The 129204-nt window shown below is 41.3% G+C and overlaps 7 protein-coding genes, 1 non-coding gene and 2 pseudogenes across 9 annotated transcripts; 5 read left to right on the top strand and 5 right to left on the bottom strand.

Moving 5' to 3' along the window:
- Positions 1–35880: 35880 nt before the first annotated feature.
- On the top strand, positions 35881–38683 carry LOC146633322 (interferon-induced very large GTPase 1-like; annotated as a pseudogene).
- A 58-nt stretch (positions 38684–38741) lies between these two features.
- LOC146633321 (interferon-induced very large GTPase 1) lies at positions 38742–39485 on the top strand. The gene is given in 3 exon segments (XM_085352924.1): positions 38742–38752; positions 38979–39432; positions 39435–39485. Coding segments are annotated over 3 exon segments (516 nt in total).
- A 21102-nt stretch (positions 39486–60587) lies between these two features.
- On the top strand, positions 60588–61569 carry LOC146633320 (histone H1 pseudogene; annotated as a pseudogene).
- A 5709-nt stretch (positions 61570–67278) lies between these two features.
- Positions 67279–86305, top strand: gucy2ca (guanylate cyclase 2Ca). Of its 2 annotated transcripts, none has more exons than XM_085352152.1 (27): positions 67279–67492; positions 68590–68702; positions 70179–70246; positions 70330–70548; positions 70645–70763; positions 70982–71081; positions 71192–71297; positions 71376–71520; positions 73376–73461; positions 73558–73675; positions 73783–73864; positions 74115–74208; positions 74678–74740; positions 74828–74899; positions 74987–75091; positions 75618–75704; positions 75957–76089; positions 78144–78281; positions 78479–78567; positions 78750–78841; positions 79055–79213; positions 83049–83241; positions 83412–83586; positions 84723–84821; positions 84950–85044; positions 85161–85237; positions 86104–86305. In XM_085352152.1, exons 1-27 carry the CDS (start codon positions 67279–67281, stop codon positions 86303–86305), a joined length of 3243 nt encoding a protein of 1080 aa, XP_085208278.1. The 2 variants fall into 2 exon arrangements, with proteins under 2 accessions (XP_085208278.1, XP_085208279.1); XM_085352153.1 differs by having other exon boundaries at positions 67300–67492; positions 74987–75090; positions 75605–75704.
- Positions 86306–87330: 1025 nt separating this feature from the next.
- On the bottom strand, positions 87331–91701 carry LOC146633318 (uncharacterized). The gene is made up of 3 exons (XM_085352151.1): positions 91599–91701; positions 91092–91274; positions 87331–87653 (listed from the first exon to the last, which is right to left on the bottom strand). The coding sequence occupies exons 1-3, from the start codon at positions 91699–91701 to the stop codon at positions 87331–87333; spliced, it is 609 nt and encodes a 202-aa protein (XP_085208277.1).
- A 2688-nt stretch (positions 91702–94389) lies between these two features.
- Positions 94390–100029, bottom strand: LOC146633317 (lysosomal leucine aminopeptidase-like). Its single transcript, XM_085352150.1, has 11 exons — positions 99915–100029; positions 99355–99577; positions 99168–99251; positions 98708–98849; positions 98118–98258; positions 96971–97115; positions 96268–96468; positions 95983–96123; positions 95704–95889; positions 94868–94974; positions 94390–94748 (listed from the first exon to the last, which is right to left on the bottom strand). Exons 1-11 carry the CDS (start codon positions 99982–99984, stop codon positions 94572–94574), a joined length of 1617 nt encoding a protein of 538 aa, XP_085208276.1. The 5' UTR covers positions 99985–100029; the 3' UTR covers positions 94390–94571.
- A 6110-nt stretch (positions 100030–106139) lies between these two features.
- On the bottom strand, positions 106140–113797 carry LOC146633316 (lysosomal leucine aminopeptidase-like). Its single transcript, XM_085352149.1, has 11 exons — positions 113728–113797; positions 111663–111885; positions 111469–111552; positions 110159–110294; positions 109542–109682; positions 108401–108545; positions 107597–107797; positions 107312–107452; positions 107033–107218; positions 106436–106542; positions 106140–106316 (listed from the first exon to the last, which is right to left on the bottom strand). Exons 1-11 carry the CDS (start codon positions 113795–113797, stop codon positions 106140–106142), a joined length of 1611 nt encoding a protein of 536 aa, XP_085208275.1.
- A 276-nt stretch (positions 113798–114073) lies between these two features.
- trnar-ccu (transfer RNA arginine (anticodon CCU)) lies at positions 114074–114146 on the bottom strand. The gene has a single exon. It is a non-coding gene; the product is annotated as a tRNA-Arg (tRNA).
- Positions 114147–114878: 732 nt separating this feature from the next.
- On the bottom strand, positions 114879–120748 carry pick1 (protein interacting with prkca 1). The gene is made up of 13 exons (XM_085352146.1): positions 120612–120748; positions 120049–120122; positions 119715–119826; positions 119371–119499; positions 118250–118316; positions 118027–118116; positions 117903–117956; positions 117718–117780; positions 117282–117415; positions 116979–117071; positions 116839–116889; positions 116056–116200; positions 114879–115931 (listed from the first exon to the last, which is right to left on the bottom strand). The coding sequence occupies exons 2-13, from the start codon at positions 120087–120089 to the stop codon at positions 115675–115677; spliced, it is 1236 nt and encodes a 411-aa protein (XP_085208272.1). The 5' UTR covers positions 120090–120122; positions 120612–120748; the 3' UTR covers positions 114879–115674.
- Positions 120749–121498: 750 nt separating this feature from the next.
- On the top strand, positions 121499–122509 carry LOC146633313 (galectin-2-like). Its single transcript, XM_085352147.1, has 4 exons — positions 121499–121522; positions 121664–121743; positions 121966–122137; positions 122362–122509. The coding sequence occupies exons 1-4, from the start codon at positions 121514–121516 to the stop codon at positions 122506–122508; spliced, it is 408 nt and encodes a 135-aa protein (XP_085208273.1). The 5' UTR covers positions 121499–121513; the 3' UTR covers position 122509.
- The last annotated feature ends 6695 nt before the right edge of the window (positions 122510–129204 follow it).

Genomic DNA, 129204 nt, shown 5'->3' with positions numbered 1-129204 from the left:
GTTGCAGTTATGTCTTTAAAAATTTGCACAATAGCCTCATTTTGCAGTTTTGCCTCTGTAAAAGACAAATTGGTCACTGTGAGTTCAGTATTTTCATCCTACTATAAAGCCAGTTCTTATATTTAAAATGATGTATTGGGGATGTGTCTAAAAATGTTAAATTAATTCATGCTCTGGACAGCTGGTTGTTTGTGGTCTTCCAAATACCCTTTTCCAAATGGGAAGTTGCAGAGTGCCCTCTGGTGGACAAACTATGCAACATCCGTCATAGCATAGTTGTAGGACCGGGACATTAGCCTCATTTTACATTGTGGTCCACTTTGATCTTACAGTTTTTTCTGAATACTTTCTTTGCTGGAGCAGCATTTCTTCATCATATAGAAAGACGGAGATGTGCAGTTCAAATTAGGCTTCTTTTTCTATTATGAAGATATCTCAGGGATTAAATGTGTACATTGACAGAAATTGGAATTTTACTAGTGGTGCTTTGTGTGTGTTTGGCACGATATAAATGATCTGAATTGAACTGATTTGGTCTGGCTTGCTTACAGTTTTTTCTGATTGCTTAAGCACATTTTTTGTAACTATTGGCTAATTTTGCAAAACTCTTCACACAAATAAGAAAACCTGTCACCCAATCATCAAAACATTGTAGTTCTCTTGCAAAAGCAAACACAGCTAGATTAACTCTTCACACCTTCGTAAAAATGGTGTTTCCGTATCAAACAGTACACACAAGCCATCATCTACTAAGCACACAATGCGCCAACTGCACACTGATGGTATGAATACAAAACACATCTGGCTTTTGCTTTCTCTGTGCACAAGGTAGGCTATGTCAGTTTGAGCTCATACTTCTGTCATAGATCCATAAGCATAGAGGGATCCAAACTTCAAGCACTGGTGTTTATTCAAACACATCAAAACAAACACAAGTGTTCATTTCCAAGTATAGGATTATTTGCAATCGCCATAATGACTATATGGGTTACTTGGTCTGCAGTGAACATGCTTCCTCTGCCCCCAGCATCTGGTCATCTAGCAATTCTGTAAAGTAACAATTTCAGTATTTTCACATCAATGGTATTGGTGTGTTTCTCATTGGCATATGGCAGTGCTACAAATCTTTGTGCGAAGTGACTGTACTAACCGATTCTCATTTCAAGATGTCCTTATGGTACTTGCTACAGTGTAGCGGCTCGAGTTAGGCTGGACCCGTTGGCCAGCTACCCTCAGGGTCATTCCACGGTTGATTACATGGTCCACTATTGTAGCTCTGATGTCATCAGTAATTCTATTTCTTACTCTTCCTACCCTTCCTCTCCCCCCTCCTCATCTTCCTCTCCCCCCTCCTCATCTTCCTCTCCCCCCTCCTCGTCTTCCTCTTGCTCCTCCTTGTCCTTGTCATCCTCTTCATCCTACTTCTTCACCTCCACGTCCTCTTCCTCGGCCTCCTCTACTTCTCACTCTTTCTGCTCCCTCCATTGTACTCCGCACACACAGCTTACCTGTATTATAGTGCTTAGGCTGATTGCAAAGTGAACGAATTATCTAAAAAAGTTTTCACATGTGAAAGTGTGCCAGACAGTTGGCAAATTAGTGTTAATGATAGCCATACATGTGTATACTGTTGCTAGGAGTGTGTTGGAAATTTGGTAATTGAGTGTTGTGCAGTGAATTGTGCCTACAGTTTTGCAAAGTGTGTGTTACAAAATTGCAAACTGAGTGCAAAGCAGTTTTTGTGCTTTTAGTTTTGCAAACTCAGTGAGTGGTTTTGCTATAAGTCTGAATAGTTTTAGAGATTGTGCTACAGGAATCACAGTTAGGGTTTAAGCATTCAGAAAAAACTGTAACCTGATCTCTGTGAAACAGCTGTTTGGGGGTTATGACCACCACCCTCACTCAAAACCTGCGACCCCGAGTGACCAGAAATGATCTCCTGCTTGACTTACTGGAAAAAGCCCCCTGACTATAACCCCTGGCCACAATTAGTTACTTTATTAATTAGTTACACACAATAATGTGTGGATGCTTTATTGAGTTCCTGTTTCTCCTTATTCTTTATCCTTTATTATTCTTCAAGTTGCTGCTTTCTTTGCTGCTTAACTACTCCCTCAGTTTTCAGCCAATTTTCACCATTCAAACTTTAAACTCTTCTGTTCTTTGTGCTAATGCCTGCTTGCTGGGCTGAGCCATGTTTTAGCTCAGTGAGATGAGCAGCTGTTCTCAGGGCAGGAGGGCGGGGTTCAATTCCCGCTCATCGCAACATTTTTTTCAGTTAACAGTTCAATCTTTCAACTGTTTTCAACACAAATGTCCGCTTCTTCACCACTTTTCAGCAACATTTTCAGTGTTTTCACCTCTTTTAAGCACAAATTCCAGATTCTTCAGCTAATTTCAGCACAAATTTAAGCTTCTTTACCTCTTTTCAGTTTCTTCAGCTCTTTTCAGCATAATTTTAACTTTTTCACTACTTTTCAGCACAAATTCAAGCTTCTTCAGCTGTTTTCAGCACAAACTTCAGCTTCTTTACCTCTTTTTTTTAGTAGAACGTCTGCTAATTCACCTGTTTTCAGCGCAAAGTTCTGCTTCTTAACCTCTTTTCAGCAAAAACATTCTGCTGATTCACCTCTTTTCAGTACAATTTTCAGCGTTTTCACCTCTTTTTAACACAATTTTCAGCCTCTTCTGTTCTTTTCAGCACAATTTACAGCTTTTTCACATCTTTCCAGCACAAATTTCAGGTTCCTTATCTCCTTTTTGCTGAACATTCAGCATTTTCACTTCTTTTCAGATTATCAGTGGAGTCCCTGATTTTCCTTGCCCGGTTGAGCTGTGTTTTAGCTCAGTGAGATGAGCAGCCATTCTCAGAGGCCAGGGTTCAAATCCTGCTTGTGACAACAACATTTTCAGTTCACAGTTGAACTTTTTTTAAACTCTTTTCAACACAGATTTTTGCAACTTTTCATCTTTTTCAGCCATTTTCAGCAGACAGCTTCACCGTTACAGCATCCACACAGCACTTTCGCAGGAAATGCAAATTTTTCTAGTATAAAATTGAATCAAGAGAAAAAGTCTCCTTTTAAAACTCGTTTAGTTACTTTTAATCTTTTACCTTTATGCACATTACATCAAGCAAAATTAAATTATATGCAAGAAGAATTATGACTGGAAGAAATTTGTTTAACAGTTAAACCTATTTTCTGCATATTCCAACATATAAAATATTTTTTTGTGTGTGTTTACACTTTCACATAGATGCAAATAAAACACAGCAAAAAACAGAAAAAAATGAAAGATTCAGCAGCACTATGTCCTGTCGCTCTTAAATCTTAAATTTTCACCTGTTTAGCAGGAGTGGGGCCGGTGGAGGTTTGCCTGGTGCAGCAGTGGTCATGTCAGTGGGGGGATCCGGGGGTTCCTTTGTGAATTTCACATTCCCATTGCAGCGTGCTAGGTACTTGCTCAGATTTCAAGTTTAATTTTTTGCTGTAGAAAGAAGTTTTCTTCCCACGCAGTGTACAGCAGACGCTCATGTTTTTGTCACAATCAAACTGAAAGTAATGTCAGTACTTCCAAGCTTTAAACGCTGCATGGTCGGACACTCTCCCGCACGCCATATTATCCATTGTTGATTTGCACACGTCTGTTGCTACCACGGACGTCGCACACTCGTACGTCATTGTCATGAGAAACTCTCACAAACAAAATCACAGTTTAGTAATGCAGTGTGCTTGTGGGAAAGTAACAGTAATCTAATTACTTTTTTGCAGTAGTAATCCCTTACTTTACTCGTTACTTGAAAAAAATAGAATCAGATTATAGTAACCTATAACCCTGTACATTCTGGCAGTAAAACCTGGGACTCTGCAGTGCCACCAGCTGAGAGTTATTAAGTTACACATTAAAAGACGGTAGAAGGAAGAAGAAAGATAGCATGTGTAGAATAAAGAAAGAGAGAAATACAGACAACAGCGCCAGAGTAAGCTGAGAAAAAGAAACTGAAAAACTGAGAAAGGGAGAGAAAAACAAGGAACAAATGGTGCTGTGTAACGAAGAAAATTGAACAGTGAAAATAGAGCATTTTTAATGGGTAAATGGTAGACTTCTCCAGATGCAATTGGTGATCTAACAAATGTGGCCCCGAAAGAGCAGTTTGTAAGAACTAACCTTCCACTTTTTGACTGCAAATAGTCCTTGAAACAACTTTGTCAGGTAAGAGAAAAGTAGCCGGGCGCGGCGCTGTGGTGTAGTGGCAACGGAGATAGCGTGGTGCAGAGGAGCTAAGTGAGAGCTAAGACTAGCTTCCCTGCCCTTTCTAACTCACCTCCGTTCCTGTCGCTCGAGGCTGAGTTGGGGAGTTGGGCAACTTCGCTTCGCGTTGCCCGTGGACTGCCGGAGCTTCGATACATTCCACGGACCCGACGTTTGGGACCACGTGAGTCGGCGGCATTTGGATTACCCTGCCATCCAGACGACGTCCGGGTTGTTCACCCTGCTCCAGCTGGCTGTATGTGAGAACATCACTCTTTTCTAACTCAGGAGTTCTTCACGCCCCGTTTCTCTGGAGGCAAAGGTACAGTTTCTGTGTTCTTTGTTTTTTTCTGAGCCCGGGACTGGATAATCTGATCCGACTGCAGAATCTCTGGGCAGCCTAACAGACTGGAACTCTGGTTCACGACAGCTACGCCTAAAACTATTTATTGGTTTCACACACCAGGGACAATTCACTGGATCGGACTTTACTTTAAAGACGGGAATTATTTTTTTGTGTGGACATTTCGAATAATGTGAGCTGTGTTAACCATCCTAAATAAGAAAGTTTCTGTGTTAACCTTTCATTGGTTTGCTGTATTGTGATGTTGGGCCCTTTTCCCGTAGCTAGAGTGGTTTTGAGAATTCACAACCTTGGGGAGTAACAGCCTGTTTTATTTGTTTTATTGGGGTTTCTTAAATTTTTTGAGTATTTTGGGGTTTTTCTTTCTGTTACTTGTGTTCTCCAGGGCCCCGTTAACGTTGGTGGACGGTCTAGGTTCACGAGGGCCAGTTGAACAAATAAAAGGGTTACACGTGATTTAAAAGTGACTGTAGTATGTTTCTGTCAAACCAGGTTGCTTTGGAATAGGGGCACCCAAGTTGTCTGGTTGGGTACGGGTATGTGGGGCTAGGCTGAGTTAATGGTTAGACAGCATAGTGCACTCCGGGCAGCCGTTGTTTGCAGGTTCAAGCCCTGGAGCCCTCCCCTACTGCACCAGCAACAGCCAGACAGCTAAAACCATTCTTACAGTAGTAAGTGTCCGGGTCAACTGTACTAGGGGAGGTCACAGACCCAGATCCCACTACCCCCTGGTCGTTCAAGGCAGCCCGTGCACTTCTATACCCCTACATAACAGGGCTAGTAGACCCTCACACTAGGTTTTAAAAAGGGGAAGAAAGTGAGCCTCTAAAGCACTTTCAATTGTTGAGATTTGTTTATTATCTGTAAAATTGGTTGAGACTGTTAAGTCTTGGTGTAAAACAGAAAAGGGGAAATTCAAGCTTTTGCTCCCTGTATTAAATTTTTTGGAAGTTTTTTAACATGCAAAGTTTGTCGTTTGAACATGCAAAGTTTTCACATTTTTTTTATTTTCTGTTGCTTTGAAATGGAGATTGTGTAAAGGGCCATCTTTACACAGCCTGCTCCTGGGGTCTTGATCATACAGTACAAACAAAATGTTCACGTTTCTCCAACGCTGTCTTCCCAAAAGTTTCACTGGATGGCCAGGAAGCGTTCACGATGTCTTCTCGGGCGCTTCTCGGGCGCTGATAATTGGCGTCTGTCTTGTATCAGTGACGGATGTAATGCGACATGACCATTCAAACAGCAGTCGCTTTCTAAAACATTAGATATGTATCGGATTCAGTACCACATACGAAAGTGACCCAGGTCGGATTTGAAAATATCGGATTTGTGCTGTTCACAATGTCATACCATGATCGGATATGGGTCGCATAGGGTCAAAGAAGTCGGATTTGATGCGCTTTCACCTGCAATGTGAACATAGCCTTAGAGCTTGTTCCTGTGCTCCCTTGATCAGTGCCTTTGTTCTGCCTTTCAGTCCAGCTTTGTCCAGCCACTGGTAGGATGTCAGTACGTCAGCCACTTTCTCTATCTGCCAATGGTACATACCGGCCGATCCTTTCTATGATGGTTCCTCTTCTTGCTCCTCTTCTTTCTCGTGTGTCTGCTATCTAAGGTATTCACTAAGCACGTGGTCGGTTGTGGCGAACTTCCTCATATACTCATTGATGTTTGTTGTCTCCTCCTGGCCTGTGGTTCTGACTCTCACCAGTCCTCAGCCTCCTTCCTTTTGCTTAGTGTGCAATCTCAAAGTGCTGGATTTGGGGTGAACGCTGACCCTGTGGGATTCCCAGGTAATTTTAGCTGTCCTCAATGTCTGCAAGATTGTCTTTTGGTAGTGCAGTCCCCTCAGTTGTGACTACCTTCCTGGACTACCAGCCGTTGTGGTCGTGCGATGAACTGCTGCCTTTGGTTGGCCACCCGCTGCTGCTGGGTGGTCAGCCACTGTGGCTGGGCATTCAGCCGCTGCTTTTGGAATTTCAGGCACTGGTTTTGGGCAGTCAGCCGCTGCTACTGGAAGGTCATCCGCGCATGCTGGAAGTTCATTCGCTGGTGTTGGATGGTCAGGCGGCATTGTTGGGACTGTATGCCACTGCTCTAATATCTTGTTTATATTTTAAAGGCCAAATTTCCAAATGCAGAATTTGCTTTAAACAGACTAAATTGTTCCCGTTTTGATCTAGATTTTGTATTATATATGATGCGATATTGTGTCCACCCAGTAGTAATCTATCCCAGTTGAATTTTTGTGCATTTTCATTGTGTTTTTATGTTCATTTATCATAATGTCTGCTTCCTTGTTGCCCAGGTCACTCGGGAAACTAACTTTTTAAATCTCAGGGAATTTGTTTATCAAAAGAAATCATTGAAATTACCCAATGGGCAGAAATTACAACTGCGATAATGATGACTATCTGGAAAGTTTTTTTCCTAATATCATCACTTTAATTATGTAAATTTCCCCCTGAGACATTATGTCCTCTGTAGTTGACACAGATAAACAGAGAGGTGCGTTTTTTCCCTCAGTTCTTAAGAGGTTAATAATGTTAAATCATATACAAACACCAAAAGATTTTGGTTTAATCGAATATATAAAACAATATATTTGTAGATTTGGAAAAAAATGTGCGTCATTGAGTGTTGTAGTTTCCTAACTCCTTTACTCTGCAGTCTCTAAACAAAGGCCGTGTGAGACTACATTTTAATAGCGCCATATGTGATTTCAGTCAGTAGAGGGCACTGTTTACTGTTAACTTATTTGTAGTGGCTCAGCATACAGACAACTAATATTATACAATCATGAGTTAATTTACAACAGCAAGATGCACTCCAACAACACAAACCTTCACCAAGGCAACTCACTGTCGGGGCAGTACTTACTATTAAGGGAATAGTGCTGTATTTTGTATATTTTCATTGTGTTTTCTTTGATATTTTGAAACCTTTTTCATGTGAATATAGTACATGCATGACATTTATTTCATTCTTTAATAAAATTCATTTAAATGTTTAATAATAAATATTAAAAGTATGCATGAGAATTCTACATGTATTCAAACTGTTATGTATCTAAACACTGATAATCTGTTACTGTTGTGTACATAACAAAGTCATAATAAAATAAATGTTACCAAAACAAACAAAAGTTGCACAATTTTAAGCCTATTTTTAAAAGATAAAAGAAATTTTATGAATGTTTCACCTTATTTAATCCTACAGAAGAGGTCAGAGGTTCAAAGTAACAATATAATTAGAATCATTCCCTAAATGTCTGTATGTTGTCAATACAAATGTCAGTGAGAAACATAGATTTAACTAGCTATAGCAGTTTTTATCACTTTGACAGTCTATTGACTTTGAAGGAGAGGTCAGAGGTCAAATGTGACATGATATCTGAAATCTGCATATGGCCAGGGACTTGCAGGGGGTGTGAGCACCTGCCCATTTCCTGATGGGTGCTCCAAGTGCCCTTTTCATGAGGCATTTTTTTAAACTTTATTTTATTCTTTTTTTTTTTTATGTCTGTGTTTGTGTGTGGAGTCCTGCCTGTGCCCCTCAACAATAACATTTAACTATTATTCACAATTTTGCTAAATAAAATGATCTGGCTTGCATTAGTCACATGAAAACCATGAACCAAAGCTCACCTTTGGCAGCAGAGCGCGCTGGTGGAACAAGCTTGCAAAGCGCACGCTCGTTTTTTGCTGCCTGGGCGATGCGGAGCTGTAGGGGAAGCACCGTAATTAATTGGGAGACGCAGACCAATAAGTAGGGTGTACAGCGTACACTATAGTCTATAACAACAGGAATATTAGGTTATTGTGTGCACGATGAAAGCTGTCTTGTGGCAACTGACGAATTGAAACAAATGAGCGTGCTGTGTGCAAAAGCGCAACAAAACATTACCTGTCCTTTTATTAAATGCTCAATTAGTGGTGGTCATTAGCTGCTAACTAACTGGGTAAGGGTTACAGGGGTCTTAGTCTGGCAACCGTTTTAGGGAACATATTTAGTTTTAAAGTAAGTTACAGGGCGTTCCCCTGCCTTTCTGGTATGCATATCCACATAATTATGGATTATTATAATTACGATATAAAAAAAACACAAACTGTAATTTAAAGAAAATACACTAAGAAACAGATTATATTACATTTATATTTCGAATATGACAAAAATGCAGATTTTTCAGCAGCAAAATTATTGTATCTCTACAGTTTAAATGTTTAATAGGCTTTCTGCCTGTACAGATAGTCAAACAGATTGAATCATCATAAATGCATTATTTTATATTTATTATTTATTTTTTAAATTCTTATCACTTAGCACTAAGAATGAATAATAAGGGAAGGATTCTGGATCAGCACCATGATACAAACTTGTGGCCATAGTATGTACAGTATTCTGGAGAAGGTATGAAATGTAACTGTATATGCATGTGTGTATGTGCGTGTGTGTTTTATGTGCATAGATTTTTTTTGTTACATTCTTACCCTACTATGACAGCCCCTTTCTTTTGCCCTACTAATACTCCGGTTTCAGTTTATTTCCCACATTTAAAAAAAAAATCTGTTGTCTTATGGTTCCAAGAGCTGTCACCAGTCTTTGCATTTAATTGTTATCTCATTACATTTCTTTAATTAGCTACCCTCTCTCCTATGGACTTTTTAATGTCTACAGTCTCAGATCAACACAGCCCTGTCCTCCAGCATTATCAGCATCAGGAGCAGCAGTAACCCCTCAACAGCAACATTGTACCCCATCAGGTAAAAGGCGTTGCAGAGGGTCGTGAAAACTGCCCAGCGCATCGCCGGAGCACCACTTCCTGCCATAAAAGACATCTACAGGAAGCGGTGTCTGAAAAGGGCTGGGAAAATCATCAAAGACCCCAGTCACCCATCACATGGACTCTTCACCCTCCTGCCCTCTGGGAGGCGCCACAGGAGCCTCTGGACTATGACCACCAGGTACCGGAACAGCTTCTTCCCCACAGCTGTCAGACTCCTGAACTCTGCCTCCTGACATCTGACCCACGTTAAACTCATGGACTGAACATACACACACACACAATGGACAACTGTACCCTCAAACACACAATAATAACATGGACTGAACCACCACTCACAACCACTAGCACTTTATATAGCCTCTGTAGAAATTATCCACATATCTCACTTATCTTAACTGCACTACTGTATAGCTCTGTGTAAATAATCATTCTGTACATTCGATAATCTTTAATCCTACAACTGTTTACAACTTGCATAGTTCCCATTTCTGTATAGCTGTATATCTCAGATTCTGTAAAGTTATTTATTTCATATTCTGTATAGTTTTTCATATTTATATCCTGTTCATAGCCTGTACATAGCTTGTACTCACTACAGCCTGTACATACTTATAGTTATAGAATATTCACAACATACTTCATACCGTGTACATTATAACATACCATAATAGACCCATTTCTGTAATATACTCACATATCTATATTATTGCTAATATATATTGTAATATATCTATATCACTAAAGCACTTCTGGATGGATGCAAACTGCATTTCGTTGCCCTGTACCTGTGCATGTGCAATGACAATAAAGTTGAATTCTATTCTATTCTAAAACATAGGCTACGTTTGCTTTGCATTGTCCCCACCCGATTACAGTGATATAGTTTGATGCGTTTTCATATTAGATGACGAATATGGTTCCATGTGCCCTTTTTAACTTTGAGCACCTGCCTCTTCGGAAATCTCTGCATGGCCCTGCTCAGCAGAGCTCTGACTTTTGGTCAGTCTGGCTGTAGTGCTGAAGAGAAACCAAGGGTTGTTCTTATTTCCTTCAATAAGTGATGAATAGTAAGATGTCTACTACTGAGGTTTTTTTTTTTTTTAAAGCAGCAAATTGGCTTAAACTGGCTCCAGGCTAAATGATGATCTTCTAAATTAGTGAGAGGATATTTCTTCTCCAGCCTACGAGTTATCTGCTTTAAAAGAAGTTGTTACTTGAGTCACCTTTGCCTTCCTATCAGGTTAAATGCATCTGGACATTGTCCTCTGGCATAAACAATGCATTTTCTTAAATTGTCACTCACTGGGTATTTTTTCTTTTTAAGACCGTTCTTTATAAACTTCTGAGATACTTCTGTGGGGAGTTCCACTTTCTGAGATTCTCAGACTAACCAATCTAGCACCAACAACTATGCCACATTAAAAGTCACTTAAATCACCTTTCTTCCCCATTCTGATGCTCGGTTTGAACTTCAGTGAGTCGTCTTGACCACGGTGCATGCTTAAATCCTAAATATACTGAACTGCTGCCATGTGATTGGCTAATTAGATATTTACATTAACAAGCAGTTGAACAAGTACACTTATTGAAATGGCTAGCGCCTGCCTGTTTGTGTGTGTGTGTCTTTGTCAGTGTTGGGACTAACGTGTTATTAAGTAACGCGTTACAGTAATTATGTTATTATTGTGATAACGAGCACGGTAAGTAGTTATTATGCCAAAACCAGGAACGCGGATTTAGAGAGGCTCGTTATTCGTTACTTCGTGTGGTGGCAATCGCGGAGCTTCCACAGATTCAGTAACATTAGCAAGTGGTGGAGGCAGCAGGCGGATGAGGGAAAAGGGAGGCAGGAGGAGGAGAGAAGTTATGACCTGCAGTCTATCTGGGTCAGATATAAACCAAGTTTAGTTGGAGTTATGCTGACTTTTTCGTACTGCGTGCTAGCTAGCATGACGGGGTTTCTATACAACTGGGTGAGTGCTATGTTACTGATGTTGAACTTTATTTTGTTCATAAGGTTAATTATTAGAGTTGCCAGCCATCCCCTAAAAAACAGAATCGTCTCATATTCAGAGAAAATATTACGTTTCTTATTGAGGTGAAAAGAAACAGTTTGTCTCGGACTTCAGCTACAATGAAAAAGACACAAAGCTGGAGTTATTCTGTGTCTTTGCTGCACAGCTGCCTCTTCTTCTCTCATTCTCCCCCCTCCCTCTCCTGTTTCTACTTCAATCATGAAACTGATCAATGATCAACTGATCGGCTTTTCTCTCTTGTTTGTTTATTGCCTACTTCGTGTGGACGTCGCGTTAAACAACAGCAGCATGTTTGATCAGCTGTTGTTAGAATTGATTTAATATTACTTTCTAGTATCAGCTGATGTTTGCTGGAGCCACAGCTGTAAAAGCTGCTGGTCATGATGTCGGTTTGGATATGTGATGAGATGGAAACATGAAGGTGAAACCAGGAGATGTCCTTACTGAATCATTAGAGCTGAACAGGTGATGGAGAAACAGGTTTACCTTTTAGGTGACATGAATGAGTTGAAGGGAAGTTATGAACTGTTTCTGAGAGACAAATAACACCAGGATCCTTTTTTTACTTAGCTGACAGCTGGTAACTGTGCAGGGGCGGGTCTAGCAAAGTTTTGCCAGGGGGGCCATGTAGGGCATTAACAGGGAAAGGGGGGCAGAAAGAAATACTTTTCTTTCTTATTCTCATTTAAAATGTCTAGCTTTTAAAAAATAATTATCTGAGTCTTACCACAAACGATTGATAGATTGATACATATAAACCATCAAGACAGTGTACATCACTGTCACAACAGCGTTTGTTTTCATTCAAAGGCTTTATGATTTTTCCTATAATGGTGGGCCGGTCTCTAGTCAAAATGCCCGGGCCGATTTTTTGTCCCAGTCCAGCCCTGTATGCAGCTTATCTGCAGTCTGGTGTTACCTACATCTTTCTATTCAGAAGGCAGAATTTCCGAGTTCCGAGTACAATCGAAAGCACCACGACTGCAGTTTTTGTGTTGGATGTAAAAAGTGCACATGACGCTGTGACGTAGGCTAGAATCATGGCGGCAGTCAACGACGGTCCAGGCGTGGGATTTCTCTCGTGGAAATGTGCACATTATCTTTTCCTTTCTACTGGTAGGTGGTACAGTGCACTTGTGGCAAGTAAGCAAGCTAGAAGACTGGCAAAGTTATGGAAGAAACACATTAACAAGAGAAGTCTGAGTAAAACCAAAGTTACTTTCCCTAGTAACTAGTTACTTTGAAAGTAATGAGTAACTTGAAGTAACTGAGTTACTTTTGATGGAAGTAGCTAGTAATGTAACTAAGTTACTAATTTAAAGTAACTTACCCAACACTGGTCTTTGTGTATGTGTATGTACACAACGTGAGTGCTGTATTTTTTGTTTTTATTTTTGAATGTTGTTATTCCTGAATAATTTGCCAGTGTGTTGTTGTTGTTGTTGTGTGTTTTTTTTTTTTTTTTTCCCCCCTTATTTTTATTTTTTCTGTGTTGCACGCCGGTTGCCTAGGCCGGGGTGTAACAATGAAGACTTTTGGCTAAACTGTGTATTGCACCTTTTTCGCCCCATAGTCCCTTAATCTGTCCCTCTGCTAATCTGGTAAATCAATTGTCTTGTGCAGGTACCTCCAATATGACAAGGAGTGTAAGCGAGGATAAGGTCAGAATCTTTTTTATTTACTTATTCATTATTGACTTATTTATTTATTTGTTTTTTAACGTTTATCCCACACAGTCTTAATAATTTGTCAGTTCCTAAGTGTGCTTTATTTCTTGCAGCAGTCAGTGACTCAAGTAAAAAAAGGACAATGTACATGAAACATTGAAGGACTTCTCAGCAGGCTTCACCTTCAAGACAAAAAAACAAAGATGTCACCAGCAGACTTACTTAAAATATGTCCTCCTGTGAAACAGATCCATGACACATCTGAGAAAGATCTAGCGCGTACATTTCTTCAGAAGTTATCAATGCTGGACTATCGAGTCAGATACATTCCTGTAAGACAAGACGATGCTGATGTGAGCTATTCACAAACTGTTACGATTTCTGACAGTGATGACTTAGATGCTCTATTTAGCACCGGTGTAGATTCCCAATCAAAAGAGTGTCATGTGCATCCATGCTGGGAGTTAACCGCCAAGAAAAGACTGAAAAGATGAAGAGAGAATGAACAGAGAAGAAGAAACGGCTGATTTGGGCCTGTGTTTGATTTGGGAGGCCACACAGGAAGCTGTGAGAAGAGGGGACGAGGACCGGTGAGAGGTGAAGGCTGGACGTGTTCAAGTGAAAGTATAGGAAAATTGGGTTGAAAATTGAGGCTGAACTTGTGGGGTTTAGAAATGTCCAGAGCATCGCAACAGAAAGGTGAATTAAAAAAAGAGAGAGAGAGCAGGATGAAGAAATAAATAAACTAATAATACATAAATGAATAGAAAAATCTTTTGTATATGGCGAGGTGCTGTGGGCACCTAAGTCTTTGATAGTGTAGAATTTTCAAGTCAATACCATGGTTGCATCTACTGAAAATCTCTGTGAAGCTTAAATCTCAATGACCTTGACTTCAAGGTCAGAGGTCAACTTTTCTGAAAATCAGAGGAGTTTCACATTCATAACACAGGTATGTCTACTAGGAGGCTGAAGGGTAGCACTATATATTTATAAACAATCAAAAACAACAATTATAACACAATTTATTTCCAATTTGTATGGAATTTATTTCTGTAAAGGTGGTGTTTTAGGTCTGATTGAAGGACTGATGTGATGGTAAGGTGTCCACTGCTGCGCTTTGAAGATTGGTAGGCTTTTTTTTTTTAAATTTTCACAAGAATTGCTACTTCCCCTAGAGTTTTGGCCACTCCAACAATCAGAAGATTTCCCTATGAGCAAGCATTTAGCGACAGTGGGAAGGAAAAACTCCCTTTTAAAAAGGAAGAAACCTTCAACAGAGCCAGGCTCAGGAAGGGACAGCCCTCTGCCACGACTGGTTGGGGTGGGGGGAGTGAAAATTTAAAAAAAAGAAGCCAAAGTGATCATTATTGAAGCAGCTTAATTAATTTTTGCATTGTAATTTGCTGTTAATGTCATTTTCCAACCCCAGTTTGTATTTTTATCACTTTTGTCCAGGGTGGAAGATGCCATGCTGGAGACTGATTCAGTATGGTCTTTCAATGTTGATACATGGGAACCTTTTAGAGAGGCCAGGGCTGAAAAAGGGATGCCGGAGAACCTGAGAGGGTGTTATCCGCTGGTGTGCATCCAAGGCCAACATCTGTTTAATTAGGCTGACAAATAAGCGTTGGCCAGCTTCTGGTCCTCGTCTAAACATCATTAGCTGTTCGAGGTCATCCAGACGTGTAAGTATTATGTATCTTGTCTCCAGGGATTCATGTCCTGTCCCTGGAACAGAGCCTTTATATTGTTCTTCCGTCTTAAATGTCCAGCGCTGTTGCTTGTATTTGTCTCCAATGAAATAGTTTTCAGTGTACACGCCAGAGTCTAGCACATGATCTGGTGGCTGACCCTGAGTCTCTATGATGAATTTCAGATAATCATAGTCATTCTCCGAAGGGTAGAGTGGCACCCCTGTAGCAAGCTCCACAGCTACCAGCCCCAGAGACCACATGTCACTTGCTTCATTGTAAGGAAGGCCAAGCATAACCTCAGGTGCACAGTAGCCAACCGTCCCCACAAAGTCACCAGGTATCACTGCAGACGCAGGACATGCGAGGCCAAAGTCTATAAGTTTGACTTTGATGGGAGACTCATGGCGGTTTACAACCATGATGTTTCCAGGTTTGAGGTCAGCGTGCACCATTCCCACAGAACTCAGGTGGGACAGAGCATTTGTGATTTGACCTAAAATTGGCCTGACTTCGCTTATGGAGAGACCCTGTTTATTCCGGTCCCCTATGTAGTCCCACAGGCATTGATCAAGGAGTTCAAATTTCAGGCAAACCCGCTGTCCGTCGTGGAAAAAGCCGTTCCATTGAACAATGTTGGCGGCATCTGGATCCAACCTTCGCAGCTGCTCCAAGATGAAAATTTCCACATGTGCCTGTTGCAGAATATCAGGGTCGCTCTTGTTGACTTTAATGGCAACAGCTTGGTTGGTTGTTGTGTCGCGACATTTGGCTACAATACCAAAGCCCCCTTCTCCGAGGAAAGCCTCTACCTTGTAGTGCTTTCCCAAAATGCTCCCTTTAACTAATTCAAGCTCATCTGAGCTGAATGATGGACTGGCTGATGTGTGGACGAATACTTGCTGAGAAAATTCAACCGAGTTTTGAAAACTGCAGTTGATTTTCTGTGATCTCTTGCTTTCCAAGTTTGAAGGGTGCTGAAAGACCACAGGGTTTTGTGATCTTTCAGCACTCATGTCAATGCACAGGGAACTCTTAGGGCTGAAAAAGGGATGCCGGAGAACCTCCGAGGGTGTTATCCGTTGGTGTGCATCCAAGGCCAACATCTGTTTAATTAAGCTGACAAATAAGCGTTGGCCAGCTTCTGGTCCTCGTCTAAACATTATTATTTGTTCAAGGTCATCCAGACGCGTCAGTTTTATGCATCTTGTCTCCAGGGACTCATATCCTGTCTCATACTGAAATTGTTGGTCAGTCTTAAATGTCCAGCGCTGTTGCTTGTCTTTGTCTTCAATGAAATAGTCTTCAGTGTAGACGCCAGAGTCTAGAACATGATCTGGTGGCTGACCCTGAGTCTCTATGATGAATTTCAAAACATCATAGTCTTCATTTCCAGGGTAGAGTGGCAGCCCTGTAGCAAGCTCCACAGCTACCAGCCCCAGAGACCACATGTCAATTGCTTCATTGTAAGGAAGGCCAAGCATAACCTCAGGTGCACAATAACCAACCGTCCCCACACGGTCACCAGGCATCACTGCAGACGCAGGACATGCGAGGCCAAAGTCTATAAGTTTGACTTTGATGGGAGACTCGTGGCGGTTTACAACCATGATGTTTCCAGGTTTGAGGTCAGCGTGCACCATTCCCACAGAACCCAGGTGGGACAGAGCATTTGTCAGTTGACCTAAAATTGGCCTGACTTCGCTTATGGGGAGACAGTGGTTTTTCCGGTCCCATATGTAGTCCCTCAGGCATTGATCAAGGAGTTCAAATTTCAGGCAAACCCGCTCTCCGTCGTGAAAAAAGCCGTTCCATTGAACAATGTTGGCGGCATCTGAATCCAACCTTCGCAGCTGCTCCAGGATGAAAATTTCCAATTTCGCCTGTTGCAGAATATCAGGGCGGCTCTTGTTCACTTTAATAGCCACAGCTCGGTTGGTCATGGTATCACGACATTTGGCTACAATACCAAAGCCCCCTTCTCCGAGGAAAGCCTCTACCTTGTAGTGCTTTCCCAAAATGCTCCCTTTAACTAATCCAAGCTCATTTGAGCTGAAGGATGGGTGAGCTGACATGGTGAAATGTGTCGGCTTGGTCGGTGAATTGCTAAGTAAAATTCTCTCAAAACTCTCCAAAAAGGGTTTGCTTGCTGTCAGGTCAAGGTCCGTTGAGCATTAAAGTTTAACAGAGCAAAGCTCCTACTTAAGGGTTTTTTCTCTCAGCAAGATGATGACATAACAAAGGATCTATGTCATCATCTTGTGATGTCACAAGATGTCACCTTTTTTCACAAGATGCATTCCATTTGGATCAAAGGCATTCTATTTTTTCAGTTGAAACACTAAAAAAAAACAATGTTTCAACAGGCCAGGCTGCATTTTCTGCTGCGACATCTCAACAGGAGATAATAAGATAAAGACAAGGAAGACTGGTGATCTATCCATATCAGCAACATCGGCAGGTTTCTAGTGCAGGAAGTAATAAATTCAGCCCTCGTGTTTGCACTACAGGTTGCTTTCATGAGTATTTCTGTTTTTGTGGTGGGGGAATTTTTCCTCGTTCCAACGATGTAAACAAAAACATTAATTGTGCTTTCCGCAATGACTAGTAATCATTTTGTCCTACTGTTCATTTACAGAACAGGAAAGGTTTTGTTTGGTTATGATTGTTTTGCAAGAAATGCTTCAATCACAGTGGGGTAGTCTTGATTAAAATGTTATATGAGAACTGTGGCACCATGTGTGACCAGATATTGGCATGTAGTCGTCGCCAGACTGTCATCAAAAGTGTGAAGTTTGGGACAGACTGGACAAAATACATTTTTAGAGATGAAAATCTTATGTCCAGTGATAAATGATCAAAATTCCACCACAAACATGGCTTTGACGAAGATGTCCCTTTCTGAAGTAACCCCAAAAAGTTCCTGAAGTAACCAAATGGAATTTAACCAGTGACCTCTCACTTTGCAGGCGAATGTGTAAACCAGCGATGCCTGGAAAACACTAAAACTGTGCCAAAATGTCATTTTACATTCAAAATGGCGGACTTCCAGACTTCCTCTTTGGATTGGGTTCACTGAATCTGTGTGTAATAAATGTCATACATGTATTTCAAGCTGTAAATAAGTTGTTAGAAGTTCATTAAAATTTCTTAAGTGGTGCTGTAGATCCATTTCCGCAGTGCCAGTCACTTTTTAAAAAAAAGTACATTTTGACCTGATGTGAAGAATGCAAAAAATGTCATTAGTTTGGAAGCATGTTTGGTATATGATATACTTGCCTGACTAATAATAATTTATTATTACTATTACTACTGTTGTTGTTGTTGTACAATGGAGCCTTTCCCCTGTGAATGACCAGCTCCCAGCTAAAATGTGTATTTTGTGCCATTTATAAGGTCAGTGCTTTATCATACCTTAAACTGTGCAGGGTAAAAGCCTCAGTTGCTGGGAAAAGCACAGGTGTATTAGAGTTTTTCTGAATTGCTAAAACACTAAACCCCATTGTAAAAACTAAACTGTCAACTATGAAAACTCTTTCATCAAATCAGTCCCACTGTTGCCAAAATCTTAAACACTATTCAAAGCTCAGTCTCCCATTTAGCAAAACTCTAAACACAAAACACACTTAGCAGTGTGGTGCACCTGTTGTCGTGTGAAGGCTGTGTGCAGTAGTGATGTCTCCTGTGTGTCGAAGCTTTGAAGCGTGTGTCGGGTAATCTCGTGGTAGTTTTGTAAAGCGCGTATCGAGGCTTGCTTTGATTACGTATGCAGTGATGTTCGAGGCCTCGCGGGCAGTCCGTACCACGTGACTGATTCAGGAACTGGCTCGCCGGTTTGCACCAGATTCTAAATAAATTGGGCAGCAAAACACAGCTGATTCCCCGTCACATTGTGTTGTGGAATTGGATTACGTCCCAGTTACATACTTACTTGAACATTTCTCCTTCGATGGAACCAGCAAGGAAGAGAATATTTGTCTGACAACATTTAATCTCATCTCTCCTAATAAACTATGCACACAGTAATAAATATCACAAATGATAAGTACCATAATATAAATCAACAACACCACAGATCTTATAATCTGATTTTAGTTTATTAAAAAGTGAAGCACCACACACTAGTTTGTGTCATTGTCCAGATGTACATAAGCATGATTACACAGTTACACAATCATACCAAAACTCTGTCCTGATAGTTTCCACTTTCTCTTTTGTATCAGACATACTGAGACAATATTCGGGATAAATAACCATGAAAACAATTTATTTATTAAGTTTAGAGGTTTACACATCACATCATTATAATCATTGAGCCTGTCTGACTTTAATCGTCCACTTGATGGCGCAGTAGAGCCAATGAATCGTCACAATGCTTCGAACCATGAGTCGACCAGTTGGATGGAAAGCTTCAGTTCATCACAAGGCTTCATCTCACCATCACTAATGAAAGCTCTTATAATTTGGCTGCTATTAGAGACCATTGATTTAGGCTCTCTTTGGTTACTACGTGGATCTTTTTTCAGACAAATTAATGAAAAAAATATAATAAATGGAAAAACAGAGTACAAATGTGGACAGTTAACTGGATATTACAGCGCGATTTCAGTGCATAAATACATACATACAGGTCTGAGACGTAAGTGGTGCAATATTGATAGAGCTCACATGACTCCGTCCTGTTCGTATCCCAGAAATCCACCAGGATTTTAGTGCCTCATATACTGCACAGGTCATCGGCACACCTGAGATTCAGGACGACATGCTAAGCAGTGCTGTGTCACCATCAATAATACACCATATTAATGCAAGGTACAATTACAGCTGGGCTCCGCCACATTTTATTTTAACAGAGGAAATAAAATATGCAGAGCTAGCTGAGTTGGTTGAAATTCAGTTGCTACTTTAAGAGAATTTCATACAAGAATAATTGCAGATAAAATAGGTTATTAAAGCTGTCATCATTGCTTCAGTGCCATATTCTCTCTGCTGTAACTCCGATTTGAAGAGGGCTTGTTTAGGCAACAACTCAGAGCACTAACTATACGATCACTGCCGGTCACTTAGGTGATTTGTTATAAATGTGAAAACAGCTATGCAGGTTTAATGCAAGGAAGTCTTTACTCAGTGTTTGGCATGGGTCCTAAATGAAGGAGGGGTAGTCTGTCAGTCACTGCATTCCTCACCTGCATGGGAAACTTCCCAAACTGGAAGTTATCAGAAACATTGGAGACAATACTGAATCCACCAGAGACAGCTGGGACAGGTCCTAGTCATTACCATACAGAAAAGAACGGATTTATTTCAGTTCAGTTCAAATTAATAAGGTGAAGAAAAAACAGAGACTGCATCTTATGTGTTTTCTATTCTATTCTAGTAGTTTTAGAATCCAATAACTACACAAACAATCATGGCAGTGAGGTGTGGAGGGCCAGGAGTGACAAAATGAATGAATTAAATATGCCATTAATTATTGAATTAAATGTTTCATTATTTAATTAAATGCCCATTCACTTCACTAGTGTTTGTAGTTGTTGTTGAGAAATGCCCACTGAAAGAATGGCCACCAGGGCAAGTGCCTGTAATCGGATTACAGTAACACGTTACTTGTAACGCATTACTGCCCATCTCTGTTGAGAACAAATAATGTAAATGAATAATAGTGTTCAAATTGTTCGTTAAAACTCTGCATATCTCAGAAAAACTAAAAAAAAATCAGCTTTCTTCACTCACTTCTTTACAATGCAGCCATTACAGTCTTCTTTGATTGGTCGCTGCAGGATTGCCATTCTTCTCATGTTTAGTTTTTTTTCCTATCAGTGTTTTAATTCTATGAAATAAATTTTTCAAAGTCACTTTTTGCTTTCACTAGCTTGTTTTTAGTGTCCCACTTTTGGATCTTCTGAACTCACTCTGATTAAAGTTGTCATTGTACTAATGTTATTCATGTGCAGCTGACTTCACAGCTGTGTGTGTTGTTTTTTTTTATTGCTTTTTTGCAACTTTTTGTGATATCTAAATGTTTAACCTGTTCAATAACATTATTACTATTCAGTGATTATTATATATGATTATCACTTGGCTACGTGAACGTACATAAATCTGTTCAATCTCAGCGACACAAGCATGTCTTCATGCGCACACACAGTTTCTACTCCCATTCATTCAGGTTTATATTTACAACTTTTACAGGACGAATGGACAGCCATCACTTTAAGGAAAAACAAAGAGAGAGAGAGAGAGATTATAAGTTCAGGGCAGGTCAGTTTTTATAGAAATGCATAGATGTGTGTTGTACTTCCATCTGGCTTATTACTTTCTAATGCAGGGGAAAGACATTGGCAAAGAAACACCTACTACATAAATAGTTTGATTTGAAGTTGCTCTTTTGAGTCCTCTCTATTGACTCTGACATCCTGCTGTTAACAGTTTCATGGTATTGCTTTGTTTGCTTTAAACAAACCTCACAGGGTGGTAGAATATGTCTGCGGTGCAGAGGTCCTTGGATCGCCTCTCTGTTGTCTTTGTTGACAGCAATGAAGGTGGTGAAAGAACTGCTCACTCCTGATTGGACACTGAGCTGCACCACCTTCTCCTTCACTCCTCCATCTTGCTGTCCTCTGAGCTCTCTCTCTCCTTCATCTCCAGGGAACGAATCAGAGTGCGAGCACCCAACCTGTGGACTGTTAATCTGCAGACAAGGAAGAAAACATTTACAGTTCTAATGTTTCCTATTTTTGCTACATTAGTACATCACTGACTTTTCTGTTTTTCTGTACTGAGGGTGCATTCTTTTTATATTAGAATTAGTAGAGTTACAGAGGGTATATAGAGTGTGAACATAAAATAAGAGCTTGATTAGGCTGTAGAAACGGATGAAAATCCAGTAAAGTGAAGAGTGTGTGTGTGTGTGTGTCTGGCAGGAAGTGAAGCAGGAAGTCTGAATATAGCTTGTGAGCTTGTGAGAGACGTTTCAAAAGGAAAACAGAGGAATTAGAGAGTGAAAGTGCTAAGAAATAGTAATGAAAATGATATTAAATAAATGTCTTAGTGTGTTAATACAGGTGCCCATGGACTTGGCTCAACCTCAGATGAGTACAGCGGCAAAATGATAGATTAACATAATTGGAACGACAAACAGGCCAGGCTTTGGCTGAAATTTTACAGCTTCACCTCTCATCCTGTCCTTATCCTGAGAAGAAGCTTAAAGGACAGTCAATCTCCTGATGAAGACAGAAGACAGACAGAACAACACCGTAGATTTGAAGAATTAACAGAAGGCAGAAGACAGTACAACTGACCTAAAACACTGAAGGGTCCAGCAGCATGTATGTTAATGGAACATGTGCTCTGAATTACAAGCTGGAAAGTGTACCAGTGACATGACTGTGTGAAAGCACTGCATTGGACTGTCTGAGTTCATATTTGCCATGCTGGGAGTTAACCGCCAAGAAAAGACTGAAAAGATGAAGAGAGAATGAACAGAGAAGAAGAAACGGCTGATTTGGGCCTGTGTTTGATTTGGGAGGCCACACAGGAAGCTGTGAGAAGAGGGGACGAGGACCGGTGAGAGGTGAAGGCTGGACGTGTTCAAGTGAAAGTATAGGAAAATTGGGTTGAAAATTGAGGCTGAACTTGTGGGGTTTAGAAATGTCCAGAGCATCGCAACAGAAAGGTGAATTAAAAAAAGAGAGAGAGAGCGGGATGAAGAAATAAATAAACTAATAATACATAAATGAATAGAAAAATCTTTTGTATATGGCGAGGTGCTGTGGGCACCTAAGTCTTTGATAGTGTAGAATTTTCAAGTCAATACCATGGTTGCATCTACTGAAAATCTCTGTGAAGCTTAAATCTCAATGACCTTGACTTCAAGGTCAGAGGTCAACTTTTCTGAAAATCAGAGGAGTTTCACATTCATAACACAGGTATGTCTACTAGGAGGCTGAAGGGTAGCTCTATATATTTATAAACAATCAAAAACAACAATTATTACACAATTTATTTCCAATTTGTATGGAATTTATTTCTGTAAAGGTGGTGTTTTAGGTCTGATTGAAGGACTGATGTGATGGTAAGGTGTCCGCTGCTGCGCTTTGAAGATTGGTAGGCTTTTTTTTTTAAATTTTCACAAGAATTGCTACTTCCCCTAGAGTTTTGGCCACTCCAACAATCAGAAGATTTCCCTATGAGCAAGCATTTAGCGACAGTGGGAAGGAAAAACTCCCTTTAAAAAGGAAGAAACCTTCAACAGAGCCAGGCTCAGGAAGGGACAGCCCTCTGCCACGACTGGTTGGGGTGGGGGGAGTGAAAATTTAAAAAAAAGAAGCCAAAGTGATCATTATTGGAGCAGCTTAATTAATTTTTGCATTGTAATTTGCTGTTAATGTCATTTTCCAACCCCAGTTTGTATTTTTATCACTTTTGTCCAGGGTGGAAGATGCCATGCTGGAGACTGATTCAGTATGGTCTTTCAATGTTGATACATGGGAACCTTTTAGAGAGGCCAGGGCTGAAAAAGGGATGCCGGAGAACCTGAGAGGGTGTTATCCGCTGGTGTGCATCCAAGGCCAACATCTGTTTAATTAGGCTGACAAATAAGCGTTGGCCAGCTTCTGGTCCTCGTCTAAACATCATTAGCTGTTCGAGGTCATCCAGACGTGTAAGTATTATGTATCTTGTCTCCAGGGATTCATGTCCTGTCCCTGGAACAGAGCCTTTATATTGTTCTTCCGTCTTAAATGTCCAGCGCTGTTGCTTGTATTTGTCTCCAATGAAATAGTTTTCAGTGTACACGCCAGAGTCTAGCACATGATCTGGTGGCTGACCCTGAGTCTCTATGATGAATTTCAGATAATCATAGTCATTCTCCGAAGGGTAGAGTGGCACCCCTGTAGCAAGCTCCACAGCCACCAGCCCCAGAGACCACATGTCACTTGCTTCATTGTAAGGAAGGCCAAGCATAACCTCAGGTGCACAGTAACCAACCGTCCCCACAAAGTCACCAGGTATCACTGCAGACGCAGGACATGCGAGGCCAAAGTCTATAAGTTTGACTTTGATGGGAGACTCATGGCGGTTTACAACCATGATGTTTCCAGGTTTGAGGTCAGCGTGCACTATTCCCACAGAACTCAGGTGGGACAGAGCATTTGTGATTTGACCTAAAATTGGCCTGACTTCGCTTATGGAGAGACCCTGTTTATTCCGGTCCCCTATGTAGTCCCACAGGCATTGATCAAGGAGTTCAAATTTCAGGCAAACCCGCTGTCCGTCGTGGAAAAAGCCGTTCCATTGAACAATGTTGGCGGCATCTGGATCCAACCTTCGCAGCTGCTCCAGGATGAAAATTTCCACATGTGCCTGTTGCAGAATATCAGGGTCGCTCTTGTTGACTTTAATGGCAACAGCTTGGTTGGTTGTTGTGTCGCGACATTTGGCTACAATACCAAAGCCCCCTTCTCCGAGGAAAGCCTCTACCTTGTAGTGCTTTCCCAAAATGCTCCCTTTAACTAATTCAAGCTCATCTGAGCTGAATGATGGACTGGCTGATGTGTGGACGAATACTTGCTGAGAAAATTCAACCGAGTTTTGAAAACTGCAGTTGATTTTCTGTGATCTCTTGCTTTCCAAGTTTGAAGGGTGCTGAAAGACCACAGGGTTTTGTGATATTTCAGCACTCATGTCAATGCACAGGGAACTCTTAGGGCTGAAAAAGGGATGCCGGAGAACCTCCGAGGGTGTTATCCGCTGGTGTGCATCCAAGGCCAACATCTGTTTAATTAAGCTGACAAATAAGCGTTGGCCAGCTTCTGGTCCTCGTCTAAACATTATTATTTGTTCAAGGTCATCCAGACGCGTCAGTTTTATGCATCTTGTCTCCAGGGACTCATATCCTGTCTCATACTGAAATTGTTGGTCAGTCTTAAATGTCCAGCGCTGTTGCTTGTCTTTGTCTTCAATGAAATAGTCTTCAGTGTAGACGCCAGAGTCTAGAACATGATCTGGTGGCTGACCCTGAGTCTCTATGATGAATTTCAAAACATCATAGTCTTCATTTCCAGGGTAGAGTGGCAGCCCTGTAGCAAGCTCCACAGCTACCAGCCCCAGAGACCACATGTCAATTGCTTCATTGTAAGGAAGGCCAAGCATAACCTCAGGTGCACAATAACCAACCGTCCCCACACGGTCACCAGGCATCACTGCAGACGCAGGACATGCGAGGCCAAAGTCTATAAGTTTGACTTTGATGGGAGACTCGTGGCGGTTTACAACCATGATGTTTCCAGGTTTGAGGTCAGCGTGCACCATTCCCACAGAACCCAGGTGGGACAGAGCATTTGTCAGTTGACCTAAAATTGGCCTGACTTCGCTTATGGGGAGACAGTGGTTTTTCCGGTCCCATATGTAGTCCCTCAGGCATTGATCAAGGAGTTCAAATTTCAGGCAAACCCGCTCTCCGTCGTGAAAAAAGCCGTTCCATTGAACAATGTTGGCGGCATCTGAATCCAACCTTCGCAGCTGCTCCAGGATGAAAATTTCCAATTTCGCCTGTTGCAGAATATCAGGGCGGCTCTTGTTCACTTTAATAGCCACAGCTCGGTTGGTCATGGTATCACGACATTTGGCTACAATACCAAAGCCCCCTTCTCCGAGGAAAGCCTCTACCTTGTAGTGCTTTCCCAAAATGCTCCCTTTAACTAATCCAAGCTCATTTGAGCTGAAGGATGGGTGAGCTGACATGGTGAAATGTGTCGGCTTGGTCGGTGAATTGCTAAGTAAAATTCTCTCAAAACTCTCCAAAAAGGGTTTGCTTGCTGTCAGGTCAAGGTCCGTTCAGCATTAAAGTTTAACAGAGCAAAGCTCCTATTTAAGGGTTTTTTCTCTCAGCAAGATGATGACATAACAAAGGATCTATGTCATCATCTTGTGATGTCACAAGATGTCACCTTTTTTCACAAGATGCATTCCATTTGGATCAAAGGCATTCTATTTTTTCAGTTGAAACACTAAAAAAAAACAATGTTTCAACAGGCCAGGCTGCATTTTCTGCTGCAACATCTCAACAGGAGATAATAAGATAAAGACAAGGAAGACTGGTGATCTATCCATATCAGCAACATCGGCAGGTTTCTAGTGCAGGAAGTAATAAATTCAGCCCTCGTGTTTGCACTACAGGTTGCTTTCATGAGTATTTCTGTTTTTGTGGTGGGGGAATTTTTCCTCGTTCCAACGATGTAAACAAAAACATTAATTGTGCTTTCCGCAATGACTAGTAATCATTTTGTCCTACTGTTCATTTACAGAACAGGAAAGGTTTTGTTTGGTTATGATTGTTTTGCAAGAAATGCTTCAATCACAGTGGGGTAGTCTTGATTAAAATGTTATATGAGAACTGTGGCACCATGTGTGACCAGATATTGGCATGTAGTCGTCGCCAGACTGTCATCAAAAGTGTGAAGTTTGGGACAGACTGGACAAAATACATTTTTAGAGATGAAAATCTTATGTCCAGTGATAAATGATCAAAATTCCACCACAAACATGGCTTTGACAAAGATGTCCCTTTCTGAAGTAACCCCAAAAAGTTCCTGAAGTAACCAAATGGAATTTAACCAGTGACCTCTCACTTTGCAGGCGAATGTGTAAACCAGCGATGCCTGGAAAACACTAAAACTGTGCCAAAATGTCATTTTACATTCAAAATGGCGGACTTCCAGACTTCCTCTTTGGATTGGGTTCACTGAATCTGTGTGTAATAAATGTCATACACGTATTTCAAGCTGTAAATAAGTTGTTAGAAGTTCTTTAAAATTTCTTAAGTGGTGCTGTAGATCCATTTCCGCAGTGCCAGTCACTTTTTAAAAAAAAGTACATTTTGACCTGATGTGAAGAATGCAAAAAATGTCATTAGTTTGGAAGCATGTTTGGTATATGATATACTTGCCTGACTAATAATAATTTATTATTACTATTATTACTGTTGTTGTTGTTGTACAATGGAGCCTTTCCCCTGTGAATGACCAGCTCCCAGCTAAAATGTGTATTTTGTGCCATTTATAAGGTCAGTGCTTTATCATACCTTAAACTGTGCAGGGTAAAAGCCTCAGTTGCTGGGAAAAGCACAGGTGTATTAGAGTTTTTCTGAATTGCTAAAACACTAAACCCCATTGTAAAAACTAAACTGTCAACTATGAAAACTCTTTCATCAAATCAGTCCCACTGTTGCCAAAATCTTAAACACTATTCAAAGCTCAGTCTCCCATTTAGCAAAACTCTAAACACAAAACACACTTAGCAGTGTGGTGCACCTGTTGTCGTGTGAAGGCTGTGTGCAGTAGTGATGTCTCCTGTGTGTCGAAGCTTTGAAGCGTGTGTCGGGTAATCTCGTGGTAGTTTTGTAAAGCGCGTATCGAGGCTTGCTTTGATTACGTATGCAGTGATGTTCGAGGCCTCGCGGGCAGTCCGTACCACGTGACTGATTCAGGAACTGGCTCGCCGGTTTGCACCAGATTCTAAATAAATTGGGCAGCAAAACACAGCTGATTCCCCGTCACATTGTGTTGTGGAATTGGATTACGTCCCAGTTACATACTTACTTGAACATTTCTCCTTCGATGGAACCAGCAAGGAAGAGAATATTTGTCTGACAACATTTAATCTCATCTCTCCTAATAAAGTATGCACACAGTAATAAATATCACAAATGATAAGTACCATAATATAAATCAACAACACCACAGATCTTATAATCTGATTTCTGTCTTTTAGTTTATTAAAAAGTGAAGCACCACACACTAGTTTGTGTCATTGTCCAGATGTACATAAGCATGATTACACAGTTACACAATCATACCAAACTCTGTCCTGATAGTTTCCACTTTCTCTTTTGTATCAGACATACTGAGACAATATTCGGGATAAATAACCATGAAAACAATTTATTTATTAAGTTTAGAGGTTTACACATCACATCATTATAATCATTGAGCCTATCTGACTTTAATCGTCCACTTGATGGCGCAGTAGAGCCAATGAATCGTCACAATGCTTCGAACCATGAGTCGACCAGTTGGATGGAAAGCTTCAGTTCATCACAAGGCTTCATCTCACCATCACTAATGAAAGCTCTTATAATTTGGCTGCTATTAGAGACCATTGATTTAGGCTCTCTTTGGTTACTACGTGGATCTTTTTTCAGACAAATTAATGAAAAAAATATAATAAATGGAAAAACAGAGTACAAATGTGGACAGTTAACTGGATATTACAGCGCGATTTCAGTGCATAAATACATACATACAGGTCTGAGACATAAGTGGTGCAATATTGATAGAGCTCACATGACTCCGTCCTGTTCGTATCCCAATGGATGTTCAGATGGCAGTATTTCACTGCTCAGACAGTTTTCTGAAGTAGAACATAATTACAAAGCTATCCCAGTGTCAGTACGCCTTACCTTTGCTTGTCCCTGACTCAGTCACTATGGATATTGAATGTCCTCTGTGGACATTCAGGCAGATAACAAAAACATGGAAGAAAACTAAAATCAAGGGTGATTCAAATGCCATCACCATGAAGACAATGCCCATCTGCAAAGCCGAGACACCCATGGTGTTTTTCTTCCGCCTGGGTTCACTTCCAGTGTCAAAATCTCAGCTCATGAACACTGTGATCAATGACCGTCACAGCACCTTCTTCCATAGAAATTGTCCAGGTAGCACCAAATCTCGCCTGCTGATGGATGGTGTGGCAGAGATTGCCTGGTACTGCCCTGCTGGAAAACCCAATGACTCCTTCACAGACTGCACTGCCTTTTGTAATCTTCATGGTGATGCTCTGTCATTTGAAAAACAGCGTGAGATACTGATTGAAAAAGCTTCAGTCACTGTTGTTCTTGTGAGAACTCTGGAAAAAGGCCAGAAAGGTACTACAGTCATCTCAGACCTTTACAGGTCACCAAAGCCTCTCATTATTCTCATTGCTGATACTGATGGTAGTGCAGTTCAAGTCAAAGATGGAAAATACAAAGTGGGTCTGAAAGACAGAAGCCAGTCAGATGTTTCTGAAGAACTGAAATGTCATGATCCTGGGCCATGTTGGCCCAGTATTCTTAGTTTCATGTATTTTTGTATTTTGTTCCTTATTTAGGCCATGCTTCCTGGGCTGCCCTGTTACGTTGTTCCCTAAGTGTTTTCCCCTTGTGACTCTTACCCCTTGTGTGCCCCTCTGTGTATCTGTGAGCCCTCGTCTCTCCTTGTGTTTTATTCCATGTTTTCCCCAGCCCGTTACGTCTGTGTTCTCCCCGTGCTCTCTCTCCTCCTGTCTGAACCTCTGTACTTCCTGTTTTACTTTGCCCGTCTCCCGTCAGTGTTGCGTTCACTCCTGCCGTGTCTTGTTATGATTATTAGTGTCACCTGTGTTCCCCGTGTGCTCCCACTTCCCTCGTTAACCCTCTGTGTATTTATGTCTGCGTCTCCCTCAGTTCTGTGTCGCGTTCTCCCTCATGCTGTGTGTTTCTACCTGTAGCTCCCTGTGTGTTTTGTTAGAGTCTTCCCAGTTTAGATTTTGTATTCAGCAATAAAAGCTGCCATTTTGAGTTCAGTCCTGTCTCCAGTGAGTTTGCGTTTGGGTCCAATTCCTGCCGGCACACAGCCAGATCATGACAGAAGAACGCGACCTCGACATGGACCCAGCAACTCACAACCCCTCTGCTGAGCTCCATGAGGATTTAATCTACACAGTGGAGTATCACTGTCAGGAGTGGGCAGCGCTGCCAGGGGAAGAATATCGGGAAACCGTAGCCATCCGTTTACAGAGGATGGTGTCCGGACTCCCATGGCTATTCTGCGCGCTACACCCCCACATCCAGGACTTCCTTGTCTCCACCGTACGCATCCACCCGGAGCAGCCGCTCCAGTATGAAGAGTCGGAGGATGTTCAGCCCGGTCCGCTGGAGGATTCGCGGCCTGGCTTGTCTCCTCCCCCTTCTCGGCGAAAACGGCGTGCACGCCGCCGGCGTTCCCGAGCAGCGGAGCAGCTTTCTTCCTTTGGTGAGAGTGATCGTGTTTTTCACATTCCGCTCAAGCATTCGGCTCCCAGGCTTCCGGACATTGCACCCTCTTTGAGTAAGACTGTGCTTCCCTCCGTGGACTTTGTTAAGCCTGAATCTGTAGATTGTGACTCAGCAGAATTAAAGTGTCAGGGTTTTGAGGCAGTTAACTCAGTAGCATCTGTTTCCGTGCCTGTTGTTCCTCTGAGTGAATCCAGTGTCAATGAGCGAGCAAGTGATTCTTCTGTTCTGCCTAAACCTGGTAATATAGAGACAATTAGCCATGTAGCTACTCAGAGTGACTGTCTTACCTGCTCACCTGCTCTGTCACCAGAAATCCATGACAGTAACCAAATGGGCTCGGTTAAGTGTTGTGTTCCACGGTCTGACCATTTGAACTCTGTGCACCAGGCATTTAGCTCAGTCTCTGCAAAGAATGTTCAGGAAGCGCCTCACGAAACAACTTTTTGTGTTGTTTCCTATGGGACTGCCACTCAAACCTGGGACGGTGCTGCACCTCAGCTGGTAAATGTAGATGGCAACGGAGCGCCACCTTCTCTCGTGCCTGCTAAGCAGGAGACTGTTTCTGTTTTTCCTCGTGGACTCCTTGAAACTGTGTATTCAATGCCTGCTAAGGTTAAGAGCCGCAAGGTTTCATCTGCTATACATAGACTGGCAAAGGATTTTAGTTTGAGCACAGCAGAGCTGGTTGCACAGGTTTACTTTTCTGTTCCCCGGTCATGTCAGTTTAACTCTGTGCGCCATGCTTTTTGGCCAAGTTTCATGGACTCTGTGTGTACTACGTCTCGGGCTACATCCTGTACGACTGTGTGTAGTGTTGTTTCACATCCAGGTTATACAGACGCTGCTTGTGTGAGTTCTCCAGTACCCGTGACTGCTCCTAAACTCACTCCTTCTAAGACTGCTATCCTACACCAGACTCACCCACATACTGCTACCAGAATTGCAGCCCCGCAGAACTGTTGTAATCAGCTTGTACACTCTGAGGTTTTCCAGTCTGAGCTCAGCCACACACCACCACCATCATCAGCCCTAGATATAACAGTGCATGCTGAGGGCACAAACCATCTGAGACTGAGTGTTCTGTAACTGATGCTCCTTCTAGTGACTGTTTCATGTGCCAACCCGTTCTATCTTTTGACATGTCCAGTGGGGCCCAGTCAGCTCCACAACCAGTGATTAATCATTCAGTTTCTCGAGTGAGCGGTAACAAGATGGTCGCTTCCTTTGTTAAGCTAGCCAAAGCTGTTCGCTACTCCTCTGAACCTGTTGCTGTGAAAACTGTTGTGGGTGTTACTTCGTCCCTGGACTGTGTGGCTCCCCATCCAGTTAGATCTGAGTCAGCCTGCCGAGTCGGTTCACCTATGGACTGTATGAAAATTGATTTTGTTTCCCAACCTGTGATTGTCCTTCCAGCCTCGATTCTGAAAAGACCTGTTTCTGGCGTTCTTCCTTCTCTGACCTGTGTTAGACAGCACACCGTTCCTCAAGAGACAGTTGCTGATGTCTGTTTTGAAACTGCTTCGGTGACTGTCCCTGAGCTAACCTCCTCCAGGACCGCTAGCGCTAACCTGGAGAGTTTAATAGCAGTGGATTTCCTAGGACCTGCTTGCTTTAAGCCTAGGTCTCCTAAAACTGAGTTTGGCACCAATAACTTAGTTCACCCAGTGACTGTTACTGTTCCTGTGCTTCGCTCTCCACCTCCAATTCCTCTACTCAGGGCAGCACGGGCCCAGCTTTCCCTTGCACCCGTATCAGCTCCTCGGGTGAGGGTGGCTGAGGTCAAGCTGGTCCCTGCTTCTGTCCCTAGCCTGGCAGAGACTCCGTTCATCCCGGCACCCGTACCTGCTCCTCGGTACGGGTGCCGGTACCGAGAAGCACCCGTACCTGCTCCTCAGTAATGGCTGGTTGATGGACACCCAGCCATTGCCTGCACCTGTTCCGGTTCCCCGGGTGAGGTCAGCCGTGACCCTGCCGACTCCTGCACCCGTCTCAGTTCCTCGGGTGGGAGCGGCAGAGGTCCCGCTAGCTCCTGCACCTACACCGGCCCCCAGGGTAAAGGCAGCCAGAGCCCAGCTCGTCCCTACACCCATATCTGTTCCTCGGGTGGGGATGGCTGGTGTTCGGCCAGGCCTAGCACCTGTTCCTGTTCCCAGGAGGAGAGCAGCCAAGAGTCAGTCACCTGCTCAATCACAAGTTCAACTACCTGCTGACCCGCCATCACTGCAACCACCACTACAACTTGCATTTCTGTCCATAGCACAGTCATTAGCTCAGTTATCAGCCCAGTTCCCTGTTTGGTCACCAGCTCATTCTCTAGTTCAGTTAGCTCAGTCACCAGCCGAGTTAATAGCTCAGCAACCCGTTCAGACACTGCCAACCTCAGCTGGAAGCCTTTGTGAGCTTTCTCCGCCAGCTGAGGACTGCGTGGTGCTGACAAACTTTGGACAGACTGTTTGCCCTGCACAGCCCCAGCCGTTGCATCCCAAGCCGACTGCGTGTCCTGTGCAGCTACAGTTAGCGTCCCCTCAGCCAGAAGTCTCTGCACCTGCTGGCTCTGCATCTGTTCTCGCTGGGGGTTCAGGGGAACCTCTCCAGCCTCTCCTCGTCTCCGCTGGGGGTTCAGGGGAACCTCTCCAGCCTCTCCTCGTCTCCGCTGGGGGTTCAGGGGAACCTCTCCAACCTCTCCTCGTCTCCGCTGGCGGCTCTGGTCAGCCCGGCCAGCCTCTCCTCGTCTCCGCTGGCGGCTCTGGTCAGCCCGGCCAGCACCTCCTCGTCTCCGCTGGAGGGTCAGAGGGGCCCGTTCAGCCATTGCCTGGTCCGGCCTCTGCATCAGCTGCACCCACGCCCGGTCCGGCCTCTGCATTGCCTTCAACGTTGCCTGGTTCAGCGTCGGCCTCGGCCTCAGCTTCGCCTTCAGCTTCGCCTGGTCCGGCCACCGCTTCGGCTTCAGCTTCGCCTGGTCCGGCCACCGCTTCGGCTTCAGCTTCGCCTGGTCTGGCCCCCGCTTCGGCTTCGCCTGGTCCGGCCCCCGCATCCGTTCCAGCTCCGTCGCCTGTGGCTGCCACGCCGCCGTCTGGTCCTGCCTCGTCTAGTCCTGCCTCGTCTGGTCCTGTGCCCACCAAGCCTCAACCAGTACGCCTGACGCTCTGCTGCCGCCGCCGTCTTCCACACGGCCGGCCTCCGGACCCGCTCTGCTGCCACTGCCACTTTTCGCGTGGCCGGCCCCCGGAACAGCTGGACTGAACTTTTGTGCTGTCGCCCCCAGGTTAACCGACCTCTTTGAACATTGCTTCCATGTTTTGACCTGTTTTTGTGCTCCTTGTCTTTTGTTTGGTTTCGTTCTCTCCGTCCTGGTCCCCCGCCTCCCGCCCTGGGTGGGTTGTTTTCTGTTATTCTTGTGTTTTGGTTCTTGGGTTTGGGCTGTCTGGAGCCAGCCCTTGAGGGGGGGGGTTATGTCATGATCCTGGGCCATGTTGGCTCAGTATTCTTAGTTTCATGTATTTTTGTATTTTGTTCCTTATTTAGGCCATGCTTCCTGGGCTGCCCTGTTACGTTGTTCCCCAAGTGTTTTCCCCTTGTGACTCTTACCCCTTGTGTGCCCCTCTGTGTATCTGTGAGCCCTCGTCTCTCCTTGTGTTTTATTCCATGTTTTCCCCAGCCCGTTATGCCTGTGTTCTCTCCGTGCTCTCTCTCCTCCTGTCTGAACCTCTGTACTTCCTGTTTTACTTTGCCCGTCTCCCTCAGTTCTGTGTCGCGTTCTCCCTCATGCTGTGTGTTTCTACCTGTAGCTCCCTGTGTGTTTTGTTAGAGTCTTCCCAGTTTAGATTTTGTAGAGTTTTTGTGTTCAGCAATAAAAGCTGCCATTTTGAGTTCAGTCCTGTCTCCAGTGAGTTTGCGTTTGGTTCCAATTCCTGCCGGCACACAGCCAGATCATGACATGAAAGGAATTATCAGAAAGATTTTATATGAACCTCATAGATCCTTCCAGCTTGAATTCATGGCCAAAGTCCCTGGAGTCACAGTGGATGAAGATGATGAAGTCTGTCAAAAAGGGAAGTCTGCTGCACTGAAAACAGTTAAAATGCTTCAAGGGATGGGAATTTCAAAGAACAAAGATACATTTCTACCTTGTCAAGGCGATCTGTGGCATGAGCGGTGTAAAATAAATAAAGAGCTGTATCACCTTAAAGGAAACATTGAGAAGGAAAAAAGTCATAAGCAACAGCAACTGAATAAAATAAGACAAAATCAATGCAAAGCTTCATGTAGTGAACTGATGAAGTCATTCACAGAAAGCCTCTTGTCTTTGCCATCAAAACAGAAGGAGTACTTCCTGAAATGGACTCAGATCTTAATAGATGCCCTATCCACAGACATAGCTGGACTGGCCATCGGGCATACCGGGCAAATGCCCGGTATGGTTTTATGGGCCGATGGATTTTTTATTTATTTATTTTTTTAGGAAGGGTGTATATATAATGAAAGGTGTTGGATTGGCCAATTGGTCATGATCGACTTTGGGCTGGACCAATTACAGGCCGGATGCACCCTCCCCCTTGTTTAGCAATCTCGTGATTTTCGCGCATTGCATGCCGGGAACTCGTGGCAAAACAATCCAAGTAGCGCATCAAATGCAAGCATTTGCAGCACCGCAAAACGTTCATTCTCCGGTTCCAATACCTTCTTGTTTTTTCTTTGCCGCACAAAAAAGGAATGTACAAAACAAAAGGAGAACAATGCCGGTCCGTACAAAGACAGACTCGACGAAAAGACAAAGAAAAGATACGAGGAAAAATCAAAGGAGTGAAAGGGTCAGACCCTTACGAGCACACAGAGTGGACAAAAGACGTTAGCGTGCTGCCCAACTTTCACCACGCTCAGATTTATAATTATACGGTTCTTGGAGTGAGTGCATACACTCATGAAGTTTAGTAACTTCAGGTCACTGCAACAAGCCCAGGTACAGTTTACCGACGGATGGGTACAGGACCTTGAAATGCACCGTGAAAGACCATCGTACGAACAAAGGTAAGTTTACCAGTCTCACAAATCGTCGTCATAAATATACTTTCGTTAACCGTTTATTAATAGGACCTTTGAGCTCAACGGTAATTAATTAGTAGTGGAAATAATTTCTGGTAGCATTACAGAAATGTAGCAGTGACAAATTAATACTGTATGTTGTAATCGTACTGGACAATTAGTGATACAAAACAACTGTTTTATCTTGTGAATAAAAGTATATGTTTTTGTCAATGTACCATGGTAATAACAGAAGCGAAACGCAATATTGTGTCAGGACAATTCACTATTTATGCACAATAAACAAAGGAGCATAGCGCAACAATTTCTGTTCAGCGCCAGACTTGCTTGTAACCTATATCACCAATTATGTTAAGAAAAATGACGTATTAACTACTACAAAACTCTGACCTTTGTGGGAATGCTTGGAGCAGACTAACATGTGAGCTGAGTGTTCTGAGACGTTATATTTGGTATATCCAGACCATCCGTCGGCTCTTACTTCGGAAACATGGCTTAAAAAATTTCTCTTCAACAACGTAATCCGATTAAAAAAAAAACGATCTCTTTACCCGTCGGCTTCCCGTGGCTGTCATGCGACCGACTATTGCAGTTAATAATACAACAGCTTGTTGCCATTTTTTGGGTTTCTTTTTATCGCTGTGTAACTGAGTTCAATTGAAAGCCTGCGTGCGCTAGTACCTCTTACCCCTGAATGACATCACATTTTCAATCTTTATCCTGGTGGGCCGGTCTCTAGTCAAAATGCCTGGGCCGATTTTTTGTCCCAGTCCAGCCTTGTCCACAGATGATCTCTCTTCAATTCTCCAAAGCTATGATGAAAAGTGGACTGAGCTCTTGACTCTGAAAAAGAAACACGACAAATCTGATCTGTTAGCAAGCAAACAAACAGAGCTTGAACAAATCTCCAAAACACTGCAGTCTGCAACCTTTTGCCTGGAGCACATCTTCAGAGAAATGGGACAGATCTATGAAGCCCATAGAGCAGTACAAACACAGAATAAACTGACTTCCTGGTCTAAATATCCAAAGTTGGCTGCAGATCTGATGATTTCAGGACACCCAGTGGAGCTGATGGATGGTGATGCAGGTCATGTGCCTCTAACATGGATCTGTAGTTTTTTAGATGAAGTCATCAAGAAACTAGGTGACCAGAGAGTTTTTGTGTTGTCAGTTTTGGGCGTACAAAGCAGTGGAAAATCAACAATGCTGAATACCATGTTTGGATTGCAGTTTGCAGTGAGTGCAGGCAGGTGCACCAAAGGTGCCTTCATGCAGCTGGTCAAAGTGTCAGAGGAAATCAAGAAAGACTTCCAGTTTGACTATTTTCTAGTGGTGGACACTGAAGGACTGCGAGCTCTTGAGCTGGCAGAAAATGCTACTCTTCATCACGACAATGCACTAGCGACATTTGTTGTTGGCCTAGGAAGCTTGACACTAGAGCTGGGCGATATGAGATTTTTTCATATCACGATATGTTTTTTTCATTTCAGGCGATAACGATATCTATCACGATATAAGCCAAATAACTATATTTGTAAGATTTAAATGTGCCGTTGCTCACAAGTAAAATGTGAAATAATCAGCAGCTTGTTTTTATTTAAATATTTATTTCCCATAATAAGTTCAACAGGGTAGATGTACTTAAGGAACATGAGACTTTTTCAGATAAATAAAGGCAAATATTGCAAACTACACAAAAGGCAGCCGCTAAAGCGTTTAAGTTTCAAAATAGAACAAACGAAACAGACTAAATTGTCAATTCCACTTAGAAACAAAATATTAATTGTAAAAATAAATCTTAGTTTGTTTTACAGAAGAACAGACAAAACTGACTAACTTTTGTCAATATCAAATAAACTGAGAACTAAAAGGAAATTCTCAATCTCTCCTTGTTGTATAGCTGAGCTTTTCAAACAGTTTTAACAGTTACTTTAGTCTGACAAAAGCCAAATGACGAATTAGCGCTTCCAGTCAGAGACTGAGGCTACGTCCACACGTACACGGGTATTTTTGAAAACGGAGATTTTCCGTTTTCGTTTTAAAAAATAATCCCGTCCACACATAAAGGCAGAAATGAAGGAAAACGCTGCTATGAACATGCCAAAGCAGCAGGTGGAGCTAGATTCCTAACCGTGCAGAAATGTTGGCCAATCAGAAGTCTAGAAGCCTCGGTGGGAAAAAGTAAACAAAGCTGCGGCATAGAAGCAGAACCGAGTCGTATGTGTGGACGGACAGTAACTGTGTGTATATGTAAGCATTTAAACACTGCAGAGAGTAGAATTAACAGTAACAGTATTGTAGAAATTCATTTCACCGAAACAATAACGTGGCGCACAGTGTGACGCATGCACCAGTTCATTGTATTTCCAGACTTGCTTTCGGCACAATTTACAGTGAACGCTACTCTGTTTTTTGTCAGACTTGAAATAGCCGAAATACCTTCACACTACGGAACTTCTATGGCTCTTCCGTTCGACAATCTCTCCGGCGTTGGAACCATTATCTGTTTTCTCTTCGGTCACGCTCGGTTGATTTTTCTAGTCGGCACACTCATTTCCTCCATTACCCGCTGGCTGCTTCCCAAACAAACACACGTGCGGCTTGGCACTTGTGCTGTACGTTACAAGTCACGCGACGTGACGCTGCGGCTGTGATTGGTTCGGCTCTGCGTTACTTAATTTGGATTGGCTGATCTTTTTTTTTTTTTTTTTTTAAGAGGACAAGAGCGGCGAGGTCTATCGCGATAGCTTAATTTCTCTATCGAGTAAAAATTATATCGCGATACATATCGTTATTGTTCTATCGCCCAGCTCTACTTGACACTGATCAACATCTTTGGTGAGAATCCAGCTGAGATGCAGGATGTCCTGCAGATTGTTGTTCAGGCTTTCATGAGGATGAAGAAAGTTAAACTTTCTCCCAGTTGTGTGTTTGTTCATCAGAATGTGACAGATATGGCAGCTACTGAGAAAAACATGGATGGGAAAAGACGCCTGCAAGAAAAACTGGACCAGATGGCTCAACTAGCTGCTAAAGAGGAAGTGTGTGATGCTGAGTGCTTTAGTGATATCATTGACTTTGATGTGCAAAAAGATGTGAAATACTTTGCTCAGCTATGGGAGGGAAGTCCACCGATGGCTCCTCCAAATCCAGGCTACAGCGAGAGCATCCAAGAGCTGAAGAACATCATCCTGTCTAAGGCTAAATGCTCTCCTGGGATCACTCTCTCACATTTTAACAGAAAGATACAAGACCTGTGTAAAGCTCTGATGAATGAACACTTTGTTTTCAGATTCAAAAAACACATTAGAAATTGCAGTTTACAGAAAACTTGAGGTTGAGTATGGAAACTGGACCTGGGCCCTGAGGAGCAACATGCTGGTGATTGAAAACCAGCTTCATACCAGAATTGAAAATGGAGAACTTGACAAGGTTGAGCGTAGTGATGAGTGAAAAATATAAAGAAGTAGAAAAAGATATGTCAAAGTACTTTGAGGATGACAGAGACAAAGATATGTTGGTTCAGTGGAGAGGCCGATTTGAAAACAAAATAAAGGAGTTCCAAGAGGAGCTGGTGACAGGAGTGGAACGAAAACTGGATGAAGTTATTCAGCAGAAGAAAGCTTGTAAAAAGCTGAATGATAAGAAGACCGAATTTGAGAACAAGCTGCTGCAAAAGAGTAAAAAGCTTGCTCATAAGTTAAAAGACAAAGCAAAAAATGAAGAGGAACTTAAAAAACATTTCAAGTCAGTTTAGGATTACTGGGTAAAAGAGTTAACTGCAGATGCACAACCCATTCAGGACATCAAGCTGGATGACGATCAGGCAACTATCTTTAATGACCTTGGTTTTGAATGGAATCTCATATTTGAATGCAAAAAGAATGGCAGATACAAAAAAATATCTGAGGTTGGCAATTATTCTGATTATATTGTCCTTGGCAAGCACGAAGATACAACAAGAAAAGGGCTTGCCAGCCAAGTGGCTACATTTTTTGAAGTTGGTGCTAAAACAATAATACATTACTTAAAGAGACCTTTTGAGCATGAAGACCAGGAAATGATAAGATCCCTCATAAGAGACCTGATCAAATCCTCATCGATCAGCTGTGTAACTGCTGCTGGGAAACCTGCCCGTTCTGTGCAGCTGTTTGTACCAACACAATTAAAGATCACAGTCCTGGAGATCACAGTGTCCCCTTTCATTGATCTCAAGCAATCAATGGTTGGCACTACAGAAACACTGAGATATTGTGTGTCGACTTTTGTACAACCCAAGTTGCAAGTGAAGGAAGTTTTTACCCTTGCCATGACTCAAATCATACCATTCCTTTTAAAAAATACGGAACTGCTGGACCACCATATGAAAATTGGAGCATTACCCCTGATGAGTCTAAGCTCAAGTATTGGACATGGTTTGTGTGTCAGTTTCAGGAGAAACTCGAAAACCACCATGGTTTAAAATTCACACAGCGTGGTGAGATTCCCAGTGAATGGAAAATGCACAAAAAAAAAAAGAGGCTATTCAAAGTCTGGATGAAATGTACAGTACAAACTGAACAGTTTCAGTTTTACACATTTTTAGTTTGCTGAAAATCACAAGAGCTGTTTTACCTTGATTACTCACAAATAAACTTTAAAACATAATGTTAGTGATTTAAACATTACATGTGGGTGACAGAATGGTATATATATTTCTGCTTTGGTCACATAAATGCTCACACATGAGAGAAACAATCATTTTGAGAATATAATGAGAATTAAAACCAAATATATTGTTGTGAACATTAACGAATAGTTTATTGTTTTATTTTTAATGAGAAATTACAATATTTTTCTTTTTTGTAGCTTCATGAAACATTTCTTTCGATAATGTGTTTATGTGTGTGTTCTATTCTAATTTTATTTAGATGTAAGGTGTAACAAATGAATATTTTATCTTTCTGATGTTTATGTTTCTTTACGTTTCTGATTTGACATACGAACTTTAACTTCATTTAAATCATCACAGCATGTTTTACCTTTTACTCAAATCTCAGTTTATTTTAACTATTGAATATTTTTAAACAATGTTGTTTCTATTATTTGTGGAATTGTTAATCAATGACAATAAAAAAGTGGAATTTGACCCCATGTTATTAATGGTAAATGGCCTGCATTTGTATAGCGCTTTACTAGTCCCTAAGGACCCCAAAGCGCTTTACACATCCAGTCATCCACCCATTCACACACTGGTGATGGCAAGCTACATTGTAACCACAGCCACCCTGGGGCGCACTGACAGAGGCGAGGCTGCCGGACACTGGCGCCACGGGCCCTCTGACCACCACCAGTAGGCAACGGGTGAAGGGTCTTGCCCAAGGACACAACGACCGAGACTGTCCAAGCCGGGGCTCGAACCGGCAACCTTCCGATTACAAGGCGAACTCCCAACGGTGTTTTTATGTAGCCTATCTGTTTAGTCAATTTAATTAAAAACTTACAGATGACTTCTTATTTTATAGGGTAATCTTAAGATAAATATCAATACCACTGATTTTTTTGGACACTTTTTCTTCTTTCTGAGGTAACTTCCTCCAAACCATCATTTTAGACCATTCATTAATACTTCAATCTTAAATATGACGAACATATGTCTATTAATTGGCTATGTTCTAGGCTGCCTCCTCTTTTAGGAGAATTTGGAGAGTTCATTAGTGGAAAAGAGGATACATTTGAGATGACTGTCAGGTTTATATTGTTGATTGTCATTTATGCTTAGAAATATATAACCATATATGCTTAAAGGTGTATAATCAACTGTGTAGTGATAGGATGTGTGATCCTTAGTAGTCTGCAAAGACTTTGTGTGCATTCCAGAGGCTTCTGGCATACACACACTCAGATCCTAGGGTCATGGGGAGAGGTCGTACCTTATTTTATTGTTTTATGGTAGTATAACTGTATCTATGTCTGTTTTAGTCTAAGTGCCTTTTGTTTAGATGAACTGCTGGACTTCCAGACCAGCAGGTTTAGGGAAGTGCCCCCCCCCCCCCCCCCCCACACACACACTTATACAACGCACAGACAAGGTACTCTTTGTTTGTATGTATACGTCATATGTTAATGAACCTATGCATACTCATGTAACCTCAATAAAGAGCAGTGTTACAGGGGGAGCGGACAAGAGCAACTGGGGTCAAGCGAAAGAACGGTGTTTGTCCAGTTCTCTCCCATGCACGAGAAACATAAAGAACTTTGGCTGCTTGGTGTTTAATCCTTTTGGTGTGTAGTTGAACTGTCTTGAACGTTCCAGCGAATAAGTTTATGCTACAAACCTATCAATGACCGATTGTCCTCTGATATATATATGCTGCTGGCATCAGTCTCTCTCTCTCTCTCTCTGCATACTCTACAGACTTCACTGACCTACATAGTTATGGTTATTTTACTTTTGTTTTGTTAAATAAACACTTTGATAAAATATGATATGTGGCCACCTCCTTTTTGTCCCTCCCATGCTCTGGCAGTACAGATACAACAATTCAAAATTGCCACTGTCAGCCAACTCTAAGCCGCTGGGAGTCCTCCTCCTTCTCATGGGGTGTATCTACTTTCGCCCCTTTTAGTCAATTGCAGTGTCACCAGGAGATGGTGCTTTCTTCAAAAAAACTTTGACTTTGATAGTTAGCTGTCGAAGTTTATCTTAGTATTATTTCATCATGGTAATGGAAGTAATCATCAGAGCTTCAAAATGGCTGGTGGTGGGGGTGTCAGCGGCTCACATCTGGAATCCAGTTAACACCAGTCAGGGCCTTCATGGATCACATAACGACTAAACAAATTGCATCTAGACTAATGACTGTTCTTTCTACAGTCATTGGCCTAGACACCATTTTTTGGTAGTATTCTAATGTCCCTTTTTTTGAAAGGCACTATGAGGTGTTTGCTCAGTCCTGCCGTATATACCAGAGGTCACTAACAGGCAGACTGCAGTCCGGGTCAGGAACCAGAAGCGGTCCCATATGGACCCAAAACAGATTTAAAACCTGAAGGGACGTTTCTATTTTAAATGGTGCAGCTTTTCTGTTCTTTACAGTAGTAGTCCAGCATGTGAAGAAATGCACAAACCAGTTGAATGAAGGTTAGCCATTCCACCACTAAACGCGTTACTTGTAACGCGTTACTGCCCATTTCTGCTTACAGTGTACTTGTTTCATTGTTTCCTGCAAAAACCTGACTTGTTGCCTGCAAATTGCATGTAAATACAGGGTATTTGCAACCTTATTCGTGGGTCATGTTTTAAAGTGTATTTTGACATGCAAACTACAGAATATTTACATCTTCTCCACAACTTATCATCGTCACTGAAGCACAGCAGCCACAAGAGGGCAGACAGAGAGAGCGATAGTAGCAGTCAGAACAGAATATCACAGATTACCTGTGTTAAAATGCAGTATATTTACAAAGCTTTAATGGAGTCATATTCTAACCTAAACACAAGCACAAATGCAAATGCATTCACCAAATGCACAGTGTCCAGCATGACTGTCACATCCAGCAGCCGTCAATGCTGCTCTTTTCAAACAAGATGAACTATTTGTGAGCACCTGTTTGTACACCTGTGTGAACACCTGTGTGTGAGAGCGCTTGTGTTCATAAGGCACCCATAAGGCACGAGCCTTCAGGCTCTGTTGGGTCCGGTGGGCCAGGCCCTGCCAAGCAGCCCCGGGGAGTGAGTCACTACACTCCTGAGCTCCCAGTCCCGGACACAGAGAACCCACCAATTCACTCACAGGTGGGGGCATCAGCCGCTGGCAGGGAGTGTGGTGGGGGACAATAGGCCCCCGCACCTATGGGAGCCTGAGATGTTCCTTGAGAGTTGGAGTCTAAGACCTGAGCTGACACATAAACATAGAAAAACAGGCACACACAGACACAAGCATGCATTTCCACCGTCATGTACACATATACAAATACACGCACACTTGCCCAATGAAGAGAAAATCTCCGTCCCGGTTTCCCTCCAAGGCGTGAGCACCGATAAGCAGAGTTTTGTCCTTTCCTTATAAGATTCCTAATTATTCAAAGTAACACTCAAGTATGCCGTTCAGCTGGGTTAGTTACAGCGCCGGGAGCAGCTTGGGAGAACAAGGAAACACAGACTGCTTCAGGTTGCCTTCCCAAACCAACTCAAAGGTTTATTCAGTACAAAACAGCTTATATAGAGGAAAAAAAGGTTCGTGTGTCAGCAGGTTCTCAGTTCAAAACCGGTACAGACCAAATAAGGAAACGTCTTCCTGCCTTGTGAGCAAAGAAGTATCCTTTGTGTAGTTTATCTCTTCAGTTACAATTTATGATCATCCCAGCAAAATACACTCCTAGACATAGAATACAGAGTTCTTTCATTAGTGAATTCTGAAACAAACCACCTGGCTTTTTAACAAGCTCTTTTCTAAAAGATAAGGAAGGGAGGATGGGAGTAAGGAAGTGGTCTCGTCTCTGTGGTATTTTCGACCTTGGGGTACCATCCTGTGATTCTTACACATCAATTCTTGGGTCAGAGAGAAAGAGAAAAACAACTAGTAAATGGGCCTTATTGAGTAACAGTTTTCCTGTATAATATCACTACAAAACAATATCCTGTAAATGCTACCATGGTATCAAAATATCACAACACCCAACATGGAGTCAAAACGGGTGCACAGACCGTTCTGTGTGCCCACCCACACGCCCTATATGTATGTGTCATAAGAGTGTAAATAATGTGAGCGTCTAAGTCAGGGGTCGGCAACCCTAGGCACGTGTGCCACAGCTGGCACGTGAAGGGTTAACTAATGGCACGACCATAGCTGGACTGGCCATCGGGCATACCGGGCATTTGCTCGGTGGGCTGATGGTGAATTTTCGTTTTTATGGGCCGATGATTTTTAAAAAAATTTTTTTTTGTAACGGTATAAACAATGAAAGGTGGTGGATTGGCCACTTGCTGGCTGATGTGTAAAAATAACTCAGTTGTTTGGTGGTGGCTATGGCGGCGCTTCCACAGATTCAGTAACATTAGTAAGTGGTGGAGGCCAGCAGGTGGATGAGGGAAAGGGGAGGCAGGAGGAGGAGAGACCCGAGGCGGGGCCGGTCGGAGTGTCAGGTGAACTGAACTTCAGGTAAGAATTTATGACCTGCAGTCTATCTGGGTCAGATATAAACCAAGTTTAGGTGGAGTTTATTTTCGTTGTGCTGACTTTTTACAGTCAGTTAATGACTCGCACTGCGTACTAGCTAGCATGACAGAGTTTCTATACAGCTGGGTGGGTGCTATGATTTTACTGATAGTGATCTTTATTTTATTCATAAGGTTAATTATTAGAGCTGCCAACCGTCCCGTAAAAACGGAATCGTCCCCTATTCAGAGAAAATATTACGCGTTTCGTATCGAGCTGAAAAGAAACGCAATTTGTCCCGGACTTCAGCTAGAATAGAAAAAAGGACAAAGCTGGACTTATTCTGCGTCTTTGCTGCACAGCTGCCTCTTCTTATCTCATTCTCTCCCCTCTCTCTCCTGTTGCTACTTCAATCATGAAACTGATCAATGATCAGCTGATCGGCTTTTCTCTCTTGTTTGTTTATTGCCCACTTTGTGCCAGAAAAGCTTGATCAGCTGTTGTTAGAATTTATTTAATATTGATTTCTAGATGTTTGCTGGAGCCACAGCTGGAAAAGCTGCTGGTCATGATGTCGGTTTGGATATGTGGTGAGAGGGAAACATGAAGATGAAACCAGGAGATGTCCCTACTGAATCATCAGAGCTGAGCAGGTGATGGAGAAACAGGTTTACCTTTTAGGTGACATGAATGAGTTGAAGGGAAGTTATGAACTGTTTCTGAGAGACAAATAACACCAGGATCCTTTTCTTTTTTTTTCTTTTTTTTTGTGTGTCCCGTTTGGATCTTTAGCCATCAGAATTGTTGTCTTGAGGCCAAGAAAGATGCCAAGCGGATTTATTTTACCAAGTGGCTCATCATGGCCTTGCCATATTGGTCCATTTGATTGACCTTTATTATAATTATGAATTTATTTTATTTTCAGTTGCTACAAACGGGACAGACATGACTGGGGGATAGGACAGGGAGAAAGAATGAAAGAAAGAGAGGGAGAGAAAGAAAACCAAAGGGGAGAAGAGACGGTGAGAAGGGGGGGAAAGAAAAAAAAAAAAGAGAAAGAAAAACAAACAAAACACCTGGATCACCTGTATGGAGAAAAAAAACAGAAGAGAAAGCAAACAACAAAGAGCAACATAATAAAAAAAACAGCACCATCACAATAAACTAGCTAGCAGTAGATAACAGTAGATACTAAATAATAAACGATATTGTGCAGCACGCACGATAGACAGCGCACAATGTGCTTTGAGGCAGCAGCCAAGAAAGGTGTAGTCCGCGTCTGTGAACACCCGTGTGTACACCTGTGTGCATACCTGTGCGGATCAGCATGCTTTTATTCCAAAGGTTTCTCCATGTAACGGTCTGCTAGGGAGTGTGGGGAGCCATAGCCCCGTCCACCAGGGTAGGAAGCAGGTATGGAGGAGATTCAGGCCCCAGATTTCCAGAGGCTCCAGAGTACAAGGACCCGAGGAGGACCACCAAAGGGGGGGGAACCGTGCCACCCTCCTGGGAAGAGCTGAGTAGAGCCCCAAAGGAGAGGTCACCCCGCAGCTACGGAGCAGAGGCCAGAGGGGGTTGCAGTGGCGTGCCCGCGGGCTCTGCCGGCAGCCAGCTGTGCCAGAGAGGACCGAGCTTCAGGCCCAGAGGCCAGAGGTCTGAGGGCACCCCACCCCCCGGAAGGAGCCCAGCCGGGCCACAGGCGCCCGGCCCCGCCAATCGGCCACCAGGAGTGAGCCGGTACATACATGAGCGCCCAGCCCCAGACAACAAGGACCACCAACACACCAACGTCTGAGGGCATCAGCCACCGGCAGGGAGTGTGGTGAGGGGAGATAGGCCTCCGTACTTTAGAGGGCCTGAGATGTACCCAGAGAGGTTGAGTCTAAGACCCAACCTGACATATAGACACAGCCGAACAGGCACACGCGGACACAGACGTGCATTCCCACCCCATATGCACAACCAAATACTCGGCACTCACCCAACGTGTAGACAGACACAAATAGACACTGCACAGACAGTCGCACTCCCCAAACATACTCTATATCCCAGGTCCAGGTAACCCCGCCCTCAGAGGGGCAAGCCGCACCTAGACCCAGGATATGTAACCCTTCTCTCTGGGGTGGAGGCAAGCGGACCACCTCCTTATCTGCAATAGCAGGGAGGCCCCGCATCCCAGACCCCAGTCTGACGGCCAGCACCTCCTCCCAGCCCCCCAGCCCTGACGGCTAACAGAACCGGGGTGAGTGAAGACCTCAAACCTCCCTACGCCCGCTCATATGTAGTGTTGCTGTGTGCTGTTCTAAAGTGCATTTAAAACTCAGGAGAGCATGGTACTAGCTTCCTCTCAGAGAGCAGCAGAGGTGGGACCAAGTCATTGTTTTGCAAGTCTCAAGTAAGTCTCAAGTCTTTATCCTCAAGTCTCAAGTCAAGTCTCAAGTAATGTCAGGCAAGTCAGAGTCGAGTCTCAAGTCACTGGTGTAAAAGTCCAAGTAAAGTCACAAGTCTGAAATTTTGAATTTCAAGTCCTTTCGAGTCTTTAAAAAAAAAAACGAAAAAAAGCATGTTGCAGTTATATGCGAAATGTAAATATTAGACCATGTAATTTTTAAATCTGTGTTTTTCTCAACACATGACAAAATAGTGAACTTAGAAAATATACACAAATTGTGAAATTGCACCTCTTTAAAATGCAGTTCAATTAAACCTAGCTCCAAGAATAATTTTCACCGACAGTTCTGAGATAAGCTGCATGTTATTCTTGGATGCGGTTGTAGGACCGGCTTTAAAATCGCATGACAAAAATATCATACATAAATAAATGATATTTTTTTTAAAATATCATTTAAAAAAAAAACTGCATCACCAACGTAGCCTGGAAAACATTTGCTAGTTAGATGAAGTCAGCTATCTCATCATAGCATATTTATATGCATATTTATTAGGGCTGCCACAAACGATTATTTTGATAGTCGACTAGTCACCGATTATTTTTGCGATTAGTCGACTAATCAGATCATCATCCATTGGACGTACAGCGTACAGCTTATTGCACCAGCAGCATCTGCTCTTATATAACTATCATTAGCTTACAGCTTTAAGTGTTTAAGGTATGTGCTAACTAAAAATAAAGACAAGATGATAGTTTATTAAACTTCACCGAAACAATCTGCAAATTTCATTAAAATTTAATAAACTCCTTGCTATCTAAAATATAACAGGACACCGGAGTAAATTCTGGAGCATCTCACACTTCTGACAATCAGCTGTCTGCTTGACGTTTATTCAGCTGTGTAAAAACTATAACTTTGATCTCAGCCAAACCGATTTACTCAGGAACAAAAAACACTGAAAAAAGCCAAAAAATAACATTCTTAAGTTATGTAAGTGACTTATATGTTTAACCTGAGTAGCGAAAGACGGCGGTGGGTTTGAAAACGATTTGCCGGGAGTCCGGTGCTTAATTAGCAGTGGAAATAATTTCTGGTAGCATCACAGAAATGTAGCAGTGACAATAATATTGTATGCTGTAATCGTACTGGACAATTAGTGATACAAAACAACTGTTTTATCCTGTGAATAAAAGTATATGTTTTTGTAAATGTACCATGGTAATAACAGAAGCGAAACACAATATTGTGTCAGGACAATTCACTATTTATGCACAATAAACAAAGGAGCATAGCGCGACAATTTCTGCTCAGCGCCAGACTTGCTTGTAACCTATATCACCAATTATGTTAAGAAAAATTACGCATTAACTACAACAGCAGACTGACCTTTTTGGAAATGCTTGGAGCAGACTAACCTGTGAGCTGGAGTGTTCTGGGACGTTATATTTGGGCTTTGAATGGCTGCAATCCAGGCCACCCGTCGCCTCTTTGTTACTTCGGAAACATGGCTCGAACAATTTCTCTTCAACGTCGTAATCCGATAACAACCGATCTCTTTACCCGTCGGCTTGCCGTGGCTGTCATGCGACCGGCTATTGCAGTTAATAATACAACGGCTTCTTGACATTTTTGTGTTTCTTTTTATCGCTGTGTGACTGATTTTAATTGAAAGCCTGCGTGCGCTAGTACCGCTTGCCACGAGTTCCCAGAATCCTTTGCGGTTCTACCCGTGAATGACGTCACATTTTCAATCTCTATATAATATGCATGTTAAATTTTATATTTGGGGTAAAATATCAAGTCTTTTCAAGTAAACCGGTTCAAGTCCAATTCAAGTCCCAAGTCATTGGTGTAAAAGTCCAAGTCAAGTCACAAGTCTTAGAACATTTTTTCAAGTCAAGTCTAAAGTCATAAAATTAATGACTCGAGTCTGACTCGAGTCCAAGTCATGTGACTCGAATCCACACCTCTGGAGAGCAGCACAGCTCTTCCTGAAAACCCTTAGTGTCTAAATGCATTTAAAATTGAGGGTAGGGCACCAGCGCCAAAGGTGGGTTGGAGTACACCGACCATCCTCTGGATGCTGTAAAACGTGCCCACCCCCAAGGCCCTATATGTATGTGTTATGTGAGAGTGTGAGTAATGTGGATGTCTAGGTTGCCGAATAAAATTGAGGCACAGGCGGCCAGAAGGGGATAGAGGGGGAGTGCCTCCCCTGCACCCTGGTGACATACCTGCACCCCAAGGTGCAGGTGTGTGGGTGGGTGTGGTAGAGCGGGAATAGGGAGGCAGCTGAGGATGGGGAGGGAAGAAAGGGAGGGGCAAGCGATCCTTTTCTATGTAGCTGACGGCTGGTAACTGTGCAGGGGCGGGTCTAGCAAAGTTTTGCCAGGGGGCCAGGTAGGGCATTAACAGGGAGAGGGGGGCACAAAGAAATACTTTTCTTTCTTATTCTCATTTAAAATGTCTAGCTGTTATTAAATAATTTTCTGAAGCTTACAACCAAAGTTTTTATCTGACATAAAATGTATAGAAATCATATATATACCAACAAGACAGTGTACATTACTGTCACAACAGCGTTTGTTTTCATTCAAAGGCTTTATAGCTTTAATACCTGATGGGCCGGTCTTTAGTCAAAATGCCCGGGCCAATTTTTTTGTCCCAGTCCATTCCTGGGCATGACGTGCAGTGAATTAATCTGAGAAGGTGCATTAAAAAATAAATGGCCACACCAGCGGTGCACATCGCAAATTAGCTCGCATAGACACATTAGTTGTGCCGCTTCTTTTTTTTTTTTTTTTTTTTTTTTTTGCCTGTCCCATTTGGTTCTTTAGCCATCAGAATTGTTGTCTGAAGACCAACAAGGATACCCAATGGATTTACTTTGCCAAATGGATCATCGTGGCATTGCCGTATTGGTCCATTTGGTCGATCTTTGTTTTTATTATTTATTATATTTTATTTTCAGATGTTACAGACGGGACAGACATGAGTGAGGGATAGGAAAGGGAGAAAGAAAGAGGAAGGAAAGGAAAAACAGAAGGGGAGAGGGACAGTGAGAAAGGGGGGGAGAAAAAAAATAAAAATCTCCTGGATCACCTGTTGAGAGAAGAATAGAAAACAAGCAAAAAAAAAAACAAAGCAACATACTAAACACAACACCATCGCATTAATCTAGCTAAGTGTAAACAGCAGTAAATACTAAATATTCAATGTTGTTGTGCAGCACGCAGGACAGATGTGCTTCGAAGTAGCAGCCAAGAAAGGTGTAATTTGGGTCTACGAGCCTGTGTGGATCAGCGCGCTTGTATTCCGAGAGGCCGGGGGCACCCCACCTCCGAAGGGGCCCAAGCGAACCCCAGGCTCCAGGCCCCGATAAGCGGCCGCCAAGGAGTGAGCCGGTGTGTACCTGGACGCCCACCCCCAGACACAAAGAACCACCAACGCACCGACACCTGAGGGAGTCCGCCACTGGCAGGGGAAGTGGTGGTGGGCGGAGATAGGCCTCCAAACCTTGGAGGGCCTGAGGTGTCCCCAGAGAGGTGGCGTCTGATACCCAACCAGTTGTGCCGCTTCTTAATGACAGTATCTTAGCTAACAACCCCAACTACCAGATTCAACTTGTAATTGGCTAAAACTAACTTAGCCTACTGGTGAGGGGGACGTTGTTAGCTTTCCACATTCCGACACTTGAAAAGCTTCAGGAGCTGTCTGCTCAGCACAGCATCAGCACCGTGGATATACACGGATACATCCGTAGACTCGAGACAGAATTCACAATGTGTTTTTGGGACTTTCAGGTGTATGGACCAATGTTTTCTTTTCTAATCAAACCAGAAATCTTTAATGAGCAGCTGGATTTGTCTCGCATTAACTGGCTGAGTTAATGCCAGTTAATGCAACATCGAAGCAGCTGGAATCCACAGTTGTGCGTGTTCATGGAGCTTGCATTTTCACCTGCTGTACATCACTACCTGACAAGTTTGACTGTCTTCAGAACATTGCAGAGGCCTTATTGACAGTATTTGGCTCTACATATCTGTGTGAGCAGATTTTCTCTCACATGAGTGTCCTCAGGTAGCCGTCTGAATGCTGGACCAGAGATCAGATTAACATGTGTATTAACAAACATGCCATATTGGCTCAGTTTATTTTTCTTGTCATTGTTGTGAGGAGACCATAAATAGAATTTGCATTTTCTGTTGTACAGTTCATTTGCTGTTATGGATAAAAAGTGTCTTTTTTTTGTTTCAAAATAGCTGATAACTATTCGCTGATAGCTGCCAACATCTGCAAACAAATATAATTCTATAAAGTGGTTCTATATAGTGTATAACTGTTCATATAGAGCATTATTAAATTTATTGCTAATGCAATCATATGGCACACTGACTTCTGAGGAAATTTTAAAAGAGATAATAGTCAGATAAGTCTTGAACCAGTTCAGGGCAGTTCCACAAATACAGTAGATCTATATACAAAATTTACGTGGTTTCCCAAATGTAGAACAAAATTAGCCTCATTTAACCCAACTCACCACTATCCCGTATCGGTGTATTGGTTTATTTCTTTTACTATATAACACAGACCAAAATGAAGCTGTGTGAGATTTGTTGTCATCAATTATCAATACTGTAATGCTTTTGCAGTGCCTAAACTGAACTGAACTAACCTAGTTTTTCTTAATTGCATGTGATGAAATGTCCGGTTTCGCAACAAGTCCCAGGTTTAATAGTGGAACCATAAATTACTTGCCTGTTTTATCTTTCACAATAACCATAAATCCCCACTGCACATGAACCTGAATTTCAATATGAGCGATACAATTCTGTGGAAAGGGCTATGGAAAAAAACACTGTGCCACCAAATTGAAGTCGCTAGTTAGGCTCCAGATTTATTAGTATGTTGCCAGTCGATATGGTTAATATGGTGTATGAGAAGGGGGGCATTGGGCAATTATTGACTAATCATAAACAGACTAATAATTAGCTACTGAAATTTTAAGATACCTGTTTATCTTACTCTGACACAAATTTCTGTTATCTCCAGCCCGAGCTGACAGGCGTTTTATAGCCTTTACCTTTGTTTAAAGCACAAGGTTGGTACTTTTATAAACTAAGATTAATTGTTGCAGATACCATGAAAAGAGGAAACCCAAACCTAAATCCAAAGTTGTCTTGTTGCACTAAGCCCATACTGAAGATTTAAATCTTTCTCTGACTAACAATAATATACACTTTTAATGCTTTCTGACCGCCATTAAACAGCCAAGGTGAGATAATAAAACAAAGAGACGTGTTCCTTCTAACATGTTATAATTTCCTGTGGCTGATAAAACTCTGAGTAAAAACATATAGAAAGCCTCTTCAAATGGAACTGCAATGGGACTAATGACTGTGTGGCCCTGTGTCGACTGTGCAATTACGCCGTCATATGTGTGTGTTTGCTTAAGATGTTTACAACCCTGCAAGGTGGCAGCCGGACAGGAGGCTGCGTGATGTACAGGAAGAAATGATATGTTTGTTGGTTTTGTGTAAACAGGGTTAGGCATTATTAATGCCTAATGTTAATGGTATGTAAACACAGCACACAGCTGTGTGAAAGACTTTATTTTTACAGGATGCCATTTATATTCACGTGCACAGAAACAAGTAAATCTGTCTTGAAGCAAAGAGAATGAGTCTGCCTCAAGGAAGATTTAGGAATAGATTTGGGACTGCAGCGTGGGCATCTTTGGGGATTGCTTATTTGGTAAATGCGTACAGAGGATGGAAAGATAATGAAGTGACACATGAAATACTTTGGAATACTATGAAACCAACTATGAAAAAACAAATGCATCCATCAAAAATGATGATGAAATGTTCAGATTCACATCTGGTTAATGTCAATAAATCAAAAGACTTCGCAATATTAAATTTAAGGTATAATCCGCACACACCAGATGAGTTTTATACAGTAAAGAAAGGTCAGTGCTCACTTTTGGATACATAAAGATCCAAACCAGTCTTCCAGCTGAAAGTCATCAGGTAAACTCACTGCAACACTGCATCTGACTCTTTTAATGCAATATTTTAATGCATCTGTCTTTGTTTTGTTCTTTTTAAACAATGACCTATAACCTGTGAACAGACAGTCAAATACACACTAGTTGTACTGAAAACAGCTTTAAAAACAACAACAACAACAACAACAAAAAACCATAAACAACACTTTTTCTCTTTATGTACATCTAAATTCTGTCTCATTTGTTGCACTTTGAATGGGTCTCAGAGTGCAACAAATGAGTTCAAGTCAACACTGCAAGTTTCTTTCTTGCTAGAAAGTCTAACAAGGACATCGAGGGGATGTTCAATAAGTAACAATAATAATAAGAAGAACTTTATTTATATAGGACTTTTTAAAACACAGAGAAAAAAATTAAATGCTTTACAGTTCAAAAACCACACAACGAAGATGAGTGCAGATGTTAAAATGTACCGACACATAAACAGAAACATAATCAGCCATACTGACAGACATTCATTCCAACATACACACATTCATGTACGCATGGTTGCAAAACATCAGAGTTGGGAAAAGTATGGATGTTCTGTTCTTATGAGAATACTCCAGTAAAAGTTGAGGTACTGATTCAACTTCTTTACTCAAGTAAAAGTTAAAAAGTTCAGACTCTGAAATGTACTCTAAGCAAGAAAGTGAAAAGTAGCTCTTTTGGGGGATGTTTCTATTTTTGTGCAAAGCTAATTGGACCTTGTAGTTGCTCGTTCTGAGGAAAAAATCATAACTCACAATAATTCCTATTGGGAGCTCTGGTAGATTTTTTTTAGTGTACAGGCTATGATCAGCTCTTTGTGGATGTACACAACTTAATTCAACAAGATGTCAGCAGATGTTTCATGAATTATCCTGGCTGATTTCCATCCTCTACACTGACAGTACACTGTTTGTGCTGTCTTTTTTTCTAGATGTATGGTATGAAGGTGGAATTCAGTGAATGAATCTCTGCATCATCAGCTAAAATTCATATGAATCTCTGCTACACTTGATATAACCTAACTCTGACCATGACACCACAGCCACTGTGCACCAGTCACACACTGTTCCTTACTTTAAATCTATCACAGTACAGCAAACTAACCTGTTTATCCTGCACTAACCTGCAGAGTATTTTCATGTAACCTTTAAATAACACAGTTGGGCTGCCTCAGTTTGCAGCATTTTTCATAATATGAAATTCTAACATATAAAAATGAGTTTTCAGCCGTTGCAAAAACAAATAAAAGAGTCAGCTGACGCCAACTCTGGTTTTAAAATCAGAGCAAGCGTCAGTTAAAAGACCCTGAGTAGATGATCAGAGAGGGTGGCTGCTTTGATAAGGTGTTAGAAGCTTTGCAAAATAAGCAGGGGCCTGTCCATAGAGAGCCTTATATGTCAATAACAGAATTTTAAAGTGAATCCTGAATTTCACTGCAAGTCAGTGAAGGTGTAATATGTAAACCCCTGCTAGTTCGTTCTGAATTGATTGAAGATGAGCTATAGAGCACTGAGAGACACATGTGTAAAGTGAACTGCAATAATTCAAGTGGGAAAAAAACTGAAGTGTTCAATATGAGTGACTGACAGTAAAGGTTTAACTTTTGCAATAATTCTGAGATGAAGGAAACAAGAGTGGCTAACCTTTGAGATATGAGTTTCAAAGTTAGGTGCTAGTCAAAAATGATACCCAGGGTTTTAGCAGATGATTTGATGTTATTGGTGAGGTGACTGATGTAGTGACTGCCCTTCCTAGCGAAACTGTCTGGGCTGAGCACTAGAGCCTCAGTCTTACCTGAATGGAGAAGGAGGAAATTAGAATACATCCAAATAGTAATGGTAGAGAAACATTCATTAGGCAGGATAAGCTGTTGAGGTTGTTGGGCTTGACAGAAAAGTATAACTGTGTGCCATCTGCATAGCAGTGGTAGAAGATTCAGTTAAAAGCATTAATTAGATTTCCCAGGGGTAACATATATCAATATATATATATATATATATATTAGGGGTGCAACGATATTCGTATCGATATTGAACCGTTCGATACAGTGCTTTCGGTTCGGCACGCATATGTATCGAACAATACAATTTTTTTCAAAAATTTTTTTTTTCAATTTTTTTTCAATTTTTTTTTTTTTTTTTTGTGTCCCGTTTGGATCTATAGCCATCAGAATTGTTGTCTTGAGGCCAAGAAAGATGCCAAGAGGATTTATTTTAAGTGGATCATCATATTGGTCCATTTGATTGACCTTTATTATAATTATGAATTTATTTTATTTTCAGTTGCAAACGGGACAGACATGACTGTGGGATAGGACAGTGGGAAAGAATGAAAGAAAGAGGGGGAGAGAAAGAAAGAAAACCAAAGGGGAGAAAAAAAAAGAACAATACAAAATTTGTAATTGATTTTATCAACTTTCCTTCTGACGATGCTGTCTGTGTTGAGCGCTCAGTGAATCTGCATTTGACTACTCCGCCTAGGCTCGAGAGTGCAGCCTAGGCGGAGTAGTCGAACGCAGATTCACTGAGCACTCAACACAGACAGCATGGTCAGAAGGAAGAGCGCAGGGCAAGCTAGCGAGACAGAAGTGGACCTCCCCACCCTCATTCAGATCTGGCGTTTGGAATTATTTTGGTTTTCATGTGACGTATGACCCTGAAGGTAAGCGAGTCATGGACTAAAGTAAAACAGTATGTTGGATGTGCCATGCAATGCTCAATTACATGGGTGGGAGCTAGTGTGTTAGCGCAGTTAGCTCGTTAACGTGTTGGCCGTCTAGCCCCTCTGTATAGGGTAGCTCGTTAACGGAGATTTGCCGTGTTGTGGCGTTAAGGTTATTTCAACGAGATTAACCTGAAAGCACTAGTGGGAACACAACGAATATGACTGCACATTTACACCGACATCATCCTAGTGCAAAGACAAAAACAACAAGCATGCATGCTACAAACTTTAGCCGAGTCATTTAGACAGCTGTTAGCACAGGATTCTCCTTATGGAGACCTGATATGTTTAATATGCTGCTGAGAATATAGCCCAGAAGAAGCGGATAGTATAGCTTTTATTTTGGAAAGAGACATTTCTCTGTAATAAACTCTCTTTTCCAAAGATGAGTGATTCCTCAATCAGATACAGGGCTCGCAATATCGCTAGCCCGACGTCCCGGGGCTATCTCTGCCCTGCCTGTCGGGCTATTGTAGGAAGGAAAAATATATGTCAATGCTTTTGCATTCTTTCAGAAATGTAGCTGGGTAATTATGTCATTGGGTGAGCCACTGTCAATATGTGACATATTGAAATCGTGTTTGAATTTGCGCTTGTTTTTTTGCTTTCACTTTGCAATCGCGCGAACTGTGTATAGAGAGCGACAGCACTGATCTGTGAGTGATGATAATTTGTGCACCAATTCCTCTGACATCGTCTTATTAATTGTTAGCTTACTATGCAAACATGACAAGTGAAATCTCCCGCAGCTTAAACATGTGAGAGGTTGATCGCGCAGAGAATCGCTGAGCTTATGTGAGTGCGGCAGGATATATATTTCACTACGATGACCTGGATGATTGAGAACCTTCACAGACAGATATATATTTTAGTTCTGCTGAGCCAAATAAGACAGGTCAGGGTGAAGAAGTGACAGCCAAAGAAAAGCTTACCACAAAACGGAGAAGTTATGACAAATCAGACTATAAGGCAAAAAGAAAGTGCAGCTTTATGGTTTCATGGACAAAAGAATTTCTGTGGCTGCGATATGACGAGCTAAAAAACAACACGCACAAGGGTTAGGGTTAAATTCAAAAACTGTACTTTTGTGTTAAAATATATATTTACAATTTTAATAAATGACAAATTAAAAAGGCATGAACATTTTTTTTTTGTATCAAAAAAATATCGAACCGTGACACCAAAGTATCGAACCGAACCGAACCGTGAATTTTGTGTATCGTTGCACCCCTAATATATATATATATATATATATATATATATATATATAAAGAAAATAGAACATGTCCAAGGATTGAGCCCTGGGGGACTCCACATACGAGCAGTGCAGATGAGGGCATACATTGATTAATATGAGTTCTGAAGTGTCTGATAAGTATGAACCCCCCCCCACCTGAAAGCAGTACAGTGATGCCAACCCAGTTTTGTAGTCTGTTAATAAGAGAGCATGATTAACGGTATAAGTCGAGCAGGACTAAAATGTAATGTTCACCTTTATCTGAACGCATTAGAATATCATTAGAAGTCTTCAATAAAACTCGGATTGGAATTTATCAAAGACGTAAAAATTCCTTCAATAATCTGACAGAGCTGATGAGCAACAACTTTCTCTCTTTGGAAATTGGCCTATAACTACTTAAAACAGTGAGATCTAATCAGTTTTTTTCTGTAGAGGAAAGACACTGGCTGTTTCACATTACTCTGGACTGCAACCACATGAAAGGGACGTTGAGCTGATGTCCCAACTTTCCTTTTGAAACAAATGTTTGCTGTAGTGATTTCTACTTAAGCTGAAATGTAACTTTTACATTTACTCTCCTTTTTCCGCCCAGCTTCTGGAGCCGCAGTAATTAGTGTATTATTCAATAAACCCAGTAATTGAAAATTAGTAATCAGTTAATCAGTTTAATTTTTTTTATAGGAAATGGTAACTTTCTTGCTTAAACTTTGATTTAACTTGTTTTCTTTTAAAAATGGTTTCATTTCTGCTTTTAAGAAATGTTCATATCATCACAAAATGCTCTCACACTGGACATTTACTTTTCCTTTATGAATTTATGCACTCGCATGATAGGTACTCTTTTGAAGTAGTTGAATCCACTTTTGCCTTCAGAACTGCCTTAATGTTTCATGGCACAAGTTCAATGATGTACTGGAAACAATCCTCACAGATTTTGGTCCATGTTAGTAACTCACTGCCCATGATCAATGAATAGTTCCTCTTTTTTTAGGCCATTCTTTATAAACCTCGGAAAGGTTGTATCCAAAAATCCCAGCAGATAAGCAGTTTCTCAAATATTCACTTAAGACAGATGATCCGAATCATGAATCTGTACTTAAGTAATTTTAATCAATCCAGTCAAATTGGACAAATCCATGTGAAATAGGCACCATTAAGAGTCTATAGTCATAACTTTAGCTTAACTTTATGTGTCAGTTTGCTCAAAATGGCAAAGCTGTGATGAAAAGATAATCATGAAAACACATATTCTATTCAATAATACATTTCACTGAAAGTCAAAGATTTCGGTGTTTAATCAAAAAGTCAGATAACTGGCTGAAGTGAATTCATATTTAATGGTTTTTGAACTCTGTGGTGGAGAAAGTTTTAGTTAGTTGGAAGCAGAAAATACCAAATCCGTGCATTTATCAGGTTATTATGACTTTGCTCTTGACCTTTATCCTGATGTGATAAATAGGTTTTTATGTGATGCTTGTGATAATAATTAATACTGTCTTAATTGGGTCGTAATTACACGATTTATAAGCTATACACTAATAGTGTTTTAAATACAGATTATCTTAGTTAGAAGGTGTTAGATTTGTATTGTTGATTGTCATTTATGCTTAGAAATATTTACTTATATATGCTTAGAGTTTTGTAATTAGTTGTAGATTGGTAGAGGTTTTGATCCTTGATAGTCTGCAAACTTTGTGTGTATTAGACAGCACTTTGGGAGCATGAGAGGTCATACCGTGTCTTATTGTTTTATGGTAGGATTAACGTAGCTACGTCTGTTCTAGTCTAAGTGCTCTTTGTTTAGATGAACTGCAGGACTTCCTCACCGTGTTATCTAGGATGAACCATCTAGGGTGAGGGGGAGGCTACCCTCTTCCTGACCAAGGATGTTTGACCCTTTGATCAGCAACACACACACACACACACACACACACACACACACACACACACACACACACACACACACACACACACACACAGGCAAGGTACTCTTTGTTTGTATGTAGACGTCGTATGTTAATGAACCTATGCATATTCATGTAACCTCAATAAAAGGACAGTGTTACGGGAGGACGGACGAGAGCAACTGGGGTCAAGCGAAGGAACGGTGCCTGTCCGGTTCTCTCCCGTGCACGAGAAACATGAAGAAGCTTGCCTACTTGTGTCTTGCTTTGCAGTGTAATTATATTGCCTTCAACGTTCCAGCGGATGGGTTCAAGCTACAAACCTATCATTAATTGGTCCTTCGAGCCGGAGCCCTGGAATCGCATTCACCGAGGGGAGGAGGGACACGCTGAAAGACTGACGTCAGCCAGGAAGTTCCTGTGGATTCGCTGTCTGTCTTTTCTCCTCGATGAATGACGGTCGGCGGGATTCGGGCTGATATTACACTCTAAGCAACGCCAAGTAAGTTTAAAGAGGCCGACTCTATAACCGTGTCGTTGTGCAGTCTCCGCCACTGTGTGAGGCGTTGAGAAGAGGCCGACTCTATAACCGTGTCGTTGTGCAGTCTCCGCCACTGTGTGAGGCGTTGAGAAGAGCCCGACTCTATAACCGTGTGGTTGTGCAGTCTCCGCCACTGTGTGAGGCGTTGAGAAGTTCGCTACTTTGTGGAGCGATACCCGGGTTCCTTGCTACTTTGTGGAGCAAGAGGTTCCTCGCTACTTTGTGTGGCTAGAGGTGAGTTCTCCGCCACTTTGTGGGGCGTTGAGAAGTTCCGCGGGGTCCAGACTGTGCTGGACGATAGGCCTATTTTGTGTTGTTTTTGTTGTCGTCGTCGTCGTTGTTGTTGTTGTGTGGGTGTGTGCGGAGCAGAACATGTGGTCTGTGACACCGACTGTTGTTGTTATCATGGGTTTCTAAGCAACCAAGAGTGAGTCGGAGGGAGACAGACGTTTGTGCTGGACTTTGCTCCTGGCAGCACAAAGTATTTATGTAAAAAAGAGAGAGAGCGATGGCTCCTTAGCTGCGCGGGTTCACGCGAGCGCGGTCACGCGGGTTTCACGCGGGTTTCACGCGGACCTGAGCCGTGCGGTTAATCGCAGGCTTAAAAATGGAGGAGATTAAAATGTTAGAAGTTTTCAGAAAACACACCAGCCTTGAAGAGCGTGTGGAGAAGGCCAGTCCACAGCACTTAAGATATGCTCTGGTGAATGGCTTTCCCCCCACCCCTTACTGACACAATGTTTATTCTTTAGCTTGCCCTGATCGACAACAGCCTGTGTGCCAGACCATAGATTTAATTTAGGTGGATAGTTGTTAAAAGTAACCTACATTAAACTTGTGGTTGCTTAAATTCAGTACAATGACATGTGAGGTGAAGTGATATAGGTAAATATTTAAACTAATGAAGTGCATAGAGGCACTTGACCTGTGTGAAAGACTGTCGTCTTGTTATGAGCCATTGTTGAGATATACAGCACACCTGTGAAAACAACTAATATGCTGAACCCTGTATGAAACATCTAAAAGTACATGATGGAGGAGCTGTGTTGAATATGAAAGTGTAAGACTTTGCCGCTGTGGGCAGAGCAACTACTGTGTGATGTTGCGTTGCAGTTTTTTTTCTGAGCTGATGAGCAAGCTACACGTTATCAGATCAAGAGCTGTCTGGGAACTACTCAAAGAGGGGGAAACAGGGAGTGTGCAGCGTTTCCGTGAGCAGTTTTCCTGCATCTTGACTTGTGTGTAGAGTGTTCATAACATCAGCATCATGTTTTTGATTATTTGTTTGTTGGGTTGAAAAATAGTTAAATAAACTGGTGATCATATTTATGGATCACCATGGCACATATCATCAGCCATGTGATTTATTTTTGCAGATGACAAAGTGAGTGTGAATGTGTCTGACGTCACAGTGTTTTTGTGCGCTGTGTAAAAGTAATTGCCTTTGATCGTGAGTGAGAGCGGTGATTCTGCAGATCACCAGCTATTGTAAAGAAGAAGAAAAAAAAGGGTGAAAAAGAGAATGAACTTATATTGTAGATGAAAAAGAAAAATCATAGGAAAAAGGTTTTGTGTTGATCAGCCAAAAACATCTACAATTTCATTTTCTGCTTTTAAGAAAAGACTGTTCACAAAAACACAGAGAGAGAGAGAGATGTGTGTTGATTAAGCAGTGATGATAATAATGAACATGTCTTAGTTTGTCACTTTCAGGTGAAAAGCAGACCTGAATCAATTTTCCACATGCAGCGGTCGGAAGAAAGTTATAGTTTAACATCATTGGAAACATGCAGGCCAAGTTTCTGGCTGACTTATTTACAGTGCCATGTGTTTCTCAACCTCACAAGCGAGCTCACTCCTCCCTGAAGATAAGGAATGCAGCTCCATGATAAAGAGACAGCAGCAAGTCCTGAGCACAAAAAGTCCCAGCAAAGCAGCAGCAATGTGGATAAACAGCAGCAGCAGAAGAAAGCAAACCCATCTTCCTGTCTGATTGGATGAATTCCACGGAGGGGCGAGCAAGATGGCGGTGGCAGCATGTTGAAATGCTCAAAAAGGACTGAGTGACTCGGGCAAGCCACATGCAGCTAGCATGCTGGCTAGCGACATGAAAGAAATGGACCCTTCATGATGCGTTCAACGTGCCAGCGCTGTGGTGGGAAAGGCTCCATCATAAACACGCCCTGCACCGAGGTTCAGGCCAAGAAGAAGAAGACGATGACTTCCAAGCCCAAGAAGGTCAGCCTCAGCGTGGGCGAGCTGATTGTTAAAGCCGTGGCCGCTTCCAAGGAGCGCAACGGCCTGTCCGTGGCCGCCCTCAAGAAGGCTCTGGCTGCCGGAGGCTACGATGTGGACAAGAACAAGGCCCGTGTCAAGACCGCCATCAAGAGTCTGGTGGCGAAGGGCACTCTGGTGCAGACCAAGGGCACCGGGGCCTCCGGATCCTTCAAGATGAACAGGGTTACTGAGACCAAAGCTAAGACGCCCGCCGCGGCCAAAGCCAAGAAACCGGCAGCAGCTGCTAAGAAGTCGCCCAAGAAGGCAGCGGCAGCACTTCAGACACTAGCACAAAATCAACCGCATCAGAGGAGGGACAGGACAAAGCTGAAGGAGAAACTGCCTGCTATTGGACTGTTGAAGTGGGAGAGGACAACAGAGTGAGAAGATTAGGTGAGAACACATAGGAATTATTTAATGTGGGAAATCAAAATTTGGGTTAGCAAACCTGGGAAAAACAAAACTGACTGCTTAAGTTGGAAAATTGAGACGGAGTCTGAAACATTGCGAAAATAGAAACATATACAAAATCACACACACACAAGCAGAACATGCATTAACCCTACTAACAATTCCAAACACAAAATGACTCATGAAGACTCATAGCACATTAGTTAAGAAATGATTAAATAATAGCAGAGAAGTGTGTAGGAAAGGCAGCTTTAAGAACATGCTCTGCTGGAGATGCAGCTCCACAGACATGCATTAGACCTGCCTAATAACACAAACACATGTAATGAAAATTAGCTTGTTATCTTTCATCAGTGTTACAATAGTGTCAATTTAGCAGACACTTGTTATCAAATGCTGAATTTATCCTAAAGAAAAAAATTGACTCTCCAAGTTGCAGGACAACAATTTAACTTTTGTGGAAAAAAAAAAAAAAAAAAATCCTGGTTTGATAAATCAGTGATCAGGCAATAAATTTAGTGTTAAAATGGTAAATTGGGAGAAGCTTCCTGCTTGATTGATGCAGCACAAGTTTACTACTAAATTTACTGTATGAGGGAAATTGTCTTTTGTGATACTATTTTGAACATGCTTTTCTGTCGTCCTGTCAACTTAGTGGGTTAATAGTTGATATGCAAATTAGTTGATCGGTTTTAGATTAATGAAAGGTGACTGAATTCTAGTATGAGTGAATGAGATGTGTTGGAGTTGTTGTGTGTTGAGTGGAGACTCTAAAACACTGAGTTTCCTGCTTTGATGTGCGAGTGAATCCTGTATTTAGATACACAACTCTGAATACGTCAGAACAGACTGTTTTGTGAAGTGCATGACAGCATGTCACATGTTTTATGATGAAGGGAAAAGGAAAATTGAATAAAATAGATCTGTGGCCTAAATGAGTGAAGAGCACAGACCTGGTAATTAAACTCATAGCTAATAAGACATTAGGATTATGTTGTGTGTTGTGCAGCTGATGGTTGATTTGGAGTGAATCTAGCTGATGATTTTTCTTTTGTTGTGAAGTTGAGCCTGCCAATTAGTATGATGGTATGATGAACCATGCTAATGGTATGATTTACCCTCCTGAGATGAGGAGTTTGTGTCATGACTTAACAAGGCCTTTTTATTTTGATACTTTCACAGTGCACTGAAAGTTTTGTTTGATAATCTCTGTTCTTTAAGCAGATCTGCACGTCGGGAATTAAAAGCGCTACACGTCGTCGAGAAAATTGTGCCAAGTGAGTTCTCCACATTTAAATGGACTCTGGAGAAAGCCACTTATTTGGGACAATTATTAAATGACAGTCCCAGTCCAAAAGGATTCAGCGATGTAATCCAAACTAAAGTTCTTCTTTTTCTTTTTGAAATGACGTCATTTTGCTGAGAGTGGAAACTAAATGCGACGATAGGTTCCACTATCAGCAAAGAAAGAAAAAATGAATGCATGAATGAGTGAGTGAAAGGAAAACAAACTGACTGACTGGTAAAAGCTGACAAAAGCTGACAAGACTTTACTGATGTAACACGACTGTGTGAAGTTGACCCCCGCCTGGCAGGGGTGCAGATGAGTCTGTGTGTGCTTCCCTTTACAGAAGCAGAAAGATGACAGCAACACTCGAGGTTGCGTGATGATTTAACATTTTAAATGCCATTTTCTGTGTCTGTGAATTTACTATGTGTGTGTCATTCACTAGCTTGTGTGCTCACAGAGATATCTGTGATAAAGTATGCATACGCCTGCGCAAGCGCTAACATTTGCATTTTCGTTTTTACAGCATTACGGTTCTTCATGTGTTTGATCATGTGATTTATAGGAATACTGGCTAATGTTTCTCTACTACAAGATTTCTGGGTTTATGTGTGAAGAAAACTGTAGTTACAGGCATATGTTGATGGAGAAATTAATATAGTTTGAGACATACTGTGATGAGACCAGTGTTACTGTTTCCACAGCGAGTGTTAACTTTATGGTGTTTTATGGCACCTCTAGAATCTGTTGACCTGTGTCTGACCTCCGTCTGACCACAGTCAATGTGTGTTGCTAATGTTTGTTTCTTTGAGAATGCTGTAGTAGATTCAGCTGAAGCGGACAAGTGACATGAGTAAAACAAATAAGAGATTACGGTATTTATGGAATAGTTTATTATGGGCTCATTTGCTGGCCACTTTTGAACCCATAATAATAATATATGAGTGGAGTGACTTTGCTTAAGAGAAGTCACTGATTACATTAATGTTAACAGAGTACATGGGATAATCCATGTCTGAGGTGAATTAGGGTAATAGTTGTAGGTACTGATTTGAGAAAACCTGCACATGACACTTGTCTTGCTGATGTTGAATGCTTATTACTCTTATGATACAATTGTTTACAGGTATGAAGTTTGATTTCACTTCCAGATTTTGCTTTCCAGGCCGTGATGGTGTGTATGCAGGCTCCTGGGAGTGCCAGGTGTTAAGCAAACTTAATATGCAACACACGCTAACATCTTTTATTGCAGGGTTACGGAGCTACTCCAGAGGAGATGCCCTGATGTTGCCTGGGACATGATCTAGCTAATCTTTTTCTTTAAGACAGGGATCCAGGTTTGGTGAGTTGACGCATGGGAATGTCCATGCGTCAAGAGGTGGAGTGCAAGGATTAACATTAAACAATGTTTACTATTATTGTTGCAGTGATTTGTGTGATTAGCCGTTTTATTTACAAATATTAAACCTATGCAAGTGGTGCATCCATGTTCAGATGAGGCTTTGATGGCCTATAAGTGAAGTTCACTGAACTAAAGAATGTGGTTTGATGATTGTTGACATGCTCTCCAAATAGAAGTTTTTCTTCTTAGCAAGGAAATACAGGTGCAGCAGTAATCTCCTGAGAAATCTTCAGAGGCCCAGTGAGAAGCGTGAACCATTCCAGGCATAGCTGACAGCCAGGCAGTGGTTGAGGTCAAAGGTCAAGCTGGTTGGGGCCCATCATGAGATCAGACCTTGGAGCCACAGCAAGGACCATGAAACTGCCTGCAAAATAGAGGAGAGGATCGTCCACAAGATGGGAGCTGAGGCCAGGAGAGAGGCTTCAGGAGGATCAGAGATCATCTTCAGCACAGCAGACATCACACAGAGAGCTGTGCTACTGAGCTTCCAGGAGATTTTAAATAAAATGAAAGATTCAATATTGACGCTGAGGAAGACAACTAAGGTGTACGACGTGCTCTGCCTTAAACCTTCAGCAGCGTTGGAACATGAAAACTCGTGGGATGAGGGGAGCGTGCCAAGCTCCATCGACAGCGCAGAAGGAGTTCGAGGATGACATCATGATTCTGTGAAAGCACAGGAACCAGAAGCTATGGTGGTGATGACAGCAGTTTCCTATGAACATCACCTAATGCTGTGCCACTATACTGTGCATACGATGACACTCTGAAGGCTGCTGGGATCATAACAGCAGTAAGATGACGGAACCCAGCACCCTTTCCACAGAGAGCTTTTTCTGCAGAGCGTGGACAATTAAGGAGTCATAAATATCCCCCTCACAAGACGAAGGTCTGAAGTCAGGTGATGGGGGCTGGTAAGAGGCCATAAAACTAGAGTGCTGAGAGGTCTGCAGCTTGGAAATAGCTGAGACCCATGTTGACGAACAACAAAACCAACTGGTATGTTTGAATGTCTATTCTACATACATTTGGACTCTGGTCCTATGGACAGTGATGGAAACAACTGGAAGAGACATTCATGACGCCCTGCAGAGCTTAAACCACTCTGCAGAGAGACATGTGATGTGCACACCCGGAGGAAGCATCACCAAGTTGAGATGTTTTTGAAAATGTTACTTTTTTAGTTTCACTATTAAATTAACAATTTCTTTGGTTGCTCGTAAGATGCAGTTTGCCATGAGATGAGCTCAATGAATGGGGTAACTGCTAATACATTTATTAAACTGTGTACCTTTCAGTAATTTAGGGTGATTTGACATATGCTGAGTATAAAAAGGTTTGCATTGAAACTGTCAGACATGAGGTATTCATACCTGGGAACTTTTCAAGCATAAAGGTCAAAAAGGGGGGAAATGTTAGATTTGTATTGTTGATTGTCATTTATGCTTAGAAATATTTACTTATATATGCTTAGAGTTTTGTAATTAGTTGTAGATTGGTAGAGGTTTTGATCCTTGATAGTCTGCAAACTTTGTGTGTATTAGACAGCACTTTGGGAGCATGAGAGGTCATACCGTGTCTTATTGTTTTATGGTAGGATTAACGTAGCTACGTCTGTTCTAGTCTAAGTGCTCTTTGTTTAGATGAACTGCTGGACTTCCTCACCGTGTTATCTAGGATGAACCATCTAGGGTGAGGGGGAGGCTACCCTCTTCCTGACCAAGGATGTTTGACCCTTTGATCAGCAACACACACACACACACACACACACACACACACACACACACACACACACACACACACACACACACACACACAGGCAAGGTACTCTTTGTTTGTATGTAGACGTCGTATGTTAATGAACCTATGCATATTCATGTAACCTCAATAAAAGGACAGTGTTACGGGAGGACGGACGAGAGCAACTGAGGTCAAGCGAAGGAACGGTGCCTGTCCGGTTCTCTCCCGTGCACGAGAAACATGAAGAAGCTTGCCTACTTGTGTCTTGCTTTGCAGTGTAATTATATTGCCTTCAACGTTCCAGCGGATGGGTTCAAGCTACAAACCTATCAGAAGGTACTTAGCTGAGGATTTCAAAAATTACTTAAAACATTGAACAGCACCTCTGAGGATTTAAATGTTTTTTTCTTCGGAAAATGCAGTGGCACAGGTTTTATTTTACAGGCTTAATCGACCTGGCTTTTATGGTCGGCAATATTTATCAGCTCCACACAAGCCTTCGCTTTTATGGCCTCCTGTGAGCTTTGACCCCCTCAGCATTAAAGCTTCTCCCCCGCCTCTGCGTAAAGACGTCTACAGTGCAGGAAACAAAGCGGTTAGAAAAAAGGCAAAACAGGTGTTTAAGTGGTGCCACTGTGTACTGTTGTGTTCTGTTTCCAGGAGCCAGATTTAATGTGCTGTTGTTAAAAATCTGACATTTGTTCTCACACTTGATGGGATCATCGCTAAAAACAAGGAAATAAACTTTTTTTTTAGATGGTAATAGGGAGGCAGGTCTAAACTTGGTGTTTATAAACAGGGTAAATTATAATCCTGGTCACTTTTTAAAGTAAGGTGTCATTCCAGGTAGAGTGTGTGAGTTTTTCCTGCCCTGCCCTCCCTCTGCCTCACTGCAGTTGTTCATTAACAAAAGGAGACCAGCCTGTACTAAGGTGGACGATTAAAGAACTCGGTCTTTACCAAGAGGAACATAACAGCTGTTATTTCTTTTCTTTTTGGTCTTCAATCTCGATATTCTGAATTTACTGAAAGTTTTGGGGGCCGGATCTTACACAAAACTTCTCTTACCTGGATTCTTGGCATCGGATCAGGAGAGCGACTTCTTTTTGGTTACTGCAGAGATGTGCTGACTTCTGTTTTTGAACTTTTGTCATCAGTGGGGAAGATATGTCGTGCTTCCAGCATCCTGTTTACCTGAGCAGAGGTCTCTATTTTTGACATCTATACTAGAGCCAAAAATTCAGAGGCAAAAATGAAAGTCTCAGTGATCAGGATGTCCAGTTTACTTTACCTGGGCGTACTTACGCTCGCCAGTGACATGATTGATGACTGTTTGAATTCAAACCGTTCTTACTACATGAATATTGTACTGCTGGAGGACAACACTTATGAATGGAGCATGCCACTTGTGAAGGCGGCCGTGGAACAAGCTATTCTAGCTGACAAGCAGGAGAACGATAAGTATGGTATGGACAGATAGATACCCAACAGAAAAAACACACAAAACAAAACACATCAGGCTCGAAGAACAACAAGAAGGGTATCAATATATACAGCAGTATCTTAAAAGTCTCTCTGCGAATGCATTAACCTACACAAAACATACTTTACTGTCAACTTTCACACTTAGCTTAAAAATTAAAAATTAAAAAACTGGACTGCTTGGTTTTTGTTTGCCTAGTCTAAAAGTATGACATTTATGTATGACTATTATCTTATTTTCACATGAAATTGTATTTATCATAGGTTAAAAAGATATAACATATAAATACATTTTTCTCAAGCTGCCTGCAGATAGATATAAAAGATACCTCTTTCTAGGTCCTTTTACTGTGTGTACAAGGCGAGGCTAAAATAGTCGGGTCCCACAAGGAAACCATTAAAGTAGCTTTTAAAAGTGTTCTGTGTATTTGAATCATTCTTCCAGGAATCTGTCTCACTGATGTTTGACCAGTGTTTTACTGCTTGTGCGTGTTTACCACGAAAAAGTTAAATACATCATTAACTTGTGGTTTATGTACCAAATCATATGTCACTTTCGCTGTTGTTAAATAGTTCAAGGTTGCTCGTTTTATTACTAAAAGGACTGATGCAAGATTTCTGCAGTCAATGCCAACAGAAGGACAAAAGATGACTCACGGTTCTCAGGAATGTTTAATAGCTACCCGTAACACCATTCGACTCTGATCCTGTACTCCGTCACACACAACCTTGGCTGTGCTGTTAACAGCGGAGCCAGAGCTGCTCTGGTGGACAAAAGCATTTGTTATGATGCTATTTTAAGTAATTTTTAGCATTTTATTCTGTAGGGGAAAAACATATTGACAGATATGATACAAATGAAACTAATTTAGAGATTTAAATATGTTATGTTTAGATATGTTATTTAAACATATCTGCTGTATCTGTTATTAAGGGACCCTTTAAAAAAAAAATGTTACTGTTCTTCCTGCTTCTGATGCAAATTCAACCATTAGACCTATTTTTGCCAGTGTCAGACTAATCTAATCTCATTGTTTTCCGACATTCATAACTCTTATCAATTTGTTTTCCATGACTCAAGGTTTAGACTTCACTTTGACTGCTAACTTCAATGGGTTCAACACCAACTTGTACAAGCGGCAGGGCTGCGGGAGCAGCACGTGCGAGGGGTTGACAATACTCAAGAAACTAAACGTAAGTGTGGTTACTTGCTTAAACATAGTGGGCACAATCAGACATAACACTTTCTGATGTGATTTTCTTGTTCCTAAAGCCCCTGAGTTTTTTTAAAGCCTTTGTTTTAGATCTTGTAAATAGGTCTGAGGGGTTTTTGCAGTTCTGCAACTACTGATGGTTTGAGGTTGTTATGCTTAAATTGGCTTGTAACTGGCATCATTACACACAGCAGGACAGTTCTAGTTGTAAACATGAACTTAACATCGTGAATGGACATTTTCATTTCTTGGGGATGCATGAAAATATTATTTCTAAAACATCATCAGTAGAAAACAAAGAAATCAGTGATGACCTCAGCTCTCTGTAGACTTTTTCCATAAATGTCACCACTGTTATTCGTCATAATTCAAATAATAATAATAGTAATATTTATATTTGATTTGTAAAATAACCTTTCCTCATATATGAACAAAAGTAATGGGACATCTACATGTTACATCTAGAGAAGGTGCCATGAAGCTCCCGGTGGACAGTTTTTATGCTGATGTTAATGCCAGAAGGGATTGGGAACTCTTTTGCTCCCTAAATGCTTCCACTTTGCAATAAAAACACTTACATCTGATCATAGAGGATCTAGGAGGGAAGAAATTTATGAACTGACTTCTTGCAATGATGGCATCCTATTACAGTGGCACGTCTGAATTCAGCGAGCTCTTTAGAACAACCCACTCTTTCATCAGTGATTGTAAAGGCAGACAGAATGACCCAATACTTTTGCCCATTTTATGTACCAAAAAGTCATACAGTATAGACCTCAGGTAAACAACAGTCAGTATATAAGGTCTGCAGCTTGGAGATATTATCTGACAAGTGTCCAGTGTCAGACGAGCAGAGATTTGAGAGGAAGGGGGCAGAAGTGAAAGAGATCAGAGAAATACTGAAATATTTTTCTGAGTGGTGTTGGGGGCAGGATGACTTGATGACTTGTGCTTGATGCCACAGACTCATTGATTATGTGAAGATGATACTGCCATCACTTGCAAGAGATTAAACTATGAGCTTTGTTTGGTTTAGATTGGAAGGTAACTGTGTGCATCGGTCACAGAGGCAGCTGAGCTAAAGAGGAAGTTTACCAGAGGGTTTGGTGATATAGAAGTTATGATACTTATAAATTAGTGGAATGTCAAGATACAAGTATCACCACAAACACCAGGCTAAATAGAAGCACAGTGCAATGTAGACAAAGCATGCCACATAGTGAACTCAGTCAGTGCAGCTGACATTAGGCCAAACAGCTGATACTGCTTCCTCCAGCACAGTCAAGAGCAACAGATTTGTCCAATTTTACTGGGGACTAATGAAATGGATTTGGGGAAATATTGCAAAATTACAGAGCTAGGAGGAATTGAAGCAAAAAGACTAAATGCAAGTACTAGACTGTGAAGTAACTGCTCTGAAGTTCATTTTCCTTAATGCAGTTGTAACTTTCTTCAGGCTAATGGTGAAGTTGGATGTGTCATGCTGGGGCCTTCCTGCACATATGCCACCTATCAGTTAGTAGAGTAAGTATGGATCTTTTTCTTTTACTTTCAGGAGATTTTTTAATTCATGAGTTTTTAATTTTTGCCCGTTTGTTTTTCTCCAGTGAAAACATTGGTCTGCGTTTAACCATTCCCATCATCTCTGCTGGAAGTTTTGGCCTCTCTTGTGACTACAAGCCTAAACTAACCCGAATTCTGCCTCCAGCACGAAAGATCTGTGACTTTTTCCTTCACTTTATGAATGAAACTCTGCCATTCAAGGAGCCGTGGAGCCGATTCTACGTCTATAAGAAAACCAACAATGCATCTGAGGACTGCTTCTGGTGAGCCAAACTCAAGTGATTATGGATAAGATCTGTTGTTTCATTTGTACTCCAGCATAAACCAGCTTTTTGATTTGTTTCATTGCTTTGCCACAGGTATATCAACGCACTGACGGCACAAAATAACAAGTTTATGCTGGGCACAAACACAGAGCCAATTCATGGAGAGGAGGGCCTGAAAAAATTGTTCCAGTCTCCGAAAAGACACAGCAACAGTGAATATATATATTTTTGTCTGTTTTTGAGAATTTATAGTTTTTTTAATAAAGCAGAAAATGCCTTGGTCCTCTGGGGATTTCATTGTAAGTTGATTATTTAAGCAGTAGTCAAGACTGAAAGAGCTGAACAACCAGTAGTCTGACTGAAGAAGTGCACAAAGACAGCTGAAGAATTTTCCTTCTTGCTTACTGTAAAACTGATTTATTTCTTTCAGTTTTAATCTTATGTGGGAACACTGATGAGATGATTTCAGTAAAGGAGCTGGTGGGCCAGATTCCCAAAGACTTCCTGTTTATTCTCATAGATGTGTACAAGTAAGCCTGGACATGAATTTATTGTTTCACATATGCACTGCTACCACAATGTTTTTATTAAGTGGGAATCAAGAAATCTTAATACTAAGAAACTATTTTCCTTCATTCAGCCCTGATTATTATTTAAACACCACATCTTCTGCGGGTATGGAAAGTGTCTTAGTGGTCACGCTGCCGCAGAGAAACTACACCTTTGGCTCTTCATTCAATGAAACGGTGAGTCGCACCTCAAGTTTAGAAAGAAGACCACATGAAGTAACTGCTCGGTCTTTTATCGTCCATTCTTTCGTGCAGATAAATGATTATGTGGCTGGATATCATGATGGGACTCTGCTGTTTGGTAAAGCACTCAGAGAGAGGATGCTCAGCATGCAAAAATACAACGGGACCGACAATGGCTCTCTGGGTGACAACCCATTTGGAAACATCTCATTTTATGGTGCGTATGACCAGAGATAACACAGCTGGAGGCAGAATGCCGGAGGACTGTGATAAGCAGTATCCGGGAGGACACCATGCCTATTCAAGTAGCTGAAATAAGAAGGATGAGTTAAACATTCTTTTATTTTATGCCCACAAGATTGATGTTGCTTAGATCAACGTTTGACTGCAGCTGAGGAACAAAGATGGCTTTCACATTAAAACACAACCGCCGTCTCTTTTTTAAATTCTGCTGCTCTGTGTTGAGGTTTTGGATGCTATCATACAACAAAACCAATCATACCTGAAGATGACTTCAGATGACTTTGAAAGGATAAAGAGATTTTCATTGCTTGTTTTTTCTTCAAGTTAATATTTACTGCAGTTCAGCTCACTGTAATGTGGAGATTGTCCTCCAAGATACAGAGTATGAGATCAAAGTGAGTATTTACAGCCCTTGATCTTTTGTTTTATGGTAACTTTTATTGTTTTCTGGCTAACTCTTATCCTGCCCTCTTACTTGTACCCAAGTAAAAGGGTCAGTCGGTCTTCTGGATTTTTCTTTATGGTTAAAAGGTACAGGTATGAAAACGATTCCATTGTGATTTATTTTTCTGTACCGACTACAGCAATAATGGGATGCCACAGACTGTATATAAAAGATGGATGAGTCACCATAAGGTCACCTGCTTCTGGGCTCAGTTTTATGAAGCCTGCATGTCAGGGGTTTTGGAAAATGGCTTCTTTTTTTGTAGCTAGAAGTGATTGTCACCTCTTGATTTCTACATGGAGGTTTGATTTGTTCTACGCTTGTATGAAAATACACATGCTTTCTGTCATTACTGCAGTCACAAATAAACAGCTTTTCAATTGTTTAATTCACATAACTGTTGTTTGTTATATATAACGTTAGGAATCTATCAGGGCAGGACAGTGGCACGGTGGTGAGCACTGTTCCCTCACAGCAAGAAGGTCCTGAGTTCATTTCAACCATCAGGGCGGGGTCTTTCTGTTTGCGTGGGTTCTCTACGGGCACTCCGGCTTCCGCCCACAGTCCAAAGACATGTAGTCATGTGAGGGGTTAGGTTAATTGGTAACTCTAAACTGCCCATAGGTGTGAATGGTTGTCTGTCTCTATGCGTTATGAGTTATGTGTATCCTGCCTCTACCAATCAATTTTATTTACAGCAGTCACATGTTTTATTGTGAAAGGTAGGGCCAGGAAGAATCCCTCTTTGAACATTCATAGAACAATTTAAGTTTCACGTGTATTATTTTATGCATGTATACAATAAATCAAGTTTCCACTTATGAAAGTGTTACCGTCGTCAGCAGTCAAAGCAGCCACATCCTGAACTTTACGTTTTAACAAAATACAAATGGATGAGTAGTTTTTGGGCTTTTAAACATGGGAGTCTATAAGGATTGAGTCACTTTAGGAGACAACCTCCAGTGGCCACTCCAGGAGCAGCAGTTCTTGCCACCCTAATCATTACTTTAATTTTTCGAGTAGTGCTTTTTGTAATTTGTGTGTGATTTATCTGTTAATCCGTTCAGCTGGCAATAATTTTGATTGGAGTATATAGAATCTCTATGTTTTGTAGTTATTGTGTAAAAAAGAAAAAACAAAGCTTCAAAAGATCAACTTTGACTTTCAGAAATGCAGATTTCTCATGTTGTATAGCTGCAATTACCTAACAGTTAATAAAGGATATAAACAGAATTTATTGATAATGAAATAATTATTTGCAGTTTTTCATGTCAAATTTTTAGGTAACATTGAGTCAAAGCATTTTTTTTAAATGAAACTTTTTGGAAAAGCATAATGCAAAAATGTTTTATTGTCTTGTTTATATGATTGTGTGTGCAAGCAGGTATGGGAGGACACTATGTGCTTGATGAATATGGGGACAGAGATGTTAACTTCTCAATCATTTACACATCAGCTAACACTGCCAAGGTGAAACCTTTGTTTATTAATCAGTTAACACTGCTGCATTAAAAGTGAATAGCTGTTTTTTTTCCTTACATTTTTCCTCTCTCTCTTCCTCTGTAGTATAAAACTCTGCTATTGTTTGATACATCACTAAATAAAACCATCAATTACACCCAAAACCCCACTCTGCCGTGGGCAGGAAACAAGCTGCCTCCTGACGAGCCAAAGATGCCGGATGGTAAAACACACATGAACTTTTTGCAGAATAATTTACAGAATGATTTAATGCTTTATTCAAGGCAAAGCTCTGAATCTTCTACTCTATTCATGCATGTCTGCTTTCAGAGTTTGACATGCAGGAAATCATTGTGATTGTTCTGAGTCTCAGCGTTGTGGTGGTGACGGGAGTCGCTCTTATCTTCTACAGGTAAACTGCAGATTCATTTCCCAGTTGTGGTAGAAGAGCTGCATGTCACATTTTAGCACAAGTGCATCACTAGAGCTGAGCTGAAAAAATGAGGCAGTATTTGCCTTATTTAGGTAAAGGAGGACAGGGTAACAGCTCTGTGGCAAATACTGCCTTGTGTTTTTCAACCTGGCGCAACAACATCTTATTATGCAGTAAACATATACGATCATTTACTGCATGCTTTTTAAAAATATTTTTTTACTGACAGGCAGAACAGGAAAGAACGCTGTCTACAGAAGAAATGGTCTCACATCGAACCTCACCTGATTGGCCCTCTGGATGAGAAGGAAGTGTCTCTGAAGGTAAATGCTCTCATCAGCAAACTTTAACTCCAGATTTTATTCCCTGACTGCTGAAAAAATGCAGCTCTATGACACAGTAAGGCTTTTTTTTTGATACGCATTAAACAAGATAAATAAGATATGACTACATGAAAATGTCAGAGTATGTGCTAAATTGTTAAAGTTCAATAAAAAGTGAAACTGATGTCCAAGAGTCACACAATCCCAGGTGATAACAGATGATCTTAATGCCTCTGCAAGCTGCTTTGCAGCCCATGTTGAACATGATACACCTAGAAGGAAGGTGAATGTTAAGTCATGGATGCCTGCTCTGTTTTGGACCTGTTTGCTCAGTGATTCTTGTGTTAGAACAGGGCCATACATCTGCAGCTATCTTATTGAAAATAAAACCTGTCCTAAAATGTATGTAAAAAGCTTTCAGATCTATGGCAGTTCAAGATAAGAATGTATGTGTGTGTTTATGAAACAGATTGATGAAGATAAGAGGAAGGACAGTATATACTTCAGGCAGCGAGGCCGCTACGACAAGAAGGTATCAGCAATCCAAAAAATTGATATCTGATTTTAAAAAGATTCAAAGGGAAATGATCATGTCGGTCCTTTTCTCTGTGTTCTCCAGCCTGTAATCATGAAAGAGCTGAAAACCACAGAGGGAGACTTCACCGAGGACCAGAGGATTGAGCTCAACACTGTAAGATAACTCTGCGTTTTATCTTAGAGGTTAATAAAAGTACATAAAAAATAATTAACTCTCCCTGCCACTGTCTTCATGTTCCAGCTGCTGCGCATTGACTACTACAATCTGACCAAATTTTATGGCACAGTGAAGTTTGAATATGGTGTGTACGGTGTGTTTGAGCTGTGTCAGAGGGGCTCCCTCAGGGTAAGAGCAGAGCAACGTTCACACACTGTTTCTACCTTCATATCAGGTCCTGCTGCTGGGATTTCTGTTTGTAAATCAGTTTATCTTATCGTTTAGATTGTTTTCTAATCTGTATAACAATAAAAAAAACAAACACCCATGAGCACAGAAATGCACTCACCAGCCACTTCATTAGTTACACCTGCTGTTCCCAACGGTGCTCGGCTGGATTGAGATTTGGTGATGTGGAGGCCGTTTGATTACAAAGTTCAAAGAACTAATTTGAGATGATTTGAGCTTTGTGTCTGCTTTTTGTCACACTGCATGCAGAAAAACACAATTTTTGACTCTATGCTGATTTGACTTTTCAGTGCTCACATAGTTCACAGTGACTTTGATGTTCACTTGTTGATAAGTTATGGACACTCAGTGTTTAAAGAACACTTACAGTGTGTATGAATGCATATGATTCAGACTCTCTCACACACAGACTTGTTTCAGTTTCCAAAAATGCTAAAACCTGAATTTGCTCATGTTTTCCCCCCAGTACATTCTCAGTGACAGGATCTCTTACCCAGATGAAACATTCATGGATATGGAGTTTAAAATATCAGTCATGTATGACATAGCAAAGGTATTGTTTCTTTAAGTTGCCTTTCTGAGTATGTGATTTATTAAATGCTTTCTTTTATTTTTATTTTGCCTGTTTTCTTTTGGGTAACTGGTTTGTTTTTAAATACCACATTTAAAGCACCTCCAGCACATATTTTGTTTCAACAACATATAATTTCAGGATTTTCTTAAGAGAAAAAACAACCAGAACACATGATAAAAAATTGTTGAAATAGCAAATAATAACCACTGCTCTGCTGTATATATTCGATAGGGCATGTCATATCTCCACTCAAGCAATATTGCAGTCCACGGCCGCCTCAAGTCCTCCAACTGTGTTGTCGACAACCGTATGGTGGTCAAGATCACTGACTTTGGCTGCAACACCATGCTAAATACAGGAAAAGGTAAGCTTTAAAAAAATGTTATCAGTGTGGCTGAGTATTGATCTAAGCTCTGAGATCATCGTTTTCTCCTAAAAGCTCCTGCTGAGTTAGAATCCTGCTCTGTTCTGAGTGTTTGTGTGAGAGTTTTGAGTGTTTGAAGCTTTTGGAGTGTATTTCTTGATTTTAATTTAATCATATCATTTCTTGACTTAGAGAGTTTAACTGGGTTAATTGTGTTTTATATGCTTGGGTTGTATCATCCTTCTCTAATGAGGGTTGCCAGCATGGGTTAGACTGACGGCTCTCTAATGGTCATTGTTGCCTTGCTCTTGCTTTACCTGTTGGTTGAGCTTGGGATGACATGTCTGTGGTCAGGTGAGCACAGTGATGTGGTGGTTAGCACCGTCACATCACAGCATCAGCCAACCTCCCCGTTGGCTGTGGCCATTCTGTGCAGGGTTTGCCTCTTCTCCCTCTGATTGCATGGGTTTGCTCCTGGTATTCTGACTTCCTTGAATAATAATCCTCCCCTCATAAACTGTCCAGGATTTATGTTAATCAAATATAAACATTAGCTTAACTAAAGCAACGATATGACTGGTTTGGCCTCCGACATTACCTTACGGCGACTGCAATGCATGACTAAATCATGCATTGCAGTCACTAAATCACTAAATCAGCTTTTCTTGTTAGTTTTTCTCTGACTTCTGAAGTCAGTGTGAGGAAAAAAGACTGGGAAGGAAAAACAAATTAGTTTTCTGGCAGCAAACTGGCACAAAACACACAACAATTATAAAAGGTATAAACTAGGAAAAAAAAACAGCTTTTAATTCAGAGAGTTATTTTAAAGTACTCTCAGGAGTTAAATAGGCTACTAATGAAATCAGAACACAGAATTTTTAACTGAAGAACAATGTGACACTATTGTATTGCTGTAGAACCTCTACAGTAGCTGTAGACACAAAAAAAAAAATGCAAAATTTCTTTGGGTAAGACTCCATCCTGTTTTGGAGGGGGCAGGGTCTGATCGACTTTCGGAGCCACATAGCAGAATTTTGCTATTTGGCTGCGACACATAGCAGCAGCATCTCTATCATAAACAGCAATCACCTTGGTTTTAAATGGCGTCCATGTTACTTCACAGAGTAGCATAGATGCTATTTTAAAGTTCTCCTTGACCAGCCAGACATAGACTTTTTTTCACCAGTGGATTCTCCACACTTGGACAATTGTTTTAAAAAACAAAAGAGATTGCTCTCATTTGTAAGGGTTGTAACAGTAACACTGCCGAGGAGCTTCTACTCCATGACCCAGGACCTTGTAACAGCAGTGGCGGGTCTGAGGTCTGCAGGGAAGCAGAAAATGCAGCCAGGCTGGCTCAGGAAACTGGGGTGAGGTCTCAGTAACTTCTGTAGAGGCTGCTGGATAAAGTCAGGATTGTTTGGCCTGTTAGATGTAATCAGGACTCATTCTGCAGGTAAACAGTTAATCTCTTTGCCTGACTTTCCATCATTGCTGAAGGATCACTATTATTATCTTTTCAAACACATCAACTATGAATAGTCAGAGGTGTTGCTTTGTCTACTGTACCTGTAATAGGCTTCAGGGGCAGCTGGAGATCCCTGTACAAAGCTCCCATAGAGACACACAGTAAGGATCTCCAATAGAGAGTCACTATCTGTTTCTGTCAGGCTGAGGAAATATTGCACCGCCTGTGGCTTGGCTGTCAAAGACTAGCTAACCTTTTTCTTTGCTCCAGCAGCAGCTCACTGGGTTACGTGTAATTTCAGATAAGTCTTCTTATTTTTTGTTCAAAGTACTGCAAGACAGCGGAGGAAGATATGTCTGACGAACATTCTAATAAGCCAGGCTAAGATGAGCACTGGCTACAAGGGGAAGTCAGATGAAGGGGGCTGACTTTGTAAATGCTGAACTTATGTTCAGGGTTAGGGTAGCTGCAGATTTAAACATAGAATTAATATATTTGAAAAATGTGTCTGACATTGAAAGGTGTGATTCTGATTGGTGAAAGTAACTGATGATAAACTGATGTTGCTGGTTTTCTGTCCAATCAGATTTGTGGACCGCCCCGGAGCATCTTCGTAAATTTGGGGTGTCTCCAAAAGGCGATGTCTACAGCTATGCCATCATTGCCCATGAGATTGTTATGAGACAAGCCCCTTTCTACACAGAGTACTGCACTGATGTTAGAGGTAGGCCACCATTATACAGCCATAAACAGCAGAACTGAAAAAATGTATTTCTGTCTTTGTCAGTCGGTTTTCGTTGATTTAAAGACCATTTTACACATACAAGATGCAAAATTCGGCACACTGTGAAACACAGAGGTCACAGAGTAACGTGTGTCCCATACTTATCTTGTTTAACTGACCGCTGTGCAAACCCACAGAGAAGATCTACAGATTGCAGCATCCTATCGGGCACAATGTCTTCAGACCTGACCTGAACTTTGAGGGTGTGTCAGACAGAGAGATTGAGGTAAAAAAAAAAGCCTTTCAAACGCAAAGGAGCTGTTACAGCAACACACCCTGATTCTTATAGAGTTTATAAAGTTATATGGATCCATTCAACTAAATGAAGTATATAAAAAACACTTTCCTCTTCTTTTTTTTCTTTGTGTTTTTTATGCGTGTTTTGTGTGTATCTCTGTGTCTATACAGCTGTACACACTGATAAAGAATTGCTGGGAGGAAGACCCAGAACGGAGGCCAGATTTTAAAAGAATCGAGTTAACGCTTGGAAATATTTTCAGGTAGATTCCCATTGTGTGTTTCTTCGGTGTGGCTTCGATTCATTTTTATAACTTGACACATTCCGAACTAACTGCCAAACACCTCACCTCAAAGACCCAAGTGAGGAGGTTTTCCTCAAAAATACGTCTTTCTGTCATATTCTCTTAAATGAAGAGCAGTAAGTAGCAGTAACAGCTGATATGGTGATATAAAACATTTTTGATCTGATGCAGTAACCTCCATAACCAAGCCACAGAGACGTACATGGACAACCTGATCCGTCGTCTGCAGATGTACTCCAGGACTTTGGAGAAGCTCGTGGAGGAGAGAACGGCTTTGTACAAAGCTGAGAGGGACAGAGCGGATCGCCTCAACTTTATGCTTCTTCCTGGGTGGGTTTTTACACTCAGCTGACTCAGAGGCATCTGACACCAGGAACTTTCAAGTCTGCATTCTCCTCCTCATTACAGTGTTTCTGTATATGTTGTGCTGATTATAGTGTTGCACACCACATATGTAAAAATTAGAGATGGACCGATCCGATATTACGTATCTACGGAGCCCCCCAGGGGACATGGGAGAAAAAAAAAATTAGGGAGGAAAAAAAAAAAATTAGGGAGGAAAAAAAAAAAATTAGGGAGGAAAAAAAAAATTAAGACGGACTTTTGCGAGAAGTATTGCGAGATCTCGCAATAAGTATTGCGAGCGCTCGCAAAAGTATTGCGAGATCTCGCAAAAGTTTTAGCCGCATTCTTCGGAGGCCGCCAGCTCGAAGCCGACCGGGAGGTCGAGGCACGATGTGCCGGGAAAGCGGTGTTCCTCCCGGCTGTAGTAGGTCTCGACTTCCCGTTAGCTTCGAGCTAGTGGCCGCCAGCTCGAAGCCGACCGGGAGGTCGAGGCACGATGTGCCGGGAAAGCGGTGTTCCTCCCAGCTGTAGTAGGTCTCGACCTCCCGTTAGCTTCGAGCTAGTGGGTGTCAGATCTCCAAAAACGTCGGAGCTCTTTTGCAAATATGTGATGTCTTGTAAACCGAGCAGGTATCTGACGTTTACACAACTACATTCACGCCTCAAAATATCTTAAAAGTGTATTTTGTGACCCAGAAAGAGTAATATTACAACTAAGTAGCTGCCGCCATTGTTGGACTTTTGCGAGATCTCGCAATACTTTTGCGAGCGCTCGCAATACTTATTGCGAGATCTCGCAATACTTTTGCGAGCGCTCGCAATACTTTTGCGAGATCTCGCAAAAGTCCGTCTTAATTTTTTTTTTTCTCCCTAATTTTTTTTTTTTCCTCCCTAATTTTTTTTTCTCCCATGTCCCCTGGGGGGCTCCGTACGTATCGGTATCGGTCCGATACTGACCTAAATTACTGGATCGGATATCGGAGAAAAATAAAAAATGTAATCCGATCCATTAAATATCACGAAAGCACCTCACAAAACTTGCAACACGCCGTAACTCACCTCAGAACGTTAGCACGTCGGAGCAGTATGCATCACGTGATAGAGCGGCTGTGGCATGCGGGACCTGTCGGTGGTCTGGATAGCATTTGGAGCTTCGCTAGCAACCCGGCATTTCATCGCCGACAAAGTTATCCCCGAGAGAAGTAAAGCAAGTGTGTAAGTCCATCTCTGAATGTTTGTAAAGCATTCCTGCGTTAAGCTTACCAAACGATATATGGAGCGACTGCCTCTTCTTGCTGCTACTTCAATCATGAAACTGCTTAATGATCAGCTGATCGGCTTTTCTGTCGCGAGTCCGTCTCTCTGGTTTGTTTTTGGCCCACTTTGCACCAGAAAGAGGAAACCAGCGGCTGAACAACAGCAGCACGTTTAAGCTTGATCAGCTGTTGTTAGAATTTATTTAACATTACTTTCTACTCGAGGATCTTTTTCTACGTAGCTGACGGCTGGTAACTGTGCAGGGGCGGATCTAGCAAGTTTAGCCAGGGGGCCCGATAGGGCATTAACAGGGAAAAGGGGGCACAAAGACATACTTTTCTTTCTTATTCTCATTTAAAATGTCTAGCTTTTAATAAATAATTATCCGAATCTTACACCCAAAGTTTTAATTTGATGTAAAATGAATAGAAGTCAATTACTGTATATAGTGACTATTAAGTCTAATATATATACCCTAGTAAGCTATAGTACTTTTTCCTTTGGGAAGGTACCATCTGTGCAGTCTGCAATTTTGTTGAAGAAAGATGTTGAATCTATTTAATATTTCTTGAAAAATAATTGATTTCTGTGCTTTTTTTTTTCACACTGCATCAAATTAAGGTTGATTACGTTGATTAAGCATCATGAGGTGGAGCGTGAGGGGTGGTTCCCTATTTTTTATTTATTTATTTTTGTTGTTGCTGGGAGTTGGAACCTTATTAGTTAGGTTGCTTAATATTTACGCTAAGTACTCTTTAAAATACCAGAATAGGGAGGATGGTGTAGGTTTAAGTTTATTAGATTGATCAGTATTGCTGAACTATGAAATTTTTTTTTTGCATACAGGTATAACAGAATAGCTTTAGTGTAGTTGTTGTTTTAAACTTGAGTATGAACTTATACAAAATGCAGCAAGATATTTAAAAAAAACAGTTTTGTTGATTAAAAAACACTATATCGGATTCATATCGGTATCGGCAGATATCCAAATTTGTGATATCGGTATCAGTATCGGACATAAAAAAGTGGTATCGTGCCATCTCTAGTAAAAATAAGCAGGTTTAGCAGCAGCAGGCAGTGGTTTTGTTTAAAAAAACAAACCCCTCTAAATATCCACCTGTTTAGGGACATAGGTTATGCAGATTTACACTATTTATGAATACTGATATTAATAATGTTATCAAATATAACACATGTATCATAACATATAAACATAATATAATTATAACAAATTTTCAATCATAATCAGTGATTGGTAATTGGAGTATTTTGTAATACAATACCTGGCAAAATCTATAGAATCACCACACTTCATTCTTTTATTTGTTTTTGTAGAAGAAAAAATATTAAGAAGTATTAAAAACACTTAATACTTTGTTGCACAGCATCCAGCTTTTATAATGGTCAGAATTATATCAGGCCTGGGGTTTACTATTGAAAAATCATATTGTCCATCAAACTGCTTCCAACTTTTTGAGGTCAGAAATAAGTTGCTAGGTCAGCTTTGTAGGGAGGAGGCTTGTTGTTGTCCATTTTTTGTTGTTCATTAATTTTTATTTGGATAGAGATACAGACCTTTTCCTTTGATTGCCTTTCAGCAAGAAAAGATTTAGCATTCGTTGCGCTGTAACAAGATGGATTATCATCCTCAAAGTGACTTTGCCATCACAAATCTAATCATGAATTTGATTGTACACTTGTGTATTTACTGTTGAAGTAATGACCGCCGTCTCTTCTGGGCATTCTATCTGACTATGCAGCCTTATAACTGCATAGTCATGACCAGTGTTGGTCAAGTTACTTGAAAAAAGTAATCAGTAACTAATTACTGATTACTTCCCCAAAAAAGTAATCCCGTGACTTTACTGATTACTTATTTTCAAAAGTAATTAATTACTTAGTTACTTTTTAAAAACACGATTTACAACCTGAATAGGTGATAAAGCGATAGATCTTTCAGCCCAATTCTACTTTTTCTACATAATCCATCATACAAAATGTAATCAAATGGAAAAGTCTCTTTTTAAAACTTGTTTTATTAGTTTTAATCTTTTAACTTTATGCATCAAGCAAAAATTAAATTATATGCAACATTCTCTGACTTGAAGAAATTTGTTTAACATTTAAACCTATTTTCTGCACATTCCAGCACATAAAATAAAATATTTTTTGTGTTTACACTCAGTCTTTCAAATAGATGCAAGTAAAACACAGCTGAAAATAAATAAAATCAAAGACTAGCGGTCCTGTTGCTCTATTTTCACCTGTAAAGCAGGAGTGGGGTGGTTTGCCCTGGTGCAGGTGTGCCGCAGCGGTCAGTGGAAGAATCCGCGAGTTTCTCTGTCAATTTCCCATTACGTCATTGCGCACTCGGTGCTTGTTTAAGTAATCAGATTACCCATCTCTGGTCATGACTGAGCGCAGAATTTACACTCCAGCATTTACTGCGTGTAGAGGCTGAAAACCCCCATCATGCTGTATTTGGATGTTTACATGTTGTAGTCATGTAACATTAATATATCTGACAGTAATCACATTTTCCACTCTCTCTGCGTCTCCATAGCCCAGTGGTGCGTTCCCTGAAGGAAACGGGGAGTGTGGAGCCAGAGCTGTTTGAGGAGGTCACCATCTATTTCAGTGATATTGTGGGATTCACCACCCTCTGCTACTACAGCACCCCCATGGAGGTGGTCGATATGCTCAACGAAATCTACAAGAACTTCGACAGCATTCTTGATCACCATGATGTCTACAAGGTAGCTTAGCAGGATAACAGAAATCCAGGCCTCTACTATCAAGGAGGTCACAATTTCTTTAAGCATTAATCTATCATTTCTAAGAAAGTGCTTAGGGTTAGACATAAATATTTTCTTTTTGAATAAAGACAAAGATTTTATAGATAAGTTACATTTCCATTGTCTCGTAGGTTGAAACAATAGGAGATGCTTACATGGTTGCATCCGGTTTGCCCAAACGTAACGGCAACAGGCATGCATTGGACATTGCCCACATGGCCCTGGACATCCTATCATTTGTGGGGACGTTTGAGCTGGAGCACCTGCCTGGGATTCCTCTATGGATCCGTATTGGTGTACATTCAGGTACCAGAGATTCACAATGATTTTACTATGGTCTCATCCGAATTTTGCAAAAGTTGGGATGCTGTGTAAAATCTAAATAAAGACAGAGTTCAATGATCTACAAACTTCATAAAGCCACAAATGATGTTCACAACAGAGAATAAAAAATACATCAAATGTTTAAATTGAATAAATGTAACATTTTATGAAAACTCCTGGCAACTGCTTGTTAACAGCAGCAACAAAAAGCTGGAAAAAAGAGGAGAAAATATAGAATTTCTTACCAGTAAAGATTGGCAGAGGTTCACAGATCTGCAAAGATTTTATGTCTCAAAATTATGGAACAATTTTATAATAATGGTCCTCAAAGTGAAATTGTGAAGACTTCGACAAACTGATCATCTCTACACTAGATAATATGATCACAGATTGAGATATCTGCAGTAATCTCGCCGTGCAAGGGCCAAGACTGAAAATCAATACAAAGATACTTGTGATCTTCGGACTCTCAGGCAGCGCTGCACTAAACACAGACATGATTCTGTCACTGCATGGGCTCAGCAACACTTCCAAAAATATTGTCTGTGAGCACAGCCGACCGTGCCATCTACAAATACAAACTCTATCATGTAAAAAGGAAGCCAAACGTCAACATGATGCAGGAACACTTCTGTCTATGCTAAGCCAAAACTCATTTAAAATGGACTGAGACAAAGTGAAAAAGTATTTTGTAGTCAGATGAATCCAAACATTCTTTCTTTTTTTTTCTTTTTTTTTGCAAACATGGATGTGCCACATCCTCCAGATTAAAGAGGTATAGGTATCGTCCAGCTGTTCAGCAGCAAGCACTCAGTTCATAATTGTCTATCTCTGATGTATGGGGGTGCATTAGTGGAAATATCAGTTTGCACATCCCAGAAATCCAGCATAATTTCATGTTTGTTTATGTTCTCCTAAAAATTCTATAAACCATTAAGTTTAGACCTCTCTGTGTGTAGCCCTCAAACTCGGTTTTCCTTTGTCTGTCATGGAGCTGCTGACATCTAGTGGCCAAATAATATACGTGTAGGTTAATGTTAATTATATGCTAATAAAAAACTAAATACATTTTTTTTAAAGGAAGCATAAATTGAATCTTGTTATGTAATTGTGTCCAGGACCATGTGCAGCAGGAGTGGTGGGGAAGAAGATGCCTCGCTACTGTCTCTTTGGAGATACGGTTAACACGGCTTCACGGATGGAGTCCACAGGCCTGCGTAAGACAACCACACACATTTTACACACCCACAACACTGGCAGCTTAGGCGCTTAGCTTGAATTGGCACAAAGGGAGGGCAGATGCAAGCACAGAGTCCGATGGCTGCTTTTCACATCATCTTTCCAGCTCTGAGAATTCATGTCAGCCAGTCTACCATCAACATCCTGCAGAGGACGGACTGCAAGTTTGAGTATGAAAAACGAGGAGAGACGTATCTGAAGGTGAGCTGGGTGGTGTTGGGCTTTTTAACTTACTTATTTACTTTAAATGCCATACCACACAAACTGAGGTCACGAGTGTGTGTGAGTGTTTGTGTTTGTCTGCACTTCACCCACAGGGTAAAGGAAAAATGATGACATACTGGTTAACAGGCGTGACCGGGGGAAGTTACAACCTGCCGACGCCACCGAGCGCGTGAGTAAAGTCCTATCAATAAAGAATTTTTACACAAACTGTTGAAGAACTCTGGTATACCCTGAACACAATACGTAAACAGTATTATGATTTAATAAATAATGTATGTTCTTTATATTATTAGATTACCACCTACTTTAAAGTGCTTCATTTGTTAATTGATAGACTAATTAACTGTAAATTTTTTAAAAAGTTACTACATGAGGATGAATTATGCGGATGTTGGCGTAATACATGCTGCCACTCAGATAACTGCTTTTCCAGCCTTGCTTGTTTTAGCGAGACAATACCAGACTACCCTGTGGACATGTTACAGTAAAAGAGTCAAACTGGTCAGCCTGAAGTTCAGACCTGGCACTCACTGAAAGTATTTTTCATATTATGAAAGAAAAAATATCACAAAGAAGGCTCCAAATTGTTGAAAACATTTTTCATCATTCGTCTGCTTGTAGGTAGTGAAATAGCTAGCTTGTCAGTCAGCTGTCCAATGACTTTTGAGCCTTTGTAATACAATAGTTTTTGTTAAACCCCTTGTTTTAAAGCTGCAAGTCTGCACTTCAGTCACATTTAAAATATTTGATCTGACAAAATTACATAATTGTGGCACAATCCAAAAAACCTATGGATCTAAGGGATGGTTCAAAGCTTGTCCGATGTTATGCACACTGAGTTCATAAAGAGCAGTTTCCCCCTTGTAATGTAGTTTTCTTTTAGACAGATTGAATATTAGATAAAATATATTGTAGGCTAGCATTTGGTTTTCAATTTATATTTTACCGTTCCACATTTTTTTTCAGAATCTGCGTGATACCTAATTTTAGTTTTACATCATTACACAATAATCTAAAACAATGTTACTGTCTCAGGGAGAACTTCCAGTCGCTTCAGAAGGATCTGGCAGAGATGATCGTGTTAAGTCTGGAGAAGCGTGGAGGGGACAGCTTCAAAAAGAGGAAGACCCTGTCCACCAAAATCCGCCGGAGGGAGACCAACAGCAGCGCGCAGAGCGACAGCCTGCCAGAGTACTTCCACCTAGCTGTCACTGAGAACCCGAGCACCTACCTGTGATCATAGAAGAGCTTTCAGCACAAGACGTAGACTTTGTACAAGTTTGTCAAGTTAGATTCAGGACTGCTGGGTTTCTTTGGACAGCTTTGTTCATTCATCGGTTGGAGAGACAACGCCGCAGCAGCACGTCTCTTCATCCCCAACAGCCTAACGCCTTGAGATCAACTCGCCTTGCTGATCCTTTAAAGATGTTAAGTAGTTACTGTTGTGGCACAAAGAGCGGCATATTTATATACAAATGTTTCTCCATAAGCGATCCAGATAACGTGGACGAGGATACCCAGTGCACTCTTCTTTACTTTGAGCCATCCTTCTGTTTATGTCTCAATGTTGCCTGCAGGAAGCTCACTGATTGAGCAACACGTGATAAAGAAAATATATATTTATCGTGTAAATATTTTTCTGCTTCAAAGACAGTGGAACTCTATCCAAACAGTACTCATCAAGACTATTTTGCACTGTAATGATGCTACCTTTCCGTTTTCACAGCATCAGAAATATTTGTGTTGATTTTTAGTTTGTTTTATTAAAACATGTTTGAAATACGACACAAGATTTAAAGCAGTTCCTGTACTTTTCCTGTACAACGGCAAAAACAACAAACTATACAGTCACCTGGTACACTATTTTTTTCACACAAGCAGTGCAGAGGAATAAAAACAGCTGTAGAAAATCGTAATCTTATTTTTAAAAAACCCATAAAAACATGGTAGAAACACAGAAATCTCAGTATACTGAGTACAACGTGCAGTATAAATGCAGTGGATATACGTTTTTAAGAACACAGGTGTGTTTTCATCTCTTTAGAGAATATTACTTCGACCTCACATTTCATGGAGACCCCTCTCAGTACTCATGAAAGCTGTACCCCAACCTGAAGCCAACCTGAAGCCAAGTCTTCACTCTAAGGTTTAATGAACTTGCTTTTTGCCCACAAAAGGGAGAGGTGTGGCCACAATGTTAGTGAGCAAACAAATGTGTTTCCCCACAGCCTGCTTAAAGAGTACGACCACACACCCGCAGCCTTACATGGTTTTAGTTGTAACTAAAGCAGTGCCACCCAGCTCTGTGGCAGGAAGTGGGATTCTGTGCTCCGCCATTGTGCTGCATGCAGGCGAGTCTCCGCCCACCTCTGCTCCACCACGCATCATGAGGTCCCTGCAAGCTGTGAAGCCATTCTCCCACTCTGAGCCTGTTTGGCTCCCAGAGTGCACGTGAGAGCAGGGTGATGGGGCCTCTGCCGCTCTCTGAAATATCTCAGCTTGACCGTTTCTTTCTGAGGGCAGAGGGTGCAGTTTGGCAGGTGGCTGCGCTTTCTGAAGAAGTTCCTGTCTTGGCATGCCATCCTCTGTGACACAAACAACAGAAAAACTGTCACTGAACGTTCACGCTGAAAGACTCCTCAGCCATTCACAACATTATACCCCCCCCCCCCCCCCCCCCTTATTTCCTCAATTGATCAATAAGGTGCTTTTTATATATTAAAGGTAATCGTGTTTTTCTTTAAATTAAAGGTTCATAACATGCTTTAAAATAATTAAACGAATGTCTATCAAAACAGTTAACGAGGTCATGAGATTGATGAGTATATAAATCCTCTGTATGAAAAAGAGGACTTCTGACTGGTTGCCCCTCAAAAACAGAAGGTTTGCACAGAAAGTGGGCGGGACTTCTCACAGGCAGAACTGCGGGCCTGGGATGAATATATTGCCCCTTTAAAGGCTGTACCATTAAAAAAATTGCCACAAAATTCTATTTTTTTTAGTTGATTGTTCAGTGAACCTCCTGACAATTTAAATTAAATATTAATTTGCATATATGATTTTTAATTTACATCCTATTTGCTAAATTCCAAATTTTTCATCTCTTAGAGAAAACTTTACTGTGACTTTAAAAAAAAAAGCTCAGCACGAGCTGTTATCAAAGTAAAGATTGGGAAAAATGTAGGCGTGCAACTAAAATGTTTGAACTACTGCACTGCAACAAAACGCAGCTAAGCAGTAATGTTTTTACATTCCATATTTCCTGTGGTAAGAGGTGTGAGTCGACAGATTATTCACTGACGCAAAGGATGCCCAAGTGACTTGAGCTTCTCCTCAGCCCTTTCTTTGTTTTTCCTCTTTTTTTAAATTAAGTTAAGGCTGAATAAGAGCTGCATTCCAGGAGATTGAAAAAAATGGCCACAGTCATGTTGGTGTATTTACGAAACACAAAAACTCGTGTGTCTGATTCAGGCCATCATCAGACACAGAGGCCTTTAAAAGCAGCTGCTGTTGGCTGTCAGACTGTCAGTTTTAGTTTCACAGGTTTTGTGTTTTCACAAAGTAAATCTGTAGCATTCAAATGTTCAGCCTCGGGCTATGCAGTGCTGTGAGAAAGTAATTGCACCCCTTTCTGATTTCTTAGTTTTTTTGCATGTTTGTCACAGCTGCGTATTTGGGATTATCAAACGCATTTTAGTATTTGACGAAGAAAACCTGAGTAAATACAAAATGCTGTTATTATAATGGATTCATTTATCAAGGGAAAAAATCTATCCAAACATGCATGGCCCTGTATGAAAAAGTCATTTCCCAGAAACCTAATAACAGGCTGTGCCACCTTTGGCAGCAACAACTGCAATGAAGCGTTTGTGATAACTGCCAATGAGTCTTCCCCATCACTGTGGAGGAATTTTGGCCCACTCTTCTTTGCAGACTTGTTTTAATTCAGACACACTGGAGGGTTTTCAGGCATGAATGCCAAAAGATCTCAATTGGATTTAAGCTCAGACTTTGACTAGGCCACTCTAAAACATTTATTTTAGATTTCTGGAGTCATTCAGAGGGGACTTGCTGGTGTGTTTCAGATCATTGTCCTGCTGCATAACCCAAGTGCACTTGAGCTTCAGGCCATGAGCTGATGGTCGGACATTGTCCTTCAGGATTTACTGCTAGACAGCAGATTCTATGGTTCCATTGATTACAGCAAGTTATCCATGTCCTGAAGCAGCAACAGCCCCAGACTGTCACACTACCAACACCATAATTAACTGTTGTTATGATGTTGTCTTTATGAACTCCTGTGTTCGTTAATGCCAGACATAACAGGACACAAATCTTAAAAAAAATAATAATTTTTTGTCTCATCAGTCCACAGAATATTTTCCCAGAGGTTTTTTGGCAAATATGAGACGAGTCCTTTTGTTCTTTTTGGTCAGCAGTGGTTTTCATCTTGGAACTCTTCCATGGATGCCATTTTTTGCCCAGTATCTTTCTTATTGTTGAACCATGAACTTCCCCTAACTAAGGAAAGTGAGGCCTGCAGTTCTTTAGATGCTGTTCTGGGTTATTTTGTGACCTCCTGGATGAGTGATGGATGCGCTCTTGGAGTAATTTTGGTGGGCCAGCCAATCCTGGGAAAGTTCACCACTGCTCCACGTTTTCTCTATTTGTGGATAATGGCTCTCACCGTGGTTCAGTGGAGTTCCAAAGTTTTCAAAATTGCTTTGTTGTGTTGATAGACCTCTCTGCATTGAATCATACTTGTTATTAATCCGTGGCTCTCTTCCACAGCATGTCTTTTATTCTGTCTTCCTTCTCTCTCCCCAATTGGTCATGGCAGATTGTCGCCCCTCCCTGAGTCTGGTTCTGCTGGAGGTTTCTTCCTGTTAAACGGGAGTTTTTCCTTCCTACTGTCACCAAAGTGCTTGCTCATAGGGGGTCATATGATTGTTGGGGTTTTCTCTCCGTCTATTATTGTAGGGTCTACTTTACAATATAAAGCGCCTTGAGGCCACTTTTGTTGTGATTTGGCGCTGGATAAATAAAATTTAATAGAATGTGTAATCAAATAGATATCAATGACTTTGTCTCTCAGAGTTTTTTTAGATGGTGGCATGCTGTGCTGGTTTGAGATCTTTCAGCCTACTTCACTTTGTCATACCGGTTCTATTTAATTTTTTGAGCAAACAATTACTTTTTTCACATATGGCTTGGATAACTTTTTCCCCTTAAGAAGGGAAATAATCATTTCAAAACATCATTTTGTATTTAATAATGTTAAAATTTGTTAGTTGACCTGAAACATATAAATATAACCAAGCAAAAACACACAAAAAATAAGGAAGGGGCCAAATACTTTTTCACAGCCCTGTACAACCTCTGGCACGGAAGAGTCTGTTTATGTGTTTTCAATGTTGTGCGGGGGGTGCCTACGTTTTCTTGCCCAACCAGCGGATGTGTGCTGAAACCAGAATAGATGGTAAGGGAGCGGGACTGACCCTTGGGACAAGTGAGAAGAAGAGAACAGAAACTGTGGAGTTTCTACTGTGCTGAACGTCACAGTTCATCACCTGCCCTTCTGCAGCCCTGTTTCCTCCACCCGACTGTCAGCTCTGCGTGTCAGATCTCCTCTTTTTAAGTAAACCGACTTCTCTCCACAGCTTCAAAAACCATGTTGTCTTGTAAAATATGTATCTTAGGAAAAGACCTCTTATAACTTCTCTAGATCACTAGATGTATTAAAAGCATCTGATGTATATTTTGCTATTTAGTCTAATGAGCGGAATTTAAACAACTATAAAAGCCGCTTTCAGCTTCCTCCTTTTTCACAAGCGGTGGTCACAGCGGGGAGGTCTGCGTGTATGATTTTGGTAGATTTTTACAGCGAATGCCCTTCCTGACACTACCCCAAAGGGATTTGTGTCTCCTCCTGTGATCGAACCAGGGATCTTTCACTTGTTAGGCAAACTTATAAACCGTAACACTCTAAGTGACACAAACCATCAAAAGCTTGTTGTCCTTACCGGAGGTGCTGCTGCGTCTGGTCTGTCGCTTGTATATGATAAACCAAAGAGTCAAAGCCAAGATGGACCCCACCACGACCACGACCACAGAAATCCACAGAGTCGGACTCAGCACCACCATCGAGGTGGGCTTGACAGTGGTGTTTATGGCTTTGAGCTGGTTCACGACAGTCAGGGGCGGCTCTGTGAGGGGGGAGGACAGCCACACGCTGACTACCTCAACAGTTAAACAGTTTGCATTCTGACATGTAAGAAAAGTTTCAGAAAGAAAAAGGATGAACTCAAGTCTGACTCGCTCACTCATTTTATAAGCGGCTGTACAAGAAAAAAGAAGATGATAACGTTGATGTATTAGGTAGTCAGGTAAAATAAAAGTCTACATGATAAAGTTGTAAAGACATGCTGAATCCACAACTGAGACATACTCCAAGACAGAGGCAGAACACCGAGAGAACAAACTTGTGCCCAAGAGGCAGAAAAAAATGATTAGAATTCAGTGAAACTCACCTTTTGGTGGATCAGGGTGAGATCTCATTAGTGACTTGCTGGGCACACACGTGTGGACTAAGTTGTCAAACTTTTTTCCCTCAGGACAAGACTTCTTATCCATTCCTGGTGCTACGTGAGTAACGAAAAGTAAAGTGGACTGTTGCCTTTGTCTAATGCTGTGTTTGTTGCACACACACAAACACACAAAAACACAGAGCAGCGAGCCACAGAGGAGGGCTATGACGGGAGGATTTGTGAAATGAATGCAGAAGGCCCAACAGACGTTTCAGTTCCTCCGTTTAATAGGAAAGAGTGAATCACTACATGTGTCTCCTGGGGACAGCGTGACAGAGAGAGAGAGAGACCACATTTCTATTTCAAAAACAAAGAGTTCCTGACTTTCAAGCTTGCAGGTTTATATTAAACAGACTCTTCACTGCAGACATCTCAACATGACGGCTTTATCAGTCTTTTTTCCCCCCAACCACTGGAAATATTGTTTGCAATGAATGCACAGTGCATGGGGTCAGATTTCAGAACCCTTTGCACAGAGGGGCCAAGAATTATGCAGATATTTGACCTTATATGCTGCTGGTCCTCAAGCCTTGAGCAAAGACACATATCACTGAATAAGACCTCTGTTTTATACTGAGATGCAGTGACATGTAAGAAATAATGCACTATAAGAAAAAAAACAAGAAAAGAACAAAACAAACCGCTAAAATGCTCAAAGCGCATCACCGGGTAAATTTCAGCACCCAGTGATGCGGTTCAGCACACTGGACAGACAGTTAAAGCAAAGAAACCACAGTGAGCTCAGGTAAAGATGCTTTCTGTGACCCCACTGTGATCAGGAAAAAACAAAAACACACAAAAACAGGCACCATCTAAAGGTGGACCCACAACTTTCAAATTCAAATTGCGCTTGCTACGATAGCAATGATGAAAACAGCAGCTCACCCTCTCTGAGGGGAAAACTACGATGGGAGTTCAGTACAACCAGGCTTTCTTTGCATTAGCTGGTTAACCCCCAAACCTCAGCTGGAGATAACGATTGTCGCGACGATGGTTATCAACTTTCTCTGATAAGTCGGGTTTTCTGCTTCCGGTACACCCCGGATCTGTGTTCGCATAAATAAACAAACAAAAAAAAAAAGGAGCATTTCTCGGATCATGTGACTCTTCTTCCGCAGAAAAAAAGGCGGCTTCTATGAGTGCAACTTACTCACAAATGATGACGATTAAATGTATAAAGAATGTAAAACAAAAATAACAGTTAAATACAATATCTTTGCACACAAGACAAGAGATTAATGCTGCAGAAAATCTGGGATTTTCTAATTTGAAGAGTGCGCATCAGAGCTCTGAAACTGTAATCTGGATACATTTAAACATTAAACGTTTCTGTCCCACAGGACAGGTAAGGACGTGTAAATCTCTTTATTTTGTTGGCAGATCAAAGTGAAATGCATTTTGATTGCTAGTCGGTCTTGGTGACCAACGAATGTAACTGATCAGTTTTCCAATCTGTGTACTAGTAGCTGCAATTCCAACAATGTAAAATAAGACCATCCATCCATTCGCTTCCGCTTATCCTTTTCAGGGTCGCGGGGGCCGCTGGAGCCTATCCCAGCTGTCATATGTATGATGTAAAATAAGACTTTACAGCCAATTACAAGTATGTATAAAATTATAAACATTTTTCTGCTTCATTAAATTGACATAGGTTTACGGGCCAATACCAAAAATCACTTTTTTCGGAGACAGCTACAGAAGAAGACAAGTTTTCGAATTGTCTTGCTTTGTTACTTTTCCATTAAATATTTATGAAAGCCTCGAACTCACATGAACAATCCACTTGATCACTAGATTTGACTTTGGTGACAAAAGATCAAAGGCTTAAGAACTCTAATGTTAAATCTGGTGATAAGTGACTGATGGAGGCTTAGAGCCACATTCATTTAGAGAAGTTCACCGCAGAGCTCGATGAGATTCCAATCCTAATGTCCTGGTTTGATCTCTTTTTGTGGGGATCTGATTTAAAGCCTAAACTTGAGCTCACTTAATTTGATGTAGATTTAATAGAACTGAGTTTAGATTGTGAAGAAAACTAACTGAAATCTGAGTAAAGTTTAAACTTAATCACTCAAACATATGTTTTAAAATCTCACACATCAAATGACCCTGCACCAGAAAAAAATCTAAACCCGAGTAGCTGAAAGTCCAGACTGTGAGAATTTAAGTGTAAAACAAAAATGGAATAAAAGGCATATCGTAGACATGCAAAGAAAGAAACACAAAAATACAAAAAGAGGTTTTTAATTTTGCACAGCACAATAAAAAAAAGCAGCAAACAAAAATCAGATCATAAGAGATGATCAGCTCCTGAGTCCTGAGGCATTGCACTGATTGTTTCCTCTACTCCTGCAGCAATAGTGTTTGTATATATGAAGACATTCAAGCATCAAAAATAAAGATTTTACTTTAAGGTGGCACATCTGCTGATTTTGTGATTTGGTATTTTATTATATCATAAAGCTACTGTGAGCATCAAAGGCACCAATGGCTGCACACAGGACACCCTGGGAAAAAAAACGTGTTTAGAAATAGATCAGAAATCTGTGTTTACCAGTGCTGAATGAAATCATATATATATATATATATATATATATATATATATATATATATATATATATATATATATATATATATATATATATATATATATATATATATATATATATATATATATATATATATATATATAAATTTAAAGAAAAAAGAAAAAAAAGTGACTGCTGAGAAGAAAGGAGATCTACTCATGGATGCAATAGCAAACATGCAGAAAAAAAAAAAAATCATCTGCTGGATGGACATTGAAAGGACAGATAAAACCCGCCTCCCAGAAACTCACTGGGTTGTACAGATGGGCGTGGACCTCCATTACCCTGAAAGAATCTCTGTCGCGCGCACACAGTCACACACTGATGCTCATGGATCGAAAAGAATGGGCTGCATCTTGATAAAGGTGAAGTTGTAATACTGTGGCAGACCCTGGTGGCTAATGCTGCCGAATTTGTCCCAAAAGAACGGCGGGAGTCCGTCCTGTGTTGTCGGCCCGTTCACCGCCTCCGCACGGAAATCCCCAGCCAAGTGGAAATCTGTCACCTGCACAGGGAAAAAGACGCCAACAAGAAGAAAGCTGGGTAGAGCTTAAAAGCATCTGAATTCATGAAACCTGCATGACTGCTACTGATGAAAAGGCTATTGTGGCGCTCTGGGAATACCTTAGTGTCATAGCAGCCTCCTGGTGAAGGCCTCTCGCTTTGCAGGTCGTTACGGCAACAGATGGACTTGCAGGGGTCACCCTTTGAGTACGGATCCTTCTTGTAGTCTGAAAACAAGCAAACCAAAAATATCATGCTTGTGAATGTAAATGGGTGGCTACTGGAAAAAGAAATGAAAAGATTTCAAAAATTAAACAGAGATCCAACTAAGCCTAATTCTGTGTCACAGTTCAGCTATCACACTGGCTACTGCAGAAGAAACCCTGGGACACTCGTGGACCTGGTTGGGAAGAAATGCTCTACCTGTGCATCTTTGGTTTAAACAGACGTGCAACAAGTCTGAACAGAAGAGGTACCTAAAAGAAATGTATAAAACTATATCAGCTCAAGCTATAGCTATCAGAATAGCTAGGAAAAGGCCACTTAATTAGGTACAGTTGTTCAACTACTTGTTAGTGCAAATATCTAATCAGACAGTAAAACAGCAGTAACACAGTGGATTTATGCACATAGACATGGTGAAGACAACCTGCTAAAGTTCAAACTGAGCATCATTTAAATCCCCAAATCCACTTCAGTATTGTTATGACTGTTATGAACATGTTCTACCAATCTTCTAATGGCTGCTTCCAGCAGGACAACGGACCACATCGCAAAGCTCAGATCATCTCAAACTGCTAGATGTGATTTGAATCCAGCAGCTTGTTGAATGTGTGCCTCTAACAAGATGTAACTAATGAAGTGTACTGCAGCCAAAAATCTAGCTTATGAAACAGCAACATACAAAGAGTCAGCAGAATGAGTTAAAACTAAGAAGCTGAGATGGAGCCACACACCATTGAATCTCATGATGTGCTTCAAGGACTCCAGGTCCTTAACGCCACACTGGTCACGGCGAAAGATCTTGGCTCTGGGACAGAGGTCATAGGAGAAGTCCTCTCCGTACTGCTCCCACATTTCTACGTAACCACTCATTGTGTAGATCTTCCGATGGAAAGGAATGTTGTAGGACGGCCAATAACCTGTAAGAAATGGATGTGGTGACGAAATCACAGAAAAGTCTAAAAATGAAATACGATACAAAATACAATTGAATGTAGAAAATGATTAGCTGCCTCTGCGCAGAGTCTGTGTCTGGTCCGAGTACTCCACCAAGCTGGGGATCTGCTCCACCACAGTCAGCGCACCGTCGTCAAGACTGTGACCCAGCTTCACTTTGCTTCTGTCCAACACCATGTACTGATTGTTGTAGGTTCCTGCAAGAGTTACAGGTGGATTTATGGAAGAGAAAAAAGTTTAATAAAGAGGCCTGAGCATGATTTAGCTTTTTCTATCAAAACACAGCACAGTTTCTGTGCTTCGTGTATAAAGATCCATGTACATAAGGCAGACATGCTCACCAGAGTTATACATGGAAAAGGTTTTGGCCCATTCTTCTCCGGTTTTTGCCAAACTGTGAGCCAGCCTGACCCTCTGCCAGGCCAGTAGGCTATTTGGGGTGATTGTGTCAAAAAGGGAGGAGTTGAAGACATTGTTGGTCGTCTGCGTCATCATCAGACCACTTCCCAAGAGGTAGAAGTCATCCAGCGACACCAGGAACCCTGAAGCCACAAACAAGCCACATTACAGCAGAATGAATGGTTGGCCTTCTGGAGATGGCTGACACTGACTGAATTACGAAGTGGAATCATCAGCAAAACTCTAAAACTTAAGAAGCTGATCTCACCAAATTCATTTAAGGCGTCTTTAACTGACCTGGAGGCAGCTACTACAAATGTACTGCATGAATATTAACAGCACAGTACTATTCAATAAACTCAGTGACTTTTACTTTTATTTATGTTTGTTTCAGCATAAATGTTGGTTGTGTTTGTATTTTACTCCATCAGTTTTACATTCTTATAGTTTTAGTGTGTTTTTGCTGTGTATTTTCATCTGTGTTGTACTAGTCTGTGCAGTTACTGATTGTAATGCTGCCTGTCTTGGATAGGACACGTTTTAAAAGAGTTGTGTAACCTTAAAGTAATGTTATCCTGGTTAAATGAAGGTTCAATCAAAATAAATGAGGTAAATTTTCACTGATGCTCTTGCTTTCTTACATACCAGGGTAGCTGCTAAAGGATAGTTTTCCAGTGGCTGTATGGGGCTCGCTGATGTGAAAGTCCCAGTGTTTGTAAATCCGCATCGTAGCAGCGTACGTGTACCAGCTGGAATGAGCGAACAGGAGGTTCTCGTACCCCGGCAGCATCTAAAGATGATGACAGAAATCAGTAATGAGACAATCGTGCGTCATGTCCAACAGTTATGTAGCTTAACCAACATAATAACATTGGTTTAGTTAGATAATTAACTTAAATTCAAGAATATCCTTTCAACAAAAGCCACCAAACAGACAGAACAAGAAGTCAGAACAGGTGACGTTATAGGACTTTTAAATTTGGCCTGTTATTTAGCACAAACATACATTTGTTAAAGCTGCCGTGCAAAAAACACTTTGAAGTTACAGGTTTTAGAATATGCACCTCTGTGTACAAAACTGTCCCCTGATTTAATTATGTCACTGAAAATTAAACTTAGTTTCTTTAAATATGAAATAAAGATGAATAATGCGTTACTGCACTAATGCACCAGCACATTCGATTACACAGGAAATTTGCTCTTCACTGGTAGTTTCTTGTTCTTCTTATTTTGCACACCTATGAAAATCAGGTTACAGCTGATGTCAGTGAAGCATTACTAATTTGCTGTGAAGTAAATTTGAGGAACTACTCATATACATCAGCTGCTTTTTGTGTTATGTGTATTTTTTTAAATATCTAATAAGAATAAGAGCCTGATCAGGATCGTAGACTGTATATAAAAGATGGCCACTGTAAGCTGTGCGCAAACTTGTATTTTAGATCCTCGGGTTTGGCATTTTATCGGTTGCCATATTTTTTTCCCCCTCAAACTTGATGAGAAAGAGGAGACACCACATCTTCATAAAGTGAACTTATCAACTGCTCGTTTTATGTTGCAGAAACGGAACATTTTGATGTATTCACCAAGACTTGAAACCAGCGGCTGAGAGGAGGAACTGAAAAGTAAGATGTTTACGGAGTTCATAGAGCAGATGCTTCTTCAAAGTCAGACTACCTTTTGCAACCAGAAGAAAGAGTGAGTTGATTTTAGGCATCGCTAGCTTCACTTTTGGTCTCTATATCCATCTTTTATATACAGTCTGTGATTAACTTGTGTTTTGACCTCTGACCTTGATGAGTGCAGAGCAGTGACCCATCCCTGGAAGTCTGAAGTCTCTGAGTGAAGGATAGGAGCTGGGGACCAGGGCTGGGATCAGATCCAGCAGGTCTCCCACAGAGTTCAGGAACTGGACGTCAAACAGCGTCAGCGGCTTTGGGAAGGACAACAGATAAACAGCTGGTCATCAAATGCAAACAAACAGTGCTGCTGCTCCTGAAGTGAGACGGCCATTTATCAAAAACAAAACAAAACACAGAATAAAAGCTACAAAATAATTAATTATGAGAAAAGAAAACATAAAAAGTCCTCTCACATCTTACAGCAAACAAAAGTCGATCCATTAAATAAAATAATTATTTGCATTCATAACTGCTGGTATGTAGTATTACTGCTAGTGCCATTAATGTAACACTATTGGCTCTATAGCATATTTATAAAAATCTTCTTAAGTACTATTACTTCTACTTTTTATATTTAACATGGTTTAAGGCTGTGAAACCTGATATGAAACTGTTGGTTGATGCTTCTGCATCTCAGAGTGCAGATTTATTTGTTAGTAATTTTTCACTGTTCTTGTTTTTGGTCACATGGTTATCCTACCTTCTTCCCTTGCTTCTTGGCCCACGCTGCCACTCCTGCCTGCAATCCGTCCAGCTGAGCCATGATGAAGCCGGCGTGTTTCCACAGAGGATCGGAGCTCTTGTTCCCTTTCACCTGCTGTCTGACCCATGAGTCCTGCTTCCTGAATATACAAGAATCATATTAGACTGACATTTAAGTAAACAGATAACTGCTACTGTACAAAACTCCCACCGTAATACTGCATCAGCAGAAAAACATGATCAAAACTGTTCTTTATTCTGCAACATTATGAATGTCAGGGGTGAACTTCTGTAAGCTCTGTTGTGGTCAAGAGTGGCTGAATGCCAACGCTGAGAGTGCTTAAATGTTTGGTTGAACTTTTTTCAGAAGAGGATATGAAAGATGACAGATTGTGAAGTAGATGTGACATTTCTGCTGCTCGGGTTTTAACTCTGAAAGGAAAAGGGAACAGACTCACTCCATAAATTTCTGAACTGGGTCGAGCATCTTTGGTTCGGTGATCAGCTGCGGGTACATGTTGGTGTAGTGGTCCATCATCTGCCTCGGGAGGAGGAAGAATGAGTACAAGTATAAGAGTGAATACAAAATGCCATAGCCTATAGAGTAAAATAAATAAGGTTATAATGAGAACTGACAGCACTTACTGGGCGGTCAGGAAACCTTCGAGGTAGCCAGCCAGGAAGAAAGTGATCTCATCCGTTTCAGGAGTTTTTCCATACCCTGCTCGGATCTCCAGGACGCTCCAGCCTGTACTGGATAGGGTGTTATTCAGGAACCCGTAAGCATCCCCCTCGACCTCCATCACCCCCTCCTTTAACTTGACAAGCTTGTGATCAGGGTCCCAGTACACAGTGGCTGCTGTCAGCTCTGAGAACACATCAACATAATGAAAATATAAACAAAAAGGGAGGCACAGATTCCAGCTCCTTTACTTATGGATTTTTTTTCTATATTTGCTGTGATGAATTAATGAATGCAAACAAAAATGAAAGTTAAATGTCAGGTTAGGGATCACACTGCACGAAACACTTCACTCAGTCTCCAAAACAACTTAAAACTCAACGCGTACAAAAATCATCTGTACGGCACATTCATACAAGCAGCACGGACGCTGGAAATAAACCACCACTTCATTCCTGAAAGAATGAAACCAACAGATCCTTAAACAATCACCCGTGACTTCTCATGGACTCGTCCTACTTACTGTCAGCAGAGCCGAAGGTCGCAGCCACGCTGAACAGAAGACAGACATGTAACCAATTTAGCGAAGACATGTCTGCGAGAATGGAGCTAAAAACTAAAACTGCTGCGGGACATAGAAATGGTTCGAGCAGAAGTGGCAGAAGTAAAGAGGAAATCTGCGTTTTCTACGCAGGGAAAGTCCAAGTCACGCGAGCTCAGAGTTTCCTGATTGGCTGCGGCCAGGAGCGGAAAAAAGGGAACAGTACGCACACGTGAAAACACTTCGAGACAAGCTGCTGGAACAACTAAGATAGTTGGTAAACAAGAGATTTTTAGTTTGGGGACAAGAAAAGAAAGAAAATAACTTTCCACCCCAGATGGGACTCGAACCCACAATCCCTGGTGTTGTGGATAGGCGTAACTTTGGGTCACGTGGTGTCGGTAATAGTAGTAGTGATTACTATGTTACCTGTTCTCCACCCGAGGGAATCTTTCTGAATGAGCGGGTGACGGGGGAAGACAACTTTTGCTGACCGCTCAAGTCTGGAATGTCTGATCACTGTTTTTCCATGGATTTTAATGATTTTTGATAACAAATAAATGAGTTTTAAATTGGAATTTTGACGTTTTAACAGCGAGCGCGTCAACATCATTCCCCTATTCAGCTGCTCGGCGACTCTAACGCCGACGCGAGCCCATCCACCGCCGCCACTACACCCACAAAAACGACTTGTCTGACAGAGAAAGAGAAGGCGACAGTGGTATGTTGAATGCTTAAAATGAGTGGTACGCAAGCTGCATCTGTTGTTGGAAAACCTGAAAAGGATAAAAGATTAATTGTTCTCACTGAGAAAGCTTTTGCATATAAAATTGAAACCACCCAAGCAGATCGGAAAAGGCATGTAAACAAAATGAAAAGTGTGATTATGTCTCTTAAAGAGCTAATGAAAGATGATAAAAGTTATTCACAAGTTAAATCACAGTTTGATGAGTTAACACACTTGTTTAAGGATGCCAGTGCATTGCATGAGTCTCTGTTTTCTTTAATCTCAGTTAACGAGAAAGATAAACAAAATATATGGTTCTCAAGCATTGCTAAATACAATAAAGAGTTTATGGAGGATGTCAAGATATAGCTTGCTGAAACTGAAAAACATTCAGGCAGGCCATCATCTGACAAAGCATAGTCAGATGATGGCCTGGAAACTTCCCTGGGAGGAGAAGTGGAGGTGCAAGAGCACATTGGGAAAAGAACCTCAATTATGTCTTAATCCCCAGAATGATGTTCAGGATGACGTGTTGTGTCAAATCAAGGCAGTAGGTCGAGCTCAAGAGTATCATCTCCTTCATCTGCACATCTCAGGGCAGAAGCTGAAACGGCTGCTTTGCTCGCACAGCAACATATACTTAAAGAAAAACACTCTCTTTAAGAACAGGAGGAGCAGTTGTGGAGAAAGAAAGAACAACTTCAGCTTGAAGCAGATATAGCTGCAACTGTTGCAAAAGTGAATGTGCTGAGAACTGGTTCCACAATGCGGATCGTTGCTTTGTAGAAATCTAATGGAATAGAATCATATTTTAAAACGAAAGGAAACAGGCTTGAAATCCTTATTGTGGAAGCACAGACTTTTGTTCCACAGACGCTTACAAAAGGTAATGCAATCACTGGGAATGCAGAGCTTCAAGTAAAAACAGTGCAACATAATATGAAAAGGAAAAGGCCTGCACCCCCTCTTATGGGGCCTTCTGACACTTTTAGACCAATTCCATCTTTGTCTAATCAACAAGCTGCTCATCCAGTAGCCAATGAAAATCCGTTGTCCATTATGGAAAAACAAAATAAATTAAAATGTATGTTGGTCAATCAGCAAAGTCTCTTTTCACTGCCCAAAAGGGAGGTTCAAACCTTTGATGGCGATCCTTTACATTTTCAGGCTTTTATGTGCTCGTTTGAACAGATCATAGAAGCAACGACTGGCGATACTTTATAAGCACTTTGGGAATGGACATGTGATTGCATCTTCTTATTTGATCAAAGTTCACTCATGGGCACTGATTAGATCAGAAGATGGAAAGGCTTTTCAGGCATACTGTTTGTTCCTACGTGGATGCTGCAATGCAATGGAAGAGATTAATGATCTCTCTGAATTAAATACACCTGTCAAAATGCTTGCTTTGATTAGAAGACTGCCATATAAGTTAAAAGACAAATGGTGAACGGTAGCATGTGACATCCAGGAGAGGCAACATCGCAGAGCTGAATTCGTTGACGTTGTTTCCTTCCTTGAGTGTCAAGTTAAAATTGCTACAGATCCCGTCTTTGGAAATCTATGTGATGTTCCAGCAACACATCTAACAGCCAAGGGCAGCAATGGAGGGAAACGTTCTCCACATCCAAGAGCTAAAAGGAGTAGCTTTGGTACAACTCTGATGCTAAGAGACAGAATCAAACAGGAGCTCAAGATCGCCACAGTACTGTGAAGGCTTGTTTGTTCTGCAAAGGCGGACACACACTGGGGTCATGTGCTCTGCTTAATAAGATACCTCATAATGAGAAGATTTCGTTTCTTAAAAGGAATGGCATCTGTTTTGGCTGTTTGTATACTGGGCACATCAGCAAAGAATGCAGAAAATGTCTTTTATGTAAAATTTGTGGTTTCAGACATGCCAGTATTCTCCATATCCACCACAAGGAGAAGAATGAAGCCAAACCTGATAACGAGGCAGATAACAATCCAGATTAGTGGTCATACGGGGCCGGTGAATGAGATTGTAAGCTTGCCATCATGCCAGTTAAAGTAAAATCAAAGAGAGGTCAAAGAATAGTTGAAACATCTGCCTTTTTGAACCAAGGGAGTTCAGCATCCTTTTGTACAGTGGGTCTTATGGACAAGCTGAATATTGCTGGGAGGAAGACAACGATTCTCCTGCGCACTATGGGACAGGAGAAAGTGGTGGACAGTTTCATTGTACCTGAACTTGAAGTTGCTGGATTGGACAGTGACATATACTGTGATATACCTGACCTCTTCACTCAGCACAAAATGCCTGTAGATATTGGTAACGTCCCACATCAACAGGTCCTGGATGATTTGCACATTTGAAGCATGTTCATTTGCCAGAAATGAAGTCCAGTGTGGAGCTTTTGATTGGCATGAATATGCCCAGAGCTCTGGAACCTTTGGAGGTCATCCGGAGTGTCGGTGATGGACCTTTCACCGTTAGACTGTGCTTGGTTGGACAGTGCATGGGCCACTTAATCGAGAATGCTGTGGAAGGCCAGGATGTTTGGCAACAGTTACTCCCAAAAGAGTTTCTGCTGTCACACTGGATAAGCTATGGAAACAGCAGTTCAAGATGGACTTCCCTGAGAGCAGCCATGATGAGCAGATGGGCTGTCAAAGGAAGACTCAAAACTCCTGGAGTTGGTGATGGGTGATTTGGTATATCCCTCACCATGGGGTTTACCATCCTACCAAGGAGAAGATGCGGGTCGCCTTCGGCTGTGCAGCATCATTCCAGGGTGTCTCTCTTAATGCGCAGCTCCTGAGTGGCCCTGACTTAACAAATGCTTTGGTTGGAGTACTGACGAGGTTCAGAATAGAGCCTATTGTTTTGATGTCTGACATCCAGGTTATGTTTCACAAGGTGCATGTGCCAGAGGAAGATTCTGACCTATTGATATTTCTCTGGTGGCCTGGTGATGACTTTAGAGCATGCAAGAGTACAGGATGGGTGTTCATTTGTTTGGGGCAACATCCTCTCCAAGCTGTGCCGACTATGCCCTGCGGAAATGCGCAGAGGACAACAAAGCATACTTCAGCCAGCAGGTGATAGACACCATTCTGTATAGTTTTTATGTGGACAACTGCCTTGCTTCAATAGGCTCTGAAGACGAAGCCATCAATCTTTACTCAGATCTCAGAGACATCTGTGCCAGGGGTGGCTTCAACTTAACAAAGTGAGTAATAGCTGCAGCATTCTGGCAGTTATACCTGAGGAGGAAAGAGCAAAGAAAGTTAAGGTCATAGACCTGGATCGTGACCTGTTGAGGGAGCATTGGGACTGTGGTGGTGCCTACAGTCAGATGCATTTAAGTTGCATTTAAGATGCATTGTAAATGTAAAACCTGATTTTGGAGAGACGGCCACTGCTCAGTTGCATCACTTTGCAGATGCGAGTGGAAAGGGGTGTGGCGCTGTTACTTACCTGCTGCTGCACACCAGTCACTCACAGATACACAGTTCCTTCATAATGGGAAAGTCCAGTGTGCCTTTAAAACCAGTCACAATCCTACGCATGGAAATGATGCCAGCAGTGGTAGCAGTTTGCGAGGATAAAATGTGGAGGAGGGAGTTGAGACTACCTCTCCTAAACTCAGTATTTTGCACAGACAGCACCGCAGTGTTGAAATATATCAATAATGAGACTTCCAGGTTCCGTGTTTTTGTGGTGAACCAAGTGTCAGAGATCCTCAAGGCTTCTAGTGCCTCCCAGTGGAGGAATGTAAACACAACGCATAACCCCGCAGACTTTGCCTCCAGAGGCATGAAGGCAGAGACCTTTCTACACTGAATGGATATCTGGTCCTGCATTTTGTTACACAGCCAGAGAACAATTGGCCTGTGAACCCAGAACTTGCAATAACTTTAACATGAAGATCCTGAAGTTAAGGTGTCTGCTGCCATGGACGTCTCACAAGCACATGATGATGATCATCCTCTGACCCTTTTAATCCATTGTGCTTCATTCTGGACTTGTCTCATCAGGGTGATGGGTTGGATTTTGAGGTTCAAGACCTTGCTATTGCACCGCAGGAAGAACAAGACAGACTTCCAGTCTCCATCTGATACAACTCAGTCTGAAGGTGCTCATCATAGGGTTGAGTTCTGCCACGGCTTTCTTTCATTGGGAGAGGTTGAGGATGCTGAGATGCAAATAATCAAGTTCTGTCAGAGGAAAAGATATCCCTAAAGGATATTCCTGCCTCCAAAGAGGAGAGACTTTGAAACGAAGCAGCCACATACATAAGGTGAATCCTGTTCTGGAGGATGATGTGCTGCGGGCTGTCGGACATCTGAGTAGAGCTGTCATGTCAGAAGATTCCAAGCATCCTGTCATAATCGCTAAAGATCTTCACATTTCTTTAAAAAAAATGTATTTATAAGATTTTAAGGTCAAAGATCTTCATATTTCTAATCTAATTCTGAAGCATATTCATAAAGAGGTGGTTCATGGTGAAAAGAACCACATACTCTCAAAGCTGCATCAAAAATACTGGGTTCCTGGTGCCTTATGTCGAGGTGTGTGGCCTGTGGAAGGTTTCATGGAACTGCAGGCCAGCTGCAGCTGGCTGAGTTGCATGAAAGCAGAGTAACCCTTGAGAAATCCCCGTTAAGCTTTGTTGGAGTGGACTATTTTGGTCCATTTGAAGTAAAACGTGGGAGAAGTGTTATGAAGCGGTATGGCGTTATTTTCGCTTGTTTGGTGATTAGAGCCAGGCGTTTTCAGGCAAATACCAAAAATCACTTTTTTCGGATGACAACTACAGATGAAGACATGTTTTCAAATTGTCTTGCTTTCTTACTTTTCCATTAAATATTTATGAAAGCTTCAAACTCACATGAATAATCCACTAAACCAGAGTAGCTGAAAGTCCAGACTGTGAGAGTTTAAGTATAAAACAAAAATGGAATAAAGGCATAACGTAGACATGCAAAGAAACACAAAAATACAAGAAGAGGTTTTTAATTTCACACAGCACAATCAAAAGGCAGCAAACAAAAATCAGATCATAAGAGATGATCAGCTCCTGAGTACGGCATTGCACTGATTGTTTCCTCTACTCCTGCAGCAATAGTGTTTGTATATATGAAGACATTCAAGCATCAAAAATAAAGATTTTACTTTAAGGTGGCACATCTGCTGATTTTGTGATTTGGTATTTTATTATATCATAAAGCTACTGTGAGCATCAAAGGCACCAATGGCTGCACACAGGACACCCTGGGAAAAAAAACGTGTTTAGAAATAGATCAGAAATCTGTGTTTACCAGCGTTGAATGAAATCCTATAAAAAAGTGACAGCGGAGAAAAAAGCAGATCTGCTCATGGATGCAATAGTAAACATGTAGAAAAAAAAATCATCTGCAGGATGGTAATGGAAAGGACAGATAAAACCGATGGTTGTGGACCTTCATTACCCTGAAAGAATCCCTATCGTGCGCACACAGTCACACACTGATGCTCATGGTTTGAAAAGAATGGGCTGCATCTTGACAAAAGTGAAGTTGTAATACTGTGGCAGGCCCTGGTGACTGATGCTGCTGAATTTGTCCCAAGAGAACGGTGGGAGTCCGTCCTGTGTTGTCGGCCCGTTCACCGCCTCCGCACGGAAATCCCCAGCCAAGTGGAAATCTGTCACCTGCACAGGGAAAAAGACGCCAACAAGAAGAAAGCTGGGAAGAGCTTAAAAGCATCTGAATTCATGAAACCTGTATGACTGCTACTGATGAAAAGGCTATTGTGGCGCTCTGGGAATACCTTAGTGTCATAGCAGCCTCCTGGTAAAGGATCCTCTCCTCGCAGGTCTTTACGGCAACAGATGGACTTGCAGGGGTCACCCTTTGAGTACGGATCCTTCTTATAGTCTGAAAACAAGCAAACCAAAAATATCATGCTTGCTGAAGCTAAAGCTTGAGAATTGAGCTTCAGAATAGCTAAATAAAAAAAGGCCACGTAATTAGACTTGTTCAACTACTTGTTAATGCAAAAATCTAATCAGACAATAAAATACCAGTAACTTGACAACCTAATAAAGTTCAAACTGACCATGGTCTACCAATCTTGTAAGGGCTTCTTCCAGCAGGATAACGCACCATGTCGCAAAGCTCAGATTATCTCAAACTGCCTTTTTGAAAGTGACAATTTACACAAACAAAAAAAAAAGTACTGAAGGGGCCTCCAGTGTCATTTTATCCACTAGATGTGATTTGAATCCAGCAGCTTGTTGAATGTGTGCCTCTAACAAGATGTAACTAATGAAGTGTACTGCAGCCAAAAATCTAGCTTATGAAACAGCAACATACAAAGAGTCAGCAGAATGAGCTAAAACTAAGAAGCTGAGATGGAGCCACACACCATTGAATCTCATGATGTGCTTCAAGGACTCCAGGTCCTTAACGCCACACTGGTCACGGCGAAAGATCTTGGCTCTGGGACAGAGGTCATAGGAGAAGTCCTCTCCGTACTGCTCCCACATTTCTACGTAACCACTCATTGTGTAGATCTTCCGATGGAAAGGAATGTTGTAGGACGGCCAATAACCTGTAAGAAATGGATGTGGTGACGAAATCACAGAAAAGTCTAAAAATGAAATACGATACAAAATACAATTGAATGTAGAAAATGATTAGCTGCCTCTGCGCAGAGTCTGTGTCTGGTCCGAGTACTCCACCAAGCTGGGAATCTGCTCCACCACAGTCAGCGCACCGTCGTCAAGACTGTGACCCAGCTTCACTTTGCTTCTGTCCAACACCATGTACTGATTGTTGTAGGTTCCTGCAAGAGTTACAGGTGGATTTATGGAAGAGAAAAAAGTTTAATAAAGAGGCCTGAGCATGATTTAGCTTTTTCTATCAAAACACAGCACAGTTTCTGTGCTTCGTGTATAAAGATCCATGTACATAAGGCAGACATGCTCACCAGAGTTATACATGGAAAAGGTTTTGGCCCATTCTTCTCCGGTTTTTGCCAAACTGTGAGCCAGCCTGACCCTCTGCCAGGCCAGTAGGCTATTTGGGGTGATTGTGTCAAAAAGGGAGGAGTTGAAGACAACGTTGGTCGTCTGCGTCATCATCAGACCACTTCCCAAGAGGTAGAAGTCATCCAGCGACACCAGGAACCCTGAAGCCACAAACAAGCCACATTACAAACATGAGCTTTATGGATGATCTTCTTCCATAATGATGTTCTTTTTGCATGTGTGCCATGTGTGAAGAGGGCGAGATAACCAAAATTGTTATACAGAGACAGCAGAATGAATGGTTGGCCTTCTGGAGATGGCTGACACTGACTGAATTACGAAGTGGAATCATCAGCAAAACTCTAAAACTTAAGAAGCTGATCTCACCAAATCCATTTAAGGCGTCTTTAACTGACCTGGAGGCAGCTACTACAAATGTACTGCATGAATATTAACAGCACAGTACTATTCAATAAACTCAGTGACTTTTACTTTTATTTATGTTTGTTTCAGCATAAATGTTGGTTGTGTTTGTATTTTACTCCATCAGTTTTACATTCTTATAGTTTTAGTGTGTTTTTGCTGTGTATTTTCATCTGTGTTGTACTAGTCTGTGCAGTTACTGATTGTAATGCTGCCTGTCTTGGATAGGACACGTTTTAAAAGAGTTGTGTAACCTTAAAGTAATGTTATCCTGGTTAAATGAAGGTTCAATCAAAATAAATGAGGTAAATTTTCACTGATGCTCTTGCTTTCTTACATACCAGGGTAGCTGCTAAAGGATAGTTTTCCAGTGGCTGTATGGGGCTCGCTGATGTGAAAGTCCCAGTGTTTGTAAATCCGCATCGAAGCAGCGTACGTGTACCAGCTGGAATGAGCAAACAGGAGGTTCTCGTACCCCGGCAGCATCTAAAGATGATGACAGAAATCAGTAATGAGACAATCGTGCGTCATGTCCAACAGTTATGTAGCTTAACCAACATAATAACATTGGTTTAGTTAGATAATTAACTTAAATTCGATAGTTTCCTTTCAACAAAAGCCACCAAACAGACAAGAAGTCAGAACAGGTGACGTTATAGGACTTTTAAATTTGGCCTGTTATTTAGCACAAACATACATTTGTTAAAGCTGCCGTGCAAAAAACACTTTGAAGTTACAGGTTTTAGAATATGCACCTCTGTGTACAAAACTGTCCCCTGATTTAATTATGTCACTGAAAATTAAACTTAGTTTCTTTAAATATGAAATAAAGATGAATAATGCGTTACTGCACTAATGCACCAGCACATTCGATTACACAGGAAATTTGCTCTTCACTGGTAGTTTCTTGTTCTTCTTATTTTGCACACCTATGAAAATCAGGTTACAGCTGATGTCAGTGAAGCATTACTAATTTGCTGTGAAGTAAATTTGAGGAACTACTCATATACATCAGCTGCTTTTTGTGTTATGTGTATTTTTTTTAATATCTAATAAGAATAAGAGCCTGATCAGGATCGTAGACTGTATATAAAAGATGGCCACTGTAAGCTGTGCGCAGACTTGTGTTTTAGATCCTCGGGTTTGGCATTTTATCGGTTGCCATATTTTTTCCCCCTCAAACTTGACGAGCAAGAGGAGACACCACATCTTCATAAAGTGAACTTATCAACTGCTCGTTTTATGTTGCAGAAACGGAACATTTTGATGTATTCACCAAGACTTGAAACCAGCGGCTGAGAGGAGGAACTGAAAAGTAAGATGTTTACGGAGTTCATAGATCAGATGCTTCTTCAAAGTCAGACTACCTTTTGCAACCAGAAGAAAGAGTGAGTTGATTTTAGGCATTGCTAGCTTCACTTTTGGTCTCTATATCCATCTTTTATATACAGTCTGTGATTAACTTGTGTTTTGACCTCTGACCTTGATGAGTGCAGAGCAGTGACCCATCCCTGGAAGTCTGAAGTCTCTGAGTGAAGGATAGGAGCTGGGGACCAGGGCTGGGATCAGATCCAGCAGGTCTCCCACCGCGTTCAGGAACTGGACGTCAAACAGCGTCAGCGGCTTTGGGAAGGACAACAGATAAACAGCTGGTCATCAAATGCAAACAAACAGTGCTGCTGCTCCTGAAGTGAGACGGCCATTTATCAAAAACAAAACAAAACACGGAATAAAAGCTACAAAATAATTAATTATGAGAAAAGAAAATATTAAAAATAATTCACATCTTACAGCAAATCAAAGTGGATTCTTTAAACAAATAAATTATTTGAATTCATAACTGCTGGTATGTAGTATTACTTTTACTGCCATTAATATCACTATTGGCTCTATAGCATATTCATGAAAATCTTCTTAAGTACTATTACTTCTACTTTTTATATTTAACATGACTTAAGCCTGTGAAACCTGATATAAAATTATTGGTTGATGCTTCTGCATTTCAGAGTGCAGATTTATTTGATAGCATTTTTTTTTAAACATTCTTGTGTTTTGTTGCGTTTTTGTGGGACAAAAATCCAGCCAAACGGCTATCCTACCTTCTTCCCTTGCTTCTCGGCCCACGCTGCCACTCCTGCCTGCAATCCGTCCAGCTGAGCCATGATGAAGCCGGCGTGTTTCCACAGAGGATCGGAGCTCTTGTTCACCTGCTGTCTGACCCATGAGTCCTGCTCCCTAAACGTACAAGAATCATATTTAACTGAAATTTAACTAAATGGATAAATGCTACTTTACAAAACCCCACCGTAATACTGCATCAGTAGAAAAACCTGATCAAAAATGTTCTTAACTCTGCAACATGGTCTTTTTTTCCACCCATCCCATTTGGTTCTTTAGCCGTCAGAATTACTGTCTGAAGGCCAAGAAAGATCCCCAACAGATTTACTTTGCCAAGTGGGTCATCACAGGCTTGCTGTATTAGTCCATTTTAATGACCTTCGTTATTATTATTCATTATTTTATTTTCAGTTTTACAGATGGGACAAACATGACTGGGGGATAGGAAAGGGAGAAAGAAAGAGAGGGAGTGAGCGAGGGAGGGAACGAAAAACAGAGGTGAAGAGGGACAGTGAGAAAGGGCACTTAAAAAAATCATCTGGATCACCTGTTGAGAGAAGGAAAAAAAAGAGAAAAAAAGAAAGTAAAAAAGAGAGCAATATAATAAGTACGACACCGTCGCAATAATCTGGCTAAGTGTAAGTAACCGTAAATACTCAATGTTGAATGTTATTGTGGAGCACGCAAGACTGTGCTTTTGCCAAGAAAGGTGTAGTTTGTGTTTGTGAACACCCGTGTGTACACCTGTCTGCGACCTGTGTGGATGGGCACACTTGTATTCAAAAGGTTTCTCCATTAAACGATCTGCTAGAGGGTGTGGGGAGCCATACCCCCGTCCCCCAGGGCATGAAGGACATCCAGGAGCAGAAGCCAGAGGGGGCTGCAGTGACATGTCCGTGGGCTCTGCCAGCAGCCAGCTGTACCAGAGTGGACCGAGCCCACGGAGCCATCCCCGCTCTCTGGAATCCACCAAGGCCAGGGGGCCCAGGCCCATCCGGACCAGGGCCCACAGAACCCGCAGCAGCCCACCCGACCCATCATCATCTCCCAAACTACGCAAGACAATAGACACGCAGGTTAAGTTCGTTCTCCACCACTCCTATATTTCTCCCCCGCCTCTTGACCACACCTCTGTTGTGGTCAAGAGTGGCTGAATGCCAACGCTGAGAGTGCTTAAATGTTTGGTTGAACTTTTTTCAGAAGAGGATATTGAAGATGACAGATTGTGAAGTAGATGTGACATTTCTGCTGCTCGGGTTGTAACTCTGAAAGGAAAAGGGAACAGACTCACTCCATAAATTTCTGAACTGGGTCGAGCATCTTTGGGTCGGTGATCAGCTGCGGGTACATGTTGGTGTAGTGGTCCATCATCTGCCTCGGGAAGAAAAGGAAGAATGAGTACAAGTATAAGAATGAATACAAAATGCCCAGACTCAGAATTTGAGTGAAAGAAATAAGATTATAATAAGAACTGACAGCACTTACTGGGCAGTCAGGAAGCCTTCGAGGTAGCCAGCCAGGAAGAAAGTGATCTCATCCGTTTCAGGAGTCTCTCCATACCCTGCTCGGATCTCAAGGACACTCCAGCCTGTACTGGATAGGGTGTCATTCAGGAACCCGTAAGCATCCCCCTCGACCTCCATCACCCCCTCCTTTAACTTGACAAGCTTGTGATCGGGGTCCCAGTACACAGTGGCTGCTGTCAGCTCTGAGAACACATCAACACAATGAAAATATAAACAAAAAGGGAGGCACAGATCCCAGCTCCTTTACTTATGGATTTTTTCCTTCTATATTGTTCTGATGAATTAATGGGTGCAAACAAAAATGAAAGTTTAATACCGACCAAAGGATCACTGTATCACCTCACACCCTGGACACTCCCTGTTTGTACTGTGTGCCCGAGGGCAACAGTTCAGAGCAATTAGTTTAAGGACAAATAGAGTCGAACACAGCTTTTACCCAACCGCAATAACATGTCTGAATGCTGCTACTAAAAAATGTCCATCACGCCATTCTTGAAATGATCTATGCACTGACTGAAGCATGTGTGTGGGAATGTTTGCTCATACTATTCTTATTAGCACTTTATTTATTTTATTTAGTGATTTAATTAAATGTTATTGTTTAATTTAGATTTTTATATTTCTATGGATGATGCACTGATCGGATACCACTTTTATTTTGGATGTACCTGCGACAATGACAATAAAGACATTCTGATTCTGATTCTTCAGATCCTTAAACAATCACCAGTGACTTCTCATGTAGGGGAGACCGGGGATAGTTGTAACATTTTTGACATTTCTGTCTGTAAATTGAAGCTCTTTTAAGGTAGTGGATTCAAAATGTAATGCAAAGTATTTACATGTCTCTGCTATTAAATAGTACAGCTATTTTCTCTGCAGCACAATTACCCATTGCATGGTATGGTCTCAAACACAAAGAGTGAAATGTTACAATTAACCCCATAGTCTGGGTTAGTTGTAACATATCCTGGGGTAAAATGTAACACAATGAAATAAGGGTACTAACAAAATATTAACATGTAATCTTTGTTTATTCAACACATGAATGCACTTACATCCATTTATGTAGCTGTGTGTGTGTGTGACAGAATGCAGAAATCTAGCTTTTGAACATATTCCAACCCCCAAAAAAGACAAATTATGGAAATTTCTGCAACTGAATATTTCATTAATTTTGGTTGGTCTTCCTTGAGTTTGGCCTCATTGGCTCAGTGGGCATTATAACCTACAACTCTTGCACCAATTTTGAACATAACAATGAAGCTGAAAAAATGTAGTTGTTCACCAGCATCGCAATTCCATTACTTTTTATCATACCTTGGTGTGGTTTGCAAAGTGCTTCAGAAAGATGAGGAAATCTGTTTCTTGCACTCATCCTGATTTATTTCCACTACCAGTACTTCCTACTGGTCCATCTCTGACACAGTGGTCTGCATAATGTATGTGTGGGAACACAAACAGTGGAGGAATTGTGTTGCCAATGGCATTAACCACATATACAAAAGCGACCAGTGAACCTCTCTCTGCTGATGTCGTTGCCCCAACTTGTTTAATATAAGTTAAAGTAATAGTGTGGTAAGTTGTAACATCTGCATTATTGTTACAACTAACCCAGACTGTTGCTGTTACAACTGACCCAGACTCCTATAGCCATGAAGTAGCTAACATTACAGCCAACGGCTAAAACATTAGCACTAAAGACTTACACAGAATATATCCCCATAGACATACAAATAACATAATTTAAGTTTGATGACTTTAACTGCAAAGCAGATAATGCTATTAGAAATTGAAATAAAGTAGAAAAACTTACTTTTTGGCATACAAATTACTTTTTTTGGTGTTAAATTGTCTGTTTTTGACAAAATGTGCTGATTTTTCACATGTGATAGCAGAACTGAATTGGGCATGCACAGGATGAGTCACATCATTTGAAACTTAGCCCTGATTGGAGAAATTTGAAGTGTTACAACTGACCCACGTTACAACTATCCCCGGTCTCCCCTACTTGTCCTACTTACTGTCAGCAGAGGCGAAGGTCGCAGCCACGATGAATAAAAGACAGGCATGTAACCAATTTAGTGGAGACATGTCTGCGAGAATGGAGCTGAAAACTAAAACTGCTGCGGGACATAGAAATGGTTCGAACAGAAGTGGCACGGGTAAAGAGGAAATCTGTCTTTTCTATGCAAGGAAAGTCCAAAGGTGACGCGAGCTCAGTTTCCTGATTGGCTGCGGCCAGGAGCGGAAAATGGGAACAGTACGTGAAAACACTTCGAGACAAGCTGCTGGAACAACTAAGATAGTTGGTAAACAAGAGTACATGGTTTTCAGTTTTGAGACAAGAAAAGAAAGAAAATAACCTTCCACCCCAGATGGGACTCGAACCCACAATCCCTGGCTTAGGAGGCCAGTGCCTTATCCATTAGGCCACTGGGGCTGTATGGCTTTGTGACTCTCACAGGAAACTCTTTAGAGATTATAACAATCACCCTGCGACGATTTCATATCGTAGGTACCAGAGCCTGAGTCCGGAGCCGTGTGTGGGCTTTTCGAAGGTTTAGTTCAGAGTTACATGACGCGTCTACAGCGAAGAGAATTCTTTCTGCGCAGCTGGCATGTTTCCGTTCCGTTTTACAACTGAAAGCAAAAGCCCCATATTCATGGAGGCTTCGAGATTACATTCTTATAATTAACACACAACCCTCCTTTATATTTGGATTTACTTTATTTGATATATTACAATGTCACGGACAGTGCATCTGCGCAATTCATGTGGCACAGACCCTATCGAGGTAAAAGAAAGTTAAAATAGAAAATAAACTGACAGCATATTCATTAAAATGATCATATATTTAGTCAAGTTCCGAAAAGTCATTATGACGTAGTACGAAGCAACCAACCAAGAAAATTAAGAAACATAAACAATGGGTCCCTTTCTTTGCATTCAGAGAAACAAAAAGAAACATTTAAGAGCTGATGCGACACTGCCCCCTAGTGATAGGTTTTGGAACAGTTTAATAAACTATCAGATTAACTTTTCCTTAATAAATTTTCAGATATAATTTGATAAACACAATAAATAAAACAGTAAGTAAAAGAGCTTTTACACCTTTTTTCTACACAGTTCTAGTGTTTTTTCTTAAATTCCTTTTTACAACACGGTGAAGCTGTGCATCCATTTAGTTTCTTCATCATACTGTGAGGGCACAGCTGGAATGCAAATGTAGTGAGGGGAATGTGAACACTCCACCTGAAGCATGCTGCCCGAGAAGATAAAACAGACACCTTAGACAAAGAAAAAAAAGAACCTCGGTCAGACAACTTAAAATGTGCAAAGATGGAGGAAAAAGGCTGAATGTAACCAACACCCTGACATTTTGTAAAACTATCCAGTGGTTTGTTGCACTGAGAATTTCTCTCTGCAGTGACAAACATTTAGAGTGTGATATCATTTCAAGCAGGTAAACAAATAAACGTCAAAGATGCAGCAGGTTCTGCAGCAAAGAAAATAAATATTATCCACACTGAAACAGCTCAGACCCAGTACACTTCACTGTACAGAGAGCTAAGGCACACCTCATATGCTTACAGATCCCAGTCTGAAACATTAAAACCCAAACACATCACTCACAACAAAATAAAGCTTCATTCAGTTGATTGTGTCTCTCACACTCCTTCAGTGATGACCTTATGAGACACCATAAATGATTTTCTTTAAGTGAAAATTTGCAAATGTAAATAATATCATAAAGTAACCGTAAAGCTATAGAATTTTTAACAATCCACAGAAACAACTGTAAAAACGCCCACATACAGTATCATAGCAGCATTTCTAATCAGTATTCCTCTCTGTGTGAACAGTGTTAACCGCTCCTGCAGCTGCTTTCTGCTGCAAGGATCCCTGCCTGCTGAGTGTGTAGACATTAAATGTAACTGATGGTAAACACAAACGCATGCGGGCTTTCTCATTCGTCATCGATCAGCTTCTCCGCTCCGTTTTCTGCTTGTCTGCCAGCACTGCTTCCTCCTCCCTCTCCGCCTCCCTCTTCCTCCTCATCTTCGTCTGTGTAGGAGAACGGCTGGCTGCTGTAGTTGATCATTGTGCGGGAGAGGTCCACCTCGATGGGGAACACATCTGCCTCCTTCAGGACGGCGTAGCAGTCATTGTAGTAATGTGACATTCCCGACACGAAGCGCTGCAGCTGGAACACGATGTCCTGAACTGGAGACGGGGAAGAAAGAAAACAAAAGCAACATGTTGAAGCTACTAAATCCTCAGCATCTGTTTACAGGCCACGGAGGACAGAGGAGGGAATAGCTAAAGGTGAAAAACAGCAAGAACAGACCGTGTTTCTGATCCAGCAGCTCTATCTTCTCCAGGACGTCTTTCCTCATTTTGGCAAAGCGGGCGCGGGCTTCCTGCCGACACCGAAGCACCAAACGGTACTCATAGTTACCAGTGCTGACGCGGTACAGAGGCTCCCCCATGGCCTGTGAGAAGGAAAATAGGATTTACTGGTTCATATTAAACATGTTTTCAGCTGCGGAAATCCAAGGAAAGCTTATAGCCAGTTCTTCCCCAGAGTGCTTATGGGAAAATAAGAACCTTGCACTTGCTAAGTCTGCATCAGTGTGGTGAACTAAAGTTTGACTGTGAGCATGAAGGATATAGAGGCGGTCATGCTGAGATGGTAAATATCTACACCTTTTAAAAAGAACACCTGTTATCACCGAGTCTGACTCTAATCTAACACCTGTGTACAAAACAGAACATGATTAAACGCAGTCATCTCAAGCAGCTTCATACTTCAAGGTACCATCCCTATAACTAGAGAGAGGAACATAATGATCTCATGATAATTAAAGATGGGCATCTATAGTTAGTCTGCAGATACAAATGTGATGTTCCATCTTCTTACAGTCAGTTTTTCTAATGTTTTCATCTTTCTGCTTTAGAACGTTCAAAAAGTAGCAGGTTTTGGTTACATTTTTCCTGGGGTCAAATTTTTCCTCATAGAAGAATAATCTGACACACTGAACAGGAAGAAATGTTGCAATCAAAATGTCACTTTTACATCAACTGTCAATATCATACTGATATAATTAAATCAGTAAAAATTGTGACTCACGATGCTGCTGTATTCTTCATCATCCATTTCCTTCACCTTCAAGCAGTACGACTGAAAGACACAAAAAACCCGTCCTGTTATTCAACCTACAGGCTGACAGTGAATTTCAGTAAACAGAGTGACAGCACCGCAGGTCTCACCAGATATTCAAACTTCACATCCAGGTACTTGCGGATGGTGAGCTTGGTGTCTGGTATGGCCTTATTAAGGTACGTGTTCAGATCATGGAGCATCTGCACAACGAGAGACACTTTAAAATCTAACATCCACTGGAAAACTGACATCTTACATAATAAATTTCACTCTGACAGATTTAAGGAACACAATATAAAGTATACACAGACAGAATTTTCCAAAGCTTTCTTTAAAATGAATGTTTTTAACTGATGTGTGCACTTTTAGTACAATGAATGACTCAAAGCATAAATTAAATCTGTGCTTACAGGTTTGATGGTCTTTAGAAGCTGAATGCCGTATTTCTCAATGTTGCGGTGAGCATCAGCAAACTTCACAAAAGCCTCGCTGGCAGCAGCCTGGGGCTCTCGTACCCCGATGACAGAAAACACATCTCCAAATGCTGCAAAGGGACAAAACCAGAAACCGCTCAGATATAGCTACGAGCAAAGATCTGCTAAAGTTAGAAAACAAAAAGTAATAAATACAACTCCACCAGCAAGCAGACATTGTATGAAAACATGACATTTTTCTTCATTTTATGGTCACGTTTCAACTAAAAGCTCCACCAGGTTTTAGCCTTCATTGGGGAAAAAAAACAAAACAAAAAAAACAACAGCAAACTTTCGCTTGGGGGTGAGAGTGGATTATTCCACTGGTGTAATACTGTTTTTCTCGTTTGTGATTTTGGATATAGTGACTGACCTCTGTGGGTTTGAGAAAGCTCAAAAAACGCCCTCAGTAGTCTTTTCGTGTGCTCCATAAGCCCTGCAACGCAAACAGAGAACAACAGCGTCTCTGTGGATTAAAAGCTCTCTCATATCTGTGATTATGGAGTTTTCACATTACATGATTAACATGTTTAGGTAAAGAATCTTATCATTCTTTACCTTTGTACAGCTCTGCCGTTTTCTCCAGCTCTTCCAGTCTTTTGACAAGTCCATCTGTAAAGAAGAATAAGTTAAATCTAAGTAGATATGAACAAACCTGCAGTTACCATCTTAGCAGTCTTACCATTGCATAGAATAGCTCGACTGAGTCCAAGAGCATCCGCTGTTCCTGAGCTCAAATTCTCTACGAGTCGATGTTTGACTTTTTTCAGCACTGAAACATAGAAAATATCAATGTTTAACACAAACTAACGCAGCAGTGAAAACGATTTGTTGAGATTCTGCAAGAATGCAGTACACAGCACTGCAGTGCACGCTTCAAAAGAAAGTAACATAAATATAAATACCTATGTCCAGAGACTTCCCCTGTTTTGGGTCAGCCTGCAGCTTATTGTAGTGGATCACTGCCTCTCCCTGTGAAAATAGGATCAACAGTTAAATGAACCAAATAAATAAATAAATATAGGATGGTGAGAGGAAGAGCATCTATTGTAGCAGTGCTAAATATAAGAAATAGAACTGTTTTAGCTTTTGTTGAGATTATGCAAGAATGCAGTACAAAGCACTGCTATGCATGCTTCAAAGAAAGTTACATTTCACCTTAGTAGATAAGTTAAAATTAATAATGTGCAACATTCATGGTGCTAAGTGTGAAATGTATTTTCAGTGACGGGCAGCAGCAACACCACCTAATCCTTTTAATCCCACACTGAACCCCATCTTTATCCCACCACGCAGGAAGTCATGGAATTTTTTGGGTTGTGAACAAAAGATGCCAAAAACAACAGCGCCACTATTCACCGGTGACGGTACGCCACATGCTACGGGCTATTGTCCCGACCTCTTCAGCACAGCTTAGCAAACCAGTGAAGTCACTCCTACAGTGTCCTGTCTACAGTGGGAAGGTGGGCTCATATCTCACTAACTGTTGGACTGTGCTGGACATAAAAAAGTGAGTCATCTTTGAATTCTTTTCAAAATTTCTTTTAAATGACACACAGTGTTTCAACATGCAAGTAAAGCTGTGGTTTGGTTCTTTTTTTTCTTCATTATGGGGCACTGGTCATCAGAGGTGAGGGTGAGTATGAAGAGTCGCTGTCTTTAGGTTTAAAAGATTAAAAACAAGAGTTTAATAATAGGGCTCATGTTAACATCATTATTTCAACAGGGCTGTCATAAGATTTTCACAGCAATGACACTATTATTGTATTCAAAATAATCCATGGAAATAATCATCACATCACAACAACTACCAAAAATCTGAAAAGGCTAATAAAGCTATCAGTCAAATGCATCTTTTTCTTTAGTGTGTATGGAGATGGTGAGAGTTTTTGTAGCTACAGATGCAAAAATGACTGTACTATTATTCTAAACTGTGTGCATTTTTGTCACACTGTAATGATAAATAGCAGTTATGGTCAATAGTGTAATGCTGAGTTTTTAATAAACACTTTCAGAGTCGGTGTACCTGCACAGCTTGAATCATCTTGGCCACCTCCACCTTAGTTTTGCCCTTGACTGCTTTCCCGTTCACACCTGTGATTTCATCACCTGCTGCCAGCGTCCCATCCAAAGCTGCTGGTGTGTTATCAAACACCTGCAAAGCAACAGCAACCGCATTTAAAAAGTACCGTGACAAAGTACAGTTATTTTTCCTGAATAAGAGGCGATAAGCTGCATTTAATGACCCGTATGCTAAACAGCAGCAAACTGAGACAGATACAGTCTTATAACATTTAAAGCATGATGGAAACTTCTGGTGATCGATGACATGTTAATAAATAAAGTCATAATAAATTATTCTGTGTGCACCTGAACAATGTAGAGGCAAGGGCAGTACTGAGCCCCACCACCAATGCTGATGCCTATAAGATTATTAGCATCTTTCTTCAGAGTCACAGTCCCAGGCACTGTTGGTATCCCCCTGTTAAGACAGAGAAAAAAACCCACACTAATTGAGCTTTGAAGCATTTTGTTCAGCTTATTCTGGGACATTCTGTAATGAGGGAACTATATCACAGTTTATATCAAGGCATTCACCTTATCAGTTACTGTTTTAGATGTTTAATAATGATTTATGTTTATAATGTATGAAAAGCATATGTGATTCGGCGGGGTGGGTAGAGAAAGCTCATTAATGACTCACAGTTTGTCCTCCTCCAATTCATAGTCCATATCTGTGAACATTGCAGGACAGCGTCACTCCTGTCCCTGTGAAACCTGCGAGAGAGTACAATAAAACAGAAATCAAAGGTTTTAACTGGATCTAGTGATCAGAAACCAAAGAAACGCTCATTAAAAGAGTGAGAATCAGAACACGTTTAAGAGTTTGAGCTACCGGTGAATTTAAAAGTAGTTTATAGTCAGATGGACTATCGGAAAATCACCAAAATTGGCAGCTTTGCTTTCCTGATGCGGCAAATCTAATCGCTGTGGAGTCAGTGAGGAAACGCTGGAGCAGAGCAAACAGCTGGTAACCCGCAGTGCATGCTAACATCCTAACAACAACCATTTAAATACGTTTTAATTAATGTAACTGTTGCACTTAATATATCTGCATGCACACACAAACCAGTCACTGTTAGATTTCATTACAGTGACCGAGGTCAGTAAGGAACTTGGATTATTAGCTGCTAGCCTGTAGGCTAATAGCAGCTGCATTTAGCTAATGTTGTCCCCTGAAACGTCAGCAGGCCATTAACAATTTACCTTTCTTAGGCGTCGCACAGAGTCGTCATAAAGATATTATTCAGTGTGCATAAAATCAAAATATTTTTTTTTGAATCGCCCTTTTTATTCGCAATTATCTCAACTTCTCGATCTAAAGACACCTTCTATTTACTTTATTTTGTCACTTCCGGAAGGATGACGGAAGTTGTTGTTAAAACGTATTACAAAAGGAAGGACTGGATAATCATTTTCTAGTTTTTTCTTACAGTCTATAATTCTATATTCCTCAGTGTAAATGATACAGATTATTTATTTTAAACTTCTCATCAGCTCATATGAAAACACTGTAATTGTATTTTAGCAGATTTAATTAAAGTCCTTCCAGGATTCGCTTGTTTCTAATTTAGACTACGCGTTTTACTGCCATCCAGTGGTTAGAGTGTCAACCTGCCCCTGCATGAAATTTGTCAAATATAATATTATTACAGATTTGTTTTGATGGAAAAAGTGATGTACATTTCACTAATGATCTTGTTTGTAGATCATTTTAAATGTCAAGCATACAAAAACAATTGTTGCGAAATAGACTTATTGCATGGGTATGGTGCACTAGTATAGATTATTTTGTTCTAGAGTCATCTGCAGTATATTGAAGGCCCTCATTAATATGCAAAATTAATACCAATGAAAAATACAAAAATCACACTAATTTGTTCATATACTAATTTGCTCTTGCAGGTGATTAAACAGAGTGGTGCTTGTACTGAATATAGTATGATGTTGAATGAGTCAGTGTCAAAAGAGAATCTTACTAAAACTCATGTCTTGCATCATAAATAAACTAGAATTCACAGTTACCCCATTTACCTTTTTTCTCCCGGCACAGTAGACTGTACCTCTGCTGACACTCCATCATCCAGGACTGTTCACCAGCAACCAGTATGAGTATGGTAAGCTTAGGTTTGTGTATGCCACTACATGTCAGCAAATTAACTACATTTTACCCTTTAATAAATTATTTGCAAAACTAAAAATGCAAAGTTATTTCATTCTCAAGACTTCTTCAGATTATATTCTAACCATGTGTTCAGGAACTCGAACTGAAGAATGTGGATTTGAGAGCCGGAGATGAGCTGAAAATAAAAGGGGTAATTCTGCATGATGCAGAGAGGTAAGCTAATAAAACTCATAACATTTATTTTTTCAGTACAGTAACCATATAAACTGAATGAAAGCTACATATGCTGTTAATCCTGCAGTAGGAAAATCTAATCTAGCACAAAGTGGACTTTTACAAATTATATTATATCTTGTATCCACTGTGTGATCATGTGTTTAAAGCTCTGCAAGCCATTGATATTAAAACCTAGTTTGTACAACCTCTGATCAACAGATTCCAGATCGATCTTGGCTGTGATGCAGATGACCTGGCACTGCACTTCAATCCTCGTTTCCATGATGACACTGATGGTGCTGTGCTGGTGTGCAACTCAAAGATTGCTGGTTGCTGGGGCGATGAAAAACGGGAAATTCACAACCCCCTACAGAGGGGTGCTGATGTCAAGGTGAGGGAATGTGATCGAAGTAATTGATGATGTACTGAGTGTCTGAGTATTATAAATATCACAAGAAGGTTTTTGATTAGATCAAATGGATGTTTGGTTAACCCACATAAAACACAAAAACACACTAATATTCTTGCAGATATTAAGCTGGGGGATGAAGGTTGGGTTGGAATTGATTGTGTTTTGGAAAAAATGTTTTCTTATGAATTTTTCTTCTGTTTCAGATTGTGTTGAAACTGGCTGAAGACACGTTTGAAGTGGAACTTCCTGATGGACAGGAAGTCCAGTTTCCAAATCGTGTTGGTATGGGTACCATCAGCTACATCAGAGTCACAGGAGACTTTAAACTGAAATCCTTCAAGATCTGCTAAGAGATACAACTGTAAACAGATGCTGTGTTTAACACTTTAGTTATAGATGAGGTTTGACTGTCTGAATGTTATTCTTACAATAACAGTCAGTTATTGACTGAAGAATCATTAAGAGATAAAGAGAAATTAATACATTTAAGTGGATTAAAATGTCCTGTTGTGCAAAATGATATAAAATGTTTACAGTCAAATAATCATGTTTTGTCATCTTTAAGGTTTTGCAGCCTCTTACAAACACAGTATATGTCGAGGCATGAAAGAGTAAAAGTATGATGACGCGGAACAATAAGAGAAAATGCAAATATATTAGTTCTTTGCTAAATCCGGTAACTGATTATTTATAGTCATGTAAACATGTAGATAAAACATGCAGAGAAAAATGGCTCCAAATGATACAAAATGCATGTGGGGCACGAGGGTTCCTGGTTAACACTTTTCTATGTGGAGTTTGTATGTAGTCCTTGTGCCTCCATAGGTTTCCAACTTCTTTTGAAATGCATGTTAGGTTAATTGGTGGGCCTTTTAAGTTCCAAACTAAAAAGTAGTCCTGGAGTTGGCCACCCCTGAAATATATCAAATATCAGTCAAATAAATAAAGCCATCTAGCATTGGAATCCTGCTGAATTATGTTGTGGAAATTAAAAAAAAAAACCCTGCAAACACCTCAGTGAGCATGATTTGAAGTGAGTTTAATAACATATTGCAATATGGAGAGACTCTGGTCAATCACCTAAGCAGTCTTTGAAAATGGGCGCGGTTGCTCATGTCTTATGTGCTTTGACCAAACTCAGAGACAAAGAAAATTCCTCAACACATCAGGTGAGTCTACAGGGAGTGCAGAATTATTAGACAAATGAGTATTTTGTCCACATCATCCTCTTCATGCATGTTGTCTTACTCCAAGCTGTATAGGCTCAAAAGCCTACTACCAATTAAGCATATTAGGTGATGTGCAACTGTGTAATGAGAAGGGGTGTGGTCTAATGACATCAACACCCTATATCAGGTGTGCATAATTATTAGGCAACGTCCTTTCCTTTGGCAAAATGGGTCAAAAGAAGGACTTGACAGGCTCAGAAAAGTCAAAAATAGTGAGATATCTTGCAGAGGGATGCAGCAGTCTCAAAATTGCAAAGCTTCTGAAGCGTGATCATCGAACAATCAAGCGTTTCATTCAAAATAGTCAACAGGGTCGCAAGAAGCGTGTGGAAAAACCAAGGCGCAAAATAACTGCCCATGAACTGAGAAAAGTCAAGCGTGCAGCTGCCAAGATGCCACTTGCCACCAGTTTGGCCATATTTCAGAGCTGCAACATCACTGGAGTGCCCAAAAGCACAAGGTGTGCAATACTCAGAGACATGGCCAAGGTAAGAAAGGCTGAAAGACGACCACCACTGAACAAGACACACAAGCTGAAACGTCAAGACTGGGCCAAAAAATATCTCAAGACTGGTTTTTCTAAGGTTTTATGGACTGATGAAATGAGAGTGAGTCTTGATGGGCCAGATGGATGGGCCCATGGCTGGATTGGTAAAGGGCAGAGAGCTCCAGTCCGACTCAGACGCCAGCAAGGTGGAGGTGGAGTACATATTGCTTTAAACAACATGTGTAATCCACACATGCACTCCCTTCTTCTTTTATTTATTTTTATTTATTTATTTATATAGCACTTTTAATTACAACAGTGGTGTTGACCAAAATGCTGTACAAACATACAAATTACACAATAAAATAGCAATATCAATTAACATCAATGCCAAATATCTAATAACAAATAAATAAGTAAGTAACTCTCATGCAGTATTAAAAGCCATTGAGTAGAAATGTGTTTTAAGATTTAAAAACAAAAAGGTTCAGAGTAGGAGCCTGTCTAATGTGGAGAGGCAAATCATTCCACAATTTAGGTGCCACGACCGCAAATGCACAATCACCTCTAAGAACCAGCCTCGACCTTGGTGTGGCCCAAAGCAAAAGATCACCTGATCTAAGAACTCTAGGGGGCATATAAGGCTGCAGTAGGTCTGACAGATACCCTGGGGCCTGTCCATTCAGTGCTTTATAGAATAGAATAGAATAGAATGCCTTTATTGTCACTATACAGTTGCACAATGAGATACAGAGCATCTCCTACTCAGTGTAAACATGCTGGGGGGGTACAGTTCTGCAGCGCTATGTACATATGGACAGTATTAACACAGGGAAAAACATATATATATAAAATGTACAATATACAAGCCGTAAGTAATATGTAGTAAATAGTGTTATGTATACACAGTTGAGTTATTGCACATGGAATTGGTATAAATAGTGTTGTGTATATACAGTTGAGTTGTTGCACAGAATTGGTATTGCACAGTGGTGGTCCATAGAGGAAGTGGGGAGAAAAATTGTTTTTTTTGGGGGGGGGGGGGCTGTGTTATCAGTGCATGTGTGAGTTCAGGGTGGTTATGGCTTTGGGGAAGAAACTGTTTTTGAGTCTGTGGGTTTTTGTGCTGATGCACCTGTAGTGCTTCCCTGAGGGAAGCAGGCTGAACATGTTGAGACCAGGGTGGGAGCTGTCCTTGATAATGTTTGCTGCTCTGGTGAGGCAGCGGGAGGAATAAATGTCCATCAGGGAGGGGAGAGGGCAGCCGATGATCTTCTGTGCTGCCTTGACCACACTCTGAAGCCTCACTCTATCTGCTTTGGTGCAGCTGCCGTACCATACCGTGATGCAGTAGGTTAGCAGGCTCTCAATGGACGAGCGGTAGAAGGTCAGCAGCAGGTTGGAGTTCAGCTTGTACTTCCTGAGGACTCTCAGGAAGTGCAGCTGCTGTTGGGCCTTCTTGACGACCGCTGAGATGTTTCCTGTCCAGGAGATGTCAGCAGAGATGAGGACACCAAGGAACCGGAAAGTGTGGACCCTCTCCATACACTCCCCGTTGATGTAAAGGGGGGCCAAGTGCTGTGTCTCCTGAAGTCAACAATGAGCTCTTTGGTTTTCTTAGTGTTCAGTGCCAGGTTGTTTTCTGAACACCATGCTGCCAGCTTCAGGACTTCCTCTCTGTAGTCTGCCTCGTCTCCTTTCGAGATGAGTCCGACTACCGTGGTTTCATCAGCAAACTTGATGATGAGAGTGTTGTTGTGGGTCGAACTGCAGTCGTGGGTGTAGAGAGAATACAGGAGGGGGCTCAGCACACAGCCCTGTGGGGAGCCGGTGCTCAGTGTGCGAGTGGAGGAGAGATGAGGGCCGAGTCTTACAGTCTGGGGCCGGTTTGTGAGGAAGTCACCAATAAGTCACCAATAAGATTTTATGATTGATTCTAAAACATACAGGGAGCCAGTGAAGCGAGGCAAGCACCGGTGAGATATGTTCATTTCTCTTCATTCGTGTCAAAAGACGTGTCTTCCAGAAAACTGGCAGTAGGACTGGGAGTTGAGCTTGACTCCATCCTCAACCCGAAAAGGCCACACAAGCTCATCTTTGATGATACCAGCCCAAACCAGTACTCCACCTCCACCTTGCTGGCGTCTGAGTCGGACTGGAGCTCTCTGCCCTTTACCAATCCAGCCACGGGCCCATCCATCTGGCCCATCAAGACTCACTCTCATTTCATCAGTCCATAAAACCTTAGAAAAACCAGTCTTGAGATATTTCTTGGCCCAGTCTTGACGTTTCAGCTTGTGTGTCTTGTTCAGTGGTGGTCGTCTTTCAGCCTTTCTTACCTTGGCCATGTCTCTGAGTATTGCACACCTTGTGCTTTTGGGCACTCCAGTGATGTTGCAGCTCTGAAATATGGCCAAACTGGTGGCAAGTGGCATCTTGGCAGCTGCACGCTTGACTTTTCTCAGTTCATGGGCAGTTATTTTGCGCCTTGGTTTTTCCACACGCTTCTTGCAACCCTGTTGACTATTTTGAATGAAACGCTTGATTGGTCGATGATCACGCTTCAGAAGCTTTGCAGTTTTGAGACTGCTGCATCCCTCTGCAAGATATCTCACTATTTTTGACTTTTCTGAGCCTGTCAAGTCCTTCTTTTGACCCATTTTGTCAAAGGAAAGGACGTTGCCTAATAATTATGCACACCTGATATAGGGTGTTGATGTCATTAGACCACACCCCTTCTCATTACAGAGATGCACATCACCTAATATGCTTAATTGGTAGTAGGCTTTCGAGCCTATACAGCTTGGAGTAAGACAACATGCATGAAGAGGATGATGTGGACAAAATACTCATTTGTCTAATAATTCTGCACTCCCTGTATAAAGAATTACAGTAGTCCAGTTGGGATAGGATGAAAGCATGAATTGCCCGTTCTAGGTTTTTAAAAGACAAAAAAAGATCTCACCTTGGATAAAAGCCTCAGTTTAAAGAAAGACCGCTGTACAACTAAACTAATCTATTTCTCAAAGGTGAACTTATTGTCAAATATAACCCCCAAATTTTTAGCATGCGATTTGATAAAAGCTTCTAAACTGCGCAAATTAAAATGCGAGGTTCTAGAATTGCAACTAGGTCCAAAAACCATCACTTCGGTCTTATTTTCGTTGAAATTGAGGAAATTAAAGGCCATCCAGACCTTAACTTCGCCAAGACACTGAAATAAAGGTTCTAGGGAGGCAGAACTATTTCTCTTTAGCTGATGATAGGTCTGAGTGTCGTCAGCATATGAGTGAAAACTTACATTATATTTCCTGAAAATAATACCCAGAGGCAACATATAGATAGAGAATAGAATTGGCCCCAGTACAGAACCCTGGGGAACACCACAAGTAAAGGGAGCTGTGGAAGAGGTAAAATCTTCAATCTTCACTGAGAAAGTCCTATCAGAGAGGTATGACCTGAACCACTCTAATGGAGAGCCTTTGATGCTGCCGTGCTCCAACTGAGAGATCAAAATGCTGGGGTCAACAGTATCAAATGCAGCGGTGAAATCCAAAAGCAAAAGCACAGCTGATTCGCATGAATCAGTGGCTATTAATAGATCTTTAAGAACTTTTAAAAGTGCAGTTTCAGTGCTATGAAAAGCTTTAAAACCAGACTGAAACCTCTCGAGAACATTATGACCATATAGAGAAGATTGCAGCTGATCAAATACAATCTTTTAAAACATTTTTGACAGAAAGGGGAGCTTTGAAATAGGCCTGAAGTTTGCAAGAACAGAGGAATTGAGATTAGATTTTTTTATGCACTGGCTGCACAACAGCATGTGTAAAACAGGCTGGCACAACACCTGATTTAAGATTGCTATTAAAAATTGCTAAAATGTCAGAACTGACAACCTTTTAGCTCCTCCCCTTTGTGAGTGTGGACGCTTCATCTCTTTGCTCTTGAATGCTTTGCTTCTTATATTGATTTTTATTGATTTTTATGCTGATTTTTTCCCTTTTTTCCGTGTGAGCTTACCTGCGATAACTTCTGGACACTTGTAGATCATTAGGACTAGAGTGTTCTTAACAGAAACAGCAACATTTTATGGTTACCTTGTCCTCAGCGCTCCGTGTGTCTGTGGCCTAGACACAGCTGAAGCCTGATTACAGCGTCTGGGCACCGAGCAGCCTCAATAGCCTGGAAAGGTGCTAACCGCTAGGCTAACTAGCAACAAGATGCCTTCCCTCTCCACAGATGACTACCACAGCCTCCTGCAGAAGATTGCAGTACTGGAGACAAAAATTCATCGCTTAGAAGTAAACGTGGAGGTAAATGGACTGTGTGGAAATGAAACAACCTTGCCTTTGATTCAAAACAATGGCGATGAGCAAGCTAGTACACAGCTAAGGAGCACAGATAACATGACCAAGAAAGTAGACTCTGTGCATTATTATAAATCCTCAAGTGATAATCCCCCCTTAGACTGTCTTGGTGCAAAACCAAGACATAAATCATGTCTCCTGGAAGGGGGAGGACGTATCACAGGCAGGGCACAGCGAGCTGAAATCTCTGAAACCGACTGGCCTTCACTTCCTACGAGACAGAGAAGCTCTTCTACCCCTATATACGGGAGGAAACAGGACTGGACAACCGTGAATAGGAAGGTTAACAACAAACCTCCAAAACAACTGAATGTGAAACTGCAGAACAGATTTGCTCCACTATCAAAGGACCCTGGATCTATATCGGACAACCATCCATCTAAAAGCAGCGAAATAAGGTCTGAAAATCTGTTGAAAAGTGAAAGGCCACAGGGAAAGCTAAAGGCTAGGCCTGAAACTCTGATTGTGGGTGACTCTGCCGTAAAGGATGTACAAAGGATGTGCGGTAAGAACACTAAAGTCCTCTGCTTTCCTAACGATATGGTCAACAACCTGAAGGAGAGAATTCTTCAAATTGCAGATGAATATCCAACTGTGACAAACATTGTTCTGCATACAGGGTCAAACGATGTGTCCAAACAACAGTCGGAGGTTCTGAAACGGGACTTTACTGGATTATTAAATACTGTAAACTCTCTGAATGCAGCTGTATTCATCAGTGGACCTGTACCGCCGGTCAGAGGAGGAGACGAGAGATTCAGCAGGTTGTTTACACTGAATAAATGGCTTATATCAGCATGTGCTGACCACTCAGTGCACTTTATCGACAACTTTAATATTTTTTGGGAACGCAGGCATCTGTTCAAAGCAAATGGATTTAATTTTAACAAGTCAGGGGTGAAACTGTTCACCTCCAACTTGTTTTATTCCATACGTCATCCATCCGTGCTTGGTGCCAAG

The sequence above is a fragment of the Diplotaxodon limnothrissa genome, linkage group LG4 (genome assembly GCF_057381915.1).
Source record: "Diplotaxodon limnothrissa isolate DT_005_m linkage group LG4, D_limnothrissa_male_GT1.1, whole genome shotgun sequence".
Lineage (NCBI taxonomy): Eukaryota > Metazoa > Chordata > Actinopteri > Cichliformes > Cichlidae > Diplotaxodon > Diplotaxodon limnothrissa.
The sequence above is the reverse complement of the archived record's forward strand: the minus strand, read 5'-3'. Positions and strand labels throughout refer to the sequence as shown.

What these genes read in the sequence shown, in the direction of transcription:
- gucy2ca (XM_085352152.1), top strand. Translation starts at nt 67,279, where the DNA reads ATGAAAGTCTCAGTGATCAGGATGTCCAGTTTACTTTACCTGGGCGTA. An exon ending in CAATACTCAAGAAACTAAAC is followed by an intron (nt 68,703 to 70,178) that starts GTAAGTGTGGTT and finishes AACTTTCTTCAG; the next exon opens with GCTAATGGTGAAGTTGGATG. An exon ending in GAGGCCGCTACGACAAGAAG is followed by an intron (nt 74,741 to 74,827) that starts GTATCAGCAATC and finishes TGTGTTCTCCAG; the next exon opens with CCTGTAATCATGAAAGAGCT.
- LOC146633318 (XM_085352151.1), bottom strand. Translation starts at nt 91,701, where the DNA reads ATGGATAAGAAGTCTTGTCCTGAGGGAAAAAAGTTTGACAACTTAGTC. An exon ending in TCACCCTGATCCACCAAAAG is followed by an intron (nt 91,275 to 91,598) that starts GTGAGTTTCACT and finishes CCCCCCTCACAG; the next exon opens with AGCCGCCCCTGACTGTCGTG. An exon ending in CAGACGCAGCAGCACCTCCG is followed by an intron (nt 87,654 to 91,091) that starts GTAAGGACAACA and finishes TTTGTGTCACAG; the next exon opens with AGGATGGCATGCCAAGACAG.
- LOC146633317 (XM_085352150.1), bottom strand. Translation starts at nt 99,984, where the DNA reads ATGTCTTCGCTAAATTGGTTACATGTCTGTCTTCTGTTCAGCGTGGCT. An exon ending in CCAAGAAGCAAGGGAAGAAG is followed by an intron (nt 98,259 to 98,707) that starts GTAGGATAACCA and finishes TCCTTCCCAAAG; the next exon opens with CCGCTGACGCTGTTTGACGT. An exon ending in ACTGCTCTGCACTCATCAAG is followed by an intron (nt 97,116 to 98,117) that starts GTCAGAGGTCAA and finishes CATCATCTTTAG; the next exon opens with ATGCTGCCGGGGTACGAGAA.
- LOC146633316 (XM_085352149.1), bottom strand. Translation starts at nt 113,797, where the DNA reads ATGTCTCCACTAAATTGGTTACATGCCTGTCTTTTATTCATCGTGGCT. An exon ending in GACCTTCGCCTCTGCTGACA is followed by an intron (nt 111,886 to 113,727) that starts GTAAGTAGGACA and finishes ATGTGTTCTCAG; the next exon opens with AGCTGACAGCAGCCACTGTG. An exon ending in GACACAGACTCTGCGCAGAG is followed by an intron (nt 107,219 to 107,311) that starts GCAGCTAATCAT and finishes CATTTCTTACAG; the next exon opens with GTTATTGGCCGTCCTACAAC.
- pick1 (XM_085352146.1), bottom strand. Translation starts at nt 120,089, where the DNA reads ATGTTCACAGATATGGACTATGAATTGGAGGAGGACAAACT. An exon ending in CTTGCCTCTACATTGTTCAG is followed by an intron (nt 119,500 to 119,714) that starts GTGCACACAGAA and finishes GTTGCTTTGCAG; the next exon opens with GTGTTTGATAACACACCAGC. An exon ending in AGATGATTCAAGCTGTGCAG is followed by an intron (nt 118,317 to 119,370) that starts GTACACCGACTC and finishes CTATTTTCACAG; the next exon opens with GGAGAGGCAGTGATCCACTA.
- LOC146633313 (XM_085352147.1), top strand. An exon ending in ATTCTGCATGATGCAGAGAG is followed by an intron (nt 121,744 to 121,965) that starts GTAAGCTAATAA and finishes TCTGATCAACAG; the next exon opens with ATTCCAGATCGATCTTGGCT. An exon ending in AGAGGGGTGCTGATGTCAAG is followed by an intron (nt 122,138 to 122,361) that starts GTGAGGGAATGT and finishes CTTCTGTTTCAG; the next exon opens with ATTGTGTTGAAACTGGCTGA.